The sequence below is a fragment of the Symphalangus syndactylus genome, chromosome 2, assembly GCF_028878055.3.
Source record: "Symphalangus syndactylus isolate Jambi chromosome 2, NHGRI_mSymSyn1-v2.1_pri, whole genome shotgun sequence".
NCBI classification, from domain to species: domain Eukaryota; kingdom Metazoa; phylum Chordata; class Mammalia; order Primates; family Hylobatidae; genus Symphalangus; species Symphalangus syndactylus.
The window spans coordinates 6516134-6659060 of record NC_072424.2 but is presented as its reverse complement, the minus strand read 5'-3'; the positions used below and the strand labels follow the sequence as shown (position 1 = coordinate 6659060).

The 142927-nt window shown below is 49.2% G+C and overlaps 2 protein-coding genes, 1 long non-coding RNA gene and 1 pseudogene across 8 annotated transcripts; 3 read left to right on the top strand and 1 right to left on the bottom strand.

Moving 5' to 3' along the window:
* Window positions 1–54262: 54262 nt before the first annotated feature.
* Window positions 54263–54934, top strand: LOC129462493 (large ribosomal subunit protein eL19-like; annotated as a pseudogene).
* Window positions 54935–60158: 5224 nt separating this feature from the next.
* On the top strand, window positions 60159–112341 carry PPP2R2D (protein phosphatase 2 regulatory subunit Bdelta). Of its 6 annotated transcripts, XM_055245286.2 has the most exons (9): window positions 60159–60644; window positions 60728–60820; window positions 90031–90128; window positions 95450–95615; window positions 95998–96110; window positions 99415–99592; window positions 100743–100907; window positions 103239–103500; window positions 111469–112341. In XM_055245286.2, exons 1-9 carry the CDS (start codon window positions 60638–60640, stop codon window positions 111746–111748), a joined length of 1362 nt encoding a protein of 453 aa, XP_055101261.1. In that variant the 5' UTR covers window positions 60159–60637; the 3' UTR covers window positions 111749–112341. The 6 variants fall into 6 exon arrangements, with proteins under 6 accessions (XP_055101261.1, XP_063472578.1, XP_063472582.1 ...); XM_063616508.1 differs by lacking the exon at window positions 95998–96110 and having other exon boundaries at window positions 60485–60644; window positions 99542–99592; XM_063616513.1 differs by lacking the exons at window positions 60159–60644; window positions 90031–90128.
* Window positions 112342–114681: 2340 nt separating this feature from the next.
* Window positions 114682–120697, top strand: LOC134732332 (uncharacterized). The gene is made up of 3 exons (XR_010115376.1): window positions 114682–116937; window positions 117220–117533; window positions 120566–120697. It is a non-coding gene; the product is annotated as an uncharacterized lncRNA (long non-coding RNA).
* A 1740-nt stretch (window positions 120698–122437) lies between these two features.
* Window positions 122438–136789, bottom strand: BNIP3 (BCL2 interacting protein 3). Its single transcript, XM_055245315.2, has 6 exons — window positions 136491–136789; window positions 128534–128684; window positions 127786–127870; window positions 125644–125750; window positions 125418–125567; window positions 122438–123303 (listed from the first exon to the last, which is right to left on the bottom strand). Exons 1-6 carry the CDS (start codon window positions 136534–136536, stop codon window positions 123258–123260), a joined length of 585 nt encoding a protein of 194 aa, XP_055101290.1. The 5' UTR covers window positions 136537–136789; the 3' UTR covers window positions 122438–123257.
* Between the last annotated feature and the right edge of the window lie 6138 nt (window positions 136790–142927).

Below are 142927 nucleotides of genomic sequence, written 5' to 3'. Positions count from 1 at the left end.
CGGCAGCTTTCCCGCCTTTCCTAGACCACCTCCACCATCAGATCCCACCCACAGACCACGTGCCAGGTTTCCAGTCCCATTCCACAAGCTTAGGGGACACAGTCGGTCAGACCTACTTGGCTGACCTGAAGCCCCTCTAGGGTAGCCTCCCTGGATTTTATCCACTTTCTCCAGACACATTCCGAGGGAAAAGAAACACAGAATGTTAATGACACTAGAAAAACAAAATCAAACGGTGGGTGTTGTGATTACCTCAGCACATGCCAAATACTAGAAAACAGCTGTGTTCTTCACCCTGTGCCAGACATCAGAATTCAGGTTACTGGTGTGTGCACACACGGGGCTGGAACGCTCACATGAAAGATTCCGACGCTTTGGGGCAGACATTCCCCTCTAGTCCTATTACAAGGCAGCCCTGAAGTGTGTACAGAGCGCCAGCTGCGTCCCTTTGTACTTGCTGGGAATGTTTGAGTGGGATGTTTCCTCCGGCACCGGCTCTGCATGCAACTCTGACTCGGGAGACAGAGACTCAGAGTCCTCAGAACTGGCGGTAACTTTCAACGATTCCGTTGGAACTTGCAATCCCTTGAGTTTTTAATCATTTGAAGCTCATCTTTTTTGAAATGTCTGAATGTATAAATGTGTTCCCTGAGAGAATAAATTCTGTTCTCCAAATAGTAGAAAATAGTCACGAAAATAGTTTAAGATAAATAACTAAACAATGTATTCCACTAATGAAGTCACTGAATTTAACGTCTTTTTTGGTTCTATTTTTAAAATTAGTATGGATTTTTTTTTTAATCAGTGGAGAAATATGAACTATGCATCAGAGCTGCCAGTTCTCTGGACGGCTTCCTACACCAAGTCAGTTCAGCGTTACAATCCTCTCCCCAGCTGACTGGCCCCTCAGGTAAATAAAAACAGGTCTGATCCTAAAGCAAAGAGAAAGCATCGATCTCTTTGAGCGGGTGTCACAGAGGGTTTCCTTAGAGGTGTTTCTTTGCACATCCCCTGATGGCCGGTTTGTGAGCCAAGTTGCTCCCAAATAAAAAAGTCCACTGACTCAGTGGAAGCTTGGCCAGGAAGCTGGGCCTGCTGGGGGTATCACTAGGCTAAGCTGCAGCCTCTCCTGATGGCTCTGCAGACAGGGCTCCTGGCCCCAGCCTGTGCTGGGCCTCCAGGGCAAGTTCTGGGGACACCTCGTTGCCCTCCCAGCATGGCAGCCCAACTCGAAGCATGCACGGGTGCGGCTGCCTTTTTCTGTTCGCTGGGTGTCCACAATGCTCTATGAAGCACAGCTCTAAGGACCAGGACCAAACGCTCTATGTGCACCGCCCCCTCTTGGCCCTGCTCCTCCACTGCCACCGGAGGGAAGGGCATCCTCTCCCCTCCATTCACGTGCTAGACACACAAGCTCCCAGGTCTGTGGGTTTCCTCAGCTACGGCGGGAGGAGACAGACTCCCCAAGACACAGGCTTCTTCCCACGTATTGTTTTTCTTCTGCAGGTACAAGTTAGACTTACTAACAAACTTCCCATTTCTGCGTAACTGACAAAAGTATTTCCCACAGCAGTAGCTGAATTCTGCCTACTCCAGGAATACGTGTTTGCATTTAAGCTGTAACCAGGACCAGAGTAGGGAAATGCACATGGAGGTGAAGTGATGAAGTCAGGTGCGTATTTTTTTAAATTATACTTTAAGTTCTAGGGTACATGTGCACAAGGTGCAGGTTTGATACATAGGTATACATGTGCCATGTTGGTTTGCTGCACCCATTAACTCGTCATTTTACATTAGGTATTTCTCCTAATGCTGTCCCTCCCCCAGGCCTCCACCCCACAACAGGCACCAGTGTGTGATATTCCCTGCCCTGTATCCAAGTGATCTCATTGTTCAGTTCCCACCTATGAGTGAGAACATGCAGTGTTTGGTTTTTTGTCCTTGTGATAGTTTGCTGAGAATGATTGTTTCCAGCTTCATCCATGTCCCTACAAAGGACATGAACTCATCCTTTTTTATGGCTGCATAGTATTCCATACTGTATATGTGCCACATTTTCTTAATCCAGTCTATCATTGATGGACATTTGGGTTGGTTCCAAGTCTTTGCTATTGTGAATAGTACCGCAATAAACATATGTGTGCATGTGCCTTTATAGTAGCATGATTTATAATCCTTTGGGTATATACTCAGTAATGCAATTGCTGGGTCAAATGGTATTTCGAGTTCTAGATCCTTGAGGAATCACCACACTGTCTTCCACAATGGTTGAACCAATTTACACTCCCACCAACAGTGTAAAAGTGTTCCTCTTTCTCCACATCCTCTCCAGCATCGGTTGTTTCCTGACTTTTTACTGATTGCCATTCTAACTGGCGTGAGATGGTATCTCATTGTGGTTTTGATTTGCATTTCTCTGATGGCCAGTGATGAGCATTTTTGCATGTCTGTTGGCTGCATAGATGCCTTTTGAGAAGTGTCTGTTTAAATCCTTTGCCCACTTTTTGTTGGGTTTTTTTTTCTTATAAATTTGTTTGAGTTCTTTGTAGATTCTGAATATTAGCCCTTTGTCAGATGGGTAGATTGCAAAAATTTTCTCCCATTCTGTTGGTTGCCTGTTTACTCTGATGGTAGTTTCTTTTGCTGTGCAGAAGCTCTTTAGTTTAATTAGATCCCATTTGTCTATTTTGGCTTTTGTTGTCATTGCTTTTGGTGTTTTAGTCATGAAGTCCTTGCCCATGCCTGAATGGTATTGCCTACGTTTTTTTCTAGGGTTTTTATGGTTTTAGGTCTAACATTTAAGTCTTTAACCCATCTTGAATTAATTTTTGTATAAGGCGTGAAGAAGAGATCCAGTTTCAGCTTTCTACATGTGGCTAGCCAGTTTTCCCAACACCATTTATTAAATAGGGAATCGTTTCCCCATTTCTCGTTTTTGTCGGGTTTGTCAAAGATTAGATGGTTGTAGATGTGTGGTGTTATTTCTGAGGGTTCTGTTCTGTTCCATTGGTCTATATCTCTGTTTTGGTACTGGTACCATGCTGTTTTGGTTACTGTAGCCTTGTAGCATAGTTTGAAGTCAGGTAGCGTGATGCCTCCAGCTTTGTTTTTTTGCTTAGGATTGTCTTGGCAATGCAGGCTTTTTTTTGGTTCCATATGAACTTTAAAGTAGTTTTTTCCAATTCTGTGAAGAAAGTCATTGGTAGCTTGATGGGGATGGCATTGAATTTATAAATTACTTTGGGCAGTATGGCCATTTTCACGATATTGATTCTTCCTATCCATGGGCATGGAATATTCTTCCAATTGTTTGTGTCCTCTTTTATTTCGTTGAGCAGTGGTTTGTAGTTCTCCTTGAGGAGGTCCTTCACATCCCTTGTAAGTTGGATTCCTAGGTGTTTTATTCTCTTTGTAGCAATTGTGAATGGGAGTTCACTCATGATTTGGCTCTCTGTCTGTTAATGGTGTATAGGAATGCTTGTGATTTTTGCACATTGATTTTGTATCCTGAGACTTTGCTGAAGTTGCTTATCAGCTTAAGGAGATTTTGGGCTGAGACAATGGTTCTTTCTAAATATACAATCATGTCATCTGCAAACAGGGACAATTTGACTTCCTCATTTCCTAATCAAATACCCTTTATTTCTTTCTCTTGCCTGATTGCCCTGGCCAGAACTTCTAACACTATGTTGAATAGGAGTGTTGAGTGTCTTGTGCTGGTTTTCAAAGGGAATGCTTCCAGTTTTTCCCATTCAGTATGATATTGCCTGTGGATTTGTCATAAATAGCTCTTATTATTTTGAGATACGTTCCATCAATACCTAGTTTATTGAGAGTTTTTAGCATGAAAGGCTGTTGAATTTTGTCAAAGGCCTTTTCTGCATTTATTGAGGTAATCATGTGCATGTGGTTTTTGTCATTGGTTCTGTTTATGTGATGGATTAAGTTTATTGATTTGCGTATGTTGAACCAGCCTTGCAATGGGGAAAGAATTGTGTTTTCAGCAAATATTTCTGGGAAATTTGAACATTTATAGATACAAAAAAATGAACTTCAACCTACATCTTACACCTTATACAAAAATTAACTCAAAATAGATCATGGACTTAAGCATCATTTGAAAATCTATAATACTCTTAAAAGAGAAGATAGAAAAAAATGTAACTTTCGAGGTTAGGCAAAAAGCCATTGAATGAGACACCAAAAGCATAATCCCTATGAACCTGATAAACTGGACTTTGTCAAAATTAGAAATATCTACTCTTTGAAAGATACTGTTAAGAGAACAAAAAGATAAGTCAGATGAGGCAAAAATATTTTCAAATCATATCTGACAAATAATTTGTATTCAGGATATATAAATAACTCTCTACCTCAATCATGAGAAATCTAACAACCCAGGTATTCTTTTTACATTTTTTTTCTATTATAAACAGAGACAGAGTCTCACTTTGTCATCCAGGCTGGTCTCGAACTCCTGGGCTCAAGCAATCCTCTTGCCTCGGCCTCCCAAAGTGTTGAGATTACAGGTGTGAGCCCCTGCGCCTGGCACAGGTCTCTTTAATGGCAAAAAATTTAAACAGATACTTTGCAAAGATGATACACAGGTAACAGAATAAGCACATAGACAGGATGATTTCTCTTGCCCTTTCACTGAAGACTGGCCTCCCAAGGCAATACAAGCAGCCCTGTGGTCTGCCGGTGCCTGCCCCGGTGTAGCCCCTGTCCCCAGATCACCCCCAGTTGCTGTCTCTGCACATCAAAGCTGGCCAGGAAGCTCCTGCCACAGTGATGAAGGGGAAAGATTTACAACAAGTCCAGCGGCATGGTACACAAGCTAAGCAGACGGACTTAAGCACTCACTTATATGTCTGAAATGGCATGCTCCTCTGTGGCCTTTTCTCTGACAAGCGGGATTTATGAGCTTGAGCAAAGTACATCAGTAAGAAGGACACGTTTGTAAAACATGGTTCCTTTGTTGGAGGACAGAACACTGGCGTCTGAACTCATAACACTCAAACTTCACATGCCTGCTTCCTTCCCAGGGCTCACACACTCCTGGCCACTCCTGTTCAGATACGGCTTCCTCCATGGCTTGGCTCTCCCGGCCTTGAGCCTGTTGAGGTCTGTGAGCATAGGGACGTCCTGCAGCAGGCGGGGGACCTAAATCATCCTGTGCCATGGCTCAGGCTCTCTGATCCCCTTGGAGCCAGCTGGTGAGTGGGGAATCAGGTCCCGTTGTAGGGTCCAGCCCCACAGGGTCAGTGGGTTTTTTCCCTGTGTGTGGAGATGAGAGAGTGTAGAAATAAAGACACAAGACAAAGAGATAAAAGAAAAGACAGCTGGGCCCAGGGGATCACTGCCACCAAGACGCAGAGACCAGTAGTGGCCCCGAATGCCAGGCTACGCTGATATTTATTGGATACAAGACAAAGGGGCAGGGTAAGGAGTGTGAGCCATCTCCAATGATAGGTAAGGTCACGTGGGTCACGTGTCCACTGGACAGGGGGCCCTTCCCTGCCTGGCAGCCGAGGCAGAGAGAGACAGGGAGAGGGAGAGACAGCTTACGCCATTATTTCTGCACATCAGAGACTTTCAGTACTTTCACTAATTTGCTACTGCTATCTAGAAGGCAGAGCCAGGTGTACAAGATGGAACATGAAGGCAGACTAGGAGCATGACCACTGAAGCACAGCATCACAGGGAGACAGTCACCCGGATAACTGCAGGCGGGCCTGACTGATGTCAGGACCTCCACAAGAGGTGGAGGAGTAGAGTCTTCTCTAAACTCCCCCAGGGAAAGGGAGACTCCCTTTCCCGGCCTGCTAAGTAGCGGGTGTTTTTCCTTGACACTGACGCTACCGCTAGACCACAGTCCGCCTGGCAACAGGCATCTTCCCAGACGCTGGCGTTACCGCTAGACCAAGAAGCCCTCTGGTGGCCCTGTCTGGGCATAACAGAAGGCTCACACTTGTGTCCTGGTCACTTCTCACTATGTCCCCTCAGCTCCTCTCTCTGTATGGCCTGGTTTTTCCTAGGTTATGATTGTAGAGCGAGGATTATTATAATATTGGAATAAAGAGTAACTGCTACAAACTAATGATTAATGATATTCATATATAACCATATCTATGATCTATATCTAGTATAACTATTCTTATTTTATATATTTTATTACACTGGAACAGCTGGTGCCCTCGGTCTCTTGCCTCAGCACCTGGGTGGCTTGCCACCCACATCCCCTCAACCTTCTCTTGTGCAAATCGGCCACAAGCAGGGGCTGTGCCCAGGATACCAGGGAGCAACAAGGGCTTCCATCACTCCTGCAACAGAAAAACACACACACATACACACACATACAAACACACAAACTGTCAACACACACCACACACATGCACACATGCACACATACCACACATACAGACACACACATGCACACACATACATGCAGACACACACCACACACATGCACACACATGCACACAAAAACACATACACACATACCACACATACAGACACACACATGCACACACATACATACATGCAGACATACACACCACATACACATGCACACACATGCACAAAAACACAAATACAGACACACACACCCACACCACACAACACACATACACAACACACATACCACACGCATGCAAACACACGCAGAAACACACATACACAGACATACACACACACGACACACACATAAGCACACATACACACTCCAGATGCCCACAGGGGTGTGGGGCTGTCCCAGGCAAGCAAAGCGGCTTGGCCTTCACTGTGGGGCAGCTGAGCCCGGAGAAGAAGCCCCTTTCCCAAGGCCTCACCACACACCCGCACCGTGGGGCGTGGGAAACGCCTCACACTGCAGAGGCCTCGTTGGTGCCCTCCAGGTGCAGGGGCAGCGCCTGTGATGTGCAGATAGCTCTCGGGACTAAATGGAGAAGGAGAGGATATGGAATTGCAGCCCCGCCTGACTCCCAGCCACCGATAAGCATGAGGCCACAGAAGCATCTCAGGAAACACGAGGAAGTCCTGAGCCACCTGGCAGGCAGTCCCACGACCCTGCTTCCCCCTCCCCTCTGCTGTCACCTCCTGTGGCACATGACACAAGTCAGGCTTCCACGAGTTGAAGGGGAGCTGGGGAGGCCGGCCGGCCTTGAGCTCCATGGGTCCTGGGCTAGAATGCAGTGTAGACATTGAGAGACAGCCATCGAGCTCAGGGACAATGAAATATAGCCGTCCCTCCACCCCGACACAGCCTGCACAGCACAGGGAAAGCCAGGCTCGAGCCCAGCTTCCCGCTGTGGCGTGGCAGCCTGAGGGGCACCGCCCACAGCCACCCCCGCCTTCCTCCCCAGCCCCACTCACCTGGAATGACTCCTATGCATCTCCCCGCATGACAGCCCCACTGCCACCCTCAGCCATGTGCACACCGGTGCTGAGACGCTTCCCTCCTTGGGAGGACAGACCCTGGGGAGCTCCATGCAGGCCCTGAAAGGGGCGTGGCCCATCGTGCAGGGCCTCCTGGGGTGCCAGGTGCCTGGAATGTGACCTAGAGGGAGACGTGTGTGAGCGCTCAGTGGACACAATGCCCCCAGTCTTGTGCCCTTTGAGATGGAGCCAGAGAGGGCTGCAGAGGGCCGGAGTGGGCTGCAGAGGGCCGGAGAGGGCTGCAGAGGGCTACAGAGGGCGGGAGAGGGCTGCAGAGGGCCGGAGAGGGCTGCAGAGGGCCACACAGGCTCAAACTTGAGGCCCACAGAGACAGGGCAGTCATGCATGGAGAAGTCCTCCAGGCCACAGGCCCAGTCCTTCCCCTGTGGGTGGCGAGGGAGTGCCCCTTCTCCAGGGAGATGATGCCACTCTGCCCTGACCCTCACCCACCTCCCCAGGTGGGGGTTCCAGTCCCTGCCCCACAGGGACAGCAGCCACCTGGATGGATCCCAGGTTTTCCCACTGTAGGGGTCCAGAAAACGTCAGCCTGTGACCTGAGTGTTGGGCCTGGCGTCTCAGGTCCAGGGGGTCCCTGCCCAAAGCTGAGTCCCTGGGCTCTCAAGCACCAGAAAGGTGGGGACCGGGCTCCAGGGTGCAGTGCACTCTCTGGCCGTGGGCGGGCTTCTCAACACACTGTCCTGCACAGAAAGCGCCCCGCCCTGTGGATAAGCCCAGCCCTCAGGATGTTTGGCGTGGAGCCCGTTTAACATCTTCTTGGTTGTAACTTCAGTGGTGTACGCTCACCTGGGCATCTGCAGCCAGCCAGTGGCTCCTTGAGGCCTGGGCCCTTCCTGGCTGCACCCCCTCCCTCTGGCTTTGCACCCTCATGCTCCTGTCCCCCCACCTCCTCCCCAACCCCCCCCATGGCGACCTCTGCCATCGACAGCCTGGGGGCCCAGCTCACCGGACCTGTGGCCAGCAGGGCAGGGAGCTTAGACCTCGCTCGTGGATCCTCAACCTCACTATAAAGAGACCCAGATGACATCCTAGGTGTGGGTCAGCACAGCCCCCCGCTCAGGGCATCTCTCAGCCTTATAGCTGCCCCTGGCCATCCCCAAGGCCAGAAACCAAGGGGCCTGGGCCACTCTTGGGTGCCAGGCCACACCACAGGTCACAGCCAGCCAGGGGCTGCAGCTCACATCCACAGCAAACCGGTGCTGACAGCCTAGCCCAGAAGGCTTGAGTGGGGACAGGTGTGGCAGGCGAGGGTGGCACCCAGACAGACACACAGTCGACACAGGCTCACCCACCCCCTACACCCAACACTGTGTGGCTCCAGCCCATGTCATCACTCGGGCTTTGCAAACATGCTTTCCGCTGTCCACAGAACTGATGCCCAACCAGGGCGCATCCAGCCGCCTCTCTTCCAACCGGCTGCAGCCCCTGCAAAGTCAGAGCTAGCAACTTCAACCATGTCCCTGGACTCTGTCCTGGATGCACACTCTCTCAGCCCATTCCCGGTGTGTCTTCTCTGTTAACCTGGGCAGGAAGAACCTCTACCTGAGCATGTGACTCCTTCCTGGGAGCTGCTTTAGGACATAAAATCTAGACATGTCAAAATCACGGCTTTGCAGCATGCACTGTCCCCAGTAATTAGCCACTGCTATGGGTGCATATTGAACGAGACGCCAGTGAGGGCTCCACACATTCTCTCACTAAACCCCTCTGAAGTCACCTTTCCCATTTCACCAATCAGTCCACTGACTGGAGTCCACTGACTCCACCCAGAGAGGCTACAAAACTGTCCCGGGTGTAGATCTAGGGCTGACCCTGGCATCTGAGCCCCCCACCCCCGTCTACCCCATGCTGCCTCCCCACTCATAAAAACCCTGGCTCCAGAGAGAGAAAGGTCCATGTTTGCTGGATAACACTTGAGAGCAGGACCGCGGGGGACGGCACAGTCACTGCAGGCCGGGATTGCAGGGGCCCTGGGGGACGGCACAGTCACTGCAGGCTGGGATTGCAGGGGCCCTGGGGGACGGCACAGTCACTGGAGGCCGGGATTGCAGGGGCCCTGGGGGACGGCACAGTCACTGGAGGCTGGGGCTGCAGGGTCCTCAGTGGACAGCACAGTCACTGGAGGATGGGGCTGCAGGACCCTGGGGGACAGCACAGTCACTGGAGGATGGGGCTGCAGGGCCCTGGGGGACAGCACAGTCACTGGAGGATGGGGCTGCAGGGCCCTGGGGGACAGCACAGTCACTGGAGGATGGGGCTGCAGGGCCCCCAGTGGGCAGCACAGTCGCTGGAGGCTGGGGCTGCATTTATGAGACGCTCCCTCCCCAGGTAGGTCCACACAGGTATCAGCCACAGGAGAAAGGTGTGCATATTTGGGTAGCTGAGGTGCCACACAGTGACTTCTGAGGCTGGGTCATGTGAGATGACGTTGCTTCTGTGTTGCTGGTAACTCTCATGCACGAGCTGCCAGGTGCGAGTCTGCCCCCACCGAGGCCGCCATGCAGTGAGGAGGCCACGCTACCCCGAGAAGCCCTGTGTGGACACCCCGCCAGCAGTCCTGAGCTCCAAGTCTTCCCAGCACAGGCCCCAGAACATGCTGGAGTAGACAAGCCACCCCCACTGCACCCTCAGCAAGTTTCTGACCTTCTGAACCAGAAAGCTCCGTAAACTGACTGCTCGGTTCTGGGGTGATTTGTTACACAGCAGTCATAACTGAAACGCTGCCTGTGACAGCAATGGTTTCATATTTCCATCTACACAAGAGAGCCAAAGCTTTGGGCAAGAGAAAGGAGAGCAGAGAAGTAATCTCAACACGCATGTTTTGTTTTCCTGTGCTAATGAGGACACACTTTCCCAGGGCAAGCCAACCACTCCACGGCTTCCTTCTTCCCTACTCGAAAGAGGGGAGTTAATGGCACTTACTGGGTGTCAGAAGCTACAACCCCTCTTCCTACCCTGTCTAAGACGGGCAGGTGGTGGCCCTGCTTCACCATGTCAGCCGTCGGCTGTTCTGAATCTGGATTCATTCATTCCCACCCTGGCTAAGACGGGCAGGTGGTGGCCCTGCTTCACCATGTCAGCTGATGGCTGTTCTGAATTCGGATTTGTTCATTCCCACCCTGGCTGAGACAGGCAGGTGGTGGCCCTGCTTCACCATGTCAGCTGATGGCTGTTCTGAATTCGGATTCGTTCATTCCCACCCTGGCTAAGATGGGCAGGTGGTGGCCCTGCTTCACCACGTCAGCTGACGGCTGTTCTGAATTCGGATTTGTTCACAGGCTGCTGGCGACAGTGCGGCCTCTTCAGGGGTTTCTCAGGACTCCTGCTTACCCTGCTGTCCTGGGGGAGCCTTGGGCAGCCTGATATTGATGAGCCCGGTCTGCTCCTAAAAGCTACACCTTCGTGCGGCTCGGGGAAGCGGGTGATGTGCGCAGCATTTAGCAGAGCAGACCTTTCGCCGGCGTTCAGTGTAGAGAATGTTTGCTGCAATAAGCACACCAAGACATGTTTCTTCAAGGATGTTTGACTGACAGTCTCTGGAGGCCGTCTTCCCACATCACTTCTCCAGCAAAAAAATATGGTATTTATGTCTTTATTCTCGAAGAAGGAGATTTACCTTCTTAATAATGGAAATCTTGCCGTGATCGGGTTTTGTTGCTGGAATGAATGTCTCCGCTTGTCGTGCCAATCCGCTGTGAGAGAGGTTTAATTGACAACTTGAGATTTACCATCTCAAGCTATGAAACATCTGGGAAGCTTGAGAAACTCGTGTTTTTATAGCCTTAAGGCTACTCGCAATTTGATAAACATAAGATATGGATAATTTAAATGTTTAAGCATTTAATTACTAGTAAATGGGAGATGTTTGCTTTTATGTTGTGTAGCTTATTATTTCATAAGTTTTCATTTAAGCATCCAGTAACAGAAGCCAATTCTCGGTCTCTCAGCCTCATTCCTTGGTGCCATTCTTTGGAAAGCAGCGCGCCGGGGAAGCCTGGGTGGGCCACAGCAGAATTCTACCCTCTGCCTCCAATGTCTTAGGCAAGACCCTCATCGCCTGGGCACATCCCGCCACCCTCCCCACGGCCTCTGAGAGCATCTGAGAGCAGCTCCGCAGCCCTCCTCCCTGGCTCCCTCCCATCAGGTCAGAAGCCTTCTCCTCAGCTTGGGAGCAGCCATGGTGACCATGGTGACAGGGTCCCAGCCAGAAACCACAATGGGATGGAAACTCCTGGGGCCGCTGTCAGCAGCTGGGAGGCACAGCGCTGGGGGAGACCAGGCATTCCCCGGGCCCAAGGGAGAAGCAGAGTCAGCCTCGCCTGAGCCAGATGCAGGCCTTGGATTTACCCTCCATGGACTGGACATAAAGTATAATGGCAACGTGAGTTTTTTAATGTCTTTACAGCTACAGATGTACACGTCAGCAAAATTGCATCATACAGACTTCACCGCAGGCCCAGGCTTTCCTCTTTCCAGGTTTCACCAACCTCCACCCTCCGTCTTGGCTGCCTCTCCCTCCACAATCAGCTCTCACCTGCCCCAGGTGACCCGCGTTAACAGTGGCATGTGAATTTGTCACATTCATATACACATAAATGTACGTCTCTTCAGGCAAATACACATTTGGAAAGGATTTTCCTCCGGGCTTGTCCTATGAATGTAAGAAGGTGATCTGCACGTTTTTCTGAGAGTTGCTCTTTCTCCTAACCAGCTCCTCCCTGTGCCCTACCCATGTGGCCAGCCCTCCGTGTCCACCGTCCTCTGCTCCCTCCCAGGGCTTTGCTCCAGGAATGAAGTCCCAGGCAGCCTCCTAGGACACAAGTTTCTGCTCCTGCTCCCTTGGGGTTTCCTTGTAGAATGAAGACTCCCAGTGGAGTTACTGGGTCAAAGAAGACCTGTATTTTTTGTTTCCCTTGAGTGGCGTCCACACCAGACCAGCTCCGCCAGGCTCAACTGTGCAGGCAGCCCAGCCCAGCTGTGCACTCCACCCACCCACCATGTCCACCTGATGTCCTCCTGGGAATAAGAGGGGAAGGGAGGGGCCTGGGGAGCCCAGGCGGCCCAGAGCCCGGCTAGCTGCCCATCACAGGGGACACTGCCCACCCACCTGCTCCTCAGGTGACACTCTGAGCCAGGTCTGGGCTGGGACTCTGGTGTGAGCTGGCCAGGGTCAGGCAGATCAGTCAGGAGTTGAGAGCTGGGGAGGGGAGGGCCCAGCAATGAGTATGGCCCGTGAAGGGGTGAAGAGGGTCTGCCCCGGAATCATCACAATCCTAAATGCACTTGTCATTCATAAGAGGATTCCAGAAACATTCATGTCCGGAGGAGGTTAGGATGCTTCGCAATCCATTCAAAAAGGCTTCCTTTCTCTATCACTCCCCGTCAGACGCTTGGCCTCCCAAGGGCAGCTCTTCCTCGGGATTGACTGTCTCTACTCAGCACCAGGCACGTCGTTGCTTTGTCCCTGTTTAATGTCTGGGGCCATTGATGGTCCAGAAGATGAGGGGACCCCATTCCCACCGAGCACCTGCACAGCCTGTGTCTCTCGTGGCCGGCGTCTTTGAAGCCAGCAACAGAGCCCATTGCAGATACATGGTGAGAGATGCATCCAAACCCCAATAAATGTCCTTCAAATACAGCCTCCTCCATCCCACACGCCACTCCCAGAAATGTGTCCTCGGGAAGTGATCGGAGAGGTGCACAAACAGGCATTTGAACAATGGCAATGAGCTCACTTTCCACAACGGATCACCAGGGACGATCTAAATATCCACTCGTGCTCCCGCATGCACGAGCTTCCCCAGTGCTCTGGGTCTCAGGCCACCAGAGAGGAATATTTAATAGTGACACCAGCGCCGCTCCTGCGTGCTGTGAAGAGAAGCCGTTAAAAGCGGTTATGCAAATCCATGTTTGCTGATTTTTTTTAATGTGCACAACATACTGTTAAGTGGGCAAGGCTTATTCAACAGTATTACCGTGTGATCCTTTGTGTAAGTTTTTCTGAATCTGGAAGGATGTGCGTCACAAGAGCAGGGGTGCTTATCTCCAGGGTGAACTCTTGGGTGAACTTTACTGCCCCCTTGATAGTTTTCTGATTCTTTTTTTTTTTTTTGGTGAAGTATAATATATGACTTTTGCACCCAAAAGCTATGTCCAAGACAGTGTTCAATTTACATCTTTCAAAGGGTGTCCCACCATGAAGTGCCACCACCCCTTAGGACCCCAACACCAGGCTGGTAATCACCCCTGTGCCTTCCAGGGAGACCCTGTAGCTGCCCAGCCTGGTCCTCGGGAAAGGAGAGAAAAGTTGCTCTGACATTTCTGCCCTTCCCGTGGCTCACAAGCGCCACCCCAGCCTTCCCAAAGGTGGCCTGCAGCACACCACTCCCAAAGTGCAGGCGGACCCCAGGACCATCACCACCCCCTCCCGAAGACTGTCCTGGAAAAGAAGCCCACCCTGCTCTGCCTGAGCCCGGAGAGTCGCAGGAGCCCTTCCAGGAGGGCGTCTTAGGAGCTGGGGCGCTTCCCGGGGCACCCGACATTGATCCTGAGCTGAGCGGGTGACAAATTGAAGCCGCTGCCGGCCCTCCTGGAACTCCCGACTCGGGAGGCACGGGGCCCGCCTGCCATTTGCGTTGGGACAGTGCCCTCTGTCGTCCACGGAGCGAAAGGCACCTCTGTTTCCGCAGTCAGCAAAGGAGCCGCCCAGCCCGTGGGCCCAAAGGCCCGGGGAGCGCCCCTCCCTCATCTGCACCTCAGACCCCCAGGTTCTCCCGCCCACCCCAGACCCCAGGAGGCTGAGGCAGGTGGAGACCCAGGCGGTGGCTGCAGAGGCTGTGGCCCTGGATCCCGTGGCCTCCCCATAGCAGCAGCCCTCCGGTGTGATGTGACCGTGAACTCACTCACCACGATCACCTCCTGTCCCTCCCACCCCTGTCCAAGAACAGACACTGTCAGCAGGATGAGAGGGTCTCCCCAGGTCCCCGGTGACCCCTCTCCCATCCATTTCTTCTGAGTCCCTGGTCCCACCTTCCTCTCTGGGGCCTGGCACTAAGGTAGACATGAGTTTTCCATTCAAGCAAGATTTCAGAAACAGGTAACAGGACCCACCGGCCCAGTCCGTGCACTCCTGGGAATGAAAGGTAAAGAGTTGACACTAAATACCCACAGCAATTTATGCATAAACAGAGTTCCCTATGTGGGTGCGCAACGATCTGGGGACAACCGGGGACTCGAGTGCCCACCCATCGGGGCTGAGGAGTAAGCTGTTGTTAAAAATGGTGATACGTAAGTATTTTTTAAATACAGCAAGAAGTCGGATACAGAGTTGTATCTATACTTTCATCTTTCATCACAAATCTATTCAAATGGCATATGGAAACCGACTGGTTGTTTTAGGAAGGCGGGAAGGTAGAGTTTTACCTGCTTTCACCCGGTCTCTGAGATACCACAGTAGCCTAATCACAGAAACATCGCATTTAAAACTCATGGCCCCCCAGGAAGGCCACAGCTAGGCCCAAGCCTTGGGTTATGGGGTGAGGGTTCCAACAGGGCCCCTCCAGGAACTACCTGGGACTGTGAGTCAGAGAGGTTCCAACTCCATCCAGCACCACAAGCACCCATCCAGGCCCTCAGGTGAGACGCAGCAGAAACCTCTGCGTGAAGCCAGCTCCAGCTTCAGGACACCCTGGAGAGGAGGAGCTGAGGACACCCGTGGTTCCTCGTTACAGGCTGAGTGAGACGCCAGCAGAGACCACGGGGACCTCACGCCACACCCGCCGGAACCTGCAGCATCTCCCCAACTCCAGAGCCTCTCTCTGTCCACACCACGAGGGTCCTGCAGCATCTCCCCCACACCCCCAGCCTCTCTCTGTCCACACCACGAGGGTCCTGCAGCATCTCCCCCACACCCCCAGCCTCTCTGTGTCCACACTACGAGGGTCCTGCAGCATCTCCCCCACACCCCCAGCCTCTCTCTGTCCACACCACGAGGGTCCTGCAGCATCTCCCCCACACCCCCAGCCTCTCTGTGTCCACACTACGAGGGTCCTGCAGCATCTCCCCCACACCCCCAGCCTCTCTCTGTCCACACCACGAGGGTCCTGCAGCATCTCCCCCACACCCCCAGCCTCTCTGTGTCCACACCACGAGGGTCCTGCAGCATCTCCCCCACACCCCCAGCCTCTCTCTGTCCACACCACGAGGGTCCTGCAGCATCTCCCCCACACCCCCAGCCTCTCTGTGTCCACACCATGAGGGTCCAGCACATCTCCCCCACACCCCCAGCCTCTTCCTGTCCTTCCCTCCAACACACCTACCAGGTGAGGCTTCCTTCTGGGAAAACAAAGAATGTCCAAGAGGCCATTTGGCTGCTGCCAGGGAGAACAGTGAGAAGGGGTTCCAGCCGGCAGGAGGCGACAGTCACACACCTGGGGGCAGGTGGAGCCGGGAGCTGGAAGCCTCCGAGCTGTGCCCACTCCAGGGAGGTGGCCGAGGGACAGTTTTCAGTGACCCCAAGGAGCTCAGCTGCCTGTGAGTCACTGTAGGAGACTACCACTCTGTGTGTGCCCTACACACACAAGACGGCCACCAAAATCCTTCATGTTCTGAGGCTGAAAAGGACAAGCAGGCCATGTGGCAGGTGTGTGGACCCCAGCACCCAGGGGTGCATTTGCCATCCACCACTGGGAAACACGCCATCTCCAATTTCAAAGCTAGAATAGTATTTATCCCTTCACTCGTTCTGAGGGTGGGAAGTGTCCAAGCACCCTGCTCCCAGTGCCGAGGGCTGAGGTCAAGGTGTGGGCCGGGCAGAATTCTCCTGTGCCGGCCTCAGGGTGCTGGCAGAGTCCGCTGCCTCGTGGCTGTAAGACCGGGGTCCCCACTTGCTTGCTGGCTGTCAGCCAGGCCCACACCCAGGGGTCAGCGTGTCTCCTCTATCTTCAGAGTCACCCAGCCCAGCCCCAGAGGAATCCTCCTGGGCCAGATCCCTCCCACTTTGAACCCCGCCTGCCCAGAATTTCGAGGCCGCATTAAGGACTCACCTGACCAGCCCAGGGCCCAGCACACGCCCCCAGTGAAGGTCCACCGAGCAGGGACCCTCATTACACCTGCAGAATCCCTCCCCAGCAGCCCCTGGACTGTGGTGATTGGATGACAGGGGGAAGGTGTGTGCCCTACAAAGACAGGCACCTGGGGGCCAGTTTGAAAGCCTGCCTTCCCGGGGCTATGGGGAAGACGAGCGGAGGCCCATTCAGGGCTGACTCGGCACTCCCGGGACAGCCAGCACCTCCGGACGCCGGCCTTGGCAGAGCCTGTGCCCTGGACCAGGCACATCCATGGCCCACCTGTCCCCAGGGAGAGGCTCCTCCCTCCGGGACCCCTACGCCTGTCCTGTCAGGGCCCATCCCTGCACAGGGACCAAAGCACCCTTCATGCTGAAAGCCCATTCCCACAGCCATGCCTCCAGGAAGCACAGAAGCTGCAGCGGCAGAAGCCAGCGGTGACCCTGGTGCTCTGGGGCAGAAGCCGACAGTGAACAGCACAGGTGGGTGGAATCGGTGGTGGGGTAGAGCCCAAGAGGGTGAGGCTGCACCCCCTGGAAATGCGGGTGCGGGCATCTCAACCGGGGAAACCAAGAGCTGGGACCAGCTGTGCCCACCCTGGTGGAGCGTGTGACTGGCGGTGTCTTTGGGCACATCTTTGGGCATCTGCAACCCCAGAGGGACACTCTGAATGTCACCGACCCCCAACATTCCTGCCCTGGAAAGTCAGGAGCGGGTGAGGTGTCGCCCTCACAGGGTGGAGCAGGAGGGCCCATGGTCACAGCTGTGCCCAGGTGGGTGGGGGCCTCCTGAGGAGGGAAAGGAGCAAAGACTTCCCGGGAGTGTGAGGAACAGCCTCCAGAACCCCAGGGACTTTCCAGGCAGGGAGCAGGTGCGAAGGCCCTGGGGCACCACAACATGCAGGCTGCAGAACGGCTGGGCAGCCAGCCTGGGGGAGGAGGGAGTGGAGAGGGGAAGGAAATCAGTCAGAGGAGCGGGGCGGGCGGGGGAGGCTGGGCAGGGCCCTGTGGGCCTTCAAAGCTTGGGCTTTAGGCCGAGTCTGAGATAGGAGCCTCAGGAGGGTGTTGGGCCCCGGAGTGACCTGAACTCTGCCCCTCGGGCAGCTGCATGGAGACGGCCTGGGTGGGGGCCCAGGCTGCCTATTGTTCAGTTAATGACCCTTAAACCACGCTCACAGCCCCAGTACTGGGGGGGTAGGCAGAGCACAGATATGGTGGCCCCAGGGTAAGCTCCATGGCAGAAGAATCCAGAAGGAAAAGCTCAGATTCCAGAGGCAAGCAGGCGGAAGACAGTCCAGAGATGCCTCAGAACTTAGAGAGACCAACAGAGCTCGACCTGTAGAGGTCTGTGAGCCAGAAACCCGTCAGGGCCGGTGTGAGCTCAGGTCAATGCCTCCGGCAGCCACAGGGAGGCAGAAGCCAGCAGGACGCGTGGAGATGGGCAGCAGGAGTGCAGCGGCCCCAGGTGCGGCAAGGCCCAGCCAGGGAGACAGTGGATCTTGTGGGGACTCGGGCGCCGGGCACAGCCCTGGTGTTTTGTTTGGTGGTGCCGATGCGCGTTTCCTGTGGCACTGGAACTAACCACCACATGCTTCGGTGGCTCACAGCAGCACAGTCGTCTTTCTTCACACCCCAGGGGTCCGTATGGAGTGAAATAGGGCTCTCTGGGCTAAAGTCCGGGTGCTGGCAGGGCAGGTTCCTTCTACAGGATCCAGGGGAGAATCCCTTCTCTTGCCCCTTCCAGCTTCTAGAAGGAAGCTGCCCCCGTCCTCAGAGCCAGCAGCATCCAGCTGAGCCCTCACACTGCCCTCCCTGGCTCTGAGCCCTTCGGCTTCTCCACACTCCTCCCATGGGGTAAGGTCAGCTGATAAGCAAATTGAGCCCCTCAAGGCACCCCCCACGGCCCCCCACAGCCTAGCATATCTATAGGTCCTGGAGTGGGACAGCAGCATACTTGGGGACATGATTCTGTCAACTCCAGTGGCACTCTCCAGCAGCATCCTTGGGGACGTGATTCTGCCAACTCCAGTGGCACTCTCCAGTCTGGTGTGGGGGAAGCGATGGAGGAGAAGCCTGGGTGCACGCCTGGGGCAGGATGTGGACCCAGCATGGCCAGAAGCAGCAAATCAAACTGAGGCTGTGGACCCGCAGGGGACATGAGTCAGGGGTGCTGAGAGGCGACGCCATGGCCTTTTCTGAGAAGTCCGTATAAACCGGAGACTCATCCAGGGGTGGCCCTGGGCATCCCCATCCCAAACAGGTCTCTTAGTGGAGTTCATTGTCAGCGTGCAGTTGTTCAGAGCCTGCCTCTGACTGACGCGGCAGCCCAGGGCCATGGGGGGACGGGGCAGGGCAGGACCCCTAGTCCTCACGAGGCCATGCCAAGTTGATTGGCAGCACCCAGGGGAGGGACTGTGGAGGTCCCATCCCCATCTGGTCCTCAGGCAGGGGCAGCACAGCCTTCAGCCACAGCCCACTCCAAAGCCAGCACCACGATCTCTAAAGCCTGGGACAGGAGGCCAGCCTCAGCCACCACTGCGCCACCCGAGAACAGGAGCGAGGACTAACATTCCCGGCTCTCATTCACACCCAGACAAAGGACACTGGTGTTGATGGATGGAGCCACGGAGGGGGAGGAAGCTGTCTCGATAGACTTAGCTCTGCTGCAAACCCATCAGGAGGCTCTAAGCTGGTTTCACGATGAGACAATACTGGGCCCCGTTTCCTCCCCAAGGGCCTGGAGTGACTTCAGAGAATCAAATGCATGGTGAGTGGGTGGGGTAGGGGGAGCAGGGAGCTTCCTGATGGCTGTTCAAGTCCAAGGAGTGCTGAGCAGGAGAGATGTGGTGCAAATTTTTAGAAAGAATGTTTTTGAAGCATGTGGCCATGGTGCCACAACCCCTGAGTGACTGCGGGAGGCGTGACGGGTCTTAGATCCATACAGGTTCGACGGCCCCTCGGCAGTGCAGCCCCTCGGCTTTGGGACCAAAGCGCCATTGCCGGCAGCCGGTCAGGAGGAGGGTGAAAGAGAAATCCTGGCTGCACACAGAAGGCACCAACGTTTGCTCATCCCAGAGCAGGACAGTGGTGCCCAGGAGGGCAGGGCATCAGATACTGAAGGAAGAGCCGGTTTCCGGCATCGAGACTGGGGCTGGATCAGTCTGAGTCCTCCAGAGAAGCAGGGCCAGGAGGGCGACCTGTCCTATTCACAGACCACACCTGCCCTCAGAGAGGAGTTGTACAGGAAGGAATCCCTGTACCTGCACCTGGCCCAGCACAGTGTCTGGCTCGGGCAAGGGCTCACTTAACAAATTGTCATTGTTATGTCATTGTCCCTACTTCAGGAAACCTCATTTTCTTCCCCAAACATCCACCCTTTTCTTTAAAGTAGGCCAAAAGCCTCCGTTCCACGCTGTGTGAGCCAGGCAGACACAGCGGTCAAGGCGGGTGTTTCTCAGGGCAGGCTTTAAAGGTGCTCGGGCCCTTCAGCCGGCGCTCCCTGCAAGCAAGGCAAGTGGTGGGGCCATGAAGTCCCTGCAAAGATCAGGCTAGGGTGGTTCCACCACACTGGAAGGGAAACTGAAGCCCTCCCAGGGTCACCTGCTGGACGGCGGCAGAGAACGTGGGAGACCCACATGGCCAGGAGGAGGGTGGCAACACCAAAAACACAGTTTTGAGGGAGGACGTGAAGCAGCAGTCAGCTGTGCAGTTTCTTTCTTGGAGTCTTGGGGATGAATCAGGGCTGGCCAGTGGGACAGCTGAGTATGTCTCAGGTCATCAACAGGGATGCTGTCCAGGCTGGTCCAGAATTGGCTCAGCCTCTCATCTCGCTAAAAATCCTCCAGTGGGGACGGCACCACGGGCTTGGGATGGAATCTTCCCATCATAACAGCTTTCAGCCTAGGTGGTTGACAGAGCCTGGGGAGAGGTGTGCAGGCAGCGATGCCCACTCAGCCTCACAAGTCACAGCAATGAGTCACAGCAACGAGGCACTGCAACGAGGCACTGCAACAAGGCACTGCAAACTCCATCCCTTTTTTAGGACTTCAGCTCCTCAGGAAACAGCTCAAGAACCAGAATTTTAGAGACATTTTATTCCCAGCATGAACAACCCTTTTTCTGGGTGCAGGACCCTCCCAGTGACCTGGTGGACAGAACCAGTTATCTTTGGCCACCAGGCTGTCTCCTAAAGTAACTAGAGCCTGGGGACCTTGATACAGTCGCCTCGTTCCACAGCAGTCTGATAGCCAGTCACACCTGCACGACTCCCATGGGGTTGACAAATTGCTTCGGTCTGGGGATCCCCAGCCACTGAATACTGGCCATCTTTACCTGCATAGGAGCCTGGTCCCTAGACGCCCAGTCACCTTTGCTGGGCTTAACTTGGCAACCTCCACACCACAGCTACGTCCTGACTGCTGGGAGGAGGAGCCTGTTTTGATCTCTTCACCAGCCATTTGTGCCTCCTGTTCCGTGGGATGCCTTTCCCTATTCTCTGCTTTACTTTTGGCGTCTTTTTATCATGGCGTCAGAACGCTTTAATATAAGGGATATTCACTTTTTGTTTAAAATTCTTGTTTAAATGTTGCAAAATGTACCAGAAGCAAATAATCGAAGGCGGAAATTTTGCACCTCATAAGACAAAGTTTGATTCCCTTTATGGCTTTTAGATATCCCGTCTTATGGGAGAAGCTCTCTCCCATCCCAAGGGTATAGAATGCTATCTTTAGTTATCTTTTAATATTTTCACACTTTACACCCAAGTCTTCATTCTCGATGGAGTTTATTTTTATGCATGGTGCGATACAGGATTCTGGATCTTTCCTTCATCGCCCATCATGCCAGCACCTTCTGTTACACAAGCCCCCAGCTCCCGCTGAGCTGCCTGAAACTCCCCCTGGAACTTGAACCCGCTCCAGGCAGCTCTTCTTGCATGTTCCTGGGGCCAAAACCATGCCATCAGGATTCCGTCGGCTCTGTTGGGATCTAAGTGTCTGATAAGGTGTGATTCCTGGCTCACTGTTCTTTAGAAAACATTCTCAACTATTTTCAGACACTATTCCTCAATGTGAATTTAAATACTTCCTTTTATTTCAAAAAAGAAAATGGAAAACATCTCTTTAGGATTTCTATTTAGGTGGCATCCCACTCACACATTCACAGGGGAAGGACTGAGGTTTTCATGACACTACCTTGTTCACTGCGACCTCCCTGCATTTCCCTCGGTGTTGCTCTGTGTGCACACACCACCTGCAGGCGCTTCTCCTCCACACAGACAAGCCTCCCAGTCTCATCCTCCTTTCTGAGAAGCTGCACCTGCTCAACTTTCCGCTCAGTTCTCACATCAAGGATTTTGCTCTCCTGCACATTCACGGAGCTTTCCTTTGGGGGTGCCATTGCTTAAGGCCCCTGGGATGCCTCATTTTATGTGTCAATTTGGCAAGGCCACAGTACCCAGACATTTGGCCAAAAATTGTTCTAGCTGTTTCTGTGAAAGTACATTCTAGGTGAGATTAACACTTAGATCAGTAGAGTTGGAGTAAAGCAGGTTACCGTTTGGGACGTGGTGGATCTCAGCCAATCAGCTGAAGGCCTTCATAGAAAAAAGGCTGAGGTGCCTTGGAGAAGAGGGAGCTCTGCCCGAGGGTGGCCCTCGGCCTCGAGCTGCAACACCAGCCACTCACTAGATCTCCAGCCTGCAAATCACCCTGCAGATTTCAGACTAACAGCCTCCACAATCCTATGGCCAATCCTTAAAATAAGACTAATGAAATCCTTAAAATAAATGAAGAAAGAGAAAGGAAGAGTGTCAGAGGAGGAGTAAATGAAGGTTAAATGAAAGTATTTGTTTTCATTATTTTTAATTGATCTAAAACATAGCTGTTCAAGGCCGGGTGCGGTGGCTCACGCCTGTAATCCCAGCACTTTGGGAGGCCGAGGCAGGTGGATCACCTGAGATCAGGAGTTCAAGACCAGCCTGACCAACATGGTGAAACCCTGTCTCTACTAAAAATACAAAAACTAGCCAGGTGTGGTGGCAGGCGCCTGTAATCCTAGCTAATTGGGAGGCTGAGGCAGGAAAATCGCTTTAACCAGGGAGTCAGAGATTGCAGTGAACCAAGATAGCACCACTGCCCTCCAACCTGGGTAACAGAGCAAGACTCCATCTCAAAAAAAAAAAAATAGCTGCATAAAATAATAATAGCAACAATGTATTAAGTGATTATAACACATGGACAAGTAAAAAAAAAATGAAAGTATTGTCACAGAAATGAGAGGGAGGAATTGAGAAGACTTTCTTATAAATTGAAGGCGCCACATGGGAAAGGGATAATGGTGTTATTTAAAGCTGAACTTAGATGAGTTAAAAATGTGTATCCAGCCGGGTGCGGTGGCTCACGCTTGTAATCCCAGCACTTTGGGAGGCCGAGGCGGGCGGATCACGAGGTCAGGAGATCGAGACCACGGTGAAACCCCGTCTCTACTAAAAATACAAAAAATTAGCCGGGCGTGGTGGCGGGCGCCTGTAGTCCCAGCTACTCGGAGAGGCTGAGGCAGGAGAATGGCGTGAACCCGGGAGGCGGAGCTTGCAGTGAGCCAAGATTGCGCCACTGCACTCCAGCCTGGGCGACATAGCCAGACTCCGTCTCAAAAAAAAAAAAAAGAATGTATATCCAGCATCCTTGGGGACTTGGTTCTAGGACCCCCACAGATACCAATATCCAAAGATGCTCAAGTCCCGTATTTAAAATGGTGTAGTATTTGATGTAACTCACACATGCCCTCCCATATTATGATACCTAGTACAATGTAAATGCTATGTAAATCACTGTTAAAACGTATTATTCAGGGAATGATAACAGGAAAGAGAAGCCTGTACATGGTGCAGACATACCATCCTTTTTTCCTTTCTCCGAGCATTTTCAGTTAGTGGTTAGTTGAATCCACATACCTGGGACCCACAGATGTGGAAGGCCTGCTCCATTTTAAACCCTGAAGCAATCACTAAAAAGTGGCTTAAAAAGAAGTATGATTGACATACGAGCACAGGAGATAAAACAGAATCATAGAAAATGCTCAATTAAAACCAGATAAGACAGAAAAAGTTGGAGGGAAAAGGAGCAAAGGATAATCACAGTGTAAAAAAGTTGCAAACATGAATTCAACAATATCGATGATCACTTAGGATGCAAATGGTCTCAGTACACCAATTATAAGACAGAAACGGTCAGAGTGGATGAAACAAGTGAGACTAGAATAGGTTGAAAGTAAAAGGATGGAGAGAGTTATTCCATGGAGCAGTAATTGAAAAATCTCTAGATTCACTGTCCAGGAGCCCCCCTTGTCCCCCAGGGATCTCTAGATTCACCATCCAGGAGCCCCCCTTGTCCTCCAGGGATCTCTAGATTCACCATCCAGGAGCCCCCCTTGTCCTCCAGGGATCTCTAGATTCACCATCCAGGAGCCCCCCTTGTCCTCCGGGGATACATTCCTAGGCCCCCAGTGGATGCCTGAAACCGAGGGTAGTGCTGAACCCTGTATATACTGATTTTGCGGTTTTCTAGGGGGCGTGGGAGGATCTGGTAACTGAGATGACTGCTCAGTGGCTGACAGTCAGGCTGGGTAAATGACATGGGTACAATGGACAAAGGGAGACTCGCATCCAGGAGGATGGGGAAGGACAGCATGAGATTTTATCACGCTACCCAGAATGGCATGCAATGTTAAACTTATGAATTGTTTATTTTGGAAATTTCCATTTCATACTTGTATACCACGGTTGATTGTGGGTGACTGAAACCACAGAAAGTGAAATTGCAGATAAGGGGTGACTACTGTAACAATGTCAGATTCCTGGAATAGGAACATTATCAGGGATAAACAGGGGCATTCAGGCTGGGCACGGAGGCTCACACCTGTAATCCCAGCACTTTGGGAGGCCAAGGAGGGCCGATCACTTGAGGTCAGGAGTTCGAGACCAGCCTGGCCAACATGGTGAAACCCCATCTCTACTACAAATACAAAAATTAGCCAGGCATTGTGGTGTGCACCTGTAATCCCAACTACTCGGGAGGCTGAGGCAGGAGAATCACTTGAACCTGAGAGGCAGAGGTTGCAGTGAGCCGAGATGGCACCACTGCACTAAAGCCTGAGCGACAGAGCGAGACTCTGTCTAAAAAAAAAAAAAGAAAGAAAAAGTAGGGCATTCCGGGGAGTCTATTCGCCAGAAGACACAGTAATCCTGACACCCAAGTGTCATCATCCATGAAGCAAACACTGGGAGAGCTGAAGGGAGAAGGAGGCAGCCACCGCTCAGGTGGAGATTTTAACACCACTCTCTCAGTAACTGACAGATCCAGCAGACTAGAAATCAGCAAAGATCAAGTTGAACTGAACAGCCCCATCCATCAAATGGATCTAATTGACATCTATTGAACACTCGATCCAACAACAGCAGAATACACATCCTTCTCATACAGAAAGAAAAGCAAAAGCTGTTACTTTTCTATATGCCAACAATGAACAACTAGAATTTAACATTTATAAAACAATACCATTTACAATCGCTCTGAAAACAGAAATATTTAAGTATATACTTAAGTAAGAAAATATTACATCATCTATATGCAGAAAACTAAAAGACACCAGTGAAGGAAGTCAAAGAAGTTCCAAATGAATGGAGAATATTTGTGGTTACAGATTGGATGTCTTAATAGTGTTAAGATGTCAGTTCTTCCCAACTTGATCTATAGATTCAATGCAGTTCCAATCAAAATCACTGCAAGCCATTTTATAGATATTGGCAAACTGATTCTAAAGTTTATGTAGAAAAGCAAAAGATGTAGAGTAACCCATTCTAAAAAAGGACAAATTTGGAGGACTCACTCTACCCAATTTCATGAGTTACAATAAACCTATAGTAATCAAGACAGCTGAATACCGGCAAAATAATAGACACATGGGTCAATGGAACAGAATACAGAGCCCCGTTATGGACTGACATAAATGTGGTCAACTGATATTGAACAAAATCACAAAGTCAAGTCAAAGGGAAAAGGATAGTCCTTTCAGCAAACGGTGCCGAAACAACCGGATGCCCATATGCAAAAAGCTGAACCTACACACAGGCCTCACACCTTTCACAAAAAAATAAGTAAGTAAAGAGTTCAAAATGAATTACTTTTTTTTCTTTTTTTTTTTTTAATGAGACAGAGTCTCACTCTTGTCGCCCAGCCTGGAGTGCAATGGCGCAATCTTGGCTCAGTACAACCTCTGCCTTCCAGGTTCAAGCGATTCTCCTGCCCCAGCCTCCCAAGTAGCTGGGACTACAAGCATGCGCCACCATGCCCAGCTGATTTTTGTATTTTTAGTAGAGATGGGGTTTCACCATGTTGGTCAGGCTGGTCTCAAACTCCTGACCTCGGGTGATCCACCCACCTTGGCCTCCCAAAGTGCTGGGATTACAGGCATGAGCCACCGTGCTGGGCCATGAATTACTTCTAATAGTTCTAGGGTTTCTTTAGGGGGTGATTGAAATGTTTTGAAATTAGTGATGATAGTTGCATAAATTTGTGGATACACTAAAAAACACTGAATTGTACATTTTAACAAAGTGAGTTTTATATTGTATTGCAATGAGTTTTATATTATATAGCAATAAAATAAAATTAACTCAAAATTGTTCATACACATAAATGTAATGTGCAAAACTATAAAACTTCTAGAGGAAAACATAAAAGAAAATCTCTATGACCTTGGGTTTACTGATGAGTTTTTAGATCCAATGCCAAGAGCACAATTCATGAAAGAAAAAAAAATGATAAGTTGGACTTTATTAAAATTAATTTTTCTGCTCTATGAAAGACATTGTTAAGAAAATGAAAAAAACAAGTCACTGACTGGAGGGAAATATTTGCAAAACAAATATGTGATAAAGAACTTTGTGACAGTCAATTTTAACGTGTCTACTTGGCTGTGGCATGGGATGCCCACACGAAGCATTATTGCTGGGTGTGCCCTTGAAGGTGATTCCAGAGTGTGCGGCTCCACGAGGCCAAGGGGGCTGGAGGGGCTGGCGGTGGCCACGCCAGGGAGTGATGGGACATGCAGATAGCTGAAGCCTGATCACTGGCCCTCAGGCTCAGCGTCCTGGGCAGGTCTCTCCGGGCCGGGCTGGCCCACGACACCCACCACAAGGGCGTTGGAAAGGATCAAACACAGTGTGTGCAAGAGGGCTTTGTCAATCGCCAAGAACTAAATAAATGCCGACTATTATTATTATTATTTCTTAGCAAATTAACTACCCATATTACATAATTGCAAAGTACTTCTGAGCTGAGCAGATCAGGACAGCAACGCTCATTAAAAATTCCGAGCGACTCCACATGATTTGCTGACCTTTGCATTCATTCTTGCCTTTTCTCTCCTCATTAAATCCTATTCCTGGAGCTGTTATTAGCTCCCCAGCCTCTCCCCTGATTAAATAATGACCCAGGATCACTCACTTAGGTGTTTCCCATTTTCACTGCAGCTCCAGCCCCAGGCGCCCCCACCCTGGATGCAGTTGCATTTGTGGCTGGTGCTGGCTGATTAGGCGAACATCACTAAATCACCCAAACTCCTATGCACAGAGTGTGCCTCTCACACCAATTATTAAAAGCTTGCAATTTTCGGGGGGCGCGGGGACTTCACTTTTACAAATAATTAGGTTGGGATTTGATCTTCCCTGCAGTGAAAGGACACTAATGACTCCCATTCTGTCCAAATTCTTATCTTGAAGGTTGGGACAGTACGAGGAGTTCTTCCTGCTGACAGCAGAGAGGAAGCCCTTAGCACAATTTCTTCTTTGAATGGAACCAAGGCCACCTTGTTAGCCAGCACTTGAGCATCAAAACAAGTCTTTAAGATGTCCCAAAGAAGCACTGATTCCCTACAGCCCCAGCCCATGTTTTCTCAAACATTTACTGACTTAAATTAGAAATACTGGCTCTGGCAGGGCGTGGTGGCTCACGCCTGTAATCCCAGCACTTTGGGAGGCCGAGGCGGGAGGATCACAAGGTCAGGAGGTCAAGACCATCCTGGCTAACACAGTGAAACCTGGTAGGTGGGTTTGACTCCCCATGGAGGAGTTGAAAGTCTTGTCCTTGCTGAGGCAGAGCTGCCACTGCTGCACCCAGGCCTTGGGAAGAGATTGTGGAGGTTTGTTGAAAAGCTGAGGGCAAACGGGGTCATGATTCACCAGTGGTTCATAATAAGAGTCATAGTAAATTCCATCCTAAATCTACTTAAATGGAGATGAGGGGAAACTGATTCACGTGAAGAAGAATCAAAGGGAGGGTTTGAGGAAAGGTGGTTTCGCCAACACGGAGGTGGTGGTCGTCCCTAGCCACCTGCCTCCTGCTGCCCTTCAAGGCAGCCCAGTGCTCCCGTGTCTACTAAAAATGCAAAAAATTAGCCGGGCGTGGTGGCGGGCGCCTGTAGTCCCAGCTACTTGGGAGGCTGAGGCAGAAGAATGGCATGAACCTGGGAGGCGGAGCTTGCAGTGAGCCGAGATTGCGCCACTACACTCCAGCCTGGGTGACAGAGCGAGACTCTGCCTCAAAAAAAAAAAAGAGAAAGAAATCCTGGCTCTGATTTCCTGCAGGTGCACATGCTGCAGTGTAAGTTTTAAAGTGGGTTTGAAGTTTAAGAAGCATCGATGAAAAAAAATCCAATTCAAATATGGATGAAAGACTTGAGTACACATTTCAGCAGAGAAGACATACAAACGGCCAATAAGCCCATGGAAAGACGCTCAGCATCACTAATCATCCGAGAAATGAAAATCAAAACCACGCTGAGATACACCTCACATCTTGATGGCCACTATCAAGACAGAAATTAGCAAATTAACTACCCTTATTCCATAATTGCAAAGTGCTTCTGGGCAGAGCAGATCAAGACAGCCAGGCTCATTAAAAATTCCAAGCAACTCCACATGATTTGCTGACCCTCACATTCATTCTTGCCTTTCCTGTCCTCGAGTGTTGGAAGGGATGTAGAGTAATTGGAACCCTTTGCACTGCTGGTGGGGGTGCAAGATGGTGCCGCTGCTGTGGAAAATAGTGTGGCTGTTCCTCACAAAATTAAAAACAGAATTTCCATATGATCCAGCAAATCCACTCCTGGCTTAGCACCTGTAGTGCACCTGTAGTCCCAGCTACTCGGGAGGCTGAGACAGGAGAATCACTTTAACCTGGGAGACGGAGGTTGCAGTGAACCGAGATTGCGCCATTGCACTCCAACCTGGGCAAGAAGAGCAAAACTCCATCTCAAAGAAAAAAAAAAGTCCGCTCCTGGGTACACACCTGAAAGAACTGAAAGCAGAGGGTCTCACACAGATCTTTGCACACCCGTACTTACTACAGCACCATTCACAGCAGCCAGAAGGTGGAAGCCACCCAGTCCATTGATGGATGTGACTGGATGAACCAAATGTGGTCTCTCCAGACAATGGAATATTATTCAGCCTTAAAAGAAGGAGATCCTGACACATGCTACAACCTGCACGAACCTGAAGACATTGTGGTGCATGAAAGAAGCCAGTCACAAAAGGACAAATACCGCATTATTCTACTCATGGAAGGAAACTGGAGTACTCGAATTCATAGCGAAAGAAAGCAGAGTGGTGGTTTCCAGTGGCTGGGGGTGGGGAGATGGGGAGCTGGGCCCAGGGAGAGCAGAGTGGTTTGTGGTCTTGTTCTAGAAAAGTCTCTATTTGGCCAGGTGTGGTGGCTTACCCCTGTAATTCCAGCACATCAGGAGGCTGAGGCAGGTGGATCACTTGAGGTCAGCAGTTCAAGACCAGCCTGGCCAACATGGCAAAAACCCATCTCTACTAAAAACACAAAAATTAGCTGGGTGTGATGGTAGGCACCTGTAATCCCAGCTGCTGGGGAGGCTGAGGCAGGAGAATTGCCTGATCCTGGGAGGCAGAAGTTGCAGTGAGCTGAGATCGCGCCACTGCACTCCAGCCTGGGAGACAGGCAAGACTCTGTCTCAAAAAAAAATAAAATAAAATAAATTAAAAAAGAAAACTCTCTATTTGACTATATTAATAGGGTTCTTTACCCATGGGAAACCTATGTGGACTCTTCAACTAAGGACTTTATTACAAAAAATAGACTGAAACAAGCAAAAGGACTTTGGAGCAGCCTTTGAGTCTTAAAACCTGGTAGGTGGGTTTGACTCCCCATGGAGGAGTTGAAAGTCTTGTCCTTGCTGAGGCAGAGCTGCCACTGCTGCACCCAGGCCTTGGGAAGAGATTGTGGAGGTTTGTTGGAAAGCTGAGGGCAAACGGGGTCATGATTCAGCAGTGGTTCATAATAAGAGTCATAGTAAATTCCATCCTAAATCTACTTAAATGGAGATGAGGGGAAACTGATTCACGTGAAGAAGAATCAAAGAGAGGGTTTGAGGAAACGTGGTCTCGCCAACGCGGAGGTGGTGGTCATCCCTAGCCACCTGCCTCCTGCTGCCCTTCAAGGCAGCCCAGTGCTCCCAGCATGCACAGGGGTGGCTGGATCTCCCCTCCCCGGATTCCGGGGTTCTCCCAGCATGCACCACGGCGACCTGGACCACTGCTACAGAGAGAAGGGTAGGCCAGCTGTAGGGAGAGAGAGATGGCCGGGCATGGTGGCTTATGCCTATAATCCCAGCACTCTGAGAGGGCAAGGTGGGAGGATCGCTTGAGGCCAGGAATTCAAGACCAGCCTGGCAACATAGCGAGGCCCCATCCCTACAAAGAGAGAGATGAGCCCTAAGCCATCTGCTAGAGCTGCACTTTCCCAAGCACACAGGGCTATTGCATTTAATTTTTTTTTTTTTTTGAGACAGAGTTTTCCTCTTGTTGCCCAGGTTGGAGTGCAATGGCACGATCTCGGCTCACTGCAACCTCCACTTCCCGGGTTCAAGCAATTCTCCTGCCTTAGCCTCCCAAGTAGCTGAGATTACAGGTGCCCACCACCACACCCGGCTAATTTTTTGTGTTTTTAGTAGAGACGGTTTCACCACGTTGGCCAGGCTGGTCTCAAACTCCCAACCTCAGGTAATCCACCCGCCTCAGGCTCCCAAAGTGCTGGAATTATAGGCATGAGTCACCATGCCTGGCCTAAATTCAAATTAATTATAATGAAATGAAATCTGAAAATCAGTTCTTCAGCCACACCAGCCACATTGCCAGTGCTCAGTAGCTCTGTGTGTCTGGTGGCTGCTGCACTGGGCAGTAGAAACCTAGAACACTTCATCTTGGTGGGAAGTTCTAGAAGGTTCTATTCACAGAGATCTCCTGGGGGTAAAACTCGGATTCTGACCTCAGGGCCACATTCTCCCAGCCTGGGAATGAAGGTCCCAGACCTGGAAGATTGGTTGTTTCAAATCTACTTCATGGATTGCACAATTCCAGCAGCAAGAGGAGAAGCTCGCAAGGACTCTGCCTTCCTGCCCAGATGTGGGGTGGACGCTCCCCAAATACTCCACAGTGTGGAAGTCAAAAATGAAGCCACAGCGGTGCTGGTCTCCCAGGAAAATGGAGGGCAGCTTCAGCCGGGCTCGGAAGAATGACATTGTTGTTGGTGAGTAATCTCAGATGACATAAATCCACATTTACTAATAAAATCTCCAGCATCATCCATATAAGGTAGAGTTGACTTTTCACCTCCTAACGCCTTCATTATTGCTCTTATTTTTATGCTAGAATGTTATCTCTGTTGAAATGTTGGGTTTTTTGCATCCTATTAAAAGTGCTAATAAGCTGTATTTAAGACCTTACTTTGTAATTACATTGAGCCAACTAAATAAATCAATACTGACTTTCAGCACATTTAAGGGGTAAAATTGAACTCCTGCTAATTTAACAAGTATTTTAAAAATCAGAGCTGATGAACATGTTAATGTTGTCCAAAATAAGTGTATTTAATTTGTGGTGATAAACATGAGGCCATCACCCACCAATCCTTCGGCGGGGAGGTGGGGAGGACACAGGAACGGGGGGCAGGCAAAAAAGTGCCTTTGGCGGGGCCCGGCTGCGGGGCCTTCCCACATGCCTGTCCACAGTTTCTCACTCATCTGAGAAGCAGCATTTTCAAAGCACTGCTTTCCCCTTGAATAAGCACATGTCTAGCAGAGGCAAGTGCAGATGAGCTCTGTGGGGGTCCTTGGGTCCCCAGGACCTGTCTTGCCAAATACTTTCCGCAGCTCAACTCGCCAACAACATCCCCCTTTCTTCCCCCGACATGGTACATGTTGTCATCTTTAAAAGGTAAAAATGAGCCCAAAGACTAAACTCCAGATCAATTCCCAGGAAAAAGCTTCAAAACCTTCGGATTGTCATGTCCTGAATAAACAACAGAAGTTGGTTTAAATCAAAAGGTCTGAGTGGCTGAAGCTGAAGCCACCCCCAGCCCGGGGGGATTGAGGGGCCAGGCAGGGACAAGCCTGTCCAGGACCAGGTCCCCTCACCCTCGCCTGCCGGGATCACACCAGGGGACACGGCCTGGAAATGGAGGTTGTCCAACCCGAGCAACTCGTCCAAGATCACCCAGGGGGTAACTACAGGGCCCAGTGGCCAAGCTGGGCAGGGCGACACCTGCCGGGGCTTTCCCCAGATTCAGGGCAAGTGAGCTGGCTACACCAGGGATCTGGAATGTGGCCTGGACCCGCCAGCCACACAAAGAAAACGTCCTATGCAATTTATTAACTCTTTTTTAATGCCAATATTTCACTATGTATAATATACTTATTCATTTTAATATAGAAAACAATGCTTCCGTGAGTTGTCATGGAGTAAGATCGGTGCTCTGGGAAGATGCATGGTTTTTATGCAGATATGTTGTGTATACATTGTGTGCTTCTGTGATACAGCGGTGACGGAAGCCATCTGGCCTGAGGCTGGATTACAGACAGGACCTCTGCCCAGCAGATGGAGTGGGCGAAAGACACACATTTTCTTTTCCTGGCATAACTTCTTATCAGCCTAGATCGCAGGATTAGGGATGAGGCAAGGATGCTTCCAACACGAGAGCACCCTTACTCACACGCCTTCCCATGAAGCACACTGCCCGCAAGTCACAGGGTGTGGCCCGGGGCCCAGAGCATCCGTGCCTCCAACTCGTGGAATCACATGTCCTTCATGGCAAACTAGTGACAATAAACAACACGTAACACTCCAGACCAGCATTCAAGTCCTCAAATATCCTGCAAATGCACCCAAATTACTCTTTTACTGTTATTTATATTATTTATGGAGTCTCGTTTTTCCAAGTAAATTATTCTCTGCTTGACTCTGATATAATAGTTTGAAATGACAGGTATTAAAACAGTGAACACAAAATGAGCTCCCAGATAAAGACAAATGAATCTTCAGGTCTAGTGATAGAAGTTCCTGGAACTCTATTTGAAAGCTGTGTACTTAGAATATCAGGTGACTGAGAGACGCAGTGAAATGTAATGAGTCACACTCCGTGCTCCTTGGAAGTGTCCTTGTGGCAGGAACTCTGTGAGGTTACACAGCACCGAGGGGTCTCGAGTGTCTACAGCATGGGGCACTCACTATTCTCAGCTGCAGATTTCAGACAGCCTCACAGGCTGAGTCCAACCAAGAGGAAATTGGGAGCCTGGGCCCAGGGTCCATGCAGGGTCTGCCCTTGGGTCCTGCAAAGGTTTTCTGACCAGCTGGGTGTACCAAGCTCTGGGGAGACGCCGGGGCTCCAGGGCCCACAGCCCGGGTCAGGAGTGGGCTGTGAGCCGATCCTCAGGGCAGGATGCTGGACACCCAGAGGAGAAACTTGGTGGCACAGAGGGTTCTGGAAAGTCCTCCTGGGGACTGGAGGTCGGAACTGAGTTCATCAATCTATAACCAGAAGAATCAGAAATCCCTGCTCTCTCAGACCAGTGGGGTCTCACCATGATGGGGAGCTAGCGAACAAGAGAGAGAGGAGAAAGTGGAGTCTTTCCAGCTCTGGAATTAAGGGCAGGGTATTAACCCCTGACTTCAACGCAGGAGCCTTTAGTCTGAGCTGGGGACACAGCGCAGAGGCCCCATTCCCAGCAGCCAGAGTCCCTGGCAAACCCTGAGCAGGCCCGGGGGTCTCTGTGGTCCCTGAAGGCAGAGACAACGGCAGTCAGTGGGAACCTGGCCAGACCCCAACTCAACTCACCCGAGGCTTACATAGAGGGTCCTCTGTGAATGAGCACCCCTCGTTCTGAGGGTGTGCACCCTCAGAGAGGTGGAAGCCCACCCTGGCCCTCCAGGAGAACACAGGGCTGCGTGCTGTGTCTTGGGACATAATTCTGGTCCCTTCCCTTTTGTTTCCCAGATAATGTCTTCCCAGGAAGTCCCTCTCGCCGCCTCCACTCCACCCTCCAAATGCCAGGAGCCCGGGTGGGTTTCTGAATCCACCATTGTTGCTCTTGCTGCCACCGCGTGCCACTGCTGTGGAAAATTCCCCCAGCCCTGCCCCAGAAATGCAAAGTTGAGGGACCCATGCAAATGGTGGAGGTGTCCATGTAACCAACAACACATCTGCAATTGCACCCATGATTTGGCAAACCTACCTCTTTTCTCTTAATTTTACTGGCCGGATTCGGTGACATCAGTAAGCAAAGCTCTAAACCTAACATCACAAAACCTTTTTGAAGACTGAATCGCGACAGAATCTCCCACACTTTCTTCCTCAGAACTCGACTAGAAACCAGATTAACATTGAAAATGAAAGAGTCATGGACTATTTTAATAGCATTTCTCAGAAACCAGAACTTTGTTCCCCAGTGGTCAACCCAGGAGGAAGATTTTGTGTCCAAACTCAGGAGAAATGAGCATTTTTTTTCCTACCTGTTTCTTATAAGGTGAATGAAATGGGCATTTTCTTTGTTTGATTTTTCTCTTTCTTTCAGAGTGACAGGAAAATGCCTCCATTTCCTCCTCTCTAAAACAATGAAAGTTAAAAGGTGATGACGGATGACAAAGGTGGAGGAGAATGAGGAGGACTCGAGGAGGAGGGGAGAGTAGTCTTGTGAAACAGAACATGACAGCTGTGATAAATTTCAACAGTGCTGTGTCTCATTCCGGTGTCCTCCTGTGTGTCTTGCAGACAATTTAACAGAAGTCCAGCGAAAAGTGAAGTTGCCTTGAGAGAGCCGCTCCCAATCCTTTCAAATGAGGTCGGAGAGCACCACCCCGCGGCGAGTCCCTTTCATTGCCGTGGCTTGCATTTGCTTCCTGAGACCCTCCTCCGATCTGCTGCATCTGCCTCCTGCTGCCAGGAGCATCTCAGGAAGAAGCCAGGAGGCGAGTACGCACCTCCCCAGGGGCTGCCGGCCAAGCCCTGAGCCCTGCCCTCCCTCCCCAGCCAGGGAAGCACCAGCTGGGCAAGTGTGAAGGTGCCTCTCAAACCTCCAGCCCTCCAGAATGGAGTCTAAGGGTGGAGGGGTCTCAGCTGGGGCGGGTGGGGTGGGAGTTTGTTTCCGTGGGAACTTTCCCTTGGAAGAGGCAGGTGTCAGGACCTCCCAGCCAGGGAGGATGTTTGCCTTCGGAATGTGTCCCGAGTCTAAATTATTTAGGCCTTGTCTACACAACGTACCAAAGGGCATTTTGACCCCGCCTGCCCCTCCCCAGAGGATACAGCCATGGCACTGAGGGACCTGGATCTTCGTCTCCAACTGGATCTTAAGGAGAACTGAGCCACAGGCCACTGACCCCCAACACCTTCAGCTGCTTCTGCCTCAAGAGGGATGTTGCCCTCTGTTTCTGCACAGTTTGTGTGTTTGGGGGCAGGCCCCGGCCCATGACAGATGCAGGGCTTTGTCTCCCATTGGGCGGCTGCAGGTGGCCCCATTCCAGGCCATCAGCAGGACCCCTGGAGCCCCAGCCCCAATCCTCCAGGTGTGGGAGGGTGGACATGCCCAGGCATTAGGGCACAGTCCCCAGGAGCCATGCAGGGCCTGAAGGGGCTTCCAGCTGGACCCAGGCTTCTCCCTTCCCTCCCTTGCAGGCAGGCTGGCGTCCTGGACACAGGCTCAGGGGTCGAGCTCAGGCTCTCCTTCTGGTGGCCGGAGGAGACCCCACAGTCCCTGCCTCCCCTCCACAGGCCCCACTGCCCACTTCTGTCTTCTTAGTTCCTCCTGCCTTTCAAGGCAGACTTCTTGTCTCTTGAGGCCCAGAGAGGGAGGGGACCGACGGCCAATTCCCTGCCAGTGGTCACTGCAGGCCCCCTCCCATTCCCCACCCAGCTGGCCCACCCTCCCTCGCCCAGGGGCCAGGATCGGAGGGGAAGATAGAGAAGCACCTTCTCCTGCTCGGACTCGGGTTTCAGGCTCCAGGCCTGGATTGCCGCAAATTACCCGTGTGACTTTGGGAAGTGACTTCCTCCTGCTATGCCTCAGTTTGCTCATCTGTAAGAGGGGATAGATAATAGGAGGACACGTCCCACCAGGTCGCTGCACCCCTGCCAGGAGTGTCACTGGGATTCTGCCTAGGTCCCACCTTCCTTTGTCTCCTGAGACCCCCAGGTAGGCACGGGACTCCCTGGGAGGGGAGGGCGGTGACCCTGAATCCTGGCCAAACACACTAGTTGCCCCTTGAAGGTGCTAATAGGGTATTGAACAAAGCCTCATCAGGTATTACAACACCCAGCATATAAAACCTCATTCTTGGGAGGCCGAGGCGGGCGGATCATGAGGTCAGGAGATCGAGACCATCCTGGCTAACACGGTGAAACCCCGTCTCTACTAAAAAAAATACAAAAAATTAGCCGGGCGTGGTGGCGGGCGCCTGTAATCCCAGCTACTCGGGAGGCTGAGGCAGGAGAACGGCGTGAACCCGGGAGGCGGAGCTTGCAGTGAGCCGAGATTGCGCCAGTGCACTCTAGCCTGGGGGACAGAGAAAGACTCCGTCTCAAAAAAAAAAAAAAAAAAAAAAAAAAAAAAAAAAAAAAAAAACCTCATTCTTCAAATCTGCTTTAGAAAAACAACTTTTCCTTTAAGAAAGGCTGATTAAATCCAAAGGTGCCACTTCAGTGGTCTGGCAATTTTCCAGACTGAAGGAAAGGCTGGAGTGGCCGAGGGGACTGGAGCACGGGAGGCTCTGACAGTGAAGAGACCAGCGGGCAAGGGGAGGGCAGAGGCCTAGGTGCTGCGGGAGACACACAGGAGAGGCCCAAGTGGGTGGGAGCTGGAGGGTCTTCCCGGAGGGAGGAGGGGTCTGTCCTGGAGCAAAGAGGAAAGGGGAATCTATAGGCAGCCATGTGGAGACAGATGCTCCCTCCCACATGTTTCCACTGTTAATTCTGGAAAATAACTTTCTAAATAGGTTTTTTAAGAAAAGAACTTCTTATAATAACTTAGTAAACTTTTTTTTTTTTTTTTGAGACAAAGTCTTGCTCTGTTGCCCAGGCTGGAGTGCAGTGATGGGATCTCAGCTCACTGCAACCTCTGGCTCCCAGGTTCTAGCGATTCTTGTGCCTCAGCCTCCCGAGTAGCTGAGATTACAGGCGCCTGCCACCATACCTGGACAATTTTTGTATTTTTGGTAGAGATAGGATTTCACCATGTTGGCCAGGCTGGTTTTGAACTCCTGACGTCAGGTGATCTGCCCACCTCCACCTACCAAAGTGCTAGGATTACAGACATGAGCCACCATGCCCGGCCGTAGTAACTTAGTAAACTTTTTACATAATGGTGCTTCCCCAAATAGATAAGGAACATCTACAAAGAAGCTACAGTTAACATTAGATGGTGAAAAACTAGATGCTTTTCTTCTAAGATCAGAAAGAAGGCAAGGATGTTCCCTCTGGCCACTCATATTCAACGTCGTACAGGAAGTCATAGCTAGTGCAGTAAGACAAGAAGAGGAAATAACACGCATATAGATTGGGAAAGAAGAAACAAAACTGTTCACAGATGACATGATTTTCTATGTAGGAAATCTCAAAGAATCACCCCCCAAAAAATCCTGGAATTAATAAGTGATTATAGCAAGGCTCCAGGACACAAGGTTAATATACAATAGTCCATTTCTTTCCCCTATAGAATTCACTGGACAACTGGAATTTGAGATTAAAAACACAACACCATTTATGTAAGCTCCAAGAAAATGAAATACTTAGGTATAAATCCAACAAAATATGTATAAGACCTATGTGAAGAAAACAACAAAACTCTAATGAAAGAAATCAAAGAGCTAAATAAATAGAGAGATAATCCATGTTCATGGATAGGAAGACTCACTATTGTCAAGATATGAGTTCTCCCCAACTTCATCTATAGATTCAATGCACTCCCAATCAAAATCCCAGTGAGTTATTTCATGGATACTGACAAACTGATTTTAAAGTTTATTCAGAAAGGCAAAGACCCAAAATAGCCTATAAAATATTAAAGGAGAAAAGGTGGGACCACCCAACTCCAAGTCTTATTATAAAGTGACAGTAATCAAGACAGTGTGGTATTGGCTAAAGAACAAGCAAACAAGTCAACATAGTAAAATAGAGAGCGCAGAAATCGACCCACATAAATATCAACTGATCTTTGACAAAGGCACACCGGCAAATACGATAGCACAGAGACGATCTTTTCAACAAACACTGCTGGAACAACTGCATATCCCGTGTGAAAAAAAAAATCATTCTAGACACGGATCCTCTACCCTTCACAAAATTTACTGAAAGTGGATTAGAGACCAAAATGTAGAATGCAAAACGAACAGTTCCAGAATATGCCATACAGAAAACGTATGTGACCTTGGGTTTGGTTTTCAGATACAACCCCAAATTGAGGTTTGATTTCATTAAAATTTCAAACCTCTGCTCTGTAAAAGATGCTGTTAAGTAAATGAAAAGACAAGCCACAGACTGGGAGAAAATATTTTCAAAACACACATCTGATAAAGGGCGTGTATCCAAAATACGCAGAGAAGTCCAGCAAAACTAGGTTGGAGGGTGTCTCAGTTTCCCACAGCTGCTGTAACAAGCTATCATCAATTTTACAGCTTAAGACAACAGAACTGTATTCTCTCACAGTTCTAGAGGCCAGAAGTCCAAAACCAGTTTCACAGGGCCAAAATCAAGGTGTCAGCAGGGCTGTGCCCCCTCGGGAGGATTTCTTTCCTCCTCCCACTTCAGGGGCTGCCAGCAGTGGTTGGCTTTTGGCCACATCACTCCACTCTCCCCACCGTCTTCACGCTGCCTCCTCCCCAGCGTGTGTTAAGTCTCCCCCCGCCTCTCTCTAATTAGGTTGCATGTGGTGACATTTAGGGCCTGCCAGGATGATCCAGGATGATCTCACCATCCCAAGACTCAATCACTCTACAAAACCCCTTTTCCAAGTAAAGTCACATTCACAGGTTCCGAGAATCACAACGGGAACTGACCTGTGGAAGCCATGATTGACCAACCACATCAGCATTAGAAAGTGTTCTCTTGGCTGGGTGCGGTGGCTCACACCTGTAATCCCAACACTTTGGGGGGCCGGGGCGGGTGGATCACCTGAGGTCGGGAGTTCGAGACCAGCCTGACCCACATGGAGAAACCCCATCTCTACTAAAAATACAAAATTAGCCAGGCGTGGTGGTGCATGCCTGTAATCCCAGCTACTTGAGAGGCTGGGGCAGGAGAATCCCTTGAACCCAGGAGGTGGAGGTTGCAGTGAGCCAAGCTGGTGCCATTGCACTCCAACCTGGGCAACAAGAGTAAAACTCCATCTCAAAAAAAAAAGAAAGAGTTCTCGCCGAGGAGAAGACAGCACATCGAGACCCACAGGGAGAGGCCGGGGACTGCTGGATTTCAGTGAAGTCCGAGGAGAGAGCACCCTGCTTGGTGGACAGACGCTTTGGGGAGTGGCAGGATCCATTGTTCATGCAGCACCATTCCTCTGACACTTCTCAAAGATTTTCAGTGGTTTTTTATTCCATTTAGGTGTCAGCTCATCTCTCACTGCATTTCTTCTAAGCACAAGGTGGAGCTCAGAGAGATGCCTGGAGGATGAGGCGGCACAGGCAAACGTCGGGGCGTCCTGGGCTCGGTTCCAGAAGCCGCAACAGTGGCGATCACAACAAATGCAGCCACACACACTTTTTGGTTTCCTAGTGCATGTCAAATGTATGTTTACACTACACTGTGGCCTAATAAATGTGTGATAGTGATAGCATTATGTCTAAAAAATGTACATACCTTCATTTTGAAATATTTGTTGCAAAAAAACACTAATGAAGTGAGCACAGGCTCTTGGAAAAATGGTGCCTATGGACTTGTCCTGTGTGGTGATGCCGGAAACAGCCAGCGTGTGAAAAATGCAATAGAGTGAAACCTGATTAAGAGGAGGGGAAGGAGGTGTGCCTGCACGTGGAAAACTTTCTTAGGAAGAGTCACAAACAATGAGGTGGAGGCAGGTAGCTCCAGCCCGGAGGCTGGTCTGCAGGGAGAGCCGGGATGTGGGTGGGGCCTGGCCAGGACCCTTGGATAGGTCCATGTGGCCAAAGCCCTGGAGGCGGGTACGGTGGGGCCCAGGGGCTGACCCGGGGTGCTGATGGGTGGGGGCTGCCTGGGTCCACTCGAGAGATCCCACACCCCTCCTTCTGCCCTCAGGCGTGGGCATGGGGTGAAAGAGTGGCCTGGGCAGGCCCCAGAGCATCCCAGGCTGAGACACAGATGACCAAAGTGTAGTCCTCCCACACACAGGCAGAGTCCTGGAAGCCAAGGTCCCCACTCCAGGCCCGCAAGGTCCTCCCCGCCACTACCACCATCGCTCTCCTCTCAGGATCCTGGGGGCTCCAGCACTTTCCGGCCCCACTGGCTGAGCTGATTCCATCCCTGCCTGGGCTCAGGGCATTTCTCGCTCTGACCCATCTCTCTACTTCCCTCTGACCCCCCACCCCCAACGTCCATCTCGACAGCCCCATGACCCAAATCCTCCCCTACCAGGTCCCATCAGAAATCCTGGGAAGAGCTCAGATCAGGCTGACCTGGGTTCTGCCCATGAGTGGCCCAGCCAGTTTGCAGGGGGCTTCTATCACTCGGTGGGTACTAGTGACAGGGAGAGGGTGCGCAGGAGAAGAGAAGGCCATCATCTCCCTCCCCTCTGAGGCAGCAGGAGTGAGGACCAGGAGGCCTCCGGCCAATCAGCTTTCCCTGGAAGCGCAGCCCTGCCCCATACTCGCTCCCTGAGGCTGCTCACATCCCCTGGGAGGCCACACTGGGTCCAGGCTCCTCTTCTCCCCCTTGAGCCCTGCTCTGGTGGAGCAGAGGCCGGCCCTGCCCTGGGCAACTTTGCAGCCACTTTCTAAAGCGCTGGGGAGCTTCCTGGCTACAGGGTGGGGGGAATCATCCCGAGACTGAATGACCAGGGACGCTCGCCCCGTATCAAACATCACCTCCTCCACACCATGCTCTGCGCCCTGGGCTTAGGACTGGAGACCACCGTGGTAGGAGGGGGTCTCCACCCTCACACAGCTCCACATCCACCAGAGAACAGAGAAATCAAAGGCCCCCTACCCCTGACATCGTGGTGTAGCAGGACGAGCCGCAGACAAAACCCCTCAGACACCAGGTTAAAGAAGGAAGTGGCTTTATTCAGCCGGAAGCGTCGGCAGACTTGTGTCTCAAGAACTGAGCTCCCAAAGAAAGAGTTCCTGGCCCTTTTAAGGGCTTATAACTCTAACGGGTCCACGTGACAGGGTCGTGATAGATTGAGCAAGCATGGGGTACTTGACTAGGTGGGGGTAAGCAAGGGAAGCATTTCTCCATACCATTGTCTGTGATCTATAGATAGCACAAGCGATTTAGGGTGGGGGTTAATCTTTAACCTTCAGGCCTGACCAGTGGCGCTGATCAGTCTGTTATTTTTCAGTTTTTACTTCCTTCTTTTCTTTGGAGACCGGAGACAGTAAGAGAAATGGCCCATCTCCTCATTGGGAAGAATCGTTGCTGTAAGATACAGCAGACTTCCTCCACATCCAGCCCAGTCCAAGGCTGGCAGGACAGAGGCCTGTCCCTGTGGAGTGGGTGCAAGGCTACTCCCCGAGGTGGCTGCACACCAAGTACCACACTCACCAAGTACCATGCATACCAAGTACCAGGCACACCAAGTACCACACTCACCAAGTACCATGCTCACCAAGTACCAGCACACCAAGTACCATGCTTACCAAGTACCATGCTCACCAAGTGCCATGCACCCCAAGTACCCAAGTACCATACACACCAAGTACTAAACACACCAAGTACCACATACAGCAAATACCACACTCACCAAATAGTATGCACACCAAGCACCATGCTCACCAAGTACCAGGCACACCAAGTACCACCCTCACCAAGTACCATGCTTACCAAGTACCACACTCACCAAATACCATGCACACCAAGTACCATGTTCACCAAGTACCATGCACACAAAGTACCATACTCACCAAGTACCAGGCACACCATGTACCACACTCACCAAGTACCATGCACACAAAGTATCACTCTCACCAAATACCATGTACACCAAGTATCATGCTCACCAAGTACTATGCACACCAAGTACCAGGCTCACCAAGTACCACACTCACCAAGTACCATGCACGCCAAGTACTAGGCTCACCAAGTACTATGCACACCAAGTACCATGCTCACCAAGTACTATGCACACCAAGTACCAGGCTCACCAAGTACTACGCACACCAAGTACCATGCTCACCAAGTACTATGCACACCAAGGACCAGGCTCACCAAGTACTATGCCCACCAAGTACCAGGCTCACCAAGTACTATGCACACCAAGTACCAGGCTCACCAAGTACTACGCACACCAAGTACCATGCTCACCAAGTACTATGCACACCAAGTACCAGGCTCACCAAGTACTATGCACACCAAGGACCAGGCTCACCAAGTACTATGCCCACCAAGTACCAGGCTCACCAAGTACCATGCACACCAAGTACCAGGCTCACCAAGTACTATGCACACCTGGTACCATGCTCACCAAATACCACACTCACCAAGCACCATGCACACCAAGTACCACGTGGGCTACACCTGTCTGGTCTGATGACAGGAAGAACAAGGGCTCGCTGCAGCCCACTTCTTGGAGCATTCCCTGAGGCTGGAGGGCAATCAGCTGGCCATGCCCGGCATGGTGAGTGGCCCAAAACCTGTAGCCATGCCACATGGACCCTGCTAGAAATAGCCAAGATGGCCTGCGAAGTCAGTGTGGAGCTGGAGGGCCTAGCCAGGATCCTGCTCCCCATTCCCCTGCCAGCCCCTGGCAGCCCCAAACATTGTGCAGAGTCACAGGGGTGCCCACCCATATCTCCCTGCCTCCTTCCAGGGCACACTCATCCCAGGGGGCAGGCACCTGTGGGGTTGGCACATTGGCACCAGCCTGTGCCTTTGAGTGTTGTGGTATATGTGAGTGTGAGTGTGTGTGCACACACACGTGCAGTGTGTGGTGGGGAGTGTGATGGGTGCCGTGTGTGTGTGTGTAGTGTGTGTGTGTATAGTTTTAAGTATGTGTGGTGTGTGTATGTGGGAGGGCTGTGATGTGTGGGGTGTGTATGTGCTATGTGTGATGTGTGGTGTGCATCTGTGTGCGTGGTGCATGTGTAGTGTGTATGGTGGGTTTTGTGTGTGTGTGGTTTTATGGTGTATATGTGTTGGTGTTTTGTGTGTGGTTTTGTGGTGTGTGTGGCATGTGTAATGTGTGTGTGGTGTGTGTGTGTGGTTTATGTGGTGATGTGGTGTGTGTGGTGAGTGTATGTGGTTGTGTTTTTGTGTGTGTGAGGTTTTGTGGTGTATGTGTTGTGTTTTGCATGTGGTCTTTGTGGTGTGTGGTGTATGTGGCGTGTGTGTGTGGTGTGTGGTGTGTGTGTGTGGTTTTGTGGTGTGTGTGTGTGGTGTGTGGTGTGTGTGGTGTGTGTGTGGTTTTGTGGTGTGTGTTGTGTGACCACGCTCACCCGGCTGTGATGTACCTGCCGGGTTCCCTGTCTCTTTCCTGGTTCACCCACGTTTCTCCTACTGAACGCCCAGCTTCTTCAGAGCCTTCTCCAAGGGGTGAGGAAGGGTGTGGCAAACACTGGGCTCCTGGACCAGGGGCACACACCCCAGGGACACGCACCCCAGGAGCACGCACCCCAAGGCCACTCACTGCAGGAGCATTCACCTCAGAAGCACTGACCCAAGGAGAACTCATCCCAGCGATGCTCACCCCAGAGGTACCCACCCTAGGAGATCTCACCCCAGGAGAACTCACCCCAGGGATACTCACCTCAGAAAAACTCACCCTAGAAAAATTCATCCCAGGGCACTCACCTTAGGAAACAGTGGTCCTGGCAGAGAAGGGGTCAGGCAGTGCCACTGGCTTCCTAAGGAGGAGGCCAAAGGGACAGAAGAATTCCTGGTGAGCCCTGCCAGGAGAGGCACTGGCACTTGCTGTGGGGGCACAGACACCTGCCTTGGGAGGGAGGCACAGACACCTGCTGGGGGGACACAGACACCTGCTGGCGAGGGACAGACACCTGCTGGGAGGACACAGACACCTGCTGGGGAGGGACAGACACCTGCTGGGGGAGCACAGACACCTGCTGGGGAGGGACAGACACCTGCTAGGGGAAACACAGACACCTGCTAGGGAGGGACACAGACACCTGCAGGGGAAGGACAGACACCTGTTGGGAGACACAGACACCTGCTGGGAAGACACAGACACCTGCTGGGGGGACACAGACACCTGCTGGGGAGGGACAGACACCTGCTGGGGAGGGACAGACACCTGCTGTGGGGACACAGACACCTGCTGGGGAGGGACGGACACCTGCTGGGGGGACACAGACACCTGCTAGGGGGTACAGACACTTGCTGCGGCCCACGCCAGAGCCAGGGTTTCCGGACTTGGTGTCTCCACCGCAGGCGCCCGCGCCACACATCCAGGCAGCCTCCGCGCCCTGCCCTAAGTCCCTGGGTGTCCACAGGGTCAGCACGGGCAGAAGTGCGGGCCTCGGCCCGGGTGCGCTTTCCATTCCCGAGGTTGTTTGTAGGAGCTGGGGTGATGCCGCCTCCTGCTGGGGCTGAACCTGCCAGACTGCGCTGAGGGGCTGCTCACACTCGGCCAGCAGGGGACAGCAGAGGGCAGCCGCGCCCTGGCTGGGAGGCGCCCAGGGCCGGAGGGTTGCGCTCTGCAGGGTATCTGCAGGCCTGGGCTCAGCTGGCAGGATTGCAGGTCTGCAGTGTTTCTCAGGTTGTTTGTACTTTGACAGCAACAGCTGGGCCCAGAAAATGATTTCTCAGCTCTGCAAAAATTCACAGTAAGAGCATTTCATAGGTAGGCAGCACGTCGCCAATGTTCAGAGAGCTTTCGTTTATTTTCTTTTGGCCTCATAACTCTTTATAGCAGGCAGGTCGGCAGAGCAAGAACCGTGACTTATCAAGGATGAGCAAACACACCCGGAGAGGCTGGAAATGCACGCGGGGTCCTCGGATTAAAGCAGGGCTGGGAATATCGTGACTCAGAATCCCAGTGCCCCAGCCCCAGCCCCAGCCTGGCCACGAGGGGGGTGGCCCTGCCCCAGCTCCACCCAGCTCTCTGTCCACCCTGCTTCTGGTGGGCTGCCTGGGGTCAATGCATCTCCAGTTATACTCCCATCCACCGCCATCCCAAGGAACCAGGGTCTTGGTCTTACACCCCCAGGCTCATGGACACTCACTAAGGCTTATTTTTAGAGTTCAGAGGACTTGAAGTGCTCCCTGAACCAGCATGCGTGGGTCAAGTTGGAAAGGGCACATTCTAGAATTTCTTGTTTCAGTTGGTTTTATAATGCCTTTTGTTTGAATGTATTGACAGAAGACTCAGTAACGGGCCCCTGAGATTGAGTCACCGCTCTTAATGGTGTACTGCCCTGACGGTGGCACTTCTCAGGAGGTGACCCACTCGGCAGACAGCAAAGTGCTGAGCGCCTTGATGGTTTCCCAGGGAGAAGGCGGATCCGAGCCAGTGACGGGAAAAGGGAAGAGACAAAGGCCCATGCTGTCTTCTGGGAGCGGAGGAGCCTTTCTTTCTGGAGCAGAAAGTCATCTTATCAATCAACTTGGCACTTCCTCCCACAAGAACGTGAGAAGATTCACATTGTTAAGGAGACTTTGATGTACAGAGATCTTGTTTCACTGTACAGCATTTTTAAGTTACTCAGATAAATGGGGGAAGACTTGACATTTATTGTGCATAATTTAAATTCAAATAGGCTCCCAGTGAAAGAAAATCACCAGACGCTCTGAACAGAGTCTGTGCCTTCCATTCTGTGCCTTCTGCTGATATTTAGGCTTGGAACTGCCTTAGAGCTGCCCTAATTTTTATAATCTAGAGAACAAAACCATATTTTGGAATATCATGAAGCTGGTATTTTTATTTTTGAAAGGAAGTTATCCCCACCTGTGAATTATTTTTAAAAAAAAAAACAAAAAACAAAACCTCTTAGGCTGGGCGCCATGGCTCACGCCTGTAATCCCAGCATTTTGGAAGGCCGAGGTGGGCAGATCACTTGAGGGCAGGAGTTTAAGCCCAGCCTGGGCAACATGGTGACACCCATCTCTACTAACAAGACAAAAATTAGCCGGTTGTGGTGGCACACGCCTGTAATCCCAGCTATTCGGGAGGCTGAGACACAAGAATCGCTTGAGCCCGGGAGGCAGAGGTTGCAGTGAGCCAAGATCGTGCCACTGCTCTCCAGCCTGGGCAACAGGGCCAGACCCTGTCTCAAAAATAAATAAATAAATAAATAAATAAATAAATAAACAAAATGGATCATAGACCTAATTGCTTCTTGGCCTTTTGGCTATAATAAATGTAAAATAGATCATAGACCTGTATGTAAAATGCAAAACTATAAAACTCCCCCAAGATTACATAGAAGAATATTTTAGTGACTTTTGATTTGGAGGTGAGTTTTTAGATACAACACCAAAGGCATAATCCATAAAAGAAAAATATGATAAGTTGGACTTCATAAAAATTAAATATTTCTGCTCCAAGAAAGACATTGTTAAGAGAATGAAAAGACAAGCCACATACTGGAAAAGAAATTGCAAAACACATACCTTATAAAAGATTGTATCCACAATATACAAAGAACTCTTAAAATGTAACCGTAAGAACACAAACAACCCAATTTCGAAAGGGGCAACAGATCTGAACCTCACAAATGAAGATATACGCATGGCAAATAAACATATGAAAAGATTCAGTATCATACATCATTAAGTAATTGAAAATCAAAACAACAGGCCGGGCACTACGGCTCACACCTGTAATCCCAGCACTTTGGGAGGCCAAGGTGGGTGGATCACTTGAGGCCAGGAGTTCGAGATCAGCCTGGCCAACATGGTGAAACTGCATCTCTACTAAAAATACAAAAATTAGCTGTGTGTGGTGGCCTCCAGCCTGTAATCCCAGCTACTTGGGAGGCTGAGGCAGGAGAATCACTTGAACCCCAGAGGCGGAGGTTGCAGTGGGCCAAGATCATGCCACTGCACTCCAACCTGGGAAACAGAGCAAGACTCTGTCTCAAAAAAAAAAAAAAAAATTAAAACAACAATGAGATACCACTGCATACCTATTAGAATGGCTAAACTTTAAATCTGACACTATCAAATGCTAGTAAGGATGAAGAGCAACAGGAATTCTCATTAATTGCTGGTGGGGATGTAAAATAGTACAGCCAATTTGAAAGACAGTTTGTCAGTTTCTTACAATGCTAAACACACTCTTACCATAGGATCCAGCACCCACACCCCAGGTATTGTTCCAAATGAGTTGGAAACATGTCCATGCAAAAACCTGAGATGAATGTTTATAGCAACTTCACTTATAATTGCCAAAAGTCAAAATTATGAAGGTGTCCTCCGAAAGGTGAATGGATCAAAAAACCGTGGTATGTCATACAATGGGATATTATTCAACAATAAAAACAATGAGCCATCAAGCTGTGAAAAGACATGGAAGAATCTTAAACGTGTATTACTCATTAAAAGAAGCCAATCTGGAATGGCTACAGGCTATATGAATCCAACTACATGACATTCCAGGCAAAACTATAAAGACAATAGAAAGAGCAATGGTTGCCAGGGGTTGTTGGGGGGAGGGAGGGATGAATGGGTGGAGCACAGGCTATTTTTAGGACAGTAAAATGATTTTTTTTTTTGAGACACAGTTTCAATCTGTCATCCAGGCTGGAGCACAGTAGTGCAGTCACGGCTCGCTGCAGCTTTGACCTCCCAGGCTCAAGCGATCCTCCCACCTCAGCCTCCTGGGTAGCTAAGACCACAGGTGCATACCACCACACCTAGCTAATTTTCCTTTCTTATGTTGCCCAGGCTGGTCTCAAACTCCTGGGATCAAGCAATCCTCCTGCCTCAGCCTCCCAAAGTGCTGAGATTACAGGTGTGAACCACCATGCTCAGCCGTGAAACGGTTTTATATGATACTATAATGGTGAATATATGACATGATGCATTTGTGAAAACTCATGAAACTATACAACACAAAGTGTGGCCCCTAATGTACACTATGAACTTTAGTTAATAACAAGATATCAATAATGGCAGTTTATCAATTGTAGTAAATGTCAATAATTACTAGTTACACTAGTACAAACATGACTAATAGCGGAATTTGTATCTGTGTGTGGAGGAAGGGAGTGTATGGAAACTCTCAATTTTCTGTAAACCTAAAGCTTCTCTAGAAAATAAAGTCCATTAATTTTAAAAAGCAATTAGGAGCCAGACATGGTGGCATACACCTGTAGTACGAGCTACTTGGGAGGCTGAGGGAGGATGGTAACTTGAGGCCAGGAGTTCAAAGCTGCAGTAAGCTATGATCATCCCACTGCACTCCAGCCAGGGGGACAGAGCAAGACTCCGTCTCTAAAACAAAATAAAAATAATTATTTGAAAAATTAGAAAGCAATTAGGGTATCATCTTGGTTTAAAAAAATGCCAACACCCTTTACCCTAGATTCACACTAGTATAGTCACAGTTCTGAGACCCACGTGCGGGTTCCCTTGCCTGGAGTAACTAAAATCCCAGACACGCTATAAGATCCTGTCAACTCCCTCTTGGGAAAAGCGCCATCCGCTCAGAAGCCGTCACTGCCTTCTCCTTTGTTTGAAGCCACATGAGTAAATCTCTCATGGCGGGATGATTGTACCTCAAGGTTCACATATGCATGGAGGTGGGTGAAACGCAGGTCTGTACCATTCTTTCTGCAGCCGTCCATGGGATCTTTGTGCCCCTGTGTCACTCCCGCACTCCCTACCGGGCCCAGGACACTTGGGGAGGCCTCAGGGAGCGGGTGCTAAATGGCCCTCCCCACTGAACAAAGCAAGTGTGCTGGTGAGACACACACCCGGGGCGTCTGTCTTTCTCAGTCTGCAAACATCAGGCGACAAGCATGGCACCATTCTACAACTTGGTTCAGGGTTCATACTAGGCCCGAGCTCTGTCAAATCTATATAAACGCACTGGTTTGGGGTCCCCATCCCTCTTTCTCTCTGTTGGTCTCTCGCAGGGGAGGGCTCTGGCTCTCTGTTAGCAGGTGTCCACACCAGCGTCTCTCAGACCCACCTCTACCCTCTCAGCCCTCGGCCAACACCCTTCTTCACCCTCAGGTGGGGGCCCCTCATGGTGACCACAAGACCTCTTCAGGGCCTACACACTCACACACATACACAGAGACACACAGAGAAACAGACACACAGAGACACACGCAGAGACAGACACAGAGACAGAAACACACACAGACACAGACACACAGAGACAGATACACACAGAGACAGACACACACAGAGACAGACACACACAGAGATACACACAGAGACACACACACAGACACAGAGACAGAGACACACACACAGAGACAGACACACACAGACACAGACACACAGAGATAGATACACACAGAGACAGACACACACAGAGACAGACACAGAGATATACACACAGACACACACACAGAGACATACACACAGACACACACACAGACACAGAGACAGAGACACACACAGAGACAGAGACACAGAGACATACACACCGACACACACAGAGACAGACACAGAGATAGACACACACAGAGACAGACACACAGAGACACACACACAGAGACAGAGACACACAGAGACACAGACACACAGAGACACACACACAGAGACAGAGACACACAGAGACACAGACACACACAGAGACACACACAGAGATATACACAGAGAAACACAGAGAGACATACACACACACACAGACACAGAGACACAGAGACACAGAGACACAGAGACATACACACAGACACACAGAGACAGAGACACACAGAGACACACACACAGTAGACACACAGAGACACACTCACAGAGATAGACACACACAGAGACAGATACACTCACAGAGACAGGCACACACCCCAACAGAGACACATATGGACACAGACACACACACGCACGCTGAGTTCAGTCCTCACCCATACAGGGGAGCAGGACCTCCTCCACGCCCTTCGGGGACACTCTGGGGCAACCTGGTGCCCTGCAGCTGTGTCCCCTTCCTGAAGAGGGCCCAGGGCCTCTGCTGAGGCCACTGCTCCAAGGCTCCTAAAGTGGCTGCTTGGTCCCCAGCCCCCATATTCTCCAACTTCCCTGGGGATGCATATTCATTCTCTGTGGCTGCTCTAGCTAGTGACCAAAATTTAGTGGCTTAAAACAGTACAAATGTTCTCGTAAGATTCTGCAGGTCAGAAATCTCAAAGCAGCCTCACGGGGCTGAAATCAGGCTGGTGCGCTCTGGAGGATCCAGGGGAGCCGCCAGCCCTCGCCTCTCCCGCCCTGAGGCCGCCTGCCTCCTCGCCATGGCCAGCCCGCCAGCCTCTGCTTGAGTCACCTCTCCTCCCCCTCCAGCCCTCCTGCCCACTCTGTGACTCCCCCTGGCCACCGGGTCTCCCAGAATCCTCTCCGTCTCAGTATCCTTCACTCAGTCACATCGGCACAGTCCCTGTGCTCCAGAGGCTGCTGTCACAGGTCCTAGGGATTAGGACGTGGACGTCCTTGAGGGGCCGTTCTCCAGCCGACCACAGGTGCCACTGTCCCCAGCCCCACAGGGTGGGCTGCTTGCAGCAGGCTGGCTCCTCCTCCGAGGAGCCCCTCTAGCTGTCCTCTCAGACATCCACTCAGAGACTCAGGGACAGAGAGCTGGCATACAGGGCAAGGAGCCTTCCACATTTTTCTGTCTTACACCTGTACTTCAGCTCGTTATCTTAAACTGAACAGTGAAGGCTTTGAGAGTGTGTCCCCTGGTCCTGTGCGGAGGGCCACGCCTAGAAGAAAAGGAGCTGCTCCACCCAATGGGAGGAGTCCAGGGAAAGAAAAGGGGACAGGGTTCGGTTCCCCATAAATCTAGTCCGCTCCAGCTACCTGGGAAAGGACCGCAGGAATGCGTGCCTCTGCCTCTGCCTCTGCCTCTGCCTCTGCCACTGCAAGATGAGCTCCAAGGGCCGCGCCGCCAGGCACTCTGGGCTTAACCTTCTGCATAGAAGACAAGAACACCAAACTCCAGGAAGGTGGGATTCCTTCCTAGTGGCTGGGCTTGGAGGGAAGCTGGGAACCAGAGAGAAGGCCTTGGTAGAAACTGCCGGGAGGCTGCTCCGAGGGCAACTGGGAGAAATCCGAGGGGAGACAGCAGAGCCTACAGCAGCCACACATGTGGAGAAGAAGACTGGAAATCCTTGAAAGAGAGAGGTATCAGGAGGAAGGGCTAAGGAGTTCGCAGACGCGCTCCCCTGGCCAATCTGCAAACGTCAAGTATGGTGCGTCAGAAGCGGCCCCTGCAGCCATGGCACAGGATCCACTGTGTGTTCCCCACAGCACCCGCGAAGGAATCTGCCACAGCAGCTGGGTGGAAAATCTCGCCCCACTGCCATCCTCTTGTCCCCACGCGTGACGATCCCGGGAGGCAGTGACCAGAGGGTTCAGTTTCCAGGTCACTGCATGAGGGTGTCCTTCTTGCCAAGCAGAGCCAGTGCTGAGGCTCCCCTGCGGCCTCCCCGTGCCATGGACGGTGGAGTCGGGAGCATAAAAGCCCCGGCACTGCTCCATGTTTAGCAACATCCAGACTCGAGGTCACGAGCCCCAGCCTCAAGGTTAGAACTTACCTTAAACTGGGCTTCGATTCTTGGTGATTGTGAAGACTTAAGCAAATTGTTTAATCCCTCTAAGCCTCAGTTTCATCATCTGAAAAAACAGGATGACAATACTCAGCTCGTAGAGCTTTGTAAGCATTAAATGAGGTGCATGTGAAGTGCTCAGTGCTGTTCTGGACACTTGGGCTGTGTCCACAGTGCCGCTAAGAGCACAGGTCGACCCCTCTTCATACCCGCACCTGCCAGCTGCTCAGAAGGTCGCCCCTGCTGAATAAAAGCAGGGGCAATTAGTAGTGGACTGCTCATACACGGCTATGGTGTCAGCATGTCAATGTGAATCAATGACTGAACAAGACACCGAGGCTCAAAGATAGCAGGGGACAGCAGGATGAGTGAGTCTACGACAGCACGTGTATTTCTGCACGTACACGTACCTGCTTTCTTTCCCTGCCATAACACATTACCACAATCTTAATGGCTGACAACACCTATTTATTCTCTCACAGTTCCTTAGGTCAGAAGGCCAGGCAGTTTGTCTGACTAGTCTCCTGCTTAGGGTCAGGGGAGCCTGAAATCAAGGTGACAGCAGGGCCACGCTCCTTTCTGGAGGCTCTCGGAGTGAATCTCCTTCCAGACTCTTCCAGGCTGTTGTCTGAACGCTGTTCATTTGGTCAGATTCCTGTCTTCATGCCGGCTCTCAGTCAGGGGCTAGTCTTGGCTCCTGGAGGCAGCCAGGTTCCTGCTCACGCCTTCCACGCACCCCTCCAGCACCCGCGGGCCAGGTCCCTCTCGTGCTCTGACGCGTTCTGACTCTCCTTCCACGCACCCCTCCAGCACCCGCGGGCCAGGTCCCTCTCGTGCTCTGACGCGCTCTGACTCTCCTTTCTGCTGCATATCTGACTGCAGCTGAAGAAAGTTCTCTGCTTTGAAATGCTCACACGATTAGATTGGGCCCGCAAGGATGATCCAGGATAATCTGCCGAGGTTAAATCCTGGAACTTTAAGCCCATCTGCAAAGTCCCTTTAGCCATGCAATCTGACGTAGCCACAGGTTGGCTCTGGGGATTGGGGCATGGACTTTTGGAGGGTCATTATTCTGCAGACCACACACATGCACACATCTCTCTTGTTCCTGGAACCCTGATGTTCTCTCCACCACATTCAATTCAGCGTGTAGAGATTTTTTTTTTTTGTTTGAAACAAGGAAGGAGTGCAGAGGAAGACAGGGGACAGGCAAATGCCCCCAGGCCAGAGAAGAAAGGCCCAGGAGACAGGAACAGGTGACTGTGGGGTTTTCCTTCTCAATTCACAACGCAGGGCTAGTCACAGCCTTCCGTCCATCCCTCTCTTCCTACCTCCCTTTCTTTTTTCTGTTCCTTCATTTCTTCCCATCTTTCTTCCCTTCCTTCAGCATGTGACAAAAACATGAGGGTCGGATCCTTTCTGGCAGGAGGAAAGAAGAATGATGGGATGAGGTCTAACGCCTTGCCAGGCTCCAGCAGTACGAGGCAGCCATGCGTCAAAAGTCGGAGACACAAACCAGCACGTGCCCCTCTATCCACAGAGTCTTAGTGCAGGTCCTCCTGCCGTTGCTCTTCCAACCAGCCCACAGGCCAGGCAGACAGGGTGCCTCCTCCTCGTATTAGCAAGCTTCTAAATGTGGTTTATTTTCCATGGAAAGATTGCACATCCTACCAATAGGCTACATCTATGATAACACTGAGATTGTTAGTAAGTCTGAACTTGAAAATAATCCACATTTGGTATTTTCGAATAATATTTAGTAGCTGAAATCTAAATAAATCAAAATTATTTTAGGCTGGGTGCAGTGGCTCACTCCTGTAATCCCAGCACTTTGGGAGGCCGAGGTAGATGGATCACTTGAGATCAGGAGTTCAAGACCAGCCTGGCCAACATGGTAAAACCCTGTCTCTAATGAAAATACAAAAATTAGCCAGGCGTGGTGACACACACCTGTAATCCCAGCTGCTCGGGAGGCTGAGGCAGGAGAATCCCTTGAACCTGAGAGGCAGAGGTTGCAGTGAGCTGAGATCGCGCCTCTGCACTCCAGCCTGGGCAACAGAGCGAGACTTCGTCTCAAAAAAATAAAAATTAAAGGCCGGGCCGGTGGCTCACACTTGTAATCCCAGCACTTTGGGAGGCTGAGAAGGGCGAATCACGAGGTCAGGACATAGAGACCATCCTGGCCAACATGGTGAAACCCTGTCTCTACTAAAAATACAAAAATTAGCTGAGCGTGGTGGTGTGCACCTGTAGTTCCCAGCTACTCTGGAGGCTGAGGCAGGAGAATTGCTTAAACCAGGGAGTCAGAGGTTGCAGTGAGCTGAGATTGTGCCATTGCACTCCAGCCTGGCGATAGAGTGAGACTCCGAAAATAATAATAATAATAATAATAATAATTTAAAAAAAGAAAATTAAATAAAAAATATTTTAAAATAAAGTTATTCAGGGGAAGTGTGATTTGCAGACTCTTAAGATATAAAGTCCTTCATAGACTTGGAGAAAATGTATGCTAAGTTAGACTTCAAAATAATCCATTTGAGCTCTTTCCTTTCGCTGCTGCGGCCGCAGCCATGAGCATGCTCAGGCTTCAGAAGAGGCTCGCTGCCAGTGTCCTCCGCTGTGGGAAGAAGAAGGTCTGGCTGGACCCCAAGGAGATCAATGAACTCGCCAATGCCAACTCCCGTCAGTAGATCTGGAAGCTGATCAAAGTTGGGCTGATCATCTGCAAGCCAGTGACTGTCCATTCCAGCTCGGTGCCGGAAAAGCACCTTGGCCCGCCGGAAGGGTGGGCACATAGGCATAGGTAAGCAAAAGGGTACAGCCAATGCCCGAATGCCAGAGAAGGTCACGTGGATAAGGAGAATGAGGATTCTGTGCTGGCTGCTCAGAAGATACCAGGAATCGAAGAAGACTGATTGCCACATGTATCACACCTGAAGGTGAAGGGGAATATGTTCACCAACAAGCGGATTCTCATGAAACACAGCCACAAGCTGAAGGCAGACAAGGCCTGCAAGAAGCTCCCGGCTGACTAGGCTGAGGCTCGCAGGTCTAAGACCAAGGAAGCACGCAAGCGCCGTGAAGAGCGAGCGCCTCCAGGCCAAAAAGGAGGAGATCTTCAAGACTGTGTCCAAGGAGGAAGATACCAAGAAATAAAAGCTCCCCCTTTGTCTGTACATACTGGCCTTTGTGATTACATAGATCAGCCATTAAAATAAAACAATCCTTTAAAAAAATCCATTTTATTGAGGTATCATTCACATACAATAAAATGGGTCCACTTTAAGTGTCTTGTTCAATGAGTCTTGACAACCGTTCATGCTGCGTTAACAGCTGTGGCCACCAGGATGCAGAACACTTCCATCAACCCAGGGAGTTCTTTCCCGCTCTCTCCAGTCCATCCCCCACCCTGTCCAGTCCCTCCCCCACCCTCTCCAGTCCATCCCCCACCCTCTCCAGTCCATCCCCCACCCCTCCAGTCCATCCCCCACCCCTCCAGTCCATCCCCCACCCTCTCCAGTCCATCCCCCACCCTCTCCAGTCCATCCCCCACCCCTCCAGTCCATCCCCCACCCTCTCCAGTCCATCCCCCACCCTCTCCAGTCCATCCCCCACCCTGTCCAGTCCCTCCCCCACCCTCTCCAGTCCATCCCCCACCCTCTCCAGTCCATCCCCCACCCTCTCCAGTCCATCCTCCGCCCCTCCAGTCCATCCCCCAACACTCGTGCCCCATGCCATTTTTTTTTTTTTTTTGAGGTGGAGTCTTGCTCTGTCATCCAGGCTGGAGTGCAGTGGCACGATCTCGGCTCACTGCAACCTCTGCCTCCCGGGTTAAAGGAATTCTCCTGCCTCAGCCTCCTGAGTAGCTGGGATTACAGGCATGCACCACCACACCTGGCTAACTTTTGTATTTTTAGTAGAGATGGGGTTTCACCATGTTGATCAGGCTGGTCTCAAACTCCTGACCTCATGATCCGCCCACCTCGGCCTCCCAAAGTGCTGGGATTACAGGTGTGAGCCACCATGCCCAGCCCCGTGCCATTTTTTAAATCACTGTAGAGCAGTCTCACCTGTTCTAGAACTTCAGGATTCTTCAGAGAAACCGTGTATGGAATGAGCTTTATTTTCAGGAACTTGCTCACACGATTGTGGAGGCTGAGAATTTCAAAAACAAAGGGTGCACAGGGTGAGCAGGGCAGGCCAGCAGGCTAGCTCAGGCAAGGGCTGATGCAGCAGCCTGGAGGCAGAATTTGTTCTCCAAGAAACCTCAGTATTTGTTCTGAAGGCCTTTGATTGATTGGATGAGGCTCATTCATATTATCAAGGGTAATCTCCTTTTCTCAAAGTCAACTGCCTGTGGGTGTTAACCACATCCACAAAACACCCTCGTGGCAATACTTGGCTTAGTTTTGATGGAATAACTAGATACTATACCCTTGCTGTGTTGACACATGAGACTAAGTATGATAAAATAAAGGGGCGCATGCAGCTTGCACGCCTCCGTGTCTGGCTCCTTTCATTTTCATAATATTTCAGGGACTCATTTGGGACTGCTGTTTGTATCAGTAGTAGCTTATGCCTTTTTGTTACTGAATAGTACTGCCTTCTATGATTACAACAGGCTAGATTCTAATACACACCAGGCATTTTCAATTCAGCTGTGAGATCTGAAAAACAATTTTAAAAAATAAAATTGCTGTCAATACTCAGAAACTCGTAAACACCAGTTAGAATCCAAACAGAGAAATTCACTACGCTATTAGGTTGGTGCAAAAGTAATTGTGGTTTAGCCAAACATTTTAAGTTTTTAGCATCATAAGAAGAATAGTTAAAAATCTCTTGCTGGTCAGCTGATGCACAGTGGGATGCAGGGAAGGCAGCCCACCAGTCTCAGGAATATGTTACTTTTGTGGCTACATCTTGTTTTTATAGTTTAATTTAATGGGAGCTAATTAACCAGAAAATACATTCTAAACAAAAACTAATTATCTTGTCATCACTCCAAAAGACATATTTAACACACATTAAAGCAATTACATGTGAACGAAAAATAAAATCCTACGTCCCCCACTGGCTGAACGAACCCCCCTGTGGCCAGGGGGGCCCCAGGAAAACCTTAACACTGAGGCTATAATGGAGGATGGGAGGTCAGACAGGCCTCCTGATACTCCCTCTGTTTTGTGGTTTAGACACAACAGACCAGCATTAACGTTAAGCTAGAGACCATAAAACTGACAGAACAGACTCTGTGGCAGTAAGATGCCAAATTATAAACAGGGCCTAAGGCCGTGCGGGGGGAGGGTGAAGCCACGCACTGCACACATACAGAGAAAACGTCATTCCCACTGCCATTGGGTTTTCCTTCCCTCCAGCAGCTACATAAGCACTGACCTTGAGATGAGCAACATTAGGCAACTGCAGCTCCACCAGCCACTAAGTGACCCCCAGCCCTGCTCCAGCAGCCTAACTACAGCTTTCATTGGACAGAAGACTGTAACTTTCTCCTGATAAGAAACCACTGACCTTGGACCGGTTCTGGCCGGTTTACAGAGGCTGCACATCTGCATGCCTTCCTGTCCTGAAAAGACCTCTTGAGGTACAGGGCTTAGTCTGTCTTTATTTATTTATTTATTTATTTATTTATTTATTTAGAGACGGAGTGTCGCTCTGTTGCCCAGGCTGGAGTGTAATGGCGTGATCTTGGCTCACTGCAACCTCCGCTTCCCGGGTTCGAGGGATTCTCCTGCCTCAGCCTCCCAAGTAGCTAGGACTACAGACACATGCCACCACGCCCGGCTAATTTTTGTATTTTTAGTAGGAGGGGGTTTCGCCATGTTGGACAGACTGATCTCGAACTCCTGACCTCAGGTAATCTGCCAGACTCGGCCTCCCAAAGTGCTGGGATTACAGTCGTAATATATTCAAATATTTAGTCTCCCCCATAGAGTGAGATTGGGTCCTATGTTACATAATACACATGTCAGGACCCCCTTCCTGAGTATTCATAGCTCCTCCCAAAGCCTGTTGACAATGTCTGTTTCGCCAACCTCTTCAGCATAGACCTCCTGCCCCAACCCCTCCTCCTTCGAAGAGCCATCTCCCATCTTGGCCTGAGGGATGGCCGCCTTGCTGGCTGTAACCATTTATAAGAAATAAAGTTCCTCTTTTTCTAAATTTATAAATTGTCGGGTTTTTAAGTTAACACATAAAAGAGATCTGGTCATTAACTCAGTTTTTCAAGTGCCTTCCTGGGCAGACAGGCTAAATCTACATTTTAAAAAGAAGATTACAGCCCCATTTTTCTGCTCTTCTTTTCCTCAACAGAGGAGGTATTCACTGCCTCTAGTTCCTCTCCTGCCACTGTCCCCAGAGCCCTCTGCAAACTTGTGATCCGAGTCCATTCCATAGCCACTGCTCCATCCAAGTCAGTAATGGCCTCCCAGTCACTACAACCAAATGGTCCCTCCTATATACTCATCACATAGCATCACAGAGCAGCCACTCTCTCCTGTCTTCAATGGATCCTGGTGGTGGGTTCTCCAGGAGCCCTCCTCGCAGGCTGCTCACTCATCCTCCCCGTCCTCACCCCTTCAGGGCTCTGTCCTTGGTCCTGACCCCCATCTGTCCTCCTTCCTGGAGTGACCTCACCCAGTTTCCTGACTTGAAATGACCTCTAAGTGCTCTCACCTTGATGCTCTGGCTCTGACTTCCCTGTGTGCTCCTGGCTTGTCTGTGCAACAGTGCTATGTGTTGACAGCGAACCTCTGGTCGGGCTGCACCGCCCCCACCCAGCTGTGCCTTTTGCAGCCCTTCTGCTGCAGAAACTCATCCTTCCGGGTGCTCAGACGACCCGAGAGCAGGCGTTCCTAAGTGCCTGCTTCCTCTCACACCGCATCTTTTCCATCAGCAAATCCCAGGGACTCTGCTGTTGAAGCACTTTTCTCTGAAATCTGACTGGTTCTCACCACCCCACCCCATGTTCACCACTCTGTCCTCATCCCCGTGCCTGGTCAGCCCAGCTGGCCACCTGATTGGTCTCCCTGCTTCCCCTCGTTGGTTCCCCACAAGCTATTCTCAGCAGAGCATCCACAGTGGCTCTGTGAAAGCCCAAGTCCACCACGATCCTCTTCTGTTCATGAGCCCATCTCACTCACAGTCCAAGTCCCCTAAAAGGCCTGCCCACTGTCCATCCTCCTCCACTCACCTTCCCGCCTTGACTCCAACCCCTGGCCTCCCCTCCACTCACTCTGCACCCACGCGGCTTCTGGCTGCCTCCTGCCCATGCCAGGCATGGCCCTCCTTCCTGTCCTGGCACTTGGTGGTCTCCCCTCCTGGCCAAGCTTTCCCAGACGCCTGCATGGTTTGCTGTTTATTCTTGAGTCTTCTCCAGTCACCCCGTGCAAGACTCCAACTCTCTCCATACACATTTCCTTCTTCCCTGATTTTTCTCTCCAGCTCCGACTTATTATGTATTTATTTCCTTATTGTCTGTCTCCCCCACTGAAAGGTAAGCTCCACCAGGGCTGAGATTTCTCTGCTCTGTTAACCTCTCATCCCCAGGGCTGTGGAGTGTGCCGCACGTGGCAGGAGCTGTCAGTAAATAATATTAGTGGAGTGGACAAATGTTCCTGATTTGCAGCGACTGTCTTTTAGTGGTGCAATACCATCAGTGCTCACCGCAGCTATCCTGAAAGAAGTTCTGATTCCGGACATCAACCCCATAGGGACAGTCTCCCTGATGATACAGCTCGACTTCAGATTTTTCAACTTCACGACGGGTAGATTGGGTATTAGATGCATTTTTGACTTAGGAAGGGCTTATTGGCGGTGAGGGTAGCCCCACTGTAAGTCGAGGAGCACCCATGATCGCTCAGTATGCCAGAGAAAACCACCCGCAAATGAAGAAACGATCGGCCCTGTTTCCCTAAGACTGCACTGGGAGCTTCAAGAACCCGTAAGGTAGCCATCTGGTGAGCACGGTGCGCACCGAAAGGGAGGTGGACAGGGTTGGGAGGCCGAGGCCGGCAGATGGCTCGAGCCCAGGAATTCGAGACCAGCCTGAGTAACACAGACCCCTGTCTCTACAAAAAAATTAAAAATTAGCGAGCCTGACGGCGCGTGCCTGTGCTCGCAGCTACTTCCGAGGCTGAAGCAGTAGGACGGATTGAGCCCAGGAGGTCGAGGCTTTAGGGAGCCGAGATCGCGCCCCTGCACTCCAGCCCGGGGTACAGAGCGAGACTCCGCGTCGGGGGCAGTGGGCTGGAGGCAGCGGGCTGGAGGCAGCGTTCAGGTGCGGCGCGCTCAGGTGAGCCCGGCCCACATGCCCGCCCACCGCCGCCAAGCGCGCCCTCCATTGGCGGTTCCGCGGAGAACCCACGCTTCCATTGGCCGATGCGGGATGAGGGCGTGTCCGGCCCAGCGGCGCCCTGAAGGCGTGTCCGGCTGCAGCCGAGGCTCTCCGGGAGTCCCCGGAGAGTAGGGGCGGGCGGCGGCCCTAGTCTTCTGCGGAGCGCCGGGTGCACACCGGTCCACTGCAAGAGGCCTAGGGCCGAGGGCCGAGGGCCGAGGAGCTGGCCTGCGCCCGCCGACCCCGGCTTCCCTCCGCAGTCGCCCAGGCATCCCTTCCCCCCACAGCCAAGCGGCGCCGGGCCCGGGGCCGGGGTCGACGGGCGCAGGCGCATTGGGCGCCCCTGGCAGCCCCCGCGGCCCGCCCCGTCCGCTGCCCGTCCGAGGAGGCGGAGGGCGATGACGTCATCCAGCGGGGCGACGGGCATTGGGCGCCATTTTGAAAAGGGAAAAAAATCCCTCCCCGGCGGCGGCGGCGGCGGTGGCAGCCAGGGCTGAGCGCTCGGCTGCAGCGGCGCGGAGGCCGTCTCCCTGGTCTGCCGCGGTCCCCGCCCGTCCCGCCGCCGGCTGCCATGGCAGGTGAGGGGGCCTGCGCGGGCCAGCGGGGGCCACGGGGGCGGGCGGGGGCCGCGGCCGGCCTGACCGCCCCGTTGTGTTTGCAGGAGCCGGAGGCGGCGGCTGCCCCGCGGGCGGTAACGACTTCCAGTGGTGCTTCTCGCAGGTCAAGGGGGCCATCGACGAGGACGTGGCCGAAGGTGAGGCCCGCGCCGCGCCCCGCCCCGGGACCCTCGCGGACAGCTCCCAGCCCGGCCGCGGCCTCCGGGCCCCAAGCGTCCGTGGAAGCAGGCAGGAGGATGGGGGCCGGGCGGGGCAGGGGCCGGGGGCCGAGCTGGGGGCCGTGGTCGGGGGGCGGCCGTCCTCTGTCCGCTGTCCCTGCCCCCGGGGCACGGGTGGAGGCGCCGGGCCCGCGGCGGGGCTTATGTAAGTCACCAAGGTCACGGGCGGCCGGGCCCTCCGAACCCAGCGCCTGGGGGTGCCTCCTGCCCGGGGCGGAACCGAAGCCCGGGGCTGCCTCCTGCCCGGGGCGGAACTGAGGAGATCGCTGCGGAGCCGGGGACGGGAACGGAGTCCAGATCTTGCGCTCGGGCAGCGCGGCACAATGGCCCAGAGGCTGGAAACGCGCCTAGGGCTGGGTCGGAGCCTCGGCCCCCACTGGGCTCTGCGTTTCATCGCCGGTGCGCTCTTGAGCGAGGTTGGTTGCCTCGGTTTGTCCACCCTTAACAAGAGAGCTGGACTCCCTGATTCTTAAGGTCTGCTTTCTGAGGTTCTAAAATCCTTGAATTTTACTGTGAAGTATTGCTACTTTCTCCACTGATATATTTTAAGGTCTCTACTCCAGATTTTAATCTTGAACTTTATGGTATTACTTGAAGTTAGCTGGTCTTTTCCTTAAATCATACCCTCAAATTGGCCCAGGCACAAAGTTTTAGGGTGATGGGAGGGAACTGGGGAGTGCCTCCCACCCCAGCTTCCCATGAAGCTTACCTGTCACCTGAAAGTTAAAAAACTATGTAGCTTTTCTCCTTCACCGTTGAATGGAGAACTTGGTCGAGTCTTAGAAGTTTGATTGATATTTCAGATTCAGAATGGTAGTGACTTTTTTGTTGTTCATACATCTTACTGAACATTGTAAACCTTTAACCTTTTCTTAAAAATGATTGGTGTTTGCACCAAATACACCTTCCCTGCCTCAAGTTACTAAAAGCCCCTTGTCAGACGTCCTGTTCACTTCGCTGCATCTCAGCACCCTCATCCCGTGAACTTTTACTCCCTCTTCCCTACCCTGTATCTCTCCCTGGCAGTGTCTGTTTTGGCGCATGACCCGTGAGGACATCTGGAGATTCTGGGCCCCCTGGGACAAACAGGGCCTAGGTTATTAAGCAGGTGAAACTGGGTTCTAAGAAATGCGTAATGTATATGGTTTGAGATTAAAACTAGGTTCATTTTATGTGATCTAAAAAGCTTATTGATTTTATTTCTTTAAAATACATTACTTTTTTTGTTTGATTTTGCATGTGCTAAGCAAGTGACAGTTCAGCTTTACTCAAGTGTGCCTTCTATCGCAAGTAAAGCAAAACTTGTTTGGGAGTAGGAAGGTGAGAGGGCTTAATGCTTGCCTTAATTTCTGTTAACTCTTTATTTTCTTTTTTGGAGACAGGGTCTCACTTTGTAGCCCAGGCTGGATGGAGTGCAGTGGTGCGATCTGGGCTCACTGCAACCTCTGTCTCCTAGGCTCAAGCGATTCGCCCACTTCAGCCTCTGGAGTAGCTAGGACCACAGACACGCGTGCGCCACCACACCAGGCTAATTTTTGTATCGTTGTAGGGGATTTCGCCATGTTGCCCAGGCTGGTCTTGAACTCCTGGGCTCAAGTGGTCTGCCCACATCAGTCTCCCAAGGTGCTGAGATTATAGGCGTGAGCCACTGCACCTGCCTGGTTTCTTTACTTTAAAAAAAAAAAAATTATTGATAAGCTGAATGAATTAAAATTTAAGTATAACTAAGGTAGTGTATTTTAAATGTGACTTTACACATATGAAAATAGCATTTTTTCTTTAAAAAAAAATCTTGGGCTGGGTGTTGTGGCTCATGCCTATAATTCCAGCACTTTGGGAGGCCAAGGTGGACAGATCACTTGAGGTCAGGAGTTTGAGACCAGCCTGGCCAACACAGTGAAACCCCGTCTCTGCTGAAAATACAAAAGTTAGCCGGGCGTGGTGGCACATGCCTGTAATCCCAGCTACTTGGGAGGCTGAGGCAGGAGAATCACTTGAACCCGGGTGGTGGAGGTTGCAGTGAGTGGAGATCATGCCATTGCCCTCCAGCCTGGGCAATAGAACAAGGCTCCGTCTCAAAAAAAAAAAAAATTGACAAATACTTTGTTCTCTGAATTAAACTGATGGGAACTTTTTGCAGTTTTAAATCCCCATTTTAAGTTAAATTTTGAGTAAATCCAAAAGTTTGGTATTTCGAGTTGTCGTGGTTTTTTTTTTGTAACATTGCTTTGCGGTAATTATCCGCATGTGTTTTGGTTATTGTATGTATTCAGAGCTTTCTATTTTAATCCATGTATGCTTTGGCCATAGTAACCCATCCAGATTAACACATTTATAAGTCACCATCGATTTGTCCCATAGTCGTGCACTGCTGCTCAGGCCGTAGAACTTAAGGTATAGCAGATTTCATTTGTTTAGATTTGTGGCTTGTGAGGCATTTTGTTCTTGAAGGTTTTGTTCTGGGCCAAGTTCAGCTCTGTAGAGCTCTACTACAGCCCTGCACTCTGGCCACCTTTCTGCAATGGGTAAGGAGAAAGAGCCTTAGAGATTAAGGCCTGGGTCCTCTCCTGACTTCAGTGGGGTGGTGTCCAGTGCACAGGAAGTGGTGCAGGGGTAGGAGTAGGCACTCCTGACTTTGGAGGTCATGAAGTGAGTAATGTAGGAAAGCCTTTGGTTTTTGTTTTGATATCTGTTTTGTTTTTAAGACTAATAGTTTTGGGCTGGGGATCAGAATCATAACCTACGGTGAAAGTGTTGGCCTGTGTAAAATTTGATGTCCCCCCCCCCCTTTTTTTTTTTTAAAGAATTGGGTTTAGCTATGGGTCAGGTCATTTTGCTAAGAGTTGTGATCCCACTGGGTCATCAGACTTCCCATCCCCCTGCAGGTAGGAGTAGAGCTGAGCTCACAAGGAAGTTATTAAGTGTCCTGCTGATGAGCAGGTGTATGAGCAGCAGTCAGTGGTGACTTGCCTCTCCTCCCTTTGCTGGAAGGTGGGACTAGGTGAGTTTATATGCTGAGGTGCCCAAGAGTTAAAATAGTAAAACCAGGGGGCTTCCAGCAGGAAGCAAGTAGAAAAGTTGTTTGTTAGCTTCTACCTCCACAACGTTTCGGTTCTAGACGGTGGCTCCTTCCTGGAAATTGTTAACTGTTGTGCAGATTTTTTCTGCATGTTATGGAATCACCTTCACCCAGCCCCTGCTCCCTCTCCTGGAACATACTTCATTCAGCATGTGATGTGTTTTGCAATGTCACGTGGTATTTCATCCTTTGCTTCTCTCTCTGGTAGGCTGAGCTCCTCAAGCTTGAAGGCTGGCTATCCCCCTTCCCACCCCAGCCCTTGTAGAGGACCCGGCACGAAGGTCATGATAGGTGACAGTTGCTGAGTGGTCATTCTGTGCTAGAGAGTGCTCACAGTGCTTTTCCCATGTCAATTAATCTTCACACAACCCAAGAAGGGAGGAAATATTGTTCTTCCCAGTCTCAGATGCAGAATCCAAGGTGCGGGAGCAATTAACTTGGGTCACAAAGCGAGTATATGGCAGGGCCAGGGTTTGAAGCCATGCCAACTGGCCGCAGAGCCATGGAGTGCTGTATTGCTTCAGCGACCATTTGCAGCCAGCACAGTACTGATGAAGCCCCACTGTGGCATGTGGCCGTCCAGCCTTGGGATGGAGCTGTTCTTCTAAAGCTCGGTAAAAATCTTACTACCAAGAGGCGTGTGAAAATGCTTTTGAAGGCAAATGAAAATGGAATGCCTTTAAAGGAAGTGCGTATCAAAATGATAGAAGATTAGTAACAAGGATTCAAGAATAGCATCACTTTCCAACCAATTCTCAAACTCTTTGAAGAGTAGATACCGCAGAGACAGTAAGTAAGTGAAACACCTGCACGTCAAGCAAGTGCTGCAGCACCTTTGCCTGCGACGGCACTTTCCACATGACTGCAGCCTGCTTACCTGCAGGGAAGCTTTGGGTCTTGCTCCTTTATGTATTACACAAATTGCTCCTGTGGAGAAACCATGAGGAGGGGTTGGGGGAGGAGGGTCTTATATTGAACCTGGTTTTATATAGCTTTATAGCTTGATAACAGCTGGTTCCTTTCTTAGCATTTGCAGTTTTAAGTGTATTGGGGTTTTATTTGTTGATTTTGCTTTAATCAGTTTCTTAATCCATGATCTATTGCTTTGAATTAGACATTAACCTGTTTCTAAAGAGATACACTAAACAAAACTAAAGGTTTGTTTGCTTAAGTCAAGCTTGAGTCTGGGGAGTTATGTAAGTAACATGGATATCTGGTTAATCTGGTAGGATAGCCTTTCCAAGGAAGTTTACATTGGTACTTTGAAAGAAACACTTTAAATCGCAGAAAGGTAACAAAAATTAAGGTAACTTGAGCATCAGTACCAGAAAGTTACTGTGTTTCATTGAATGTAAGATGTTGTCTGGCTCGATGGCTCACGCCTGTAGACTCAGCACTTCGGGAGGCCGAGGCGGGAGGATCCCTTGAGCCCAGCAATTTGAGACCAGCCTGGGCAACATCTTGTCTCTACCAAAAAAAAAAAACAGAAATTCAAAACGTTTACCAGGTATGGTAGTACACACCTGTAGTCCCAGCTACTCAGGAGGCTGAGGTTGGGGGATCGCTTGAGCCAGGGAGGTTGAGGCTGCAATGAGCTACGATTGCACCACTGCACTCCAGCCTGGGCAATAGAGTGAGACCTTGTCTCAGAAAAAAGAAAAAATAATAATAATTATATATGTATATATATAATCTTTGAAATTAGGTGTATTTTTTATGTATAGTCTATAATGTCTTTTATATGTATATATAAAATCTACATCTAATTTCAGAGATACTAAGATGTGGGGAAATGTACTTAGAATCAATGAAATACAGTGTTGGTGAATGCAAAACTTGTCAGTCATATTTATTGACTTCTTCTGTGTATAGAAAATGGGCATTTGATATTTATCTTTTTTTTTTTGTCTTAATGGGACATGGTGTCTGCTTATTTGAATTATTTCTGGTCTGATTTCTATATTCCATTGTAGAATTTTCATTTACTTAATATTTATATCTGTGCCGTTGAAGAGAACCTTCAGGAAAGCATCCTCTGGGGAAAGCCATCAAACAAGGAAACAGTCTAGTAATATTGTGCAGTTTGACTTACGAGAGTTTCATAGGAAGCCTCTGCCTTTAGGAAATCGGTTGTATGCCTTAAGATTCACAGACTCGCCGGGCGCAGTGGCTCATGCCTGTAATCCCAGCACTTTGGGAGGCCGAGGCGGGTGGATCACAAGGTCAGGAGATTGAGACCGTCCTGGCTAACACGGTGAAACCCTGCCTCTACTAAAAAAAATACAAAAAATTAGCTGGTTGTGGTCGCGGGCACCTGTAGTCCCAGCTAGCTACTTGGGAGGCTGAGGCAGGAGAATGGCGCGAACCTGGGAGGCGGAGCTTGCAGTGAGCCGAGATCGCACCACTGCACTCCAGCCTGGGCAGCGGAGTGAGACTCCATATCAAAAAAAAAAAAAAAAAAAGATTCACAGACTCATCCTGCTTAGTACAGCCATATCTTAACACTCAGGAGGCTGGCCTGGTCGTCGTTACATTGTGAAGTTACGTTTACAAGATACGTGGTGGTATTGAATCATACCTGGTGATTTCCATGTTCCCTGATTTTAAGCAGTCTACCGTTCTGATAGGAAGTTCCAGGTTGGGTTTGTGTCCGCTGTTTTCAACTCTGAGGGCCCCTTTCTGAGCTTCAGCTCGCTTATCTAGAAGTTAAATCGGAAGCTTTTTGTTAAGATCAAACAATGTGCAGTGCTTTTGCAACTTGAAAAGTGCTTTTCAAGTGTTAGATACAACTGTTAATTCTCTTGTATTTTAAGGTATTGGGGCTTGGTTTTAGCTATATTTAAACACAAAACAGCAGTTCCTTGTTTTTTCCTCACCTGCTTGATCTCCATCTGCCCAGATCCCTTCCACTGGGCCTGGCCTCTTCATGTTTACATTATTATTCAGTGATTATTCCCATCCCTTGATCTTTGCTCCTGTTTCTTTCTCCGCCTAGAGTATTTATTTTGCTTCCTGTCCACTCTGTAAGCCCTGCTGATCCTTCTAAATCCACCTCCAATCCCACTTGGCGAGTCCCTGCTCCAGCTCCCCTCAGCGTTCAGTGTCGTCTTAGACTCCAGGCTTCACTTTCACACTGTGTTCCATGTTGTTTAGCAATTGGCTGTGTCCTGCTTGTGGTTCCCTCGTTTTATCACGTGTGTCATTAGGCTTGTCTCTCCCACTGGATGTCAGTCAGCGTATGGAATGTCACGATATTACCAGGTGATGGAGAGGCATTGTGCACGTGGAATTTGGTACACATCCCTTTTTCCCCCTCTTCAGGCTTTGTGTTAACTTGGCAAGTTACTTACTCTTTTCTCATCTGTTAAATGGGTACTATTATTTGTGACCATTACAGGGTTGCTCTGAAGATTCCGGAAAATGTATGGAAAGCTCTGGCAAACAAACACGTTAACTGGTAACTGTTTAGAGGCTATTGTCTTAAGAGACCCTCTTGCATAGGAGAATAGCTGACTCTGTCACTTCAGGGAGCCAGTTTAAGAAAAACAAAGGGTAATGCAGGGGCCAGCTTTCAGCTTGGCACATCTGAAAAGTTCACAACAGCGTACCAAAGGGCTGCTAGTGCTGGCTGTTGGAAATAGAAACGCAGTTCTTGCCTTCAGGAAGCTCTGTTCGGACACAGACAAGCAGGTGGTTCCTTGTACCATGGCTGGACCAGGGCACACCGAGGCAATGTGAAGAAGTACGCAGTACACAGACTTGGGTAGGGAGTGGAGGGGAGTACATCAGGGTATAAGAAGAGGGAGGAAGGGAGAGGGAGAAGAATGTTCCAGGTGGAGAGGGCTTGGTGTGGAGGTTGGACAGAGCATGGTATGTTCTGAGAGGTCAGTGCTTGGCATGGTCTTCTGGCAGAAAAGGGAGTGGCTGTGCTGAGCAGGAGGCTGGCTGGGGCCACAGGATGATGAATAAAGGACTTGAATACTGTGCTCAGGACTCTGAGTGATTGTGAGCTTTTCAGATCCTAAGCAGAGGAGTGACATCAGCTATGTTTTCAACAAGGTCACTCTGCCCTTTGGAGAATGGATGGTGGTGGGTAAGAATGGAGATAGGAAGTTACTGCAATAATAAAGGTTGGGAAAATGGGCTTACTCTGGTTTCAGGGTGGGCAAGCTTTTTTGTAAAGGGCCAAATGGTAAGTATTCTAGACTTTGAGGCCATACTGTCCCTGTTGCAACGACTGAATTCAACTCTGCCTTTAGCAGGAAGACAGCCATAGACCCTGCAGAGGAGGATAGGTGTGGCCCTGTGCCCTGCTTTCACACGAGCATGCCTACAGAAACAGGCAGCTGGCCAGATGTCGCCCAGGTTGTGGTGTGCTAAACCCTGACCTAGAGTTGGTTCGCAAAGTCTTTTGGTACTGGAATAATTTTATACTCTTAATAGTTATATTGAGGATCCAGAGAGCCTTTGTTTGTGCTCGTTATAGCTGTTGATGTTTTCTATATTTGAAATTAAAACAGAACAACTTAAAATATTTATTTTACTTTAAAATAATCTACTACATGTTAACATAACATTTTTAATGAGAAACAACTTTTCAAAAACAAAAAGGTTAAGCAAGAAGAACAGTGTTGTTTTATACTTTTGTACATCTTTTTAAAATAAGTGGCTTAAGAGGTGATGGCTGGATTCTCAGACCTGCTTCTGCATTCAGTGTGTTCCAGTTGCTTTATTGAAATGTGTAAAGAAAATGTGGCCTCACGCTTCCATGTGGGCAGAGGAGGGGACATCCCAGAGGCTCTTAGCGATGCACTGTAACTCACCAGGTGGCAGCTTGTTTGAGTGTGCTGGCCCTTTGGGGTCAGTGACGTTTCTGTACTCTCTTCCGTCAGAACCCTGAGGTCTGTCTTGTGCTCAGAGTGGGTCTTTTGCTCATGGACATGGTTTGGTAACATCACACGGGGGTTGTATGGAAATACTGTTACATGGAGTTGTTTTTTTTTTTTCTAAATGTTGACACATTCCGTTATGTAAAATTGAAGAAAATCATATTTTTTAATGTCACCACTGATCTCATCAGAAGAAAAAGTGAGAAACTGTCAAATTAGCAGTAGTAGATAAAAGTTTTCCAAAATTCTAATTTTCTCTTGAAAGCTTGGATTTTATCATTGGTAACAAATACTGGCAGTTATTTTCTGTGAAGTGAGAGGCTCACTGTGTTCATTTTCAAGTAAATTTCTGCCAGATACCAAATTCTTAATAACCAAAGTTGGTCAGTTGTTCTTTCAAATAAAAATGGCGTTCCATGAAAAAAAGGGCTAGTTGAGCTTGTGTGATACTGTGGAATATGTGTTTGGTCTTCCGTAGTACACAACTCCTAAAATCCTCGGGCTCATCAGTGACGTCTTCGTAATGAGCTGGCTAAGGGCCGGCAACCCCTGGGTAGCTTCAGAACGGGGGCTGGTCACCAGAAAGACGTAGGCAGGATTAGAAGGTTGGGACTTTCAGCCCCAATCCCCAACCTCGGGGAGTGGTGAGGGACGGGGGAGCTGAAGGTTAAGCTGATCACCAGTGGCCAGTGATTTAAACAGTCTTGTCTATGTATGGACTGGGTTTGAAGATAGCTTCCAGATGTTTCTGGAGGGGGCCCGCCCAGAGAGGGCATGGGAGCTCGCATCTCAGCCACCATCCCTCACCCTATGCATCGCGTCTGTGTCCTTTGTAGTCTCCTTTATAATAAACCGCTAAACTAAAGTGTTTCCCTGAGATGTGCGTGCTCAGTGAGGGTTGTGGACACTCTGATTGATGGCCGGTCAGTCAGAAGCACAAGTAACACAACCTGAGGCTTGCTGTTGGCTCTTGAAGTGGGGAGGCAGTCTTGTGGGACAGAGCACTCAACCTGTGGGATTTGATGCTTTCTCCCAGCATCAAGATTTAACGGAATCAGGGGACCCCAGCCAGTGTCCGGCTGCAGAATTGATTGCTTCCTTTCTGATGGGGAGAGGTCCCCACACATCTGGTGTCGTAAGTGTGCTGTGAGGATGTGATGGGAGAAACTGAATTTTGTTTTTTGTTTTTCAACACAAACAACTGTACCATGTACTTTTTCTTGAGACAGTTGTACTTGGGGATGCAGCAAAAGTTCTTTTGTGGCACATTTTATCACAGGGTTGGAATTGAATAAAGTGGCGAATTATTTTAACTGTTCATCAGGGAATAAGCTAAGCAAAACTGGCCTTTTTCCTTTTTCTTTCCCTTTTTCCCTGCCTGTGCAGGGCGTGGAAAGGAGAGCTTGGGGCTGCTGCCACGGATCGTGCTGAGCCACCAGCAGCTCCACCTGCCCTTGGCTTTGTTCATCCGTGGAAATGACAACAGCGAGAAAACGGCAGATGACGTACAAGGATTATGATGAAAATAGTCTTGACCTCATGGACCCTCTGAGAGGTTTTTGAAGACCGTTGCACCCTCAAGGGCCCACAGACCACACTTTGAGAACTGCTGCTTGAATGCAAGCTATTAGCAGTAGGAGTGTCAAGGACAGGGCAGACTTAACTGTCCTCTCTCATCTTTACTAGCTTGTACTGGTTTTGTCTCAAAATACAAAAATAGAGTGTTTATTATGTAAAGAAAATCAAATGATAGAACAGCTGAGAACAGCTGGATCAAGAGCAGAGAGCAAAAGTTCCTCTTCATCCCGCTGCTGTCCTGAGTCTTCCTCAGAGCCCACTGCTCTTAACTGTGTCTTTGTAGATCATTTTCTATGTGTGTATTTATTTATGTTTTGAAACCTAGTTTATGTATAAGCAATCTTTTTTAATCCACAGATGTGGAACCTTATTCTAGACGTTGAATAAGATTTTCTGTATTAGTATTGTTTTTTTGCTGCTACTTTTCCTTCCTTTCTTTTTTTGGAAATAGGGTCTTACTCCTCTGTCGCCCAGGCTGGAGTGCAGTGGTGCGATCAGAGCTCACTGCAACCTGATCAGGCTCAAGCAGTCCTCTCCCTGCTCAGCCTCCCGAGTAGCTGGAACTATAGGCGTGCACTGCCGTGCCCAGCTTTTTTCTATTTTTTTGTGGAGACAGGGTTTTGCTGTGTTGGCCAGGATGGTCTTGAACTCCTGGACTCAAGTGATCCTCCCACCTCGGCTTCCCAAAATGCGGGGAATACAAGCACGAGCCATGGCATGCAGCTGCCACTTGCCTTTTTTCATTAAGAGTCTATAATTGGAGATCTTACAGGGAACCAGATTTTCTGCTCAGCCATACTCGAGCTCATGTGACCCCCGGCCACAGCCCCTTGAGATGTAAGTACTACTGTGTTGCCTTCATCATACACATGAGACGATCAAGTATCAGGAAGATGAAGTTAGTTGGTGAAGGTCTCAGAGCTAATAGGTGCTATACTCGTTATTTGCATGCAGACATTCTGAGTCCAGAGCCCATACTTAAATTTTTAACCAGGCTGCCTTTTTATGTGACTCATTTTATCCTTTTTGGTTGCTGCATAGTATTCCCTTACTTATTTAGTCCAGTGGTTCTAATGACAGTGCAGGAGAGTCTCGTCCATCCTTTTGCCCTTCCTGGGTGGCAGACACCCAGGAGTGGGTACACGGTGTCAGAGGCTGTGCACATTTCTTGACTGTTTCAGGCTGGTCTCAAACTCATGAGCTCAAGTGATCCACCCACCTCGGCCTCCCAGAGTGCTGGGATTACGGTTGTGAGCCACCACACCCAGCTTGTAGAAGTTCTTTATACATTATGAATATTAATTAGTCTTCTGAGTTTTTAAAAATTGTTGACCTTGACTTTTAATTCTTTTGCCCCCATTCCGCACTCTCCTCTCCGAGTACAGTTGAGTTTATTATACATGTGTCTTTGACTAGATTTTTTTTATTGCTGTTGCTACTCTGGAAATGAAGAAAAAGAGCTGAGATCCATGTTTGGGTCAGTGATGGGGTGGAAGAGGAATAATGTGTGGGACAAAAGGCGACTGGCGAATTGAAGTGAAATACCACGTGAGGCTTAATGATGGGGGTGGGTATTTTCTGAGCAATGTGTCATTAGGCAGTTTTGGCATGCGAGCATCTGAGAGTACACTTACCAAACCCAGGTGGCAGGGCTCACTCCGTTACAGGCCTCCATTATTATCTCGTGGGAGCGCCATGGCAGGTGTGGACTGTCGGGAGTTTAGAGCTCAGAGGCAGGGGCAACCGTGAAAACAGGCAGTCCTGGAGTAGTCACAGAAGTCTTGCTAATGATGTTAGATACCTCAGAGCGTGAAACAGACTTGAGCTTATTTTATCTGGATCTCCAGAGATGATAAAACCACAACTAAAATAGGAATGCAACCGTGTGAAGACACAGGCTGTGCTGATCTTTTTCTGTATCGTGCGCGGCACCTAGCACTGCACCGGCACACAGGAAGGGCTTTCATGAATTCTTGGGTGAGTCACCATACCTGCCTGAAAGGGGCAGCAGGTTCGCTGATAATTAGCAACATTTGAGTGAAAAAACACAGACAATAGGTCTGCATGTTTAAGCACATCTAATGGCTGATTTGTTTTAAGTGGGTGGTGAGTAAAAGAGTTAACATAAATCATCATAGAGATGGTATTAATGAGCCAAGATATGACCGGCCTCACGCCTGTAATCCCAGCACTTTGGGAGGCCAAGGCAGGAGGATCCCTTGAGCCCAGGAGGTCAAGGCTGCTGTGAGCTGTGATCACACCACTGCATTCCAGCCTGGGAACAGAGTAGACCCTGTCTCAAATAAGCAAAGACATTCTAATTAAAGCAACAATAATGTTCCATTTTTCCTAGTCATTTCTGGAAAGAGTGTCTGTACACTCATTTTTTGGAGGGTAATTTGACATTTCTCTCTCAAACTTAACACAAGGGTTAGGACCCCAAGGTTCCACTTGTAGGAATCCTACAGGAAATAGGCCAGCATTTCAGAAAGATGTGCACTGCAGTGATACAACGTTGAAAACACTAAATGCCTAAAAGTAGTGAGGCGGTTAAATGTGTTAGAACACACTTTGTGGAGTAAGAGTGTTCTGTGCCCCTCGGAGAGCAGTCTGTGACACACTGGGTGAAAAACAGCAGCTTTTGCAGAAGAACGGTGACCCCAGGCAACGCTGCATGTGGTTGTAAACGCTGCTCTGGAAAGCAGATATCCAGGGGCGACGTCGGGGTGCCTGTGGGGAAAGGGTGGGCACGCCTCACTGGACAGAGACTTTGGCTTTTGTTCTGCACATTTCTGTATTGTTTTATGTTCCACACCAAGAACGCATTGTTTTGTAGATATAAGGAGAAAAGTGCCCTTAAGAAAAGGTAAAGAGGGAGTTGTAGCAACTCGAAGGAGGAAGGTTTTTCTCTCCGTGCGCCCCTAATAATGACTCAGCACTGCTTATCACCCCACCTTCTGTTGTGCTCCGGTTTTCTGGAATTTTAACGGTTTTAGGCTGCCATTACTTCATGTTTGAAAATACCTTAAACTTTTTTTTTTTCGTTTCAATAGTTCAGTTCCAGAATCTAGAATGGCAAAGTAGTATCCCTAAAAGAGTATTCATTACAAAAGCTCTAGTACATAACTAGATTTAAAAGAAAGCAAAACAAAAACTTGGCTAATGATAATGATTGTAAAGGGGGGATTCGTGCCTTACGTGTACCAGTGCATTTGTAAACGTTCCTGGCTTTCGTAAGCATTGAAGGCTGCGTCTCAGCTTTGTTCCTGTCCTTTGCAGTAACCTGTGTACAGGAGGCTCCATTGTTGGCCACCTCACATTTGGATAGAATAAATAATTATGTATTATTAGCATAATATAAATAAACACCCACCTACTCCACACCTAACAACGGTCCATCTTGTTTTGGGTTTTTGAAGAGGTGAAGGCTACGGTCACGTTGAGGCTCTCCATCTCCATTTTAACTCCCCAACTCCGTTGCCTGCACTCCTTCCTCACTGGAGGCAGTGTCTGTGAAATTGGTTCATAGCCTGTCCCTGCTCTTGAGTGTTTATCCAAATAGATCACGGGTTGCCTTTTATCAGACAGAGGCCGATGGTGAATTGCAGCTCCGCCGTGGCCGCGCTTCTCCAGCTCCCTGCAATTTTGTCAGACCCTGGAGATCTAGTTGAATGTCACAGGTCACATTTCTTAGATTTTGACGTCGTTTATGGTAACAGATAGATGTTGTTAAAGGCATCTGAAATATTAGATAATCCTTGAAGTGGTATTAACCAAAATTATTAATCTCCTCTGCCATAGAGCCCCGGTTAAGTTCAGGTGTGCAGTAGTGATCTTAAAATGGAGAGAATGAGAAAGTTTTTACTTTAACCATTCTCAATTTACTTACTGTTCATTAAAGAATTCAGTAGTAAAAGGCGTAATCTATTTGGATTATGAAGGTATCAGCATAGGGCTTTCTGCATACTCCCTAAAGTACTGATCACAGTAAAATATGTGGTAGGTAAAATAGTAACCATAGAAATCCATTAAACGTCTGCTACTGGGTTATTTAAAAAGTAGATGGAACCTCTCTCTGGCCATGCGCACTGATAACCTCGGTGTTCCCCACAGGACAGGCTGTGATGGAGGCGCACACACCACCCACAGGCAGGCTCTGTGCAGTTCGCATCTATATCTCAGCAACTTAGGGTGGTTTGGGCCGTGTTTCACCTGACCTACAGAGAGAAATGTGACACCCAGGTTGGCATAGATTGGGATTTTTTTTTTTTTTTGAGGTCTAGGAATATTTTCTTAATTGTGGTAAAATATACATGGCACAATGTTTATCATTTTAGCCGTTCGTAAGTGTACAGTTCAGTGGTGTTGAATGCACTTAGTGTTGTGTAGCTGTCACCGCTACCTGTTCCCAAAACAACCTCATCGTTACCAACACAGCTTTGTCCTATTAAACAGTAACTCCCCTTCGCCCCTTCCCCAGCCCCTGGCAACCACCATTCTACTTTCTGTCTCTGAATTTGCTCAGTCTAGGGACCTCACGCGGGTGGAATGACATAGCGTTTGTAGAGACCTCACGCGGGTGGAATGACATAGTGTTTGCAGGGACCTCACGCGGGTGGAATGACAGTGTTTGTAGAGACCTCACGCGGGTGGAATGACATAGTGTTTGTAGGGACCTCACGCGGGTGGAATGACATAGTGTTTGTAGGGACCTCACGCGGGTGGAATGACATAGTGTTTGCAGGGACCTCACGCGGGTGGAATGACAGTGTTTGCAGGGACCTCACGCGGGTGGAATGACATAGTGTTTGTAGGGACCTCACACGGGTGGAATGACATAGTGTTTGCAGGGACCTCACGTGGGTGGAATGACATAGTGTTTGCAGGGACCTCACGCGGGTGGAATGACATAGTGTTTGTAGGGACCTCACGCGGGTGGAATGACAGTGTTTGTAGAGACCTCACGTGGGTGGAATGACATAGTGTTTGTAGGGACCTCACGCGGGTGGAATGACAGTGTTTGTAGGGACCTCACGCGGGTGGAATGACATAGTGTTTGTAGGGACCTCACGTGGGTGGAATGACATAGTGTTTGTAGGGACCTCACGTGGGTGGAATGACATAGTGTTCGTAGGGACCTCACGCGGGTGGAATGACATAGTGTTTGTAGGGACCTCACGCGGGTGGAATGACATAGCGTTTGCAGGGACCTCACGCGGGTGGAATGACAGTGTTTGTAGGGACCTCACGCGGGTGGAATGACATAGCGTTTGTAGGGACCTCACGCGGGTGGAATGACATAGCGTTTGTAGGGACCTCACGCGGGTGGAATGACATAGCGTTTGCAGGGACCTCACGCGGGTGGAATGACATAGCGTTTGCAGGGACCTCACGCGGGTGGAATGACATAGCGTTTGCAGGGACCTCACGCGGGTGGAATGACATAGCGTTTGTAGAGACCTCACGCGGGTGGAATGACATAGTGTTTGTAGGGACCTCACGCGGGTGGAATGACATAGTGTTTGTAGAGACCTCACGCGGGTGGAATGACATAGTGTTTGTAGGGACCTCACGCGGGTGGAATGACATAATGACATAGTGTTTGTCGACTTGTATCTGGCTTATTTCACTACACGTGATGTTTTGAAGGCTCAGCCATATTGTAGCATATGTCAGAATTTCATTCCTTTTTATGGCAGAATTAGATGTGGATTTTTGAAGTAGGTAATACGTTTCTAACCTACTTTTGTTTATTTAAAAAATTATTGCTGGGCACAGTATCTCACGCCTGTAATCCCAGCACTTTGGGAGGCTGAGGTGGGTGGATCACCTGAGGTCAGGAGTTCGAGACCAGCCTGGCCAACATGGTGAAACCCCATTGCTACTAAAAATACAAAAATTAGCTGGGCACAGTGGTGCATACCTGTAATCTCAGCTACTCGGGAGGCTGAGGCAGGAGAATCACTTGAATCCGAGAGGCGGAGGAGGTTGCGGTGAGCCAAGATTGTGCCAGTGTGCTCCAGCCTGAGCAACATAGCGAGACCCTGTCTTTACAAAAAATAAAACAGGAATCTCAGGGTTGTGTGTGTTTCTAATAAATGTTAATAGAAGATGAATTTCAGGAACAAGTTATTAGGAGAGAAACATTAGCAGCTTTGTTTTGCTAATATGATGGGCTAGGTTCAAGGATCATTTCCTAAAGTTTGAGATGTGTTTTTCCCCTGTTAATACCAGTTCTCAGAGTGGTGATCTTTTCTTTATAGGCAAGGGAAATACTTGTCACTGCCTTCTTGCTAGTTTGACTGACTCTGAAATACTTAAAGATAGTTGTATTTGTTGTTGCATGTCTAGATCTGCCACAGGGGAGAGGCCAGAGAGGCTTTGCTGACATGCAGGGAGTGACCGGGGGGATGTCGCTGCCCCACAGCACACAGGGTCCTCAGGCTTCGGCAGTTAAGTAGTTCATCCGTTGCCATTTGATGAGGGCTCTAGGAGTCAAAAGACTTCCCTGAACAAGGAACCCTTGAGCTCAGATACAAATGAGGGATGGGCCTGGACCAGGATGAGGGATGGGAGGATCCTGCAAAGGGAAGAGAGCGTGGGAGGACTTGACATGGGAGAAGGACAGGCTGGGGCAATGGGGTGTGAAAGCAAAGAGGGAGTAAGATGAGCATTTTGGTCTTTACTAAGGGCAGTGAGGATTCAAAACAGCATGGTTGGATTTGAGTTTAAAAAATAGAACTCACTGGCTGCAGTGTGCGGAGGTGGGCTGGAATCCGTTTTTGCTCAGCTGGGGAGAGTGTATTTTTAATTTTCCAAAGTGACTGTTTTGGTGATTGTGTCAGGGCCCCTGGCCTGTCGTTGGTGGTTATAGAGTGCTTTTGATTTGCCTGTAAATCAGAGTCTACCATGGCTCATACACAGTTCTTATTTGCAAAAAGAACTAAGCATGAAATTGAGCATAAAATTCCCTAGTAGTAATTCAAGTTGCTTAATATGTTTGAGAGAAAGGGTAATATATTCAATCAGACAGCCTTTTGGATAAAGACGTTCTCATTTTTCAGCATGGCATGGGGGAAATAGCCTGGAATATTCTTAGCAAATCAGATTTTCCTTGAAAAGAGTGGTCCTACCTCCCATAGGCTTCAATGGCAGTGGTTTAATATGGTTCCCAAATTCTGCAGTCTTCTGAAACTTGTTAGACAAAGCAAGACTTATGATCACAGCATGACGCAAACACTAATTTTCCGAGTAAAACACAATAAAAGATTGACCGTTTCTCTCTGATGTCATTTACTTATGTCTATGCCTGTGAGAAGTAAAGTAGCTGTATTTACAGTAAGGTAACTATTGTCAATGCTGATGTATTCTTGAAAAATAAAGAGTGGGTGTTAAGTATTCCTCATCACAAAAATGAGTTATGTGGGGTAATACATTTGTTAATTAGCTAAATTTAATTGTTCCACAATGTGTGTATACTTTAGACATCATATTGTACATAATACATACATACGTTATCTGTCATTTTTTTTTTTTTTTTTTTGAGACGGAATCTCACACCATCACCCGGGCTGGAGTGCAGTGGCTAGATCTCAGCTCACTGCAGCCTCCACCTCCCAGGTGCACACGATTCTCCTGCCTCAGCCCCCTGAGTAGCTGGGATTACAGGTGCACACCACCACACCTGGATAATTTTTTGTATTTTTAGTAGAGACGGAGTTTCACTCCGTCTTCAAGACCAGGCTGGTCTTGAACTCCTGACCTTGTGATCCGCCCGCCTCGGCCTCCCAGAGTGCTGGGATTACGGGCATGAGCTACTGCGCCCGGCCATTGTCCGTCAGTTTTTTTCTTAAAAAAAATTGGAAGGTAGCCAAAAAGAAAACAAAATCCCTTTAGGTTTAAATAGGCAAATGAATTTAGTAATTTGTGGAAAACAAATTTATATCAGATTTTTGTTTGTTGGTTATTTTTAAAACTTGTAATAATTTAGTCTACTTTTAGAGTGTATTTGAGAATGGTTACAAGTTGTGAGGCCCTTTTAGTGACTTGATCCATTTGTTTTTATGGAGTAGTTTTACTTACAACTGCTTTTGAGCCGTATTTCATTGAGCACAAAGCTCATCCTTTGTGAAGTGTGCGGGTGAATATTCAGAGTTGTGTGGCCTTCTGCACTATCCAATTCTAGAACCTTTCCATCACCCCCGAAAGAAACCCACTAGCAGTCCCTCCCATTCCCTCCACCCTCTGCCCTCAGGTAACCACTGATTACTTTGTTTCTGTCGATTTGTCTGTTCTCCACAGTCATGTAAATGGAGTCATGGCCTACGTGTCCCTCTGCTCCGGCCGCTTCTCCTCAGCATGATGCTGTCAGGCGTATCCTGCAGCATGTGTCAGTCCTCCCTCCTTTCCTGGTCAAACAGTTTTCCATTTTTGTTTATCCATTAGTTGATGGGTTGTTCCTAGTTTTTGGCTCTTTCAAATGCACCTGTGGACATTCTTGTACATGTTTTTGTGTATACATGTGTTTTCTGTGCTCTTGGGTATATTCCTGGGAATGGAGCGTGGTCATATGGCAACTGTGTTTAATGTTTTTGAGGAACTGCCAGTTTCCCAAGGTGGCTGCAACATTTTAGAATCCCGCTGTCAATGTATGAACAGTTTTTCTTCACCTACGCTTGTTATTGTCTGTCTAATTTTAGCCATCCTGATAGTTGTGAACTGGTATCTGGTGGTTTTGATTTGTATTTCTCTAGTGATTAATGGTGTTGAGCATTTCCTGTGCTTATTTGGACATTTATATATATATTTTTTTGGAAAATTACATTTTCAATTGGCTTGTCTTTTTATTTTATTTATTTTAGAGACAGGGTCTTGCCCTGTCACCCAGACTAGAGTGCAGTGGTGCTGTCGTAGCTCACTGTTAACTCCTGAGCTCGAGTAATCCTCCTGCCTCAGCCTCCCAAGTAGCTGGGACTGCAGATACACACTACCACAGCCGGCTAACTTTTAAAACATTTTTGGTAGAGATTGGGTCTTGCTATGTTGCCCAGGCTGGTCTTGAATTCCTGGGGTTACAGGTGTTAGCCACCGTGCCCGGGCCTGTCTTTTTATTGTTGTAAGAGTTCTTCAGGTGTTCTGGATACAAGTCCCTTATCGGATACATAATTTGCAAACAGTTCCTCCCATTCCATGAGTTGTGTTTTCAGTCTCTTGATGGTGTCCTTAGATGCACAAGAATTTTTAATTTTGATGATGTCCACCTTATTTTTTTCTTTCAGAAGTTTGTGTTTTTGGTATTATATGTAAGAGACCACTGTCTAATCCAAGACTGTGAAGATTTATTCCTTTAGCTCTTATATTTAGGTCTCTGATTCATATTTATATATCATTATATATATAATTTATGTGCAATGAATTATATTTACATATAATTTTTATATGTGGTGCAAGGGTTCAGCTTTTTTCTTTTGCATGTGGATATTTAGATGTCCTGGCATCATTGTTGAAATAGTATTCTTTTCCCATTAATTGTCCTGGTGCACTTGTTGAAAATCAGTTGACCATAAGTGTCCTTCTAGACTCTGACCTCTGACCCATTGGTCTGTATGTCTGTCCTCATGCCAATACCATACTGTCTTGGTTACTATAGCTTTATGGTAAGTTTCGAAATCAGGAAGTGTCCGTCTTCCACCCCTGCTCTTTTTAAAGATCATTTTGGCTGTTCTGAGTCTCTTGCACTTCCATGTGATTCTAGAATTAGTTTGGCAATTTTCCAAAAAAAAAAAAAAAGCAGCTGGGATTTTGATAGGGTTAATACCTTGACTATTGTAGAACAGTTTGGAGATACTTTCTTAAGTTTTCCAATCGTGACACAGGATAACTTTCTGTATATTCAGGTCTTTAATTTTTTTCTACAATATTTTGCAATTTTCAATGTATAAATCTTGTCATTCTTTGATTAAATTTATTCCTAAATATTTATTCTTTTTGATGATATTGTAAACGGAGTTGTTTTCTTGGTTTTATTTCTGAATTTTTCATTGCTAGGTGTAGAAATGCAGTTGACTTTATTGGCCTTGCATCCTGTGTCCTTGCTAAACCTGTTTATTAGCTCTGATAGGTTTTGTGTTTGTGGATTCCTTAGGATTTCCTATATGCAATATAATGCCATCTGTGAATAGAGATATGTTATTCCTTTTTAATCTGGATGCCTTTTATTTCTTTTCTTTGCTTAACTGCCCCAGCTAGAATTTCCAGTAGAATGTTTACTAGAAGTTAGCAAATCAAACATCCTTGTCTTGTTCCTGCTTTTAGGGGAAAAGCCTTCAGACTCATCATTAAGTGTGATGTTAGCTATGGTCTTTGTAGGTGCTCTTTGTCAAGCTGAGGAAGTTGCATTTTATTCTTAGTTGGTTGAGTGTTTTTATCATGAAAAGGTGTTGGATTTGTTAAATGCTTTATCTGCATTTATTGAGATGACCATGTGGTCTTTGTCCTTTAATGTTAAATAGTATGGTGTATTATGTTGATTTGTTTTTGTATGTTAAACCAACCTTGCACTCCTAGGATATGGTATACTTCTCATATTTCAAAAATATCGTTTGTTCCTGTAGCAGAGAAATTAAGTTTTAGTTGTTCTTTCTGACTTCTGTATTTTAGAATAATTTGCCACAAACTTTTTTTTAGTGCTTAAGTGACTAGAAAGTAATATGCAGAATTTTCTACTTTGTCACATTTTATCCAGTCTAGTCATAATGATGCAAGATTTTTTTTGCTCCTTCATTCAGCTAAATTCAGGTTCTTGTCTTGCAACCAGGAAAAATCAGGCATGCGGACACATTGAAGGGTGAGGAGGGCAGAATTTATTAAGCAAAAGGAAAGCTCTCAGCAAAGAGAGGGATTCTCCAAGCAGGTTTCCCCCTCACAAATTGAATACGAGGCCACCACACAGGTTGAAGAGGCCAGGCCTCTCCCCAGCATAAGGTGCATATTCCTAGTGGCTCCGCCCCGTTCTTCAGCACGTACGCAGGCCCTTGGTCTGAGCCACTCCACATTGATTTATTTCTCTTACTGGACATGTGTTAAGGGATGGGATTTTTCAATGTGAGCGTGTTTAGGCGACTTCCCCCACCCCATGCACAGTGACCTGGGTGGGCAGAGATTCTCCCAGGACCTTTCCCTGTTTGCCTATGTATTGCATTTGGCTGTCTCCTGCCTCTATCAGTAATTCAGATAAACTCAGTTTTGGATGCTTTTAGATTATAGTGTCTCTAGGGTCTTACTGGGTCTCAGACGTAAATAGTTTTCCATTTTTTTAATATATGGTAGAGGCTTATAATTCACTTCTATTAGTTTATGTCTGGTTTTTGAACAGAACAGACTTTTTGCCTTTGGGTGAGCTTCTTTGAAAAGACACAGAAACGTGTGTGTGTATGTGTGTGTGTGCGTGCGTACGTCTGTGTCTGCTTGTAGAAAATTTCTTACTTCCAGCTGAGCGCAGTGGCTCACGCCTGTAATTCAGTACTCTGGGAGGCTGAGGCAGCAGGATCGCTTGAGCCCAGGAGTTCGTGACCAGCCTGGACAACATAGTGAGACCCTGGTTCCACAAAACATTAAAAAAGGTAGACAATTTCCCACTTTTCTTGTCTGTCAGTTTGTCGTATCCAGAGTGCCCGGTTGCTGAGCTCACCGCCTGGCAGCCTCGGTAAACTCTGCATCCTTGGAGAGCAGCTCTACTCCTCTTTCTGCATACATACTAAATTCTTCTTAGAGAAGTTTTATGTGAAGGAGTTATGATTTCCGAAAACTCTCTGGCTGGATGTGTTTTTTGACTGTTGTGTGTCATTGTTTGAGTCCCTGCAGTATGCGCACATCTCTGCCAGGTGCTGCAGAGCAGGAAACAAATGGCCTCGCCTGGCACCTTGCCTCTGCCCAGCGTGTAGAGGAGAAAAGTGATGGGGTGGGTAATGGTAGGAAACGAACTCATTGCCAGAGTAGGGGTGTGTTGAAATGGGTGAACTTGCTGAGTCAGGGTAGCAGAGTGCTCGCTACAGCGAGTTCATGAAGGACTGGGAGGAGAGGGTGTGGTGACCACGAGTCCAAAGAGCTGCCCAGCTTGTGTCTTCCTGCTCCAGGTGGTCTCTGCTGGAAGCAGTGGCTTCTTCCGTTGCAGGGGGTGTCTTCGATCGGGAGATTATGGCTGTTCTCTTTTGGGGTTTTCTGTTTTTCATGAAATAAGCAGATTCATTAATGGGAAGTGGGGTGAGTGGCTGGGGTGCTGAAAGTTTGAGGGGAGAGGAGAGGTGTGAGACAGTCATTTTGAGGAGGGAGGAGCTGTGGTCTGGGAGCATCAAATGAAGGAAGGAGAAACTCTCCCCCCAGGGAGTGGGGTGTGAGAGAACAGAGAGCCCCACGGAGAGGGCCTGGGAGAAGCTGCTGTCAGGGATTGCAAGTTTCAGACTAAGAGGATGAAGGAGTCTTCAGAGAGGGCGGATGCGTGGGTCAGAGTACGGGAGGCACAGAGCTCGGAGGCGGTGAGAGTCCGAGTGAAGATGGATAGCTGCTTGGACCTGAAGTCAGAGGGATGTTGTTTGCTGCAGAATGGGGTACCTGCAGAGGGCACAGGTCCCAGGCATGCAGTACTGACTGTCGCCCAGCAAAGACCCCCAGTAAATACCCAGCTGCACCAGGAGCACGTTGCCAGGACGCCAGGCCCTCCCTCCCTCCCTCCGGGGCAGCTCTTACCCCAGCTGGCATCGCACATCGGACACCCCTGTTCTTGAACGTGGTATAAGTGGAATTGCACCATAAGTCCTCTGCAGTGTTTGGCTTTCTGTAACTAACATGTGGTGTTACGCGATGGTCATTTGATTGTTTTCATTGCTGCGTGGTGTTCTGTTGTATGAATATGCCACAGTTTATGCATCTTTTCTACTGTTGATGGACATTTGAGTTGATTCTTTTGTGAACGTGCTGTGAACATTCTCGTAAGTGGTTCAGTGATGCACATATGTAGTTCTGGGGGCTGTGTGTCTGGAGTGGAGTTTCTGGGTCACAGGATATGCATGTTTTGCCTTAGTGGATATTGCCCGATGGTTTTCAGAGTTGCTGTACCCATGTTTGCTCCAGGAGCTGTCTGCGAGAGCTGCCGTGGATATCTGGAAAGGTCAGTCTCATTTCAGCTGGTGTGTGAGAGTGTGACATTCCAGGGTGGCTTGTACTGGCCCTTTCCTGACGGCTAGGGAGGGTGGACACCAGTTCATCTACCTACCAGCCTAGGGCCCGATTTGCTAGTGCCTCCGGTAAGGCACTGGTTTTCTTTATAACCACCTCTTGGGCTGCTAGGCTACCTCAGTTCCTGGTGGCCAGGTGGAGACCATCAGGAAGGGGCAGTGGTCTCGCGAGCAGCACCTGGTCTGTGGTTATGTGCCAGGAAGTGTGTTTAAATGACCCACTCCAGAACTAGCCGAAGAGGACCTGCAGGAAACTTTCATATCATGTCTGTCATGGATCCCTTTTGTTTTAACAATGACTCAGTAATTTTAGGTGATACATTTTAAGTACCGTATCTTTTTTGGTAATAGACTGATTGTGGTACTTGGGTATTGACAGGGTTTTTTCAGGCTGGTAATGTTATCTTTATGCTTTTCAAGAGCTTCCTCCCGCTGCTTTCTGGACACTGGGCTCTGAGGCTCAGGAGAGGAAATGGGGGAACCCCTTGAAGGCTGCGGCAACCCTCCAGCAGAGGTGGTGGGTGCCGTGGGCGGAGGCTGGCGGCAGTGAAGATCCAGAGAAGTAGAGAAGTGAAATAGTCACATTTTTATTTTGTTTTGAAAAACCTAGTGGGTTTTCAAAAACTATTAAGTTAGGGAAAATCTCAGGATGAGAGCCATGCAGCCAGCAGGCCTCCAAATGACTGTCCAGGCAGGGGAGACGGGTCAGGAGACATTGTCTCTCGGGACAAGAAGAGCTGAGAGCTGATCTGATGCATTCGTATTTGACAGACCAGTTAAATGAAGTAGTTAGAAATGATGTACGTATAAAAGAAAAGTAGAATAAATAATACAACAGGCGCCTCTGTCCTCAACCCCAGAACTCACCCCTGGAGTTGTTTGTCTGCCTTCGTTGTGTTTCTCTCCAGATGCAGTTTCTGGATCTCCTGAAGGCTGATGACCCCAGACGGCCTTGTCATTTCCCCCTGCACTACCTCGGAAATCTTGGTTTCAGGCACCCCCTCGGATTCCTGTCTCCTGTGCTTCCCACAGAGTGGCCCTGCTCCCTACACCAGCTTCCTCCACACCATTGTCCCTCCTGGGGCTCAGACCCGGGTGTCCCTGCCCTGCTCAGGCACCCCCTCCTGATCCTCTGAGCCTCTGCCTCCTCCCAGCCACTGGGCAGGCTGGAAATGCCATCGTGGGAACCGTGCTGGGTGGTCTGGTGTTGCCCTTAGTGTTTCATTCACTAAAGCGCCACGTGAAGACAGGCTTTGTGTTGTCTTGAGGCCACCCACGCAGTGCTTGGTTTAGAGCCACTCAGATGTAGGATCAGCTTAAAAAGATAAGCTGCTGGCCTCAGGTGTGAAGTGGGCGTGGATCCTGCGAGGCAGGCCTGCGTTTCTCAAGACTCGTCACTCTTCTCTCTTTTGAGGGGACTTCCGCCACAGGCTCCCCACATCGCCTGTGTCCCCTCTCTTTCACTCCTAGCAGATGACCCTCCCTCATGCCTCATGGAAATAGTGCAGCCTCAGGAACTGTGCTCTGCCCCCCACACCTGCCCTCTCCATTCTCACAGCAGCTCCCGGCTGTGCTCAGTGCCTCCCTCCCCGCCACCGGCGGCTGACTCTCCCTGGGGCACATGGTCCTGACTTCTAGGCCATCTTTTACAGATCCCACTGACTCCGTTTCCCCTTCCCCATCCACGGCTCCTTAGTTTGCTTCCTCATAGCACCCAGATGTCCTTTAAACCTGGGACCTCATTCCTCGTCACCTGCCCCTCCTCTCTTGCCACCTAAGCCGCCGCGGTTCTAACTCCCGTGCTGGGACTGCTCACTTTTCATTCCGTGATTTCGAACCTTAAGTGCCAACCTCCTGTATGGCAACTGATGATTCCGCCTTTTACTGATACCACCTTCAGCTGACGTGTATCCCCACTCCCCGCAAAAAAAGAGGTTGAAAGAAATCTATTGCAAGTTTTTGTTACATAGTATTCTGTTAACAGGTAAATATTGTGTATTACTGAACTGTACCTTTTCTTTTTCACACGTTTTCACTTTCCTAGATCTAATGATTGCCTGATTTTCTCATATGCTTAGTTACCTGTGTCTTTAGTGCATTTTTTTTTTTTTTTTTTTTTTAGCAAACACTTCAGCAGGTCTATCAAATACCAACACATCAGATCAGCTCTCAGCTCTTCTTGTCCGCAGACCAGTCTCCCTGGCCTGGACGGCCACTCTGAGGCCTGCTGGCCGCCTGTCTCATGTCCTGAGATTCTCCTCACCATTTTTTGGAAGTCAGATCCCTGATCTTCCTTCTCTTGGCTTTTTCTCTCATTTTGCCAAATTGCTCTCGCAGCAGTTTCCTGAGAAAGCGTTTGTTTGTTTTGGCTCTTTGCATATTCGAAAACATTTTTACTGCTCCCTCAGATTTGATTGAAAACTTGACTAGGTCTAGCATTTCAGGTTGAAAATTGTTTTTTCCCAGAATTTTGAGGGTGGTTTGAGGTTTCATCCACCACGTTTCCTGCAACCTGTGTGATGCCATCTAACTCCCTTCCTCTCCGCATGTGACCTGTTCATTTGCTCTGGAAATTTTTAGAATCTCGTTTTTATCCCTGGTGTTGAGATGTGCGTGGCCTGGGTCTGCTGTCAGCCATGTAGGGCCTCTGAGCCTGGGAACGGGGCCTTGGGTGCTTCTCCCTTGCTTTCTCTGTTGTGTTTCTAGAACTCATCAGCTGGGAGGTGGGCCACCGAAACTGATCCTCTGATTGTCTTATCCTTCCTGTCACCCATGCCTGCCTTTCCACTCTGCCCTTTGGAGGAGATCTGAAGGTTTCGATGATTACTGTTGCCCTTTGGATTTCACATGGCACTTTCTCCTCTTTCCTTCTTGAGCATATTCTTCCTCTCCCGGGGGCCCCGCTGGGTGTCCTGGCTGTGACCAGCCCAGGTGTCCTGCCCCACTCACCCGCAGGGGCTTGCCACCTCAAGCACGCAGGGTCCCACGTCCAGCATCCCTCTCCTCTCCCCTCCATCAGGCGGGAGTGATGATAGCCCTGCTTCTTGGGGCTCTTAGAGGCCTGGCTGCGTTAGTACAGGGCTTGTGCGTGGTTAGAATAGCACCTGGCTCCTAGTAAGCACTCAACCAAACCCTGGGACTGTAATGTCTGGTAGTAGTTAGCAGATCTCCAGAACATGAATTGGGCTTTCCTGTCTCTCTTTGTTCAGATTCCATCCTTGTTTTTGTTTTTTTTTGTTATTTTTTACTCAGCTGGAATCTTGCTCTGTTGCCCAGGCTGGAGTGCAGTGGCGTGATCTCGGCTCCCTGCAACCCCCACCTCCCGGGTTCAGGCGATTCTCCTGCCTCAGCCTCCCGAGTAGCTGTGATTATAGACACACACCACCATGCCTGGCTGATTTTTGTGTTTTTAGTAGAGATGGGGCTTTTTAGTAGAGATGGGGCTTTGCCATGTTGGCCAGGCTGGTCTCGAACTCCTGACCTCAGGTGATCCGCCCGCCTCAGCCTCCCAAAGTGCTGGGATTACAGGCATGAGCCACTGTGCCTGGCCCCACCCATCTTTGTTTTGGTGACTTCTTGAGGCTCTGCAGGTCATGGCTGTTGGTTTCTATTTCTGAGTGGAGCGAGGCTGCTGTTTCTGTGGGCGTGGGCTTTTCAGCTGGCAGCTTCACTGTGGTTGGCCATGTCCTTGTAAAACCCAAATGTTTGAATATTGAGGCCCTTTCCCCAGGGCTGGAGTATTTCGGAGGGCACCCCTGGGGAACAAGAAACCGGAGTAGCTGTGTGCTCCCACCTGGCAGGGTGAATGGGGGGCGACCTGGGGACCAAGCAGCTCCGTGAAGACTTTCTGCATCTCTGTGCCAGCCCCTTGCTGCCGCCACGTTTGTTAAAGCTGCTCACATAGATGCTTTTTCTGCTTTCTTCTGACACCTGGGCGGGGGTGGGAGGGTAAAGGAGATGAACACACGCGCATGGCCCACCGTGTTCAGCGGGAGGTCTGAGAAGACTCGAGGTGGCTGCAGACACCTTGCGGATTTGATGTGACCCGGATGTTGAGTGAGGATTGCACAGCCAGACAGCCAGCTGGCAGCAGTGCCACGGCAGGCAGAGTGTGACACCACAGTGGAACCTGTCTGGCTGAGAAGAGACCTGATGTCTCCATGGGATGGCCAGGAGGTGCCAGGCTGTACTGTGGGCAGAAGCTCTCCCCTACCCCAGCAGGGAGATGGAGGCAGAACGCAGTTACGGAGGCATAAACGCAGCCACGTTTATGGTAGTTTAAAATACCTAACTCACTTTGGGAAGCTGAGGCAAGTTGATCACTTGAGACTGAGGCGGGTTGATGACGTGAGGCCAGGAATTCGAGACAATTCTGGTCAACATGGCAAAAGCCTGTCTCTACTAAAAATACAAAAATTAGCTGGGTGTGGTGGCGCACACCTGTAATCCCAGTGACTCAGGAGGCTGAGACATGAGAATCACTTGCACCCTGGAGATGGAGGTTGCGGTGAGCCAAGGTCACGCCACTGCACTCCAGACTGTCTCAAAAAAAAAAAAAAAAACAAACCTAACTTGGTGCCTTTAGTACCATATTTATGCCTTCAGCATCAGTCTGGTTTTTAAAAACTATCTCCATCAGATTAATTTGATGTTGATAATTTAAACGTTGTTGGTTTTGTAATTTTGTGTATTTAGTTTGGGTTTAGAGATTGAGCACTGCAGTGTTTCTAATTTTAGGTTCACGCGTGTTTGCGTAGCTTAATGAAACTTCCCAGCACTGACAGTTACGGGAGTTTCTCTTTTAAAAGACTCAGTCCATTATAATTAAGTTTGAAAATCACTGACAGAGCTAGAATACCATTAATTACGTAATTTTATACACCCTCTGGGTATAAATGACATAGATTGAGACCTTTTTAATCCAATACATAATATTTTAGTTTCATTTAAGCAAGTTAGGTTATTTTCAGTAATTTAATAGTGACACTTCTAAGAAGCAACCCAATCCTTCTTCCAAAGTCTGAAGATTTTAAAAAGAAAGAACTCCCAGGCCAGGGATTCCCATGTGAGGCCGACGAACAGTGCCAGCCGCGGGAGCTCGCTGTGCGGATGTTGGTGGAAATCCTTCACTAACACGATTAAAACACCTTTGCAGACCTTTCAGAATTGCATTCTAGCCACTTTGGGAGGGAGCTGTTTGAGTCGCTTCAGCTTTAGGGCCCATTTCTTCTTAGTAAGTAGGTTGTTCACAATAGCCATTTAGTTGTTTTGTTACTTCCTACTATAAAGATACCGTGGGCCCTGGGTGTGCCCAGGTCACTGTGAGCCCTTGAGTTGGTGCCCAGCAGGGAGGTGAGCTTGTGTTCTAGCTGTTCCTGAGACTCCCCCACACTGCAGGGTAAGGCAAGGAGTCCCGCTGTGGCCATAGGACAAGCTCCGACAGCCCCTCGGGAGGCCACGCCAGGCCCTATCCCTGTCAGTCCGCACGCGACACAGCAGCACTGCAGAGAAGCCAGCTTCCTCCAGAGTCCATCATGGAACTGCTCCCTGAAAATAGAAAATCTTTGTCCAACTCACAGACCTGGGATTTTTTTTTTTTTTTTTAATTTAATAGTCAGTCATAAATCCAGACACTCCCTTCCCAACCCAAAGGGTTAGCCTCAGGACACCTGAGGACTTTCTCACTGCTTAGTGGTGGTGTTCCTTCTGCCCCGGGGTCTTGGCCTCTGTTGAGCTGGTGTCTGGGGTCTTTGTTACGGTGTCGGAGATCTCAAGGCCTCCCTGACAGTTGTCTCGCTTGGTAATGATGTCATCATTATCAGTGGTGGTAACTGTATCCAGACAATGACATGGAACTCCTACTGTCTAGAATATCACATTGTACAGAAGCCAACAAAAGTTATTGCATAGAATATTACAACATTTTTATTACTATTGTATAAGAATCAGATTTATTTTAAAAGTTAACATTAGGTTTGCATTATAAAATTAGGCAACATTCTTCAGGACCCATTTTTTTCCTCTGTTTTTTTCTTTTACAAATGAATTTTCTAAATTTCTACCCTTTATCCTTTTGTCAAGACAACCCAGTCTAGATAAATCCTGGTGCTCCAGGGTCTCAGGCATGGAGGTGGGGTAAAACTCACCCATTCACATGTGCAGGCAGGTTCTCTGCACCAGAACCAGTAAGTGGCCGCCTGGTAATTACAAGTTTGCCGTGACAGTTTTGCTTTATTCTCAGAGAAAGTTGTATGTGTTTATCTTTCTTTTGCTCCTTTTTATTAGTTTTTTGGTATTGTGACTCCTCCCCAAAACCGCATCTGGTAAATCGCTTCTGTATTTTGTTGACAGCGGACATCATTTCCACCGTTGAGTTTAATTACTCTGGAGATCTTCTTGCGACAGGAGACAAGGGCGGCAGAGTTGTTATTTTTCAGCGTGAACAAGAGGTCAGTAATTTTCAGTCCACAAATCAAATGCAGTTATTCAACCTTTCGCATATAACTTAGCAGGGAGGAAGCAAAATTATTTTCTCATTGTCTCATTTCATTAAGATTCAGTTCCATCACCTTAGCCATACAGAATCTCCTTTCAGAAATTATCTGAGTTCTGGCCTCAGCTGCTGAGCCCCGGTGAAGTCTCCAAGGCCTTTGTCTTCAGAGTAGGGAGGAGATTCCGCTGGGGACCCCATGAAGGATGCAGGGTGGTGGTGAGGTGCATTTATGTGCTTTCATTCTGTAAGAACTCACACGGCTCTCTCTGAAAATCCCTTTATACGCCTGTGCAGGTACTGGCCCAGCCCCGCCGTCCTGCCCTGCCATGAGGTGTGAGCAGCTTTCTCAGCACTTCCTGCAGAGAAGTCTGGCAGGGGTGTGAATTCTCTCTTCCCTTCAGGGAGAGGTGAGCAGCACTCACTCCTCCATGCCCCCTTGAAGACTTCACCTGTCCGGAGGGAAGGGAACCTTCAGAGTGTGGGCCTTGGAGGAGCCCACAGCTCATAAGCAAGCGCTGGCTTCCCGGTCACGGCACTTCCTTTTCACTGATGCCTTGCCAGCCCCCTCCCTCTTCTTTCTGTTGAGCCTCCTCAGAGGTTCTAATGAGCAATGTTAAAGGAAGCGAGATCATGATTTGGTAGTTAAGGATTCCGGGCAGGAACCTTGGCTCGGTGCAGCCAAGCCTGGGGTCTGAAATATTTGTCCTGCCTTTTCCTTACCAGAGGGTAAATACAATCCCTTGCCCTTCCTGTCTCTGAGTTTCCTAACAGATGAAAGGGACAGTTTATCATCTCCAAAGTCTGGTCTCTAAATTTGTGTGGCGAACTTTGGTTTAGAGGTTGGTGGGCCCTGGTTCCCCTCTCTGCAGATTTGTACACAGGAAGCGCTGGCCCTGCGCGCAGGAAGGGGAGCCTGGAGGAGGACTGTCCCTGGGCCACATGGGGAAAATTGACAGGTGCTGACCAATTTCATTATCAAAGCATACCTGTTTCAGCTTTATTTTGATTATGTCTAGGGAAAGATTTTTTTAAATCCTGTTTTCTCTGATTTGGGATGGTAAGAAATCCTTTTGTGAATAATAAGTATGTTATTAATCTTTCTAAATCTTCACAGTTTGATACATTTATAATTTTGCATTTTTATCTCAGAAGTAGAATATCACACAATGCTACTTAAGAACCATATACCTTGGCCAGGCGCAGTGGCTCACACCTGTAATCCCAGCACTTTGGGAGGCCGAGGTGGGCTGATCACCTGAGGTCGGGAGTTCAAGACTAGCCTGACCAACATGGAGAAACCCTGCCTCTACAAAAAATACAAAATTAGCCAGGTGTGGTGGCACATGCCTGTAATTCCAGCTACTTGGGAGGCTGAGGCAGGAGAATCGCTTGAACCCAGGAGGCGGAGGTTGCGGTGAGCCAGGATCACACCATTGCACTCCAGCCTGGGCAGCAAGAGTGTGGGTTGTGGTGTTTAAATGTTACTTTTAAGGCAGGAGGAGTTTTTGTTTTTGTTTTTGTTTTTGAGATGGAGTCTTGCTCTGTCACCCAGGCTGGAGTGCAATGGCGTGATCTCGGCTCACTGCAACCTCTGTCTCCTGGGTTTAAGTGGTTCTCCCTGCCTCAGCCTCCCAAGTTGCTGGGATTACAGGCATGCACCACCACTCCCGGCTAATTTTTGTATTTTTAGTAGAGATGGGGTTTCACCATGTTGGCCAGGTGGTCTTGAACTTCTGACCTCAGGTGATCCGCCCACCTCGGCCTCCCAAAGTGCTGGGATTACAGGCATGGGCCACCATGCCCGGCTAATTTTTGTATTTTTAGTAGAGATGGGGTTTCACCGTGTTGGCCAGGTTGGTCTTGAACTTCTGACCTCAGGTGATCCGCCCACTTCGGCCTCCCAAAGTGCTGGGATTACAGGCATGGGCCACCGCGCCTGGCCAGCAGGAGGATTTTTTCACAAATTGTTGAGTCATGGCTATCTTAATGGAAGACTTCACTTATAGCTTTTGCTTAAAAAGTCTGTCATTGTAGCGATAGCCTTAGGGAAGATGCCTCATCCCTGCCTAACAGATTTTAGGATAGAAAATGGAATTTCTCTTGTTTGTGTGAATCATTGCTTAACCTAAATAATAGTAGTCTCAAATATAAAACAGACCATGATAAAAGTCAAGCATCTTGTTCTAAAATATGTTGGGTATTACAGAGTTTTAAGTGCTTATTTAAGGTGTGTTAAGTTGTTATGTGAGTGACAGATTTACACAGGAGCAAGTCCCTACTAAAGTTGTTTAGTCACCTGCAACCTGATAAACCCCAGGCAGGTTTTTTTATTTTTCTTCGTATTTTGGTTAACATCTGAAAGGCTTTCATATTCCATCTATTTTTAGAACATTTCGCTGGTTTCCACATGTGACCTTCACTGTGGACTTCAGTATGTCTGTGTGGGTAAGGGTGGCAGTGCACATTTTCATCCATGGTCAGAGAGGCCGCGGATGGTGTTGCAGCCGCCAAGAGGATGAAGCTGCTGCCCATTAAGCGACCCCAGCTCCCAGTTAGAAGCTGCAGCAAGGTTCACAGGTGTCCAGATGTGCGTCTTAGAATCGAAGGAGCATGGAGGATTCGGAAGGCTTGTGAGTGAGCACCAGACTGTGGAAGGTGCAGGGCCTGAGATTCAGGAGTCAGATCCATAGAGGCCTGTTGGGAAGCTCTGGCTGTGCAGAAGACGAGGTAGGAAGCATAGTCAGCACCTTGAGTTTCAAGCTTTTCTTATTTTTCTGTGCAGATTAAGTCTTCCAGGAAAGCCCAGCCAGTAAAACTAAGGCACACAGAATTTATGGGTGTGGCTGTGCAGCCCCCTGCCCTCCAGGCTCAGCTCTAGCCCCCAGGAATCAGGTTAAATCAGAAATGAGCATGTCCAAAAAGAGAAGGTGCTTGCTTCCTCCTCCTTTTCCTGTGTGTTACTCCCTGCTCTCTTGCCTCTGTCCCCGTGAGGCTTCCTTTAGAATTCCTCTCCCTAGCAGAGTGGCACGCCATGAGATCTCGGAGTGTTGGAGAAGGCTGAGGGGTTGCTTGGGTTTGAGGTAACTGGGATGGGAGTTGGAACCAGTTCATGGCAGAGAGACAAGCCTGCAGCCTAGGGACCATTCTTGTTCAGGCTCTTGGGAGAAAGGCCAGGGCAGCACAGGCAGCACTTTGACTTGGACGTTTTATTTTTTTTGCTTCTGTTCCACTGTTTTTTCTTGGTAGATGAATGTCTTGGGCATAGGACTAATTTAGTTTTACAGATTTTTCTTTTTAAATAATTTGGTTCCACTTTTCTCGCTTGAAATAGAACTGTCTGTTGAGGGGCTGTGCTTTTTTGTAGAGTGGTAGGAGAGGGTCAAAGGAGAGCAGTTTCAACATCTGCCCTGTGCAGCACACACGGGACAGTCAGCGGCGAGGCGCTCAGCTCCTGCCTGTGGAGGCTTCGGTTGAAGGAATGCCCTGCATATCAGACTGAGTGCAGCGATGCGGAGCAGGCGAAGTGCTCAGCTCCTGCCCACGGAGGCTTCTGTCAAAGGAATGTCCTGCATATCGGACTCAGTGCAGCGATGCGGGGCAGGCGAGGTGCTCAGCTCCTACACGTGGAGGCTTCGGTTGAAGGAACGTCCTGCGCATCAGACTCAGTGCAGCGATGCGGGGCAGGCGAGGCGCTCAGCTCCTACACGTGGAGGCTTCAGTTGAAGGAATGCCCCGTGCATCGGACTCTGCAGCGATGCGGGTGTGGGTAGCTTCCTGGGATGTCTTCTGATACTTGATCAGATTGGAAATATCAAGGAACATCTGTTTAGACTTAAAAGTTTGTTTAGTTCCGTTCCTTTAGCGTATGTACTAAAGTGTTAAACACCCAAGATATTAGATATTGGTTATAGAGCAAGAGTGAAAATACTGGCGTCCTTGATTTTGAATTATGAAATATTTAATAGTTAATAGAAAATTTTACTTAGGGCATACAGAAGATTCAGAGGTTAATACAGATGTACCTGCAAACCCACCACCCAGAGGTTGTCCCTTCATCAAAGGAAAGAGAATGCTCGGGATACAGATGAAGCTCCTGTTGTCCCCTCCCGTTTCATCCTGCTACTTTCCTCCCAGTCTTTTTCACTCTCCCTCTACCTTCCCAGAGTTGCTAATGATTTTGAAGATGGTATATATCTTCCCAAGCATGTTTCTCCACTTCTGTAGCAGAATTGTTCTGTACGTACATCAGCAGCGCCTCACTCTGGGCGCCTGTGCGGCCTGCTTCACCTGCACAGCACTGTGCGATTGTCTGTGCTGGCTCGTTTATCTCAGCGGCTTCGTGGTGGTCCCTGGGTCCCTGCATGGCTCTGTGGCTTACTGTTGCCCTTCGCCTCTGGTTGACGTGTGTGTGGCGTCTGGTTCACTACCACTGTGTTGGAGCCGCCACATCGCTGTGTCACCCTCCTCGGGCCCGTGATGGCTCTCCTCTAGAGCAGACGCAGCAGACGCTTTCTCTCCAGGGCCAGATTGCAAACATTGTTGCCTCTGTAGCTCATGCGGCCTTTTCACAGCCACTCACCTCTACCCAGATGGTGCAGAAGCAGCCAGAGACAGTATGTGCACACATGGGCTTGACTGTGTTCCACTCACACTTGCCTTAAATAGACGGCAGGCTGCATTCGGCAGACCTGCTCCAGAAAACACGGCAGGCTGCATTCGGCAGACCTGCTCCAGAAAACACGGCAGGCTGCATTCGGCAGACCTGCTCCAGAAAACACGGCAGGCTGCATTCGGCAGACCTGCTCCAGAAAACACGGCAGGCTGCATTCGGCAGACCTGCTCCAGAAAACACGGCAGGCTGCATTCGGCAGACCTGCTCCAGAAAACACGGCAGGCTGCATTCGGCAGACCTGCTCCAGAAAACATGGCAGGCTGCATTCGGCAGACCTGCTCCAGAAAACACGGCAGGCTGCATTCGGCAGACCTGCTCCAGAAAACACGGCAGGCTGCATTCGGCAGACCTGCTCCAAAAAATACGGCAGGCTGCATTCGGCAGACCTGCTCCAGATGCATACCTAGAAGTGAAGTCAAAGAGTTGGCAATCAAGTTCTTTCTTTCTCGTTTTTCTCCCTGAGTTTCATCTGTTTGAGATTTTTTTGAGCCAGGATTTTTTAGCTTTGAAAAATATGTATGGTCATTTGATATTCAAATTTATATACTGAAATTTTCTCTGCACTGTGCTTTGTTCATTAAAACAGCTCTCATGTTTTCTTGCAGAATAAAAGCCGCCCTCATTCTAGGGGAGAATATAATGTTTACAGCACCTTTCAAAGTCATGAACCAGAGTTTGACTATTTGAAAAGTCTAGAAATTGAGGAAAAAATTAATAAAATCAGGTGGTTACCACAACAGAATGCTGCTCATTTTCTGCTGTCTACAAATGGTAAGAATTGTTTTCTAAGTGGCTGTTTGATTTAGTGTTTTATTTTTAATTTTTGTGTGTGTAGATTCCTTTTTATTTTAGAAGTTATTCCTGCTTTAAATTTTTGGGGGGAGGGTAAGTTATCTAGGGTAGCAAGTGATAGGTTGAAAATTCAAAGTATGCAACAAAAACCACACGTGCACTTTATTATGATGTTACTGTGCACGTCTTCACATCTTTATTTATTGTACAAAACACCTCCAATTGGAAATATTCATGTTCAAAGACCCGATAGCTTATAAACCAATATAGGACCACACCGCTTTCGAATACAATACTCAAACAATAGTGATGCATGTTATAGTTTTTCTTTTCATATGGAGAATGAGGTTTTTATTTTCAGATAAAACTATAAAATTATGGAAAATAAGTGAACGGGATAAAAGAGCAGAAGGTTATAACCTGAAAGACGAAGATGGAAGACTTCGAGATCCATTTAGAATCACAGCACTACGGGTATACATTGCCTTTTCTTTATCCAATGCTGTTCAGAAATTAAGAATAAACGTTGAAGTCTGCTGTTTGGAGAGAGCTGCTCAGTGGGATACTGTGAGGTCTGCCTCATGATTCATGAAAGCCGTTTGCACTCGTGTGTGTGTGTTTAAAAGCAAGGTCTTTCTCCTATTTTCACAAAGGCAAAAAGTCACATGTGGTCCTTAGAAAATACAGCAATACTAAGGGGAAAACTCATATTTAATTCTACAGCAGAAATCTTTGTGGACATACCAACCACCCTTCTCTCTGAAGGTTCAGAACAGCACCTGGGAGGTTGAAGTTCAGATGAAATTCAGAACATTTCACAGGTGAAATAGCACAGGTTGCAGATCGAAAGATGAGCTGTGGGCCACCAAGGTACATTCAGGATGCTTCTCGTGGAATTTCTCTGGGGTTGGTTTAGGCAGATGCTGATGGTTCAGAACTCTTCACCTGTCCGTCCATGAGCATCGTTCCTTTTTAATTGTTCAATTATTTGTTCCATTGTTGGTACCCCTTACCCCCCCATCATGCAGCATGAAATCATATTTCATCAATTCTGATGCCTAAATTTTTTCATATTTTAACGTTTATGAAATCGGGTAAAACTTAAAACCTCAGTGTCTTATAATTGGCCTGGTGCTACACACCACAGATGTTGTCTTAAATTAGATGGAACATGGTGAAGGGTGTCCGGCAAACTGGGCTTGAGCCCAGGTGTGTCTTGGTGAGAAACCAGCACCTGTGCAAAGGTGTGTCCCCTGGAAGGAAACCCTGCCTGGTCCCAAGGGAATGCTGTTACTAGATTTGAAAACCGTTGGTTGGTTGGTTGGTTGGTTGGTTGGTTAATTGGTTGGGTGGTTTGGTTGCGGGGGGTGGGTGGGTGGGTGGTTGAGTTGGGTGGTTTGGTTGGTTTTTAATGAGATTTCAGCCCCCGTTACACTATTGTTTATCAAGTGAAGACAGTGAGTGAGCCCATTCCACATTAGTCTTTGAGAGTGCTACAGAGAAGGACACTGTACCGCAGAAGCCTTTCCCTAACACACGTGCCCCTGGGAGTGATGCTGGGTCTGTTCTGATGCCATTTCTCCAGCTTTGCTGTGCAGGGTGGCTGCACCTGGGGTCATGCATTCCCCAGGAGGAGTGTTCTCAGACTTCTCACATCGATGTTATCACCGTATTTCCTATGAGTTCATCAAAGCGAGAAAGGCTGTGGCATTTGCTGAAAATCTAGTTTATAGGGTCCTAATTTGAACCAAGATGTTTTGATCCAAAATGTTGGTGATGTCTGATACACAGTGCTGCTGCCTTTGCACCCCTGAATTAGTGTAAATCACTTTTAGTGACAGTAACACGAGTTGTGCAGTTCCATCATCATGAAACTGCTGATCCTAAAGTAGAAGTGTGATGGGACCCCCGAGGGTGGGCACTTGACCCCCTCCAGCCTTGTCCATCTCTTCTGCAGCCAACACCACCTCCCACCCAGTTACCTGTGCACACCCCACCCTCAGAAACCCCTGTTCCTCCTGATCAGACCCTGCCACAACCCATGAGCTCACGTGCTCATTTTGGGAGAACAGGCCTTTACTAGGCCCAGTCTTGGTTTTATTCAAGGCTGCTTTTGTAGGTTTAGCCTGAATAAAACGGGCATAATTGGTGGCCCTACTGAAGCGTGTGAGAAGTGTAGTTATTTCATTAGTCGGTGCATGGGGGAGAGACCACAGACAGGTAATTCTGCACATTGACTCAGGTCAGTATTTGAGATCTCACCTCTCTGACAGTTTAGAGTGGGCTATTTATGTATCTGAGCCTAACTGGGTAAGAGTCAGAAATGTTGCTATTTTTAAATTTTTGCTCTTAAATTATTTTAGTGCCAGAAAAGGGATATAATTGAAAGAAGAAATATTGGCCAGGTACGGTGGTTCATACCTGTAATCCCAGCACTTTGGGAGACTGAGATGGGAGGATCACTTGAGCCCAGGAGTTCAAGACCAGCCTGGGCAACATAGCCAGACCCCATCTCCAAAAATGAAAACAAATTATTTTATATGCAAATTAAAATTTTTTCAATAAAAGAAGGAATCTTTGTAAGTATTGCAGCTATCATGTGTTTTGATTAATGGGAAACTTGTTAGAGGATTGTGGCAGGTGTATGTTTTTAAGCCTGAACTTGTTAGAAGTGACTCTTCTTGCTCTAGAGAATCCAAGGGTGTGGTCACACTAACTGGGTTAAAATGAGGGAAGTCTCACTACACACACTTTTCCAAGTTAATTTTTTACAGAATTCGGCCAGACAAGACTCAGTTGAGAGATTTTTTTTTCCCTAAGCTTTCAAGGCTCTCCCTTTTGGTTTCTAATTACAAGAATAACAAAAAATACTATCATTAATTTTTTGTTTTGATTTTAAAGCTTATGTTTTTCTTGCAGCTGGATGTTAGTGAGACACAGGCCTTTTTCCTTTTTTCATGTGTGATGCTGTTCCTCACGCCTGAGCTCTCACCTCTGACCACAGGCAGCCTCCAGCCGGAGCCCTCTCCTCTCTGTCCTTTCCATTTCTGTGTGAATTGGGCTTCCCTAGGAGCCTCCCTGACCACAGCACTCAACACAGAGATGGGTGCGGGAGGTACCTTTTACTACTGTTTAACCTCAAATGAAGTGTAATATATAATACATACCTCCAAATAAGACATCTGCCCTATAAGTGACCAGCTCCGTGAATGTTTGTAGAGTGGACATGCCCATGTAGCCAGCCCCAGACCAAGAAATGGAACATCCTCAGCTCCCCAGCACCCTGCAGTGCACCCTGCCAGTCCCTGGAGCCGGTGGAGGCTTGCAGGGTTTGCACCGAGAAGCATAGCCCTAGTGCAGTGAGTGGAGGTGTGTGCATCTAGCTGCAAGGAGAGGACAAAGGGAGGGGCTCAGCTGAGCCACCCCGGAGGACTTTGCTGTCCAGCACCTCAGTGTGGCCACTGGAGGACACACAGGAGAGGGAGCCGCAGGCCTCAGTGTCTGGGCAGTTTGTTACCTGCCAGTTGATCTTCTTTTCTTCAGCAGGAACATGTTGACCTCCGTAATGGAAGCAAGGGGGAAGACTTGGAATAGACAGTGTTCCATTTTGTAGCATATTTACATAACTCTGCTAATTGGTTATTTGGGGGTATTGCCTGTACAGAATTATTACTTAGCCGTGAATACAAACTTGTCCTCTTTCGTTATCTACTGTAAGTATTCTGATTATATGCTGCTGTGATCTTTGTTTTGAATTGCTATTTCCTTCCATTTTTAGGTCCCAATATTGAAGCCCATGGATCTTATGGTAGAAGCGAGTCCACGGCGAATTTTTGCAAATGCTCACACATATCATATAAATTCCATTTCAGTAAATAGTGATCATGAAACATATCTTTCTGCAGATGACCTCAGAATTAATTTATGGCACTTAGAAATCACAGATAGAAGCTTTAGTATCCTTCCTCAGAGGGACACTGGCGTCTTCCCGAGGGTGCACTTTAGATAGTAATTTCTCTTGTTCCTTTATACATGTGTATCTCAGAGTCTAGTCTTGTAAATACATCGCTGCACAGCGGCCTGTGATACAAGTTCTCTGTGATTTGAAATGTTTGTCTCTAAAAATACAAATTTCTTTCTACCTTTGGGAAAAAGTTATCTGTATAATGAGAATTACTTGAAGTCCACTGCCTGCCTGGTTTAATCAGAGGCAGTTTTAAATAGGCTGCATTTGAAAAAACAACATTATGTGTTCTTTTATTTTTCTAAATTTGCTAATGGATAATAGAAAATACTGGCTTAGGTTAGAGCAGTGTTTAATCACCCATCTGAGCAGCAGCTTCCAGTTAGAACCTGCTTTCTTCCGTGGCTGTGCACGGTCTGGGTGGCCCCAGCCCTCCTCACATGGGCCCCTTTCCAGCCAGCAGCTGGGAGCACGGGTCTTGCTTCGTCTGCAGCCTCTCCAGGGTCCCTGCCATCCTCCCTCTGCTGTCCAGCGGCTTGAGCTGGGGTTCCATGTGGTATGTTGGTTTTCTTAGTTGTTTCAGCTTGAAGGGTGAAACTGGGCCTGCTAGTCTGAATTGGCCCACAGCTGAATTCTGCCCTTTCTTATTTTTTTCAGTTGAAGGATTTCTGTATAGGGCAGCCTGCTATGTTGGATCTGCTCTAACTATACAGAATAAGCTCTTCATGTCAGGAAGAGCAGCATCTTGGAATTCGGCAGCATTCTTGTGTTGTAGTTTTGTATGGGAGTTTGTAATTTTGCACAGATGGTGCTAGCTTGCTTTTCATATTTCTATGATTAAGTATTTACTGTCTTGCTATTAAGGGCTTTCTGTATAACATTAATAATAGCAGCAAGATGAAAGCAGTGTTCACATGCCTGGGTCTCCCCCTGGGCCGGGCGTGTCTGTAGTCCAAGTGTGCTCATGCCAATCCGCTTACCAGGCGCTCCTTTGGAATTCGGGATGTGTAACCGGCCTTCTTAATAGCTAATCCCTTAAGCCTCACTGCGTGGATTATTTGGCGTCCTATTTCTCGTGACTGAATGTAGACTAATTAAAACCCAGCTGAGCCGAGCACTGTGCCTTAACCACGCACTCCCAGACATCGTGGACATCAAGCCTGCTAACATGGAGGAGCTGACCGAAGTCATCACCGCAGCCGAGTTCCACCCACACCAGTGCAACGTGTTCGTCTACAGCAGTAGCAAAGGGACCATCCGACTGTGTGACATGCGCTCCTCGGCCCTGTGCGACAGACACTCCAAGTGTAAGTGCCTGCGTCTTGTTTTTGAGACGGAGTCTGGCTCCGTCGCCCAGGCTGCAGTGCAGTGACGCAATCTCGGCTCGCTGCAAGCTCCACCTCCCGGGTTCAAGCGATTCTCCTGCCTCAGCCTCCCAAGTAGCTGGGACTACAGGCATGTGCCACCATGCCCAGCTAATTTTTGTATTTTTAGTACAGACAGGGTTTCACCATGTTGACCATACTGGTCTGACCTCAGGTGATCCCCCTCCCTCGGCCTCCCAAAGTGCTGGGATTACAGGCTTGAGTCACCGCATCCGGCCATGCCTGGCGTCTTTTAAAGCATCTCATTTAGAGCCACTTGTTCTTCAGACACTGCAAAGACTTAGAGGGTTCTTCCTGTTCCCCAAGTACCTTTGCGCGCCTGGGGAGCCCTCCTTTGCTGGGGCCGTCTGAGAGGGGCTGTGTCAGAGGCTGCTGCTAATAAGTGGAACTCAAGGTCATGCTTCCCACAGGCTTATGGCTGTAGGGTGGGCACGCTTTTGGCACTACCAAGAAGCGGGGTCACTTCTACCCAGAGCCTGGGCGTCTCCTGGGAGGCTGCCAGCACTGGGTCCCACCAAGAGCCACCCATCGCCTCTGCCTCTGTGCATGAGACCTGGGCTGAGGCCGCCAGCACACAGGAGGCCGTTCCCAGCTGTTGGAATGAGCTCTGTTCATGTTGAGCTTGGCTGGATTGGAAGCCACTTCCCCGAGCTGAAAGTCTAGCATTTTAATCCAGTGAGCTTTCAAGTTCCTTTTAGGTGAGGGAGGTTCTGGTTTTGTTTTTATTTTTAGCCATAAAGAATGGGCTTGACTTTATAGGGCACTGTAGTCAGCACGTCCCAGGGTCCTGAAACATTGCTGACCCTCCAGTGCCAGCAGGTAGACACGGGTCCAGTGACTTCCTCTAACGGGGAAGCCGCCAGTCAGTCCCACCAGACTGAGTCACTGCTCATGTGCAGCGGCGCCCCCAGTGCCTCAGTGGACTGTGCCCATGGACTGTGCTCAGCAACCTTTTTGTCTGTTCTCTTTCCTGAGGGTGAGGTATGTTTTTAAGAATTTCATATTTCTACTAGAATTCCTGCGATGAAGATTAAGTGTTTCATAGCATTTGGCCTGTATCTTAAGCGTAATATTCTTGAGTAAATAATTTCAGATTCCAGTTCTATTTGTCATCAGAGTGATTTATTTGAGTCAATTCTTGGTGTTGGCACAGCTGGCTTCAAGTTAACTGCAGATGCTACGCCAACAAACACACATGCTTCTACATCAAGAAAAAACCTAAAGCAGCTTAAGGTCAAGGAAGCACAAGCCAGGTGCAGTGGTGCGGGTGCGCACCTGTGGTCCCAGCTACCCTGGAGGCTGAGGGGGGAGGATCGCTTGAGCCTGGGAGTTTGAGACCAGCCCAAGCAGCATAGCAAGATCTTGTCTCTTTAAAAAAAAAAAAAAAAAAAAAAGAAAGGAAGCACATCTCTCCTGGCCTGAAGTTTACAAAACCTTAAAGCATAACCGTATGCTAGGGCAGTCAGTGGCCCAGTGGGGCCGCAGGCTCCTCCGTCTGCCGCAGGTGCAGGTAGAGGGAACTCTGTCAAGTAACTGCAGAGAAAGCAAGTTCTGCTGAGGAAGCACCCAAATCTTTCTGAAACTAGGAATCCAGTTTTGTCACAGTAGAACTTGAGTATTCAGTATTGGAGATAAACCTTTGCTGGCTGGCTTTGACCGGCGGGACCATCTTGGTGGTTAAAATCGGGACCACAGCGTTGCCAGTCAAGGTGGTCACTCCTGCAGACCCACCCACAAGCTGTCAACCCTCCAAAGAGCAGGCAGTTCCTTAGAGGCACAGACCACTGTGTCTGCGTGACCATATAATGCTGTTTGTGTCTTCCTATGATGTGTATGTGATAGGATTTCACGTGCTCAGGCCTGGTGCCATGAGGACGCGGAGACACTCCTACAGGAATGCGGTGGTGCTGAACCTGGCACACATCAGGATGCCCCGAGGAGCTCCCACAGATTGCAGTGCCCAGGACCTTGCCTAGAGATTCTGATTCAGGGTCTGGGTGAGACTTGGGTGTCTGCGCTTCTGATGCCCGTCCCTTGTCCATAGCTGGTGCTAGAATGTCTTACCCGAAGCTCTTGTCCACGGAAGTCACAGAAGATCAGGAAACCTAGAGAATCAGAAAGATCAGAAGACCTAGTGTTGAGGCCAAGCCCTTCCAGAGTCTCTGTGAAGGGGCCACGTCCTACTTGAACTTGAAAATGATTTGTTCTCTGATTTTTAAACAGAAGCTGAAAATATTTTATTTTGTTTTTCAGTTTTTGAAGAACCTGAAGATCCCAGCAGTAGGTCCTTCTTCTCAGAAATAATTTCATCCATATCCGATGTAAAATTCAGTCATAGTGGGCGGTACATGATGACCAGAGACTACCTGTCGGTGAAGGTGTGGGACCTCAACATGGAGAGCAGGCCGGTGGAGACCCACCAGGTCCACGAGTACCTGCGCAGCAAGCTCTGCTCTCTCTATGAGAATGACTGCATCTTTGACAAGTTTGAGTGTTGCTGGAACGGTTCGGATAGGTAAGGCCTGCGTGGAGATGAGCCATCGCCCCAAGCTTGCTGGTTTCCCAGAGTGCAAGGTCAGTGAGGGAGGCGAGCTGTCCTCCAGCGTCAGAGGAGGACCCTCGCTCATAGGGTGTTGTTTTCCAGACCTTTTGATTGATGGATGATAGTATCAAGGTAGACAAAATAGGATCTCTGAGCAAGTTTTTCACCTAGCTTGTCATTCCATCTGTATTTAGACAAGAAGTACAGCGCTAGGTACAGGCCGGCTATGCGTTAAATGCTTAGTGAATGATAGTTTATTACTTTTTATTATGCTGAAGATGAGTGAAAAGGAAGGAAGTGGGGAAGTGATTCACCTCACTGGAATGACTGTGTTGCAGTCTGCCTTTCCTTCTGGAGAGAAGTAGATGAAGACACCCCAGAGCCACTGCCGTCGTGCCCAGACACAGCGTGGTCATGGCTGGTCTGAAACACCGATGTAATTTATAATGTGATGGTTCTAGTACCTAGATAATTTATTTTGTATACATTCTTTAAAGATACTATGATTAGTGTGGTTAAGAGTTATGTTTTTTTATTATGCAAATGTTACGTTTCAGATGATGGAAGATTATCTTGCACCATTTTTTTTTTTTTTTTTTTTTTTTAAGACGGAGTCTCGCTCTGTCACCCAGGTTGGAGTGCAGTGGCGCAATCTCGGCTCACTTATCTTGCACCATTTTTATATAGAATTTTTGTTCAGAATTCAAGAGAACAGAGGAGTCTGCTACTGGCAGTAAGTGATTGACTGGATATTCTGCAAAACCCTCTGGCATGAACACCTAGAAATGCTGGATATGATACAGCAGGTGTCTCTTCAGGTGCATAGCTGAGCTCACAGATGAGCAAGGGAAATCTCACAACGGCCAGAAACTAAGAGGGAGCTGAAACCAGAATGGCAGCCTCTGAAGGCGTCTATTCCGAGAGCAGCCTCGCAGCCCCGGCTGGCCTCAGGGGCATCAGCCCATAGCAGGAACCACTGCCTCTGTGAACAGCAGGTTGTGGTGCAAAGCCAAAGCCTTGTCCCACACGAGGTGACTTGCTCATGGTGGCTTTTCCTGTGTGTGCTTGGTAATCTTCAAGAGCTGAAGCCTTGGCCCACACAAGGTGTGGAGTTGGAACAGGGACCCCTGAGGATGGTGTGTCCCTCCACTGGCAGATGGGGTCCAAAGGGCAGTTTGTCTGTCTGAGGCCTTGCATGGGGGTGGCCAGCACTGCCCTGAGAAGTGGAAGCAAAACCTCTCCTCACAAGGGTTTGCAGTTTGGGTTTGTGCCAGCTACGTCATAATCTATAAAATCTCACACTGTGGGGCTCCTGCCTCCATGAGGGCTGCGTGCGGGCATCGGGAGGGACCGGCATGTTTCCAGCTCTGGCTCTACTCTGTTTGCAGACTGACCTGCCAGCCTGTAGCATCTCACGGATGTTGACTGAAGACATGAGGTTCCCAGGTCCTCGTGGCACAGCCGGCAGCGTGAGCCTGGGTTCCCTACGGGTGGACACTTGAGGCCGTGGCTGATGCACAGAGCTTGAAGAACCCCACTGCTTTCACAGTGGGCAGTAAACACACCTGCACTTTGACCAGAAGAGACATGACCTCATTCCTCAAGGCCGCTTGCTGGAAGCACAGCCCTGAGAAAGTGGCCCAGGTGGAGAGAATGGCGTTGGCAAACTCCGTGAGAACACACGTGCTGGGTGGCTGCTGCCAACACACCCAGGTCTCTCTGGATTTCCTCACATTAATATCATCTAAACATGAGCTCACAGGTGAAAATTACCAAGCACATACAGGAAAAGCCACCGTGAGCAAGTCAGCAGAACCATGGCAGAACTGAACCTCCAGGAAGGCAGCTGTTGAGATCCCAAGTTAAAGAAGATAAACTAAGAATGCTTGAGATATTCACAGACTAGAGGAAGGAAACAGCTTGAACCAGGAGCCACATGACCGCCAAACATGACCTGGAGGCTGGAAAGGAATCAGAGAACATCTAGAAATGACAAGTATGATAGATGAAACTGTGTGGGTTTAGCGGCAGGTGCATTTTGGCTAAACAGATCTTGTATTAGTGGACGGAAAGGAAAACCAGAAGAAATGCGGGCTAAAGAGCCAAACAGAAAACAAGAGACACTAGGAACCGTGGAGGCCAGGGTGAGGCACAGCACACGTTTAAACAAAGTGTGGGGGTGTGAGGCTTAAAGTGACAGTGGCCAGCAATTTTCTCTAACTTCTGAAAGCCTGAATACACAGGATCGGGAGCACAGAAATGCTCATCCATCTCATAACGAAATTGCAGGACACCAAACGCAGAGAGAATATCTTCAATGCACCCAAGGAAGAAACTCAAATTACCTCCAAGAGCAGACACTGAGACTGAGACTCGGCTTTGCCACGGCCACAGTGGGAGCCAGAAGCCGTGTGACAAATCCAGCAAGTGGGACTCCTGACTCTCCACTGCCAGCTTAGAATCAAGCTTTGAAATAGATGCTTGTTCAAGAATCTGCTTGTGATAAAGGCATTTTCAAATGGGAAACAATGTATCACAACAGGAAACTCAGTAGAGCAAGCTGTAAAGGGAGCGTGGCCCTGCAGAAAGGGGCTGAGACAGACAGGCAGGGGAACGCAGCCCGCGGGGAAGAGCAGTGCGAACTCTGAAGCTCTGCCAGCTGGGCGGCCTTAGTTATCTGTGTTGGGGGGAGAAAAATTAGAGCCCTCACCAGCCCCACACAATAAATAAATAAGCTCTGAGTGTTTTCAAGCCTGAGGCATCTTTGTGATCTCTGGAGACAAGGGCTTCTTTAAGAAGGCCCCAAAAGCCCAAGGAAAACATTAAGAAATTCAACTACATTAAATTTTAAACTTCTTTATATTGAAATTAAAAGTGAAAACAAAATCCACAAAAGGATAATGAACAGAGATTAAGTATCCAGAATAGGTACAGAATTAGGAGTCAACAAGAAGGTGGCAAACAAACTCAGAAAAGAGCAAAAACCATGAATGGGGTTTCGCAGAAATGGAAAAATAAATAGAAATGCTCATCCTTCTTAGTGATCAGCAAGTAAAGCCAGAAGGACGTCCTTTCATGCCCATCAGAATGATGATGGTGTGGGGGAGAGGGTGGAGACCAGTGCTCTCACCCAGTGCCCTTCCTGTGACCTCCTTGGTCTCACCCAGCGCCCTTCCTGTGACCACCTTGGTCTCACCCAGCGCCCTTCCTGTGACCTCCTTGGTCTCACCCAGCGCCCTTCCTGTGACCTCCTTGGTCTCACCCAGTGCCCTTCCTTTGACTTCCTTGGTGACATTCAGTCCGGTTGGGAGCTTCTTGCATGTACAGACAAGAAAACGTGCTCAGTGGCCGGGCGCGGTGGCTCACACTTGTAATCCCAGCACTTTGGGAGGCCAAGGCGGGCAGATCACAATGTCAGATCGAGGCCATCCTGGCTAAAATGGTGAAACCCCGTCTCTACTAAAAATACAAAAAATTAGCCGGGCGTGGTGGCGGGCACCTGTAGTCCCAGCTACTCGGAGAGGCTGAGGCAGGAGAATGGCGTGAACCCGGGAGGCGGAGCTTGCAGTGAGCCGAGATCGCGCCACTGCACTCCAGCCTGGGTGACAGAGCGAGACTCCGTCTCAAAAAAAAAAAAAAAAAAAAAGAAAGAAAACATGCTCAGATACCTGAAATAGCGAACACCTGGAGAGAGCCCACAGGTGCATCATTAGAGGAATGGACGGGTAAGTTGTTCTCTATCATAACATATACTGAAAAGCAGTGAGAATCAATTATTAGAACTACATGGATCACCTAGGTGGATCTCACAAAGATAATCCACAAAGAAAATTCAGGAGGAATGCGCACAGTGCAATGACATACAACATGTTTAAGGCATACAAGACAGTTTTGTTTTAAGAATCTGTAACTATTGGCCAGGCGCAGTGGCTCACGCCTGTAATCCCAGCACTTTGGGAGGCTGAGGGCGGATCACGAGGTCAGGAGTTCGAGACCAGCCTGACCAACATGGTGAAACCCCATCTCTACTAGAAATACAAAAATTAGCCGGACATGGTGGCTCATGCGTTTAATCCCACCACTCAGGAGGCTGAGGCAGGAGAATCGCTTGAACCTTGGAGGCGGAGGTTGCAGTGAGCTGAGATCGTGCCACTGCACTCCAGCCTGGGCAACAGAGTGAGACTGTGTCTCAAAAAAAAAGAAAAAAGACAAATCTGTAACTATTCAAAATATAAATGTGTGGGGGTGACACATATGTACTCTAGCAAGTGAGGACCCCAACTGGGGATCGGACAGGAGATCATCTTTCTTTCCAGAGTGGCAACACAGTGCGGGGGGGGGGGGTCCCTGTCTTAGCAGTGACTTGCGGGTGTGTGGGGGGGTTCACTGTCTTACCAGTGACTTGTGGGGGTGTCCCTGTCTTAACAGTAACTTGCGGGTGTGCAGTGGGGATTCACTGTCTTACCAGTGACTTGCGGGTGTATGTGGGGGGTCCCTGTCTTACCATTGACTTATGGGTGTGTGTGTGGGGGGGTCCCTGTCTTAGCTGTGACATGCAGGTGTGTGGGAGGGTTCACTGTCTTAACAGTGACGTGCGGCGGGGGGGGTCCCTGTCTTAGCAGTGACATGCAGGTGTGCAGGGGGGTTCACTGTCTTAGTGACTTGCGGCTGTGTGGGGGTTCACTGTCTTAGTGACTTGCGGGTGTGCGGGGGGGGGGTCCCTGTCTTAGCAGTGACTTGCAGGTGTGCAGGGGGTTCACTGTCTTAGTGACTTGCGGGTGTGTGTGTGGGGGGGTCCCTGTCTTAGCAGTGACTTGCAGGTGTGCAGGGGGTTCACTGTCTTAGTGACTTGCGGGTGTGTGTGTGGGGGGGTCCCTGTCTTAGCAGTGACATGCAGGTGTGCGGGGGGGTTCACTGTCTTAGTGACTTGCGGCTGTGTGGGGGTTCACTGTCTTAGTGACTTGCGGGTGTGCGGGGGGGGGGGTCCCTGTCTTAGCAGTGACTTGCAGGTGTGCAGGGGGGGTTCAGTGTCTTAATGACTTGCGGGTGTGTGGGGGTTCACTGTCTTAGTGACTTGCGGGTATGTGGGGGGTTCACTGTCTTAGTGACTTGCGGGTATGAGTGGGGGTTCACTCTCTTAGCAGTGACTTGCGGGTATGCGGGGGTTCACTGTCTTAGTGACTTGCGGGTGTTTGGGGGTTCACTCTCTTAGCAGTGACTTGTGGGTATGTGGGAGTTCACTGTCTTACCAGTGACTTGCAGGTATGTGGGGGGTTCACTGTCTTAGTGACTTGTGCGTGTGTGGGGGTTCACTGTCTTAGCAGTGACTTGCAGGTGTGCGGGGGGTTCACTGTCTTACCAGTGACTTGTGGGTGTGCAGGGGGTTCACTGTCTTAGCAGTGACTTGTGGGTGTGCGGGGGGGTTCACTGTCTTAGTGACATGTGGGTGTGCGGGGGGTTCACTGTCTTAGTGACTTGTGGGTGTGCGGGGGGTTCACTGTCTTAGTGACTTGTGGGTGTGCGGGGGGTTCACTGTCTTAACAGTGACATGCGGTTGTGCGAGGGGGGTCCCTGTCTTAGCAGTGACTTGAGGTTGTGCAGGGGGATTCAATGTCTTAGTGACTTGCGGGTATGAGTGGGGGTTCACGGTCTTAGTGACTTGTGGGTGTGCAGGGGGTTCACTGTCTTAGCAGTGACTTGCAGGTGTGCGGAGGGGTCCCTGTCTTAGCAGTGACTTGCAGGTGTGAGGGGGGGTTCACTGTCTTAGTGAGTTGCGGGTGTGCTGGGGGGGGTTCACTGTCTTAGTGACTTGCGGGTGTGCGGGGGGTTCACTATCTTAGTGACTTGCGGGTGTGTGGGGGATTCACTGTCTTAGTGACTTGCGAGTGTTCGGGGGTTCACTGTCTTAGCAGTGACTTGTGGGTGTGCAGGGGTTCACTGTCTTACCAGTGACTTGCGGGTATGTGGGGGGTTCACTGCCTTAGTGACTTGCCGGTGTGAGGAGGGCTTCACTGTCTTAGCAGTGACTTGCAGGTGTGCAGGGCGGTTCGCTGTCTTAGCAGTGACTTGCGGGTACATGGATAATCACTATATTTTTTATTCCTCTTGATATGTTTCAAATATTGCAAAATACCCTTAGATTACATATTCCCAGGAACATCTAAAAGCGTTCCCAGTAACATTTGCTTGGTCCATTCACTCTCAGAAACACTCCCTTCTTCCTACCTGGAAACTTCTGTTGAGGGATGCGATGAAGGGGAGTGAGGCATTTCAGTGCTGCCTCAGCCCAATCCTGATTCTCCGTGTGGCAGCGCCTTCTTGTGTTCTGGGTTACCCCACAAAACCAGCTATGCGCTTACGCCTGTGTCTGTGTCTGTGCTCTTCCCTTCCTGGGTCAGCACCGGGCTGCTGGGCAGCGCCCTTGTTTGCAGTGTGGAAACGCCCACTCTGGGGCTGGCACTGTCTGTTAAGAATTTAAAAGTGATCATAAATCTGTTTAAAAGCTGACGTGCTTTGCATTATTACCATGCACCAGCAATTCCAGTCAATGTCGGCCATACATCTTTCGTCGTCTGTGTTCTGAATAATGGTTGCTGTTGAGTTTTAATAACATAAATGTAAGCTTCAGATTCACACATTCTTATTACTTACCCTTTCGTAAACATTGTGTTCTATGTGGAAACTATTTTGGGGAACTCCCAGTCAATGGCCCTCACGTGCCAACTTGGCTGCATACCCCTGTTCCAAGACCACATGCACAGCTTGGCATTCCTGGAGGGCGCTGGGCACACCTTGTGTCTCCCGCCTCTGTGGCGCTGTGGGCTCCTGGATGGAAGCAGGAGATGGGAAATAAACGTGGATTGTTGAATGCAATTTCTCTTCTCTGAGTTTGTCTTTTTTTTTTCCCGCTTTGAAGTTTTAGACAAGGTCAGTCAGACACTAGATATTTGCCAGCAGCCGGGGTCAGTGCTGGGCCGTGGAAGGGAAACGGCCCACTTCTTTCTCATGGCACCTTGAAGACGCGCCAGCGTGAAAGGCCTCTCACCACGAATGACCATGGGGGCAGGACGTGAGGGTGCGGGTCAGTGTCAAAATAGGAAGAGGAGGCGAGCTTCGAGGACTGCTGGAGAAACCAGAAGGGCATTGTTTGAACACATCTTTCATCAGAAACTGGACTCATAAAGCCGTGGGTCAAATCATGGCAGCGTTTGCTATCATTCAGCCATTTTTCTGTCATTTTTGTACAAAAAGTAAGATTGCAGAGGTTTTTACCAGTATTATAAAGTTTTATCATGAGGATGTGTGCGTTAGTAGAATTTTTCAACAGCAGAGACATTTGAAAGCCATTACAGTTGATCTTGAAGAAACAAAAGCATGGACGATATTGTATTATCTGGAACGTGTGTGAAATGCAGTTGTTCCAAAATTCTGCCACACTTTGCCCAGTGGATTTTTACTGTTTCTATCCGTTGCTTCATTTGAAAGAAACTTTTTGAAATTAATAGAAAAGCAGTTTAACTCTGAAGAAACGTTGACAGATATGACTAGTAACTGTTGAACATGATAAGGATTATGTTCAGGTCATTATGAATTATTGACATTGCAGAACTTAAGGCTTAAAAATAAACCGTACTATTATTCATGAGTGAGATAAATAGGTGGGGTTGTTTCAAAAAATATGCTAATGTCGTTAAAAGTGTGACTCCATTATTTTGTTTCTCCTGTGACATTTATTCTTACTGACATGATTATATATAAAATTCAGTAAGCATCTTCACTGCATTTCTCTTCTACCCATTGTGATTGTTCATTCCTGATTTCTGAAAGTAATTGGGTTGTGGGGGAGGGTGGTGTGTGCTGTGCACCCCAGGGGTGGGGTCTGAGTCCTTGCTGCCGCTCCCCCCACTTAGGAGTGCTGCTGTCTGCTCTTGTTTTGAACAGCGCCATCATGACCGGGTCCTACAACAACTTCTTCAGAATGTTTGATAGAGACACGCGGAGGGACGTGACCCTGGAGGCCTCGAGAGAGAGCAGCAAACCACGCGCCAGCCTCAAACCCCGGAAGGTGTGTACAGGGGGTAAGCGGAAGAAAGACGAGATCAGCGTGGACAGTCTGGACTTCAACAAGAAGATCCTGCACACGGCCTGGCACCCCGCGGACAATGTGATTGCCGTGGCTGCCACCAATAACTTGTACATATTCCAGGACAAAATCAACTAGAGACGCGAATGTGAGGACCAAGTCTTGTCTTGCATAGTTAAGCCGGTCATTTTTCTGTCAGAGAAAAGGCATCATTGTCCGCTCCATTAAGAACAGTGACGCACCTGCTACTTCCCTTCACAGACACAGGAGAAAGCCGCCTCCGCTGGAGGCCCAGTGTGGTTCTGCCTTCTGTGAGGTGCCAGACAGGCGCTGCTGCTCACGTGGAGACACTCTCGAAGCAGAGTTGACGGACACTGCTCCCAAAAGGCCATTACTCAGAATAAACGTATTTATTTCAGTCCGAGCCTTCCTTTCCAATTTATAGACCAAAAAATTAACATCCAAGAGAAAAGTTATTGTCAGATATCGCTCTTTCTCCAACTTTTCCTCTTTCTCTGCCATCGCACTTGGGCCTTCACTGCAGCGTGGCGTGGCCACCGTCCGTGTCATCTCGGCCTTCCTCCGAGTCCTGGTGGACTCCGTGGATGTGTGGATGTGGCCAGAGCAGGCTCAGACGGCCCCACTCACCCACAGCATCCGCCGCCACCCCCTCGGGTGTGAGCACTCAATAAAAACAACACACTATAAAGTGTTTTTAAATCCAAACATAAGTATTGTCTTTTTATTTAATTTTATTGCATAGAATGAAGTTATGCAGGGTTCTTCTTTGGAACTAACTGTTTGCGAAATGCGTGTCCTTCTTTGGCAGCGTAGGGGTATGTGTGCAGCATTTCTGTCCCCAGGCTGCCACCCACTGTGTTTCTGTAGAAGTAACCCATCGGATACACCAGGTAAGGTCTGGGAAAAGCCAGAACCGAGGCCACCTCTGAGAAAGAAAGTTGCAAGGAAGAACCAAAATTGCTGCCATCCAGTAAGCCTGGTTTAAAGTAGCCTCAAATTCACTACAGTTGAAGAAATATGTGCTTTCTTTCTAAGGCTTTTGAAAAAGCACTTTGGGGGAAGTATACTTTTTAAATATTGCTAAAATTACATGCGTGCTAAATTTCATCCTGCATTTCAAGCCAGCAAAATTAAGCAATTTTAATTACATGATGCCACCAGTACCTTGGTTTATTTTCAAAGTAAGATCTTTGATACCAGAAATCAAAATTTTCCAAGACAGATAATACAGAGCTGTGCCAATGCCGAGTGACCAGAGCTTGCTTCCGTAGGATTTAACACACGCCCACTACATGTCCCCAAGGGGAGTGAGGAGTCGGGCTCCCGTTCCCCTGTGGAGATGAAGGTGTGTGCTGATTCCTTGTGCCCCTGTGGAGATGGAAGTGTGTGCTGATCCCCCGTCCCGCTATGGAGATGAAGGTGTGTGTTGATTCCTCGTGCTGCTGTGGAGATGGAGGTGTGTGCTGATCCCCCGTCCCCCTGTCTAGATGAAGGTCTGTGCTTGCTGATTGTCTGTGCCCCTGTGGAGATGGAGGTGTGTGCTGATCCCCTGTGCCCTGTGGAGATGGAGGTGTGTGCTGCTCCTTCGTGCTCCTCTGGAGATGGAGGTGTGTGCTGATCCCCCATCTCATCCCCCTGTCTAGATGAAGGTGGGTGCTGATTCCTCATGCCCCTGTCTAGATGAAGGTACGTGCTGATCCCCCGTCCCCCTGTGGAGATGAAGGGGTGTGCTGATCCCCCATCCCCCTGTGGAGATGAAGGGGTATGCTGATCCCCTGTCTCCCTGTGGAGATGAAGGGGTGTGCTGATCCCCCGTCCCCCTGTGGAGATGAAGGGGTGTGCTGATCCCCTGTCCCCCTGTGGAGATGAAAGTGTGTGCTGATCCCCCATCCCCCTGTGGAGATGAAAGTGTGTGCTGACCCCTCGTCCCCCTCTGGAGATGAAAGTGTGCTGATCCCCCATCCCCCTGTGGAGATGAAAGTGTGTGCTGATTCCCCATCCCCCTGTGGAGATGAAAGTGTGTGCTGATCCCCCATCCCCCTGTGGAGATGAAAGTGTGTGCTGATCCCCCATCCCACTGTGGAGATGAAAGTGTGTGCTGATCCCCCATCCCCCTGTGGAGATGAAAGTGTGTGCTGATCCCCCATCCCACTGTGGAGATGAAAGTGTGTGCTGACCCCTCGTCCCCCTCTGGAGATGAAAGTGTGCTGATCCCCCATCCCCCTGTGGAGATGAAAGTGTGTGCTGATTCCCCGTCCCCCTGTGGAGATGAAAGTGTGTGCTGATCCCCCATCCCACTGTGGAGGTGAAAGTGTGTGCTGATCCCCCATCCCACTGTGGAGATGAAAGTGTGTGCTGATCCCCCATCCCCCTGTGGAGATGAAAGTGTGTGCTGATCCCCCATCCCACTGTGGAGATGAAAGTGTGTGCTGATCCCCCATCCCCTGTGGAGATGAAAGTGTGTGCTGATCCCCCATCCCCTGTGGAGATGAAAGTGTGTGCTGATTACTAATCCACATGCACAAGAACAGGCTGTCCGTCATTACCCTGAATTAATGCTAACACAGTGCAACTTGAGTTCACATTAAGTTAGAAATTGAGAATTTAAAAGTACCTTTATTTTAACTAAAAAATAATTTATATTCTGTATCTTGATTGTGACACAATTTACAAAGTCTGAGGTGTGGAACAGAGTTATTTAAGCATTAGTCAACCCTGTTCCTTAAGACAATTTAGTAAAATGGGATTGTATATATTTGTTCAACTATTTTGACCAAAAAGTTTAATAAATTTTAAATGTTTAACTGGATTTTCACTGCGTATTTGGACACCTTTTTCTGTCTTTCCTCTAGAACGTATTTCCCACTAAATAGCCCATCTCCTCCACCTCCAGGGCAGAGCAGAAGGTGCAGCGCAGGCTAGTCCCGTGTGTAGAGGCGCACATTCCCTGGAGGTGTCCTTACCTGGCTCTGGGGCGCCTGTGAGGGAAGCCACCTGGCCAGCAGTCCTGTCCGTTTCTGTGGGTTCTCCCCAGTGCAGTCTTGTTCTGAGAGGCGCTGGCGATTGCAGGCACCTATGTCCGCAAAAAGCAGGATCCATTCACTTCAGAGAAAGAAGTGCTCTCAACAGGCGTGGAGGAAGAAGTGCCCCTCAACAGGCGTGGAGGAAGCTTCTCTTGGGTTCTTTTCCCTTTTATACTTTGGATTCCATTCAAGCCTTTTTCCATCCCAGTGAGGTAAGAATCCTGTCTTTTTCAGACTTATATTTATTATATATATTCAAGCTTAGGAAATATCTGTCATTTCTCGTTTTAAAACTTTCCTCTTTCCTGCTTAAAGTAGAACAGTGTCATCAGCTTCTGAAGGTTAATGCTGAGCAGTTTTCATTGATGAGGATTCTGTGCCCGTGGTTCACCTGGAGGTGATTCCATGAACACACTTTCTTCATATGTGGATTTAACATGCCTTTTTTGAAGAAAGAAAAATGGAGCTCCTATGAACCAGTGTGTGATGCGCTCGTGGACAGACTCGTTCTGATTTCAGAGGCCACACGACTGGCAGGTGTGGGCTGGAGGCAGCAGCATGTGCGTGTCTGTCTGTCCTGTGTGGAGCCAAATCATCACTGTCAGTGCCAGAAGCCTTCCAAAGCCCACTGCCGTGGGATTGGTGTGTGTCCTGCTCCCGGCCGGAAGAAGCTGGCCCTGGATCCGCCTGGCCCGGCTGCTCTGCGTCACCCCTTTGCTTGCTTCGGACAACAGTGGGTCTGGGGCTGCGGAGGCTCTCCGGGTGGCCTTAAGCTTGCTTTCTCCTAAACCTGTGCTGTTTGTCCTTGGCCAGCGGCTTTGGCATCAGCCAGGGAGTGGGGGAATGAGGTCAGAGCCAGCAGGAGTCCGGGCTGTGCGGGACAGCAGAGGTTGCGTCTTCCCAGAGCTGCAGGCAAAGGGACAGGATGTGCCTGCTGTATGCAGGGCGCGGCTCTGCTCGCCCTGGGCTGGGCCAGGGGTGCTGAGCGGGGCTGGAGCCGCATTTTCTGTGGCGAGCTGTCCTGTCGGTGCTGTGCCGGGATCACCAAGGGAGTCGGTCGGAGGCTGTCCGTGAGCTGGTGAGACAGCAAGCCAGGAATCCAGCCGCAGGTGGGGAGAAAATGCAGCTCAAACCGGTGGAGCTGCAAGGGGCCCACAGACCACCTTCAGACGCTGCATGCGGCAGACGCTTCCCCAACCCCCGGGAGAGGGCTGGGCCTGGGGGCCTGGCGGGCCCTGCGCTCTTCCCTCAGGTCCTGTGCTCGGCAGAAGGACTTGCTCCTACCCTCCGAGGGGGCTACCTGCCGAAGCCGAGTTCAGCAGTCCCCGACGGTGGGCTTCTCCGCGCAGGCGGTGTGTGGGGGTGGGTGGAGTGTAGACCAGTTGTGAGTAAGGGCAGCACCCCCAGCCCCACGGGGCTGTCACAGCTCAGGCCCTGCAGAGCTGTGGGGTTTGGCTGGTGTGGGTGGCAACCCCTCCTGAGTGCCTGCTGCAGGCGGGCTCTGAGCCAGGGCTTTCCCTACAGCCACCTGGCCGTGGGTCACAGATGCACACACCACAGCACCCGGCTGGGCACTGGGGTGACGCTGGGCTTGGCTTTGAGCTCCGTGCCTCTGTGCCCCATATGCCCCTCAGAGCTCTGGTGACAGTGCGGGGCCGCCTGCGTAGGACGCCCAGGGCTCCTTGATCTTTTAGGAACTGTGGCACCCCCGAAGCTGTGAGAGGTGCAGAGGTGCTGCCGTCTTGGGCCAGGCCTCATCTTCCTCCTTCTGCGTTCTGGCCCCGGCACCCAGTCCCAAGAGCACGGCGGCTGCGACTTGCTTCTGGCCAGGGCAGGTGGTGGTGTCATACCCAGGATGGGAACCCACACTTGATGTCCTCCAGGGTTTTTTTACATTATCTTAAGGACTGACAGACTCCCACCCCATCTGCTCCCACCTGTCCCTAATTTCATGCACCTCCGCCTGAGTTCCTGCACGCGTTTCCTGAATAAACACACCCCTGTGCCAGTCAGAACCCGCGGGGGTTTTGGAAGTGGGAACCCAGCAAGGCAGCTGGCCAGGGGGCGGCCCTGCCTTCCGGGGAGCACCGGTGCCCAGGACTCTGCTTCTGAGACTGGCCTGTACGATGATTTTGTATAAATATCTCCAGTTAGAACCTTTTAGTGTATTTCTTAATATAACAAACTGGTGTCTTAAAATACAAGACCAGCTGCCCAGCGATCGGCACCAGATGGAGCAGCGGGGCTCGCAGTGGCCGGGATGCCTGACAGTGGAATGCTGAGGTGAGGGGCGGTACGGTCCTAAGAAAGCTCTCCAGCTCCACACAGTCGCCTTCACTCACTCACCAGATGAAGATTGCAAAGAGGCGAAACCTGTGATTTCTTTAATAATCAGTCTCCATCTGGTGAGTGGTTAAAGTCACGTTCCGTTTTCATTTTCCTTTTGGTTGCTGGGAAATGCTTCTGATAGTAATAGTTTTCGGTTCTGCAACTCCCATTGTCTTAGGCTCTGTAGCTCTCCATTTTCTTCTTATCCTTGGGACGTGTCTTGGACATTTCTAACAGGCTGTGTTCCTGGACCCGAAACTCAGCTAGAGACTGGGTCCCTTGCAGATTTGCAGGGACCGTCCATCACTGGTGTGTAGATGCAAAAACAAAACACTGGCACCACCCAGTCAGAACTGGCAGGGGCTGCCTGCACTGGGCACCAACCCTGCAGATGGTCAGGCCCAGACCACGTGACTGCCTGCCGGGCTCCACCCCCAACCGCAGCCCAGCCAAGGCCGAGAGGGGGCTGCACTTCCGCCGATCAGAGGTCCAGATAGAGCTCCGTCTGCTTGAAGGGGTCGACTGCGTGACATCGAGTTTCATAATCAGTGGTACTTTCCATTTATTAATACTATACCTTTGAAGATGACTGTGTGACCTTAGACAATTCACTTGCTTGCCTTGAGTTGTTAGAAAATTATCTTTGGGCCTGGGCATGGTGGCTCACGCCTGTAATCCCAGCACTTTGGGAAGCTGAGGCGGGCGGATCACGAGGTCAGGAGTTCAAGACCAGCCTGGCCATCCTAGTGAAACCCCGTCTCTACTAAAAATACAAAAAATTTAGCCAGACGTGGTGGTGGACGCTTGTAATCCCAGCTACTTGGGAGGCTGAGGCAGGACAATCACTTGAACCCAGGAGGCGGAGGTTGCAGTGAGCCGAGATTGCGCCGCTGTACTCCAGCCTAGGCGACAGAGTGAGACTCCATCTCAAAAAAAGGTTGGGACATCTTTTTAAGTGTGTCTGTTCCAGGAGGATGGGAAACACTAATTTATGATTCCAAGAACTTTCAGGGGAAATTTGTTATCCAAACCGAAATATCTGAACACAGTGTAACCCTGGTTTTTACTAGAAGTGTTTTTTCTTACAGAAGCTGTGAACTGGTCATACATACAGCATTCACAAGTCCCCAGAGGAGGGTGACAAAGTCTTGCCCTTGCCTCTGGTCCCCTGGATCATTTTGGATACTTGTTTCTTGGGGGGGTACTTCCAGTTTTTATACAAACACAAATAAGATTCACTCCTGTTTCCCTTTCTACACATTGGGTAGCATCCTGTGCATGCCGCGGGGCAGCTGGCTGTCCTCACTGCCCGCATCTGGGCAGGCTGTCCACACCGTCCGTGAAGCCTCACTGGCCGCTGCAGGGTGGCGTCGCCACACATGTAGGACGTGGCTTCTGACGCCACAGGGCTATGCGCTGAGGCACTGCCTTTCTAACAAGCCCCCAGGCAGCACGCTGACACCCCTAGTCCAGGGACCACACTTTTTTTTTTTTTTTTTTTTTTTTTAGTAAAAAGGTATCTTCTATTTATTTTCCTTCTTAGTATTGTACTTTGAAATAATTTTGAACAGGTTTTGGAAATCCTGCAGCCTTCACCCAGCCCCCTAACAATGGTGTGTCCTGCAACTTCATGGGGACTCGCACCATGCAGGGCGAGTGGCCTCACCTGCACCTGCCTTGGCACCCGCCTGGCTGTCTCACGAGTCGGTTTTTCCTGTCCAGGGCCTTCCCAAAGGGCCCACATTGTATTTCGTTGTCTCCCTGTCTTCCAGTCTCTGCTGCAGTCTTTCAGGACCCGAGCACTTGGGAAGTGTGGGCAGGCATTTTGTAGACTCCCCCTCAATTTTGGTTTGCCTGATATTTTCTCGTGATTAAACTGCAATTATGCATTCTGGCAAGAACATGGAAGAGATCTGGCCTCCTCTGCATCAAATCAGGATGTAGGTGGTGTCTGCCAGGTCTCTTCACTGTAGAGTTACTGTTTTCCTTGGTGTAATGAATATCTTGCGGGGACACAATGAGAATATCCTCTCAAGAACCCACTAACTTTAGTTTCCATCGACAATCAGCACTTACTGGTATTTGCCTGATGGTGACTTTGTTATTTTTTTTTTTTTTTTGAGACAAATAACCGTCACCACCACCGGGACCCAGGGCTGGCCATGTACACGGCTGTTGCAGGATCATTGCTTCCAGGCCCTTCTGTTGAGTGGCACTTGGAAAGACACACTCCCCCATGCACAGCTCCAGCTCAGACCGCAACTCACTGCTAAACCAAACCCAGCAAGCCCACGGCTTCATGCCAGCCTTCCTTGTGACTGTCCAGCAGTGGGAAATGAGGCTGTCATTATGTGTAACATCACACAATGGTAATACGCCTGTGGTTTCAGGATTGCCAACCCATGGAAAGCAAATTCACTAGCAAGAGTATACTAGGTTCTTTTTTGTCACTTTAACCTTGCAGTATCCACCCCAAATGGTGTTCTCTGGTCATTTAGCTCACCAGCCCACCCCTTCAGTGTGGCTTTATTATTTATAACAGTGAGGTTCCCTTACTGTAGGTATTCCATTTTGGATTCCCCCCAAAATAGTTATTTATTGAATTTGGCAGCATGTGAAGCATGAGTGTGGTTCTAAGTCTGTTACACACAAAGCTGCACTCCTTCCACCCTCTTCCACTTTCCATTTCCACCTGTTTCCACCCCGTGGTAACCAATCTCATTTAATTCTACCTTATTCACCCTAATTTTTTTGCACAAATGAGCAGGTATGTGTTTTTCTTAGCTTTTTTTCACAGAAAGTATACTATATATACTTAAATGATCCTGTATTTTGTCCTCCCATTTGCAGTTTGGATGGGGCTCAGCAGGTTCAGTTCATCTGTGCTCCAGACTGTCAGCGAGGGCATCTCTCCTGGCACCGAAGGGTCCACAGAGGGGGCCACATGGCTGGCAGGGGTGCTAGCTGCTGGATCCTATCTGACCAGGCCTCTCTACTGAGCAATGTGGCTTCTTCCCAGCGCAGAGGCTGGGCGCCAAGAGCATGCACCCCCAAAGAGACAGGAAGTGGTGGCTGCCAGTTTCTTAAGGCTGGGCGGTTCCAGAAAGTGGTGCTGCACCACTGGCATCACTCCCTCCTTATCCCGTTGGCCTGAGTCCAGAGCCGAAGGGGCACAGACCCCCATCACTCATTAAGGGCTGTCAAAAAAACTAGGGGGCTTTTTTTTTTTTTTTGAGACAGAGTCTCGCTCTGTCACCCAGGCTGGAGTGCAGTGGCACAATTTTGGGTCACTGCAACCTCTCCCTCCCGGGTTCAAGCAATTCTCCTGCCTCAGCCTCCCAAGTAGCTAGGACTACAGGTGCACGCCGCCACACCCGGCTAATTTTCTTGTATTTTAGTAGAGACGGGGTTTCACTGTGTTGGCTAGGCAAACTCCTGAGCCCAGGCAATCCACCCACCCCAGCCTCCCAAAGTGCTGGGATTACAGACGTGAGCCACGGCACCTGGCCGGGGGCTGTATTAAAACTGCTACAGGTTTCCTGTTTCAAGGAGCTGCTTCCAAATGTTCTTTCCTTTCTGCTAGGGACACATCTATTTTTGCACGGTGTTTTACTTCACGTACCCTGGAAACCCTTCTCATCGCGAGCTCTTCCCCTTGGTGCGTGAGTGGCCAAGCACCGGCCCTGCAGGGCAGCACTGTCGCTCTCTCGAGTCTCTATGCATGGGCACCTCAGTTGCGGGCACCTCAGTTGCTTCATATATTTCAATACAAACATGTTATAATAAATACTGCGTATTTAGTTACATCCTTGTGCATGTGCACGTAGAAGTTTCTAGGTCTATCCAGAGTGAGTTCCTAGAAGTGGGTTGTGCATCCAAAGCATAGATGCATGGCTAGTTTTTTGAGGTGTTGCGGACTCCTCTCTCTCGCAGCCATGTGCATTCCTTCTAAGCAACGTGTAGGCATCACGTTCCACACCCTAAGCAGATGTGTATGGGCAAATGTCTGCATCGGAGTAAATATTAGGTAAATAGTGGCCAAGTGTTCAATGTTTTTATATCAAAATCATTTAGATAATGTTAATTTTGTAAACTTGTTAATGATTAAAATGAGTGGTATGGGCAGTTATTTGTATTAACCACTGTAGAAAAGAAGGGCCATTTACAAAAGCTATCCAGAAAGGCTTACTGCCATTATCCTACCTCAAAGATAAAAACATTCAGATACACACACACATCAAACTTGTTTCATTTTTAATAAAATGTCTAATGTTACAATCTAATGAAAAACACCTCTAGAAAACTTGATTCTTGGTCTCCCATCTGTCTAAAGCACTCTAGTCCCAAAGTTGTTGTTTTGAAACAGGGTCTTGCTCTTGCTCAGGCCACGTGCACTATCCTGGTTCACTGCAGCCTTGAACTCCTGGGCTCAAGGGATCCTCCCAAGTAGCTGGGGCAACAGGTGTGACACCACACGAGGCTAATTTTTGTATTTTTTGTAGAGACGGTCTTGCTTTGCTCCCCCAGGCTGGTCTCGAACTTATGGACTCGTGATCCTCCTACCTGGGCCTCCCAAAGTGTTGGGATTACAGATGTGGAGCCATCACACTGGCCCAGTCCCGGAGCTTAGTATCTCCAACTGGTTTCTTTTTTTTTTTCTGAAATGGAGTCTCGTTCTCCCTCCCAGGCTGGAGTGCAGTGGCATGATCTCCGCTCACCGCAACCTCTGCCTTCTGGGTTCCAGCGGTTCTCCTGCCTCAACCTCCCAAGCAGCTGGGATTACAGGCACGTGCCACTGCGCCCAGCTAATTTTTGCATTTTTATTAGAGACGGGGTTTCATCATGTTGGCCAGGCCGATCTTGAACTTCTGACCTCAGGTGATCCGCCCACCTCAACCTCCCAAAGTGCTGGGATTACAGGCATGAGCCACTGCGCCCAGCCCTACAGCTGGTTTCACTGAGAGTTCAGCCATTATCATCTGTGAGGGGGACACGTGGTTGGCTTTGTTGTGTGCTAACTTTGATGGTGACTAGGGGGTTCACTGAGCTCTGTAAGGTGCTGAAACTCCACTGATGTTTGTGATGAAAGACAAACAGCAAACATGTTTGCTCTAAAACAAAAACGGAATTCTCTTGACCAGCGTGCTTCGAAATGATCTCAGACTATTCTGAGGTTAAATTATATAAAGGAATTCTGATGTCATGCCATGCACTTTCTCCAAATGTGAGACTTAGAGATGACTGCTTCCAAGGTAGTATCAACGAAGATTTTTACAAATGAAAACGTTAGATTTAACACCCAAATTAAGCGTGGAAAGGTGAAACATCAAGGCGGCAGGCAGCCTTTCTAAAAAGCTTGCTGTAGGAAAGATAATGTCAAAACAAGGACCAGTCCTGGTTTCATCAAGAAGCTATTATGGTGTCTGATTTTAAACCATATGTAAATACAGTAATCTGAAGGATTTGGCAAAGATTTATTTTTTTTTTCCATTTCCAGTTTTTTAAAGTAGACACAGATTTGCTTAGAATAAAGCTGATTTTAAAAGCACACAAAAGTTGAGCACAAAGGAGAGGATTAAATCCACCAATGCAGAGTGGTAAGAGGAAAAAATACTGAGCAGGTGCCTTCAGCAGAAAACTGATCATCCAAGGTGATCACCTAATAATCGGAGACTTAATTCCTTATAATGCAAAAGCCGAAGAGTTTAGTGTATGAACTGTACAGCTGAGTTTGTAGCTCTATCTTGGTTTCTGTTGATTACGAACAATTAGCAAGTTATGTATAATCTTTAGTAGACAACCTGCATCCATTTAAATTAAATAATACTTTCTACAATAGCGTGATATATAAGGCCACAATATTTATTTTGGACAAACCCCTTAAAGTAGCGATTTTATTATCAATGTTATTCATTCTTTTGAAATATAAAGTACTTCAACTGAATTAAGGTTGCAGATAATTTTTAAAATACAACATACATCATGACTGGGATATTAAAATTATTTATATTCAGATATTTATATCTAATATCAAATGAAAATTCACTACCAGATTTTTACAGTAGACATTAATCAGTCTGACATGCTTATTGATCCCATAGGTATAATTATAGATCAACATTTGTGTCTATTATTTTACTAAATTAGGAACGCAGCATTTACAGAACAAATAAACACAAGTGACACGGCCACCCCAGGATCTAACAGCTCTTCAGTGAGCTGTGTTGCAAGCAGAAGTAATCCACTAACGAACTAAGTCAGACTCCAGTTCTTCATCAAAAGGTGCTGGTGGAGGTTGTCAGACGCCTTCCAATGTAGATCCTTAACAGAAAAATTATCAGCAGTTAATGTATCTTGTGATTCACAGGAGACTGTGCTACAGCTGAAACAGGGTACTCACTGTGGTTAGAGCTTATGCAAGGGGACTGGTGACTTTACACCCATTATAAAAATTTTGTAATGAATCTATCTGTAATCTTTTATCTAGTGTTTTATCAATATGTATTTTGTATTAATTAATTTAGAAAACATCAGATTGTATTCTTACATAGAAGGATCACCAAACTGAATGCTGTTTCCACACAGAAAGCTTCTGCTTTGTTCCAACTCAGTGCTGGGGGAAGTCACCTACCAGGGCAAGATGGTGTTGCTAGTTCATCACCACCAGTCTCACCAAAGCCAACTGCTTAAAAATGAAGCCCCTGCTCTCATGTGGTTTAAGTTTGGTAGTGGGAGAGATGTCCCAAACTAAAGAGGCAGGAGTGTCAGAAAAGGCTTTTCGGCAATAGAGAGGCTCGCTCCAGCTGACCAGTGGGCATCACTCCCAGAGGGAGGAGGATGGGTCTCCAGGAAAGGGCAGAATCGGAAGCCTGGCTGGCCTGGCCTATGGGCAGTGGTGTGGTGGGCACTGTGAGCACAGACAGTGCCGGCCTGTGGGCAGTGGTGTGGGCACCGTGAGCACGGACAGTGCTGCAGCAGCTTTCGGGGCAGATTTTATTGTGCGGTTCTGAAAAGCAGCTGAGGGGGTATGGGTCGCCAGTGGCAGCATCGGGCTCTGAAAACCTGGGCAGGACGAAGGACAGTAGCTGGGAAGTAAGTGGCTGCAGAAATCTATCCTGAAACGAAAGGCTAAACCTCATATTTAAAATGAAGATCCCGAGGCCTTGCCCCCAGTGTCTGCTTGACAGTTCTGGAAAAGGCTCCAGAAAGCAAACTGCCTGGTGATGCTGATGTAATCTGTGGGTCTGACTCCAAAAAGCACCAGCAGAAATAAAGGTGATGGAGGGCGGGGGGTGGACGGGAGAATGTGTACAAGAGCTAGGAGAAAACCATGCACACACGAGGATGAGGTGGAGACACGGACAGCGCTCAGGTCCCGGGCCCAGGAGACTCAGTGGCTTTTATCCTGTTTCCTTCAACGCCAGATGTGAGCCCTCTGACCAACCTAACCCACCTGCCCCCAGTGGCATTCCAGTCTTTCCAGTCTGTCCAATACACAGCAGCCACAGAACACTGTCTGCACGCCAGGACTAGACACCTCCTCCCCACTGAGAGAGGCTGGGACCAGCCCGAGGAGGAGTGGTTTTGGCTTCCCGCTCTGGCTCTTCACCCGTGCTGCAGCTAAAGCTCTTCAGAATCCACGGCGGCACCTGCCTGGTCTCTGTGTTTTCTGCAGAGTGAGTTAGTATAAGAAGCCAGAAAAGGCCAGGCGCGGTGGCTCACGCCTGTAATCCCAGCACTTTGGAGGCCACAGTGAGCAATCACTTGAGTTCGAGATCAGCCTGGGCAACGTGGCAAAACCCCATCTCTATTAGAAATACAAAAATTAACCAGGCGTGGTGGTGGGCACCTGTAATCCCAGCTACCCAGGAGGCTAAGGCAGGAGACTCTTGAACCCGGGAGGCAGAGGCTGCAGTGAGCCGAGATCACGCCACTGCACTCCAACCTGGGCAACAAGAGCGAAACTCAAGCCAGAAAAATCAGAGCCCGCATCGGTTCCTTTATTGTTGAGAGTTAACTAGAACAGTCCTGTCTGGAGGAAGTACAGTAAGTAACTGAGACCCTCCATCTACAGCCGACAGCTGGGTGCATTCCCGCCACGCAGTACTACACAGAAATGAGACTGCTTTCAACTACACACAGGACAAAGAGGTCAGACGTAAGAATCCCTGCTTTGGCTCCGTTTATACTCAGTGAACAACAGGCAGACTCGTCCAGGCCAGACAGCAGCACCACGGGGCGCCTGTGCTGGGGCCTTCTGGGGCTGCAGGCTGGTGGTTTCTTGACCTGAACAGTGACTACGTGGGTGTGTGTGTGAAAATGCACCAAGCTGTAACTGATGATCTGGACTTCAGGAAACAGTTTACGAATAAATCACCGTGACCCAGAATCGCCCCACGACACGCCATGACAGGAGTCACAGTCACATCACCTACCCCAATCCGATGGCCAGCAAATGAGAGAGCAGCAGAGATGGAAGGAAAACTTTCAGAAATTCTGCAGAGAATATGCCCCCTTTCTTCATGACGCTCGTGTTCCTCATGCTGAGGGTGGCCGTGCGCTTCGGGTGTTTAAAGAGGAACTCCCTGAGGCGGGAAGAAACGTGTCAGCTGATGTGTCCTCTGTCAAGGGGTGCCCCCGTGACACTGAGAACACACTCACTTGGGGGGAATATTTTCAGGCCGACTTGACCAATCCCATATCCAATCTGAGTTTTTCTTCAAGATGCTTTCAACTTCTTTCCTTCTCTCAATATCATCTTCCTCAGACTAAGATAAAGTCAATGTTAAATGCAGATTAATGTACCACACGTGACACGGGAAAGCACCCAGCTCCCACCCGAACTTCAGATCCGCAGGCTCAATTCAAGTGCCCAGAGGCACATGTCACTGCCTCGGACTGTGGTCCAAGGGGAGTCCTGGGGCTGGGGCCCTTCCCCGGGCCACACCGCACTCCCGGCTCACAGCATGCTCGCCTCCTCCAGGGACAGATCACCTCTGGGGGGGCCCCACTCAGGGCGTAAATACATTTGGTTCACTGTGAGATTTTGGGGGCACTGACAGCGGCAAACACTGTCCTAGGGAAGTCATGTGACATGAGGGCAAAGATGGTGACTGCAGCACTGGTTATAACAAAAGAAAATGAAAACAGCTGAAAATGGCTCAAAAAAAACAGGGACATGACGAAGGAAACGGACACTGTATAGTGAGCAGGTTTCCAAGATGCTTCCGGGATAAGCAGGAGGGAAAAGGCAGAAATGTACACATGACCACAGCTGCGGCCAAATCCTCAGAATTATACAGCAGCACGAAACATTCAAGAGGATTTTAAATCTGAGAGTCTGTAAGTGTTTTTCTCTACTTTTTTGCATTTTCAAAATTCTGTACCTGAACATCTAATTCCTTTTAAAACTAAGGGGGAAGTTTTGTTTAAAACAGTGAAAACGGCAAGACCCTGTCTCAAAAAAATAAAATAAAATTGAAAATACTCGAGAATATAGCTCCCCAAACTTACCAAACATCTGGGTACACCCAAGCTGGGTACAGCCCCAAGTGCCCAGGAGCAGGCCGCACGCCCTAGTTGCACCCACACACCCACAGCCAGGGCTCCTGGGGCTCCCGAAATCATGCTGCCCCTCGGAGTGGGGCCAGGGGGATGCCCTGAGAAAGCCTGGGTAACAGGGACTCCTTGTTTCCTTGGTGAAGGAAGCCTTGAGGGAAGCTAGCACCGAAGGGCCAGCTACCAATCCTGCCTGGAAGGCCATGCTTCCTCACAGAGCTTCCAAAATACAGAACACGGTCCATCATTAAAGTTCTCACCAGCAACAAACATCCACGAAAACACTTATCGCGCATCTCATCTGCAACAAGGTAAGGCACTACCAGATACAACGGAGCGAGACGGTACTGATCACTGCCTCGAACCCTATCTGTGCTGGAGTGGGAGGGGAGAATGACAGTAAACCAAGGCAATAACCCCAGGTACACTTTTTCACAACAATGCTGAATGCCGGTATGTGAAGCCCATTAAATAGCTGTTAACAGAAAAGTCATCTTAGGCTGGACACGGTATCTCACACCTCTAGTCCCAGTATTTTGGGAGGCTCACTTGAGCCCTGGAGTTCAAGACCAGCCTGGGTAACCCAGGGAGACCCCGTCTCTACAAAAAAAACTTTTTCAAAAAAGAAGAAAAAGTGATGATCGTACACTAAATTATCAGGCTGATCAACCACTAATGCTACACTGCTCAGGCACCAGTTAGCTCAGGACTAATGCTAGGAAAGGCACAGGGTGTAATTTCCGGCAGGCAGTGACAATGTCTAATGAGGAAGACACCTCAGAGTCACAGCCACAGTGGCCAAATGGCCTCAAATGGCCCCGTGGGTAACGCCTGAGTCCCACACAGCATGCAAATATTAAAACCCACTCACTGTCCAACCAGCAACCACGAGGAAAGACCAGCCAGTAGCTGGCTCACTGCCACCCTTTCCAGTGGTCCCTCCCTCCTCTCTAGGCTGCAGCCACCAGGGAGCCCTTCCTCCTTTCTGGTGTATCCCTGATGGCAGGCAGGGACAGGAGGCCCCTGCTGCCTGCCTCGGCGCCTCCCCTGCTCAGCTGAGTGTCCAGCCCATGTGCTTGTGGATGTTCCCACCTATGGTTTCTTTTTGTTTTTTTTTTTTTTTTAAAGCAGGAGACACCCTTAAAGCCCGACTTTTCTCTGAGGTGCTCAATTACATTTAAAACTGTTTCCTGTACAAACAGATCACAAATACTTTTACAACTGCACACTCTCCTTCCAGCTTACCTGTGAGCTGTTTTTCTCTCCAATGCTATGGGTATCTGTTTCAGAAACTCTGTTGGTATCTTGTGGTGTCTGTGAGCGAGGTGGACTTGGCGATGTGAATAGAATGGGAAAAACAACATCATGTGAACATTCTATCATTAGAAGCTCAAACCCCAAAGGCAGTGAACCGCCTCTGCGGTGAGGGGCTCTAGCCAGTCAGCGTACGCGTCTTCCCTTCCACCCAGCACCAGCCAGAGCCAAGCTATTCCTCAGCCCTTTCGACTGAGCACGACAGGAGTTAGCTAGCCATTCTTCCAGAGAAGACGCAGGGGCAACTGGCAAGCAGCTGGCTTTGTCACCTGCCACCTTCACGGTCTGTTGCACGGCTCTCAAGGGCACGCGACCTTTGACCACTGTCAGCCACTCTACCTTGGAGTCACTCAGAAGTGCTGCTAACCAGGAACCGCTCCTCTGCAACCACAGCCCTGCTGAGGCGCATGAGTGCGTTTCTCAGAGCGGGGTTTGTGGCTGTTCTGCTGCCTACTGACGACTTGAACACGGCTCCCCACAGACTAAGTCCCAGGTCACTGCATCCCCAAAGAGGGCAAGGCTCCTATGTAAGAATGGACTGCCGCAGGAGCCACTCCCGAACGCCGCCTGAGGGGAGCAGCAGCCCACTGTCCTAGAGGTGACACGGGCACTTCCAGCTGTGACTCACCCACTGAAGACATCAGCACTGTAACACACACACTTGTTGACATGCACCTACCTGTCACAGTGAGAACTCTTGGAGCTGCTCCGTCCAGACTCATGCTGTGCGTCCAGCAGTATTTTTTCCATGTCACCGTTATAAATAGAAACCGAAGCTGGAACACTGCTCCCGTTCCCATTATTGCTAAAGTGCAATTCTACCCAGGAGCCTGGTGGGGACAAACAAAGGGGCACAGATGGAATTTTCTACCCACTCTGGAATCTGGTCTTAATATCTAGCCAGCCTGCCCTTCCATTTCCAAGAGCTAGCAATGGTGACACACCAGGAACCATCCCTTAACCCCGACTTGAAGACATCCCTCTGCCCACTCTCATGGCAGTGACTGTACGCACACACTCCCCGGGTACAGGAAGGAAGCTCCCTGGGGCTGAGACCACGTATCTGTCCAGCTCTTGCAGTTCCTTTATACCAAGCAAATGTCCAATAACTCTGCTGAGTCACCAGAATCCAATTTGAATACTTCCTTGCAGTGAGCTTTTATAAGAAAAAGGCTATTATTTGGAAAAAGAGGTCTTTAAAAAAAAAAAAAAAAAAACACTAATGTCAACATAAGCTTAAGGGATTTGAAGTTTTCTTTAAAAGGTTTAAACTCTATTTTTTGTTTCTTTTCGAGACAGAGTCTCGCTTTGTCACCCAGGCTGGGATGCAGTGGCACAATGAAGGCTCACTATAATCTCAAACTCCTAGGTTCAGGCCATCCTCTAGCTGACGCCTCCGGAATAACTGGAACTACAGGCATGTACCACTACTCCTGGCTATTTTTTTTAGGAGATGGGGTCTCGCTCTATCACCCAGGCTAGTCTCGAACTTCTGGGCCCAAGCAGTCCTCTCACCTCAGCCTCCCAGTGTGCTGCGATTACAGGCGTGAGCCACCATGCCCAGCCTCTATTACTTGCGTTGCGTGGCTTACTTTGCATTTATATAATTTCTAACGAGGTTGAACACGGTTTTTTTTACAAGTTTGCTAGCCATCTGGATAGCATCTTTTTTGAACTGGTTCTTCGAATCTCTTATTCTTTTCTATTATCTGTCTTTCTCTTATTTGTGGGCATCCAGCAGTATTTTTTCCATGTCACCATTATAAATAGAACTGAGGCTGGAACGCTGCTCCTGTTCCCTTCCTGCTAAAAGTGCAATTGTGGGATAATTCTGTATTCTAGATACACGTTTTTCTGCATTTAAATACGTTGCAAGTAACTTTCACTCGGTAGCTTGTTCTTTTCACTTCTCATGTCTTCTGATGTACAGAAGTTCTTGATTTTAATTCAGTCAAATGCAGCAATCCCTTCCTGAGCTGAGATATTCTATTCTATTATTTTCACACAGCTCTGTTATGACAGTCACATTTAAATCCAAAATCTACATGGATTAATTTTTCCATTGATGTGATACGGATGCCCCATTTATTGCAGACAGCTCCCACCTCCCCTCTGCTCTGGGCTGCTTCCTTTGTCAGAAATCAAGCGTGCATATAGGCACATGTCTATTTCTGGGCCCAGGATAATTTCTCTACTTTGTGTCATAGGTTTATTTATTTAAAGCAAATCTGGTAGAAGCTTCCTCTGGTAGCGTATAGAGGATGGAGTGCAGTGGGAGGAAAGTGCAGGCCACAAAAGACGGAGAAACTTATGGACGAGAACAACAGAATTATCTCATTTTGCAGTCACTATAATTTTATTAAGCAGAATAATCACCCTGAGCTGCTGACTGTCCTTAAACCAACACAGCACTAATAACACCACGCAACTCGGGGAACGGAGCAGCCTCTTCATCTGTCTTGTTCGCTGGAAGCAAAGGCAGGTGCACAGCTTTCCACACACGAGGCATCTCTCCTGAAAGAGGGCTGGCCTGGGCTCAATACGCCACTCATTGCAGAGTGTATTTCATATTAACCAGAAAAAAGCAAACCGAAGGCCCAGGAAGGAAAAGTGGATTTGCAGCTTACACCATCAACAGTCTCCCAGTAAGCTGCTAACAAAATGATCGCAAATTTTCACATGAATGCATGATTTTCTCTTTGGCGTCTCACGTTGCCTCATGTCCTGGCCCACACGAGGCACATCCCTAATACAAAGGCAAGCCAGGGTCTGTCTCGGAACCTGGAGCTCAATGGAGAAGAAAGGCCCAGGTCAGTCTGACCCACACTCCGGCAGGGGCTATGTGGTGCCTTCCAAGATGTACAGACCACGCCATTCCTGAAGCCGCTCATCTGACCAGACAGTATTGCCAAGTACTCTGATGTTCACTAGCCCTCCTTCCCTCGCTGGGGTTCAAGATGCCATGCGGCCAGCTAGCCACGGCCTGCCCCTGAGAGAATGGCACCACAGCCTCTGTTTTGGCCAGCTGTCTTTCTACGCTGAATCTACAGTATTCACATTCTGGGCCTGCTTCAATTTACTTGACTAAAGTGTTGTTCAGATATCTGACGATATGGAACACAAATGGAGCTTGAAGGTGTGGTGTCTCTTCTCCGATGCCACTCTTAACATCAAATGTGGGACACCAAGTCACCACCACCGGGGTGTCCAACAATTCAATTCCATTCTGACTATCTACCTAGACTTAGTGTCGGGCCCACAAGACTGTTCCCACAGATGCAAGTGGAGAATGGGGTGTCCAGGTTACCCACATTTCTGCCAGTGCCTCAGGGGATCCCACACACCTGCCTCAGGTTCAACAATTTACGACAATTCACAGAACTCAGAAAAACACTTTACTTACATTTATCAGTTTACCAGAACAATTCAGAGCAGACAAATGGAAATGACATACAGCCCAGATCCCCACCCACCCCACACGCCCCAACTCTAACCCCAACCATGACATACAGCCCAGATCCCCACCCACCCCACACGCCCCAACTCTAACCCCAACCATGCTACCCGCACCTCATGGCTCCCCCATCTCCATCTCCAGTCCCCTCCCCTCCTAGGAGGGGCTGCCCTGGGAATTTCCACCTCAAATAACTATCCTGGGGCTGCCCTTGAGCCACTGTATTAGCAGTGTATTCTGAAGGGGCTCCTTACAACTTACACCAAAAATGGTTAACCAAGGAGCACTTCTGGAGTACGCTGCTAATAGGGTGACTTTATGAATAACGCACACACTGGTCAGGCTGCTCTGCCTATGGAGTCGCCACCTTTTTACTCTCTTACTTTCTTAATAAACATGCTTAAGACACTTATTGGCACAGTGGCTCATGCCTGTAATCCCAGCACTTTGGGAGGCCGAGGCGGGCAGATCACCTGAGGTCAGGAGTTGGAGACCAGCCTGACCAACATGGTGAAAAACCCCGTCTCTACTAAAAATACAAAATTAGCCGAGCGTGGTGGGCGCCTGTAATCCCAGCTACTCGGGAGGCTGAGGCAGACAAATATCTTGAACCTGGGAGGTGGAGGTTGCAGTGAGCTCAGATCATGCCACTGCACTCCAGCCTGGGCAACAAGGGCGAAACTCTGTCTCAAAAAAAAAAGACGCTGCTCAGGAAACCCCAGGGGTTTAGGTGCTCTGCACCAGGAAGTAGGTAGGGTCAAGACCAAACACTGTATCTATCACACAAGGGGCAAGCTGAAGACGACAGGGAGAGGAAGATGAAGTAGAGACAAGTGTATCTCTGTCTTCCTCTGTCTGTGCTACTGTAACAGAATCCCACAGACTAAGCGATTTACGAACAGAAATTGATCTCCGTTCTGGAGGCTGGGAAGTCCAAGATCCAGGCACCAACATCTGGTGTCAGGTGAGGGCCTTCCTGCCTCATCCCTTCATTGAGGTTACAGAGGGACCCACCTCCCTCCATCCAGCCCCTTACAGCACTAATCCCATTCACTAGAGAGAAGCCCCCATGGCCAAGCCACCTCTTAAAGGCCCCCCTTTTACTACCATCCCACTGGCAACATGGAGGGACACATTCGAACCAAAGCAGTGCTTTTTAAAAATCGCCCCAGAAAGGGTCCTAAAAATCCAGGAAACAAGGAAAAAAAAACCCATTCCAGATTGTCCATGGCTAATGACTTTGGGCCCAAAAGCTGTATTCCCAGGAATGATTTACTAAGCGACAGGAGTTTTATTATTAACCTACAGCAACCGGGTAGGAAAGGAAGGCACTTCCTGGAGAATGCAGCATGCCGTGTATCTACTCACATGTTACAGTTCTCCGCTCGGATCATTCACCTTTTCGAAGAAAGATGGGGTTACAGTAAGGTTGCTTAATAACCTTAGAAAACTTGCTCATAATCACAAGTAGTTTACACTTCAAATAACTGTAGTGTAATTAGGCCCCAGAAAGAAAGGTGCTGCTGTTACTGCTGCAAGAAAAGCCCTCCTTCCTAATCTCGTTTCACGTCCCTCTCCTTATGTTCCTCCCCCTCCTCACTCACTTATAATTTACATTGCTAACAAGACACACAGCCAGTGAATCTTACCTCCCTCCTCTATCAAGGCAGATAGATTTTGAAAAGCCTAGACTATAAATAGTTATATCACATTACAAAAAGAAAACTGATAGGTCTGCCTCAGAGACAAAATACAATCCAACGAGTTCTTAATCTATTTATTCTCACTTTGTGTAAAAAAAAAAAAAAAAAAAAAAAAAAAAATCTGACATCCAGCTTTTCTAGGTGCCCAAAGCAGTTCTCTCTCCAGTGACAGACGCCAGGGAATCCCTTCGATTCGCTGCCCTCTGCATGTCCCAGGTCAACTCCCTGGGTCCCATTCCTCAACATGGATTCACGGGCCACAGCCATAAGCCCCACGTGGAGTAAACAGAGGGCCAAGTTCTCAAGGCCACCCTACGCCCTAACCTGGGGTGACAATCTCAACTCTGGCTATGAAGGGAGAATCACCTGTGGTGTTTTTTCATTGTGTCCAAAAGCCTAGCCTCAGCCCACTCTGAAAGTGACTACTTGGGATGCTGGGGTGGAAGCCAGGCAAACAGATTGAAAAAGCTCTGGGATAAATGTCAGAACAGAGGGAGGCAGCATCCCAGAAAAAAGGCCTGAAGCAGAGGAGCTGTGAACCCCAGAGGGAACTAGCACCCCCAAAACCATACAAAGGGCTTCTTCCCCAGGGGAGGTGGGCTCTAAGAAATTGCTGTTTTTACCTTTAAAAGCTTCTCAGGTTAGTGGGGAGAGGAACAAAAAGACCTGCCTGACAAAAGATTTCAAGTATCAAGTCAGCCCGGTAGGTAAATCAGGTCCCTGGTTTCTAACGGGGCTCGTTTCCCTCCACCTTCCTCTTGCCGGACTCTCCTCCAGGACCCTGGCCTATCGCACGCAGCCTCAGGCATCTGGGCTCCAGGTATCCCACTGGTGCTTAATGCAGAGTCCTTGGCTTCTCCTTAAGTGTTGTTGCCAGCCTTATCTTTCACTCCACCTCTAGAATCTCATTGTGACCATCTCTGAAATGCAGGTCTTGGACGAGAATCTAGATGTCTGCAACCCCTTCAGGTCTCAAAGCGCACAATGCTACAATTCCACTCCAAAATAAGTAGAAACATCTTTTCCCCTCATACAACTTTGCCCATGGTGAGTTGCCTCTGACAAAAGAGAGAACCATCTGCCAGTTGCAGACAGTGGGTGAAGAGGTGAGGGCTTGGATCATTAAACACGACCGCTCCAGAGTAAATGCGCATGCACTTTACTGATGCCCTCCTGGTGAAGACAGTGGGTCCTTCAAGGAAGTGATGCCCCCGCAACCGTGACACGATCTCATCACAGAATCCTACCTCTCCTGCATGTTAGCAGTGACATGTCTAGGAGAAAAGGGCCAAGTTCACGGCTGCAGTGAACTATAATGATTGTGCTGCTGTACTCCAGCCTGGGTGACAGAGTAAGACTGGGCTCGTAAAAAATAAAAAGGAAAAAGACGAATACGAGCATCCTGCGAGTCAACAACTTTAGCTAGAATGATCAAGAGACAGAAAGGAACAGAATCAGCCCATTTTGCCATTAACTCTTTAGGAAAAGCAGTTGGCCCCACAGCGTACACTCAGAGGAGAGAGTGCTTGCTGCTTCCACCTGTGGGTCTGGCTGCAAGGCTCCCAGAGTTCTCTGTTCCGAGGTAAACAAGGGGCAGTGAAATCTGACAGGCAGAGGTGAGCGCTGCCTGAGCCACCGCTCTGTGCTGGATTTGCAGGCAGCTGGAGCCCGCGGGACCGGCCAACCCCGCCCACGCCAAGCCCAGGGTGGCCCCGTCTTGCCGCGCGGACACTCAGGGCGGCCCAAGGAATCGCCTACATGGGATCCACCCCGCGGGTAACTACCTTTTTATAGAATAAACAAAACAGAAAAACAAAAATCTCGTAACTCCGGCGCTGGCCGTCTTGCACTGCCGATGACTCAGCAGCCTGTGTAAGTTACATACTGGAGAGAGGACCGAGCCCCCCCGGAGCCCCCTCCACCTCCCAGCGCCCAGATCCCAGCCAGGCAGTGAAACGCACAATGTCAGGAGTAACGCGGCTTCACAACCGGAAAATGGGTGATTTTATGGCAAAGAGTTTATAAAAACATCCCTTGGATTTTATTTTATGACAAAAGACAGGAAAACATCTCAATCTATTTCAAAATAGTAATTAGCCAATGTTTAAATTTCAAGAGGAAAAATCCGAATTACAGAATTTTAAAAAAATATGGTTCTAGGCCAGGCGCGCCTGGTAGCTCAGGCCTATAATCTCAGCACTTTGGGAGGCCGAGGCGGGAGGATCGCTTGAGCCCAGTTCAGACCAGCCTGGGCAACATAGTGAGACCCCGTCTCTTAAAAAAAAAAGTTAATAAAAAATGGTTGTAGTGTTCAAATGTGTGTATGTATATATATATGTATATATATGTGTATATGTGTATATATGTGTATATATAAAACGGTAACTAAGTCCTGCCTAGTAAAATCTTTTTTTGTAATAAAATTAGCAACTCACTAAATTTATGAGAATATATGGTTTTAAAAACTCTCAATGAAGATTAAAAGTTCACTGTCAGAGTTTCAGCAGTCCTTTCCCAAGCTTATTTACATGCTAATTTTGCTTAGTAAACTCTGGCTTCAAAGAACACAAAGGTCAGCTGCCACCAGGTCCATCCTCCGAGGCTTGGGCCCTAGGGACCCTGGGAAGGCGGCTTCAGTGCCCGCTTCCCTGAGCAAAGGCTCGTCTGGACTCTGACGCGGACCCACCGGGTGGGGTGGGTCTCCACGCCACACCCCGGGCCTGCGTTTCCCGCTGCGTGAACGGATGGTCTTGCGAATCTAGCCAAGGGCACACAGCGAGCCTCTACTCGGGCATTAAGCAGGCTGTAACGACTGAGTGCTGCACGAGCAGCGTCCTTTTGCTTGTTTTCTTAACCCGTAAGTCATTTAAAGCTTTGTTTTGGAATGACCCTCCAGTGGAACTGGAACATGCCCATTTAATGCCATATTTTAAAAATGCTGTAACCCCCTCCCATCTCCGCGTTCACCCTTCAGGAAATCCTAAGTCACCATGGATATAAACATTAATAACAAAATTAAAGCACATAACAGGCCACTTGCCACGCCTTGGTGTTTGCTCACTAAAACCAATACTGGTCTGAACTACAGACCGCGGAGGGCAACGTGGACTTTGAGGCTGTTCGGGCCAACTGCGAGACGCAGATTCACCTCCAGGTGGAATTCTAGCTCGCATGGAGCTGGAGAATCGGGGCTTTCCCGTGCGGTCCGACCCGGGTCCAAGCCAACCCCCGCCCGAGCGGCGAGGCCGCGAACCCCGGGCAGTACGCGAGGTCCCCACACCCCGGGCTCCGCATGCCCGCAGGAGGGGTGGGTACGGGAGGGGAGGATGGCGCAGCCTCGCCCGGCCCGCGATGCCCCCTAGGCCTCCCCGGCAGCCTCCCCGGCAACCTCCCCTTGTCGCCCCCTTGGCCTCCCTCTGGCCTTCCCCAGGCTTCCCGCCCGCGCCCCCTCGGCTCCCGCGCCGCCTCCTCCGCCTCACCCTGCAGGCTCTCCTCCTGCATCCCGGGCGCTCCGTTCTGCGACATGGCGCCGGAGGGCGACTGCGGCGATGGCAGTCCGCGCCGGGCTGCGGGTTTGCTTCAGCTGCTGGCGGTGGGAAAGCGGAGGAAGGAGCGCCGCGGTCCAGCTGCGCTCCGGGACTGAGCCGAGCCCCGCAGCCCCGCAGCCCGGCCGGAGGAACTCACAGGGCAGGGCGGGGCCGGGCGGATCTGCGGCCGCGTCGCCCATTGGCCGCGACGCGGAGCCTGCGCGTGCGCAGAGGCGTGGGGTGCGTGTGGCACGTGCGGCGCGTGCGCGGGGCGGGTCCTGGGGTGGGCGAGGGGCCGGGGCCTGCGGTGCGCGGGACGCGGGCGGGGCGAGGGGCGGGGCGAGGGGCGCGCAGGCGCGAGGGCGGCAGAGACCTCCTGAGGTGAGCCGGCGTGGGCTGGACGCCGCGGGCCGCGTGACGAGTGGGCTGGGCGGTCGTCGCCGCGGCAGGCGGTGGGCCGGGTCCTCTTTTAAAGGGGCGGTGGGACCGGCGGACGCTCTGGGCACTCGCTACCACGGAGACGCCGCTACGCTTCGGGGCGGGGCCCGTCTTTCCATCCTGCTGGTGGGGAAACTGAGGCGCGGGGCTGGCGGCGTCCGTGCGGGGGGCGTGAGGACGTGCAGGGAAGCGGCCGCTGCGGCTCCGAGACGGCCCGTGGGATCGGGAACTGCGCCCGGGGCGGGAGCTGCGAGCGGTGGGCCGGAGCTGAGCGTCTCGGGAGGGGGCCGCGTCCCCGGGTCTCTGCCCGCCCCGCCGGGGCGCCCCTGCGTGAACAGCGGGTCCCGTTGCGTCTGGGGCGTCCGCCCGCAGGAGGAAGCGGAGGCTCGAGCGGAGTCGAAAGAGTCCGCCCGAGGGAGGCGCGGACCCCAGGGGCCCGGGAAAGGCGCGCCGTCCGCCTCTGCGGCGAGGGGCCTCCGGGGTGCAAACGCGGTGTGGGGCGGGCGTCCCCGGGGTGGGCCGGGGCCTCCGCGGGTCACGGGGCGGAGTGGCGCTTGGTCGGGCCGGGTGGGTGCCCGGCTTCCGTGGGAGCCAGCCTGGCAGGGGGGCCTCGCAGCCTCGGGACTGGGAGGCACTTTTCAGAGGAAAGTCGCTTTCTCATTTCCCGCTTTTGATCAAAAGTCTTTCTTCTTGAAAGCATTTTTGATCCAAATCCAAGTGTCAAGGTGCGCCCCAGAAACGCTGCTTCCCAGACAGCCGTGTTTGGTCTTGCGGGGAAGGAGGAGGCGTCCCGCCAAGGAACCAGGCGCTCAGAAGCTGAACCGGGGTCACAGAGCCGCGAAGCCAGACCTCAGTCGCTGCGTGCATTTCATCACTGCTCTTGCCTGTTGAATAGTCTCTAGTCTTTGGAGTGCCGTGATTTTAGTTTTCTCAGATGTAACAAACATCCAGAGGGCAGTGTGGGGCGCATGCCTTTCATCTCAGCACTTTGGGAGGCCGAGGCAGGAGGATCGCTTGAGCCCAGGAGTTGGAGACCAGTCTGGGCAACATGGCGAAACACTTTCCCCCCAAAAAATACAAAAAACTTAGCTGGGTATGGTCACACCTGCTGTGGGAGGATTCCTTGAGACCAGGAGGTGAGGCTACAGTGAGCCATGATCAGGCCACTACACTCCAGCCTGGGCAACAGTGTGAGACCCTGTCTTAAAAAAAAAAAAAACAGCCAGAGATACATAGCATAGCATTAATAATTTCGATAGTAGAACTGTAATGCTGGCCAGGCAGTGGCTCTTGTCTGTAATCCCAGCATTTGGGGAGGCCAAGGCAGGAGTGTTACTTGAGCCTGATAGTTCAAGACCAACCTGGGCAACACAGAAAGACTCCATCTCTATTAAAACAAAAATGTTACCAAGTACGGTGCACATAAGGATTACAATGAAAAAGAGAATGTGTATGCCAGAATGAAAAAAGGAACCTGTTCTAGGGAGTCAACTAAAAGTATTATGAAGAAAATTAAATGGAGAATTCTTTAGAATAGCGTAGCCAAGTGGCTCGTAATTTTTCCTATATGAGTTTCTACTTTGTGGAAAGGGTGTATGCACATCAAGCGGTATTTGCCACCATACATACACTTGCTTACTCAGCTAATAATCGAAAGCAGTGCAGTCGTCCAGTGCAGCCTTAGTGAGTCAGTAGTTTTTTGTTGGGCTGTGATGGAGGCAGCAGTTTCATCAGCAATGTTTCCTGATAGGCCAGATATGCTCGCAGTCATCCCAAGTAAAAGCAAACAAATACTCACTCTAGGTCCACTGGAATACTAAAGAAAGCACTACATAAATCAGTCACAGTATCTCACTTCCAGCTGCCGAAAGAGGATAGGGCTTTGGTACTACCAGATCACAGTGTTGATGACAGTTCTCAAATCTTGTACAGAATACCAGCTCTTCCCATTCGGCTTCCTTACAAGGATTGGAGTATTACATGCTGGTGCAAGAAATAATTAGACCCCTTTTAATATAGTCTTTTGTTATGGATCTTATTCCTTCAGTTGCTTCAGGTCATAGAGGGTATTGTCTCATCTTGGGTAAAGGATTAATCAGGTTTACTTCCACTTTAATGAAAGTGGCTGAATATATTTTACTAATGTCAGTGGAAGACTGACCATAAGTGGTCTAACAAAGCTTGCCCTAAGCCATCCGTGTCATTATTCCCAGTTTAGAAAAAAGTTGTTTGATCTGTATTTTTATAATTTCAGTAGTTTCTCATTCTGTAGTTTTTCCATTTGCTCCTTCCATTCTAAACCTAAATCCATTTCTTCCTTTTGGGAGAAGGAAATGCATGCATTGTGACGTTCCGACACAGAATGTCTGTCTAAGAGATGTCTGGAAGGTGGGGGAATGAAGAAAAGAATGAGGGCCCTGGGATTCTAAGAGCTTGGACTTGTATCCAGTGATAAGCTCTTGAGATAACCCTACCATTTGTACAGTTCCATTACTCCAAGGAAGGAGACAATTTAAAGTGGACGAAAAGAGTGACTCCAGTGTCTTTGAGGGCATGTGTCCGTTCTTCATTTATGGAAATGTCCATTTCTCCTAATGCATTAGTAGAAATAGGAACACCTCCCTTTGATCCTCAGAGCAATCCTGTTCATCATGTGGGATCCTGTTTTTTCATTGGTCCTGCTGTTAAATTTTCTACAATCTTTTTTGAAATGGCCAGGCTTTTTACATTAGAAGCAAACAGCCCTTTTATTATTAGAAGGAGGCCCTGTCTTTTCTTTAAAGGCCTCGTTTGGTTAGTCAGTTCTTGTAGTTGCAAATTCATAATCTTTGAGACCTTAGTTTTTTTCTTCCTTCTGAATCGTTTTAGGAAGTTGATCTGCATAGCTTACTAATTTATGGGTTTGTATATGCACCCAGTTAAGCTGGTATCTTTTTAACTTAGGTAACTAAACCCTCACTTAAGCCATTGAGGAAAGTGGAATTTATGTGGAGTCATTCTAATGATCTTGGAGGTTAACAGGCATTCCAGAATATTATTTAAAGGTTTTTACACACCCTTCAAAACATGTAAGCACAGATTTGCCTGACCTTTGAGTACATTGTTGAATTCTCCTCCAATCTACATTTTTAGGAAAGAACTGGGGCAAGGCATCAGAAAGAGCCTTGGCTAAAGTCCTTATTCAAAAAAGGGGGGCTTGGGAATTGACCAGGAAGGTGGAGCACCAAAGCCCTACCCATCAGCTCTCACACTTTGGCTTGTTGGGTGAATCTCACTGTCCTCTGGGAATTATGTACTTGTTTTCCCCCCACCCAAGGCCATCTCCCATCTGGAGCCTTTTTTTTAGAGACGGAGTCTCACTGTGTCACCCAGGCTGGAGTGCAGTGGTGTGATCTCAGCTCACTACAGCCTCAGCCTCCTGAGTAGCTGCGATTACAGGTGCCCACCACCACACCTGGCTAATTTTTGTATTTTTAGTAGAGACAGGGTTTTGCCATGCTGGCCAGGCTGGTCTCTTAACTCCTGACCTCAAGTGATCCACCCACATCAGCCTCCCAAAGTGCTGGGATTGCAGGCGTGAGCCACCATGCCTGGCCTTGGAGCCTCTCTTCGATGCTCTTCCAGCAAGCACTGAATAATCCACATGCTTCGTTTTAGGGAATCTTTGTTTCAGTGAAATAAACCTCTCTGTCCTTAAATATTGGATTCACTCACCCACTGTCATCGCCTCTGCTGTCTCTGATGCAGATATTTAAAGAAAACGGCTATTTTATGGCAGCATCAGTGGACAATGAAGCTGTCATGTGTGGCAGGACAGCATATAGCAGGGAGCAGGCAGTTGGTGAGAACTCAGGTTCTACAGGCAGGAATGGAGTGGGAGAGACCCTCAATGGTCCAGTATTTGGGAGGATTCCGTGCCTAGTCCCTGTAAAAGCTGCCAAGTGTGTTCAGTATTACTGGACTAGGTTTGCAGACAGGGAGTCCCCAGAGTTTTGGAGGTTGAGATTTCTTCTTTGTACAGCTATGGGTAGATAAAGCAGTTGTAGGAATCCCAAAAGGAACTAATTTGGAGAATATTTGGAAACAGTGGAGAGGTGGGTGCAGCCAGAAGCAGAAGTTACTTTCTGCAAGGTTAACCAATGAAGGCTCATACACCAGAAAATGTACCCTGCTGATGATATTTAAAGAAACTGGCAGGGCGCAGTGGCACAGTGGCTCACACCTGTAATCCCAGCACTTTGGGAGGCCGAGGTGGGCCAATCACCTGAGGTCAGGAGTTTGAGACCAGCCTGACCAACATGGAGGAACCCCATCTCTACTAAAAATACAAAATTAGCCAGGCGTGGTGGTGCATGCCTGTAATCCCAGCTACTCGGGAGGCTGAGGCAGAGAATTGCTTGAACCTGGAGGCTGAGGTTGCAGTGACCCAAGATGGCGCCATTGCGCTCCAGCCTGGCCAACAAAAGCAAAACTCTGTCTCAAAAAAAAAAAAAAATCTGCTGCAGGATTGCAGGGGGCATCACAAGTGGTACATTACTTTTTTTTTTATGATTTCATAGGCAAAAATTATTTTTTAAAATCTGACAATACCAAATGCTAATCAGGATATAGAGAAACAAGAACTTGACAAATGGGATCTAGTTAAACTAAAGAGCTTCTGCACAGCAAAAGAAACTACCGTCAGAGTGAACAGGCAACCTACAGAATGGGAGAAAAATTTTACAATCTACCGGTGCGGTGGCTCATACTTGTAATCCCAGTACATTGGGAAGCCAAAGCAACGACCAGCCTGACGAAGGGCTAATATCCAGAATCTACAAAGAACTTAAACAGATTTACAAGAAAAAATCAACCCCATCAAAAAGTGGGCAAAGGATATGAACAGACACTTCTCTAACGAAGACATTTATGCAGCCAACAGACACATGAAAAAATGCTCACATCATTGGCCATCAGAGAAATGCAGATCAAAACCACAGTGAGATACCATCTCACACCAGTTAGAATGGCGATCATTAAAAACTCAGGAAACAACAGGTGATGGAGAGGATGTGGAGAAACAGGAACACTTTTACACTGTTGGTGGGACTATAAACCAGTTCAACCATTGTGGAAGACAGTGTGGCAATTCCTCAGGGATCTAGAACTAGAAATACCATTTGACCCAGCCATCCCATTACTGGGTATATACCCAAAGGATTATAAATCATGCTGCTATAAAGACACACGCACACGTATGTTTATTGCAGCACTATTCACAATAGCAAAGACTTGGAACAAACCCAAATGTTGATCAATGATAGACTGGATTAAGAAAATGTGGCACATATATACCATGGAATGCTATGCAGCCATAAAAAAGGATGAGTTCATGTCCTTTGTAGGGACATGGATGATGCTGGAAACCATCATTCTCAGCAAACTATCACAAGGACAGAAAACCAAACACTGCATGTTCTCACTCGTAGGTGGGAATTAAACAATGAGAACACTTGGACGCAGGAAGGGGAACATCACACACCAGGGCCTGTTGTGGGGTAGGGGGAGGGGGGAGGGATAGCATTAGGAGATATACCTAATGTAAATGACGAGTTAATGGGTGCAGCACACCAACATGGCACATGTATACATATGTAACAAACCTGCACGTTGTGCACATGTACCCTAGAACTTAAAGTATAATTTAAAAAATAAATAAATAAAGATAAAAGGTAAAGAACTTTCATATATTGCTGGTGGTAATGTAAAGTGGTACAGCCATTTTGAAGAACTGATTGCAAGTTTTTCATGAAGTTACGTAAACACGTGATCCAATAATTCTCTCAAGTATTTCTCAAGATAAATGAAAACATATATCCATAAAATGACGTTTACAGATTTACCTTATTCATAATAGCCGAAAGTCTAAAATAACACAAATGTCAATGAACAAGAGAATGGATAAACAAATT

Coding starts and splice junctions, on each gene's coding strand:
- BNIP3 (XM_055245315.2), bottom strand. CDS start 136,536: ATGTCGCAGAACGGAGCGCCCGGGATGCAGGAGGAGAGCCTGCAGG. Junction 125,751..127,785: donor GAGAGAAAAACAGCTCACAG/GTAAGCTGGAAG, acceptor ACTTTATCTTAG/TCTGAGGAAGATGATATTGA. Junction 123,304..125,417: donor TTGCTGGCCATCGGATTGGG/GTAGGTGATGTG, acceptor TTTTCTGTTAAG/GATCTACATTGGAAGGCGTC.
- PPP2R2D (XM_055245286.2), top strand. Junction 60,821..90,030: donor CGACGAGGACGTGGCCGAAG/GTGAGGCCCGCG, acceptor TTTTGTTGACAG/CGGACATCATTTCCACCGTT. Junction 103,501..111,468: donor TGCTGGAACGGTTCGGATAG/GTAAGGCCTGCG, acceptor TGTTTTGAACAG/CGCCATCATGACCGGGTCCT.